The sequence below is a fragment of the Crocodylus siamensis genome, chromosome 2 (genome assembly GCF_052110815.1).
Source record: "Crocodylus siamensis isolate JL-2025a chromosome 2, ASM5211081v1, whole genome shotgun sequence".
NCBI lineage: Eukaryota > Metazoa > Chordata > Crocodylia > Crocodylidae > Crocodylus > Crocodylus siamensis.
Genome location: NC_143396.1, coordinates 88,402,807 through 88,546,985, shown reverse-complemented (window position 1 = coordinate 88,546,985; position 144,179 = coordinate 88,402,807). Strand labels below are relative to the sequence as shown.

At 40.4% G+C, this 144,179-nt stretch overlaps 2 protein-coding genes across 12 annotated transcripts in view; both read left to right on the top strand.

The window, feature by feature from the left end:
- The first annotated feature begins 46,267 nt into the window (after positions 1-46,267).
- GLRB (glycine receptor beta) lies at positions 46,268-115,308 on the top strand. 2 transcript variants are annotated; one of them, XM_090036305.1, is made up of 10 exons: positions 46,268-46,413; positions 48,648-48,802; positions 66,221-66,327; positions 70,484-70,551; positions 78,953-79,182; positions 84,629-84,711; positions 89,854-89,994; positions 94,967-95,119; positions 101,776-102,068; positions 112,027-115,308. In XM_090036305.1, the coding sequence occupies exons 2-10, from the start codon at positions 48,681-48,683 to the stop codon at positions 112,321-112,323; spliced, it is 1,494 nt and encodes a 497-aa protein (XP_089892431.1). In that variant the 5' UTR covers positions 46,268-46,413; positions 48,648-48,680; the 3' UTR covers positions 112,324-115,308. The 2 variants fall into 2 exon arrangements, with proteins under 2 accessions (XP_089892431.1, XP_089892433.1); XM_090036307.1 differs by lacking the exon at positions 94,967-95,119.
- A 22,011-nt stretch (positions 115,309-137,319) lies between these two features.
- GRIA2 (glutamate ionotropic receptor AMPA type subunit 2) overlaps positions 137,320-144,179 on the top strand; it is a 155,062-nt gene continuing 148,202 nt past the window's right edge. For 6 of the 10 annotated variants that reach the window (XR_016440761.1, XM_090036297.1, XM_090036299.1 and 3 more), the window contains exons 1-2: positions 137,321-137,828; positions 138,535-138,675. Coding sequence is in view for 9 of the 10 variants with exons in the window: in XM_090036297.1 (XP_089892423.1) it covers positions 137,735-137,828; positions 138,535-138,675 (235 nt within the window). In the remaining variant the exon portion in view is untranslated. Of the gene's footprint in view, positions 137,829-138,120; positions 138,243-138,534; positions 138,676-144,179 lie in introns of those variants that run through there. The other 4 variants (XM_090036295.1, XM_090036298.1, XM_090036304.1 and 1 more) reach the window with 3 other exon arrangements.

The window sequence follows — 144,179 nt, the reverse complement described above, 5'->3', positions numbered from 1 at the left end:
TTGTATAGAATGGTTTGGATAGGGATGATCCTGCCTCGGGCAGGGAGCTGGACTAGATGACCTCTGGAGCTCCCTTCCAGCCCTGTGTCTCTATGACTCTCTCTTTCTCCATGACCCTAGCGGAGACAAACTTTACACTGAAACTAGAGACACTGAGTCAGATTCACCAATATGGAAAAATGAAATAACTCAACTGAGCTCAGTAGAGCTATGTCAGTTTGTAGCAGCTGTGTCCCCTGGAACAGCTTTTGCAGGGTTCTGATTAGTTGTTATGCAGCTTTTTCTTAAATAAATCTTGTTTTTACCATTACCATGTGAGATTTATAACACTTCAATACAAAGCACTATGATATGCATGTTTATGAAGGGAAAGCAATTTGTCTGTCTTGTGGGAGACACTCAAAGGGAAAAAGTTACCAAACCTTGGCAGAGAGAGCACTTGGAGATGTGCCAGATACTCTTTGCAATAATTTCTTTGACTATAACCAGTGTATCGGAGAACCACAGTAGGTTCAGGTGGACAAAGTATGCCAGTTTCTGTAGAAAAAAGAATACATGGGAGCAAAGTGACTACTATTATGTCTAGCCACCTTTGCCTCTACAGCTCAAATAACCAGCCATTCATTCATTTATATCTGGGTTAACTAGGGCTAAGGCTTGAACTAGGGCTTGACTAGACTAGGTCTTGAAATCATATTCTAGAGCCATAGTAAGATGATTTCATGATTCTGCCAATATGTCTGAAAGGATGTAACATCATGGGTATACTACATGTACACACATAAAATGTGTGTGTATGTATATATGTATGTGTGTGTGTGTATATATATGTGTGTATATATGTGTGTATAACCATGACTATACATACCATCCTTATATATATTCTTGGTGTATAGGTAAAGACAAAATTATATAATGTCTATATGTATCTTTGTGAAATCCCCCTATTTTCCAGCTGGCCAGGACTTGGTTCAATTTCTGGCATGAGTTAGAGTAGTTGAGAGGCTATTCTAATTTACATTCAGTTGTCAGTATTCTCAGTAGACCCATTCACCAGCCAAGTATAGCGAGAGGTTTGGAGTTGTCCCCTTCTGTACCTGTGCAATGCCCATTTCGGGTCTTTTATGGGTACTATATAAAGGATAGTAACTGATCATAGATGTGACTGATTTTGCCATCTTAACATAATTATTTCAGTATTTTGTTGTATCTAGGCTTTTTTTAAAGCTAAATAAAAACTCCAGAAATTCTAACATGTAGTATCATACTGACACCCATGTGGTCACTGGCAGGGTGGGAACCTTTAGATCCACCTCGGGGATCTTTGCTGATTGAGCTAACAATGCATATGCTAATGGCAATAACTATGGGGAAATGTAGGCTTTTGAATAGTGGGGTTACAGATAGTGTGGTGCATCATTACATATAGCACAACACACATTTTTTCTCCAAGTAAAAAGGAACTAGACATTTTACTAATATGCTAGAGACCTATCACTATTTTATTTTAGATCAAGGCAAAAACAAATAATTTTATTGGTAGGTATAATCATTTGCTATATCATATATTATGCATAAAAACTGCAACAAATTAGACCAAAACACCCAAAATGTTTCTTTAGTCTTGTTGTCATTAGAATTAAATCTACATCTTTCAGTCAATAAAAACAAAATCTAACCTTCTTGAGCATGTTGACAGTGCGATGCTTTACTGAAAGTTATTTCCACACCTGAATTATTTTTTGTTGTTGCTGTTACATAGGAGCTATGTTATCATGGGCTACTAACAGATAAAAGGACTACAGAAGGAAGGATAGCTTGATTTGTGGGGAGCATCAAGGCCATTAACAAGGAGAGAAGGTTGTTAACACCTGAATGAAAAGTTTATAAGGTAGTTTATAATGAGCCCTGAAGTCAATTGACTGCCTTACTGCTGCCTGACTAGAAATGCTGCTACCATTGCCAGGCATTTGGTTTTAAACTTTGCATGGAACAGGAATCAACGGGCAGCATGACTAAACCACCGCACCCCCTTGGATCCATCCCTAGCAATAAGCTGATTGTTTCACCACAACTGCTCTGCACAGAAATCCATTAAAATTTTGCTCAGGACAGGCAGTCAGGCACATGAATATGTACTCCTTGTAGAATCCAGTCTGTACTGAGCATGAGCCTTTGCCAAATTTGGGCTGATTTATATAGGGATAGTAAAAGACAGATACTTCACAAAGGCTAATCCTTGCCTTCACGGTGGATGCAAAATATTTTCAAGGAAAAGTTTACCAGAATTTTTAACATGGAAAAACTCAGGCATTGTTCTTTGATTTCATTCTCCAAGATAGTATAGTTGTTCTGACTGAAAAATATGAATCAGCCTGTCACAAACTCCTGGCAGTTTACAAGGTTAACATTTGGCAAAGTTATAAGGGTTTCATGATGGGAACTGTTAGGCAGCCTTAGCAATGAGTGAAGTTATCAGCCCCACCTAATTTATTCTTGTTTGGCTAAAATATACTGCTTGGGGGGGTTTTAGCACCAGTAAACAAAACATTTCTAGTCCATGCATTTATTAATAACTAAATATAAGATATGAATAATGCAATAACATGTTCTTACTAATTAGCTTATTTTGTTAAGAAATTCAATTAAATGTAATTAAAAGCTAACCTTATTGATTTCCCTCACCACCAACTTATTTTCAGCTGTCCATCAGATTATTTTAAGAGGCTGGAAAATAATTTAATTTTATACTCAAAAGATAAGTGGCTAAATAGAAAAATAATGCCTTTGCAAAAGCAGAATTCCATAGTAATATCTCAAAAAGCATATATTACATTTTTTTAATATATGGAAATCCAGCTAATGCTGCAGGTTTGACAACTGAAGGGAACCAAAGTCTGCCAACTGGATGAGAGGAATGAGAATGCACTGAGTGACATATTAGTCAAACTAGTAAATGTTTGTTATTACTTCTTTGCCAATCCATAAATGGAAATATGCCACAAAGAAAAGGGATATTGAAGTCTTTTTCCAGTAATTCTTCACTGCTTCAAAGTTATCCCATTATTAATCACTGTAGTTTCAGGTCATCCAGTTAAAGAAGAAACACTGCCAACATTTTCTTTATTGATCATGCCCTGGTGTTGAATCACGGTATCTTATTCCCAAAGCACGGTGAAAAAATACTTTCGGACTCAGTACCATCTGCTTCACAGATCATCTCATAAAACTGGTCCAGGTTGACAGTGAGCCTTTGAAACACTCATTTCACATTATGTTTCATTTATTGTTATAAGTTGTACCTCATCCCAACCCACTGGAAAAGAAATGCTACTTCATTCTAGTACAAATATGGCAAAAATACTGTTTCCTCCCTCCCCCCTTCTTTCTTTGGATTAAATGTGCCATCAGTCTGGTATTTATGGTGATTTTGAATAGATAAATAGTGTTAGTGGAATACAATAAGATAAACTGCCAAGTGGTGGATGCTATGTGCTTTATTGTTGTTGATTATTGACAGTTTTTTAACAATTAACATATTTTAATATTATTTTATAAGTATCAGTATCACTCTGAAGCAGAGAGGAATTTCAGGAAGACTTGCACTACATTTCTGCTGTTCTGTGCCATTTTTCTCAGTGATATTGCGTTATCTCTGGACTTAGGAATTGTATTTTGTCATGCTTAATTTTCTCATGTTGACTGCATCTTTATTTTATCTCATGTTGACTCTTGTTGATTATATCTTCCCATAAAATGATACTTGCTTTAAAGTAAAACTCTTTTTGAAGTTCCACATATTTCCAGATGGAAGGATCTTGTCAGTGCCAAAACATTTCAGAAAGGATTGTATTAATAATGCCACTGGACAGCAATGTATACTATATAAGACCCAACCCTTCTGATGCTGAAGGAAGTTTTGCCCTAGAAACAACAGCAGGAGTTGACCAGTAGGATTTATTCCAGCTTTATCCCAGTATAAATTCATTAAGTTCAGTAGAATTACTGCTGATTTATACTATGCAAGGTCACTTTCAGGAAGTAAAATGCCAGCTTTTACAGCAGATAATGAACAATTAGCACAGATGCTCAGGGTCATTCTAATCTCTTTAACAAGAGCATTCCACGGCTATGGGACAATATTCATTTCCCCAGCCCTCTTTCCTTACATTAAAGAAGAGAAATGTGTGTGCACATGAGAGAGAGTGGGCAGTTCAGAAAAATAATTAGTACTTTTATATCTAACCAAATGTTTGGCAGACAGATATTGAGGAAAGAGGACTGTTCCACAATGCTTACTACTACCCACGGACAGAGAGATACTTCATATCAGAGATACCCAGAGCACTGCAAACATATTTTCAACATCTGCAAAATGCATCTGAAACTGTAATATATTGCTTTACATAACCTAGAGAGGTAATTAAGTAGATGGGGAAAAAACATTACCTAGAAGACAGACCTATTCAAAACTGCTAATATAGTTATCGGACTTGAGAATTTTCCCCGAAGTAAAAAGCCTTTGCTGTATGAGTTATTTTTTTTATGCGAGTGCTATGGATAAATAAACTGCTCCTTCATCCTGTAACAGTGAAATGTTAGATACGGTTTACATTTTTTTCATTCCTCATTGCAACATTGTTAGCTTTGATTTCTAGTTTTTATATTCTGTCTTAAAATTAGTGACAATATTGTTAATGCCTTGGAAGTGGGAAGTGCTAGGAATTTCTTTTAGGTAAGTTTTCCCATAATGTAAGGGTTACACCCATTAAATAACATCTTCCTTGGCTTTTGAAGTGTCAAATTTAAGGTTCTAGCTTGTTGTTACAAACCCACGACTACTGCTGAGGAAATACTGCCCCCACTTTCTGTTCTCCAGGAGCATAAGTTTGTCAACACATACAACTTTGAGAAGTCCTGAATGCTTACCTTGTTAGTACTCTCATGTACTAGTCATGTTTATCATGCTTACAAATTGGTCACAAACTGGTCACCTCCTTGCAAAGCGTGGGAACTCCCTCAAAAGGCAAACCTCACCATTCATTCCTGCTTCACCTCTTTCATAGACCAGCAATTAGGCAGACAAGATAGCTTGTAAGCGCATCTCACTGCTGTGTTTTGGGTCTGTCTCTTCATCCAGTACCTTTGTGTATGAGGTACACTTATTTTATTTGAATTTAAAGGCATGGATAGCCAGCGATTGAATAAACCTTTAGTTTGCTGTTAAGGGGTTATATAGAGGAGTTTGTTGTTCTAGCCAACTTTGAGTAAATTCTGATGTACTATCTGTAATTCACTCCGTTTAATACTCGTTCTACCTGAATAACAAATATCCCTGTTATATTTTTGAGAAAAACCCAGATGATATATTTATAACACACAATGTTGTTTTTTTCCTCATTTCAACAGTAACAATGAAGGATATTGCAAACAGTAAACATTTTTTTCAATCAGCAGGTTTACATGACTTGATCCCAAGATTTTCAAAAGATTCAGCTAGGGAGCACCCTGGACTAATTGAGTAGCTTTCTGCTGAGTCTTGGAATAATGGGGAAGCTCCAGGCTAACGTGCCAATATTTGAAAAGGGCTAGATAAAGTGACCGCAGAAACCATAGGCTTCCCAGGCGACCTTTGATTAGTAAAAAAAAGTAAGGTTAAATAATTAAAGCAAATCGACCTGACTTTATGGAAAATAGATTTAGGCAAAATTATTTAATATATATTTTTTTTTATGAGATTACAAATTTGATTGATAAAAATTAGAGTTTTTACTAGACTGATTTCTGTGAAGCATATGACTTTTTGATAAAGAAACTAGATCTTGCATGACTTAAGTGAAGCAACGCTGACTCTACATCATTTGAAAATCTGATTCTTAAACTCAACGTGGTAGGCAAGCAAGAAGAGTAGGTTAGACTCTGTTTTCAGCTACAGCTCTGTAAACCTGGAATAATTTTTATTTGCTTCGGTGACATAAGAGCAGAATCTTGCCTATTGGCAGGTTTCCAATAGGGTGTATGAGGATGTACCTTAAAAATCCAAATACCAGACAAGGTTTTTCATTAATTAGACTAACATTAGTCTTCAAATTTGGCGTAAATTAATATTTATTGTTCCCTGTAAATTGCCAAGGACACTCTTCCTCATAAAGATCTATCCATTGAAAGAATGGCCAAGAGAACAGCAATTCTAGGAATGATAAGGTATCTTGAAGCACCTGGAAAATATTCTGTGCCCTGAACTCTTAGACCTAAATCTATCTACTGATGGTTAGAAAATGTTATGCAGAAGTTTGCTTTTAGGAATTGGCTTGTAGGTAAAATAGATATTGTATTAGAACAATGGTCCAAGGCAACAACAAGGGTTAATTAATTTAAAAAACTTGATTTGTCTCAATTTCACAGTCTTCAGGGAAGACAGCCCAATGGACATACACGTCCTGGGAAATCAAAAACATCCAAACTTTATTTTTATAATAGAGATAGGCCTGGCTCCAGGGCTACCATGCCCACTTGCAAAAGCCCTCGGACTTTCTGGTTTTGGCAGAACAGACCAAATTAGGAGGACAACGGTAAAGCCCAAATTAGGATGTGTGCATGCGATAAGTTTATGAAAATGGGATTTTGGCTGACAACATAGAACGTGGACAGTATGACAGCCATAGGAAGACCAATTAGTGATGCCCAAAGATGAAGAGTCATTGGAGGAGAAGGAATACAAAAGGAGAAGTCTTCAAAATAGCAGGTGGGTAGTTGGCATCAGTCCCTGACCTCCATGGTTGCTGACGCTGGACATTCAAGCAAAGAACCTCAAGGTGGCATTTAAGCACTGGCTGGAAAGACTGCATGCCTTGTATATATTCTGAGTGCTGGGGAAATTGGATGATGTATGTTGTAATCATTTTGCTTGCTTTTCCTGCATTGTTCTTATTTTCTATCACTGTTATTAATAAAATTCCCCTATCATCAACCGGAGGAGTTGTGGTCAGTCTGAAGGTTGTGCTCACCCAGAGCAAGGTGTCGGGGCTCGGTTGTGAATCCAGTGCCAACATCAACCCTTTGCAGATTTTAAATTGTTTAGGTTACCTATAGATATCTTTCTAAAGGATATGTTTCAATCCCATTTCTGGGACAAAATCTACAGCTTGGGTTCAGGCTAACTGATCATGGGAATCCTTTCTAGCCTTGAACTCTTCATCCAGGGACCTTGGGAATATTTTGTCTTTCTCTGCATCGAGAGCATGGATCACTATTTAGGATAACTTGGGTTTATCTTGCAATCAATTGCTTGCCACTGCAGGGGGTTCAGACATTCATGGCACCTGGATCTTTCATTCTCCATCTACAGCACAAATTTTAGTCTCTGGAGGAATGAAATATGTTAGTCTAACCCAGTTTATTGGACAATACTGTGGTAATTGGGTGAAATTCAATACACAGAAGGTCAGATTAGATAATGGTCCCTTCTGACCTTGAACTCAAAGAAATGATGAAATCAGCAAAAGGTATGTCTTCTATTTGTTTAACTCTTATTAATATTTCCAATACAAATTCAGGATTTCTGGAATTTATAACGAGCACCATAAACATTGCTTCAGATTAAACTTGGAATAAATAAGTAGCATGGCAGTATAATGAAGTTTAAAAATCAGCCATTGTGAGTGCCACATGGCTTCCCTTATCAGCTAATAATAATGATATTATAAAGATCTAAGCACACAGACTTAGTGCCCTCTCCTGGCCTTAGGTTTGAGTTTCTAGTATCTTATTAGCAATTTTACTCTTAACTGGTTGACAGTGCATCTTATAAATTATCTTATAACTGAATCCTCTCATGTAAAAATCTGTGAAAACTGATTTTGTGGGGACAAAAAATCTTGAATTTACCTACAAATGGTTTGCTGAGATTATCCATGTTACCAAACTTGGATTAGATATTCCAAAATGGGTATCACACATTTGTTTTGTCATAGGATTGGAACTAGCACACCTGTGCCAGTTTCAGCCCCCCTCCTCAGGGGGAGGGAATGAATACAGGAGTATTGCTCAGATGTTGGGCTGTTAGAAGACCTAAAGGACAGTGTAAGCTTTAAAGAACAAGAGGTGTATGCTGAGTTTTAAATTGCTGGGTAGAGAGTAATTTCTAGGGAGTGGAGCTGCTTGGAGAATTAAGAGTAGGGAACAAGCCTGTTAAAGGAAAACTTTTGCAGGAAGGGAGAAAGAGATATGGGATAATAGCTGTGAGTTGATGTGGTTAAGAATTTATTGATGAAGTGTGTTTTTGCTAGGAAAATTCCTATTGATAGAAACCGAACATCTTTTAGTCTGTTTTGTGAAACAAACAAACCTTGCATGCCTCAGCATAGGAATATTGGGAACTAACTCTAAGGCCACTGTTAGGTGAGAAATTGGTTTCTTCTCTTAGAAACATTAAGACTTGAAAAACAAAATAAAGTCCTATGCTGGCCCTCTGTAGGATATTCTTGGTGCTCTCAAGCTTTTGTGGTGGTCATAGTGAAGGAGACGAAAAAATAGCCCGACCCAATGGGGGTCAACCTCTGGCAGGTATGTGACAAATTAGCCCTGTGTCTCCTCCCCGTCATGCCCCTCTGATTGTCTTCTCTTCCCAAACTGCAGCTCTGATATCTGCCTTATCTGCTCCTGTGCTGCTTGTCCCATCACTGCTTTGAGACTGCCTGTGCCACTTGCAGCAGGTGTGCTGCATATTGGCAGCTTTTGGCCTAGTCAGTAGTTTAGCTCTAGGAACTTTATTTGCCATATCCTGCATGTTCAAATCCTAAACTGATAGAGTAGGGAATTTAGCCTAGTGGGTGCCTTTATCTCTGTGAAATTAATTATATCTTGATACTGCTGCCCCCCACCCCCAACCTTGTTATCTTTTTTCAGGAAGCTTTTTGAAAGTTATAGCTGTCATTCTGACTTGGAAACCCTTTTGAATATGTTCCTGTGGAATGGAAAATGTGTTTTGATCAGCTCAGTTGTGAGTCACCCAAAACTGCTGAGTGAAAAATCATTCTGTTTTCAATTTGTTAATCTACCAGGCTAGTAGATTAACAGATCTAATAGATTAAAGGGGAGAGCTAGTGAAAAAACATCTGCAGTGTGAAGTTTTCTTAACTGACAGGGAGAAAGCAGGGTAGAGTTACATCTTCATCACTAATTGAGGAAAGAGCATAGGGTAGAGCTGAACCATGCAGTACAGAAAGTTGTACTGAAATAGTTTGCTTCTGTGAAGTGACTCAACTTGCAAAAGTGCTGCAGTCCTGGCAGTTGACCTTTAAAGCCAAGAGGAGCCGTTGAATGCTGCTGAAAATTAGGCTGCCTTTTTAGCTAATAACTGCAAAGTAGACTAACTTATGCTTTGTATAAGACTATTACATAAGTTAAAACCTCGTTTGGCAGTTCAGCAAACTAGATCCATGCAACTGTTATCTTAATCTCCTTTTTTCTGTGCTTCATTAGCATAAATGAATTCCTCTTAAAAGAGTACTTGTATTTATGGATTTGTTTTTCCCCAACCAAGATTCTTAGTGTTTGCAAACCTAAACTGAGCCTCACAGTTATTGCTGGATGACAACTTATTTTGGTGTTTAATTTTATTCAAAGAATCTTGCCTTTCTCTTTTCCTGTTCCTGTGTTCTGCAAACAATCTATACTTTCTTTGAACTTGTTGTAAAAATGTTTTGAGACTGAATTCCTTTCTTTGGTTAAGTTATATAAGCTGTTGACTAAATAGTTTAATATTAAGCCTTGGCATGCCCAACTATTTTGCTGGACAAAGCATCAATTTTAGTTTCCCTGGGCACCATATTGATTTCAGTTCTTTCAATAATCACCTGTGGGATTCAAGCTGCAGCACTCATTTTAAAACAGGCTAGGGTTCTGTACATACTCCAGTCTATTAGTGTGATAATACCTAGGGGGGGGGGTGTGTGTGTGTGTGTGTGTATATGTGTGTATATATATAATTTTTTTTTTTTTTTACAGCTGCTCTAAATAAAGCGCCCACAGTGTTTTGTGTATCAGTGTCCTCACACTTCAAAATGATGGTGGGAGCACTTTAACTAAAACTTGTCAAATGAGCTTCAGTTAAAGTACCCCTACCACCATTTTGAAGTGTGGGGATACTGATTGATGAGACAATTGGTGACACAGAGGCTGCTGGAGTGCACTACTTGGCATACTCCAGCGGACTCAATTAATTGAGTCTGCTCTGACACACTGTAATTGCAGTGTGTTAGAGCAGCCTTCTGCACTTCCACAGACACCCTACATTTCCAGAATATAAACATAGAAGGGTCATGTAAAAAGCTGAAGCTAACTATATGAGAGCATTGGTGCTGCATAAGGGGTGCATGTGCACCCCATGAGCATGGCAGTGCATCCCCTGTGAAAAGGTGCCACCAACACTGCTGGCGGTGCCTGTGGGTGGTCGGTGCTTGCCAACCCCCCCTCCTCACCACTGACACCGCTGTTGGCATCTGGTGGTTGCCGACTGCCACACCCCCCCCACTCCCACCACCATCAGTACTGCAGCTGCCTGTGGGAGCTCCCTGCTCCTGCCATGCTCCTGCCTCCAACAACACCGCCACCACCTGCAAGAGCTCAGCATGCCCCCCCAGCCTCCAGGGGCACGTGGCATTCATGTCTGAGAGAATACTTCACCCTGCTTTGTTTCCAATGGTATCATTTGGGTGAGGAAATGTCACTTAGGCATCTGTTGTGTCCATTTTACAGATACTGAAGATGAGCTATTAAGAAAGAGTAATGCAGCTTGGTGACAGCTGTGAACAGAACTAGGAAATGGAAAACATTGTTAAATCCATCCCTGTTGTACCACTTAATCATAAACATAAGCACAATTGTACCTAATTGCACAATGACTATATAAATCTGCAGTTGAAAATGTAACAGGCCTATTTGAAGGCCATGCTCAAATCTCTCTGTCTAGGAAAGGAGTGTTCGGACCTCTGTCTTATGCTTTGATTCCAACTCGCCCTAAATCAAAGTGTGGGGAGGAGGGGGTGTTCTTGCTTGACAAGACCATAAAATAAATTAACCAGATTTTTCTCTCTCTCTTACCTAAAAGAAGTTATTCCCACATGTACAGGCAATGTGATACTTGAGGTCAAATCATATTTCACCTCTGTGTGCCATTTAAATGCAAATCTTTGGCATGCACATGGCTTAGATTCTATTTGCACGTGTGTATCTGCTTTTATCCTTAGTTCTTCACTGTCCTCTACCCCAGACAGGGCAGAAACTATCCCACTGATTACTTTAATTCAATGAATAGTGTGCAAGGCAGGAAAGCAGACGGAGAAGATTCAGAAACCAAGGCTTCCTCCTTTCAGGGACATTTTTCAGGGGAGTGTTTTCTCCATAAACATTTCCTTTGGCTGACTTATTCTCCTGCTTATGGTGCCACACTTCTTTCTCTCTTAGTTACTCAGTGGCTCAATTTCAAGAGGAGGAATGGAGGGTGGGGTGGTCAATATCCAGTTCACTTAGAGCCCTTTGGAAGTGGGAGATGAGTGTTCAAATCTCTTCTGGCTGAGAGTCGGAGCTAAAACCTTTCTTTCCCATTCCCTGGGCAAGTGGTTGAACCATGGGCTATTGAGCTAAAAGGTAAGAGGTTCCTCCTCCTTCCCATCACAGACAGTTATGTGTATACCTGTGGGATTCTATTCTGTCCCAAATGGAAAACTAAAAGTGTCAAAAGTAATCCTGATTTAAGCTTTCTAAATTGGCACATAAAGGTGAAACAACGTTCTGGCCTTTCAGTCTTCACAAGTGTAACAAAAAAAGCTGAGGAATTTTCATATTTTGATCCACAGCAGATATGCCAATCCCGAATAACAGGGAAATATAAGCATTAGAAATTAGGAGAATAAATAATAATACGTAGAAAATGACCCAGTATTTTTTCAGGAGAATTGGATCTCTTTCTAAACTAGAATTGTTACCTCAAAGGACAACCAAATATGACACTCCAGTGTTTCATGTTCTAAGTGACTGATTACTGCTTCAAAGTAACAGGAATCTGTCTCTTCCCTCTGTGATGAATCTCCTCAAACCCATGAAAATTAATTTTGGATCAAAGTGCTAAGTAGTCCCCAGACCTGAAGCAGTAATTCTCCTCTTGAGAGAACCTTCCTTTTGAACATTCAAAAAAAGCAAAGAAATGTTAAAACACTTCTGTAGGGTCTGGTCTATGTAGATGCAATAAAATGTTAGAGTTTCTTGGTGACTGGACTGATATGTGGAGTGTGTGTTACTGTTTTCATTGTTATCAGCTGATGAATGGATTACAATTCATAGAGATCCCTGTAGCTGTGGGAATGGCCACACCTTAATGGAATAGGATCAAAACCAGGGCAAGATTATTTCTAATCTGCCTAGAGTGGCATAACTTTAAGTGAAATAACAAATGCTTTAAGCTATTTACAAGTTGTTAGCGTGCGGCCAGTCCAGAAGCAGTTTAAAATTACCATGTAACCAGGGCCTAACATCTCCAAGTTCACTAAACCATTAATAATTATGCAACTGGAAATTTTGTTGTTGATTGTGGAAGAAGCTGAATGATAACAAAACTCACTGTTCTGTAGTGTTAACAGAAGGTAAATCAATAAAACAAACAAACCCCCAATTTTGAATGTGTGGGGAACACAATTCTTTAATAGTGTTTTAACATAGTTACCTTGATTACCATAAATGACTTTCAAGCTTTCAGATGAACAACATGGTACCAAAGTCTTTAGTGACTTAAAACCAAAAAAAACAGTTTCACTTCTGCTCTGAAGGACAGTAATAGGCTGTGCTGAAAGACTTTCACATTCCTAGTTCCTGTAATTTTGGCAGAGATATGTGGCAGAAATGCCTGAAAGTTGATGCACGCCTGTTCTTACAAATTTCTTGAATGTACAACGTTTGGCTAGTTCTTGTAAACTTAAAAGAAGCCCTCTTATCTAGAGTTACCATACATCTGGGTTTTCCCATTCACGTCCTCTTTTTTGGTCCTCTCTTTTCTATCCAGGCAGGTTTTTTAAATGCAAGCAAATTTCTGGGATTTTGCTCTGCCTCTGGTTTTTCCTGGCATTTCTGGTTTGGCTGCTTGGGGCTGGGGACAGCAGGGGAAGGTGATCTGCACACAGACCCTAGCCACTGAAGGCAGGCAGAGAGAGAGGTGCATGGGCAGCAGGACTGGGGGGGTGGGGGACGGGGCTGTGGGTTACGAGTGAGGGGTGTCAGCAGGGACAAGGGGGCTGTGGTTTGGGAGCACAGGGCATCAGCATGGTCTGGAGGGGGCTGTGGCTTGGGAGTGAGGGGCAGGGCACAGACATATTACTTTCTCGCCACACAATCACCCCTTCCCCCCTGCTCCCCACGGTGTCTTCTGTTTTGAAATTGGAAATATGGTAACCCTACTCCTATCTAAACTGAATGGACACTTTGAGCCATCTCAGAGTTTCATAGTAAATAAGATTGTAGAAAACTTGGTACTACATAGTAGCTGTCTATTTCAATATATTAACCTCACTGACAAAACTGAGGGATGTGAAGACTCGCTCACTCATCTCTGAACTTCCTTTACTGCAATTAGGATAGAGTTAAAGGTTGTAGCTATAATATTTATGCCAAGTTGCAATGGTTAAATATTAGTAAACCTTCTACTCCCCTGCAGCAATGGAATTGGTTTTAGCTCTGTCAAATCCAATCTGAATGCAAGTTACTTCATCAGGAGAAAAGATTACTAGATGGTACTGACTTAAACCAGGTATATCTAGGAAAACTGTCAAATATGGCTGCTTACAGATGTTACAAAAAATAGACACTTTACCTTAAATTTGGCATTCTCCTGTGCCAAGCTTAGTGCATGCCCAGAAGAGACAGAGCACTAGCTGGACCCAGTTCATCCAGTGTCTGTAAAGATTGGACAGTTCAGTGGGGCTTATTGGGTGCTTTTATCTCATAGTTGATTGAATCAGCTTTAGATAAAAGCAACAAAAAGCCCTGCTGAAGTGCCTGGTTAAGTGATTTTTTTTTTTTTTTTAACATCTGTAAGCAGCCTATAATTCTATTGTGTTGAACCACAAATTAAAGAATGCGGTAATATAAAGCAGTAATGAAACCAAGACTTGCCAAAAAGTAGGCTAAAAAAACTGTTTAGAATTAAGATTTACACTTTTTTTTGTAGTATACAAAAATTGGAGCATATACTCCTCTTTGGGAGATACTAAAAATCTTTCTGACAGCTGGTAGTGCTGAGAAAGGAAGGTTGCTATTATGGAAAAAACCCTCTTAAGATAATTCAGCCTATATTCAATATAACTAAGTTGATAATTGAACTCCACATGCTTCTTGCTGTGTTTTTTGTCTATTTCCTGCTCAATATTTGTTTTGTGACTGTCTCCTAACTCAAGCCAGTAAGCTGGGCTTTAATTTTCTTAAGCTCATTTAATGACCTGTGTGCAATGCTCCTTATGACAATTGCAGCCAAATGCCATGTAGAGAAGTAAACTGACTTCTGACCATAAGGACAGCAGAAACAGGAGTGAGGTAATGAGTTTCAGCACCCGGTCAGATAAAAAAATATTGTGGTCCCTTTCCCAAACAGTAAAATGAAGAATTCACTGCAGTCAGTATGAGTGCATGGATAGACTATCCTAATGGCCTGAGGAATACTAGGCCTGTCTAAATAGAGTTCACTTGTAAGGTTTTTAATGGTTTTCAGTTTAGGATTCTGTTTTAGCAAGAAAATGTTAGGGGTGATTTTTATATAGGATTTTTTTATTGAGTCTTGTTCTCCACTGCCCTTAGCCTGGCTGGATCCTCAAGTAGGTGTAAAATAGCCATAATACAGAGGAGTCATAGAAACAATCCCAATTTGCAATAGCCTAGCACAGTGTTTTTCAAACTTTTTAGCCTCAAGGCACTCCTCAGAAACTGTCAGCCCTTAGTTTTCACTCAGTTGACTAAAGAAAAGTAATATAGCAATTCTTCTTCTGTTGCAAAGAACTCAAAGATCACAACAGGTCAAAATGCTTATGACAATATGGATTCCTACTTGAAATCTCTAGATTTATCTTGTGAATCATGTTTGCACATCCAACTGTGCTACCATTGTATGACATCCTATGACACGCTTCAAATATTTCAAGACACCTCAGGGAGTCATAGACCCCAGCTGAGAATCACTGACACCTTATGAAGCTATTAACATTTTTTAAAGAAACATAGAAGTGAATAACTCTGCATGGCCCCTTGTCATGAGCTGTGCTTGACGGTCACAAACAAGGCCACAATTATCTAAATCAAATTGAAAAGTTTTTTTAGTATTGCACAAAGCAAAGTCACTTGGCATCTTTTCCTCACCACACCATCTCAGACTACTGTTTTGCTTAAAGCAATAAACAATAGAAGTTCTTATATTTAACCAAAATTAAGAAAGAAAGGGAGCATGAATCAGTGAAACCAAAATGATAAAGCAAAGTTTAGGAATAGCTAAAAATATTAGGTTAAGTTTTCCATTTAACTTGTGCAGCCATCAAGACCTCTTCAAAGTAGGTGTAAGCTATCATCAATAAGACTTGGTAGCATTTTATACCTGCTGTGCACAGATATGACTGTACAAGATGAGAAGCAGTGAAAAACCAAGCCTTCCACAGCCACAATAATAAAAGGATGAATCAGCTTACACTAAAATATGTCAGTCAAGCCTATAATTATCTAATTAACTATCTGAATCTAGGGGGGTCCTGGGATTTGGAGGGGAGTATATCTTAGTGGGTGCATCTACATGTGTATATTAATGTTCATGAACAAACTCTGGAATTTATCACTCCAGAGTTTTTCTCCCAGGCATGCATCTGCATGTGCACCTGGGACCACAACACACTGAGCTGGCACAATAGCCCCTGCTGGCGGGGGGCTTCAGCTCAACATATCGCAGAGGGGCCGACTGGGAAGTCCAAGTTGGTGCTTTAGTGTGGGGCTAGCCAGCAGGCAGCTCCCACAGTGAAGCATCCTTATGTCCCAACCAACTGGAGCAATGTCTAGTTTTTTACTCTGCAGCAGGATAGTCCTTGTATATATTGCTGTCGGGTATATTAGTTAACTCCAGCTTAATAGGGGTGCATGTGTAGGCACAAGATGTTTATTGCACAGCTAATTAGTCGACCGAGCAATAAAAATCTCGTGTAGACGTGCCCAGTAAGAATTTCTCCGAGAATCCATTTGTTCAGTCTGTCACATGGGCAGAAATTGGACCCTGCAGAAGGGGAGTTGGTGCCTGCACATAAACCTTGCTGAGTGTGGGAGGAGACCAGTTAAAGACTGAGAGAAATGTAGCTCCTGAAGTGTTGGTAGAACAGGTCAGGTCACGCTCTCCATAGCTGCTACGTCACAACATGCTGTCAATAATTCTTTTGGCAATGGGACATTCTGGGCCCACTGACTTAAAAACTTTTCACCCCCTTTGAACTATGTTAAACACCTCCCTTATTTAATAATGAATTAGGAAGTAGGTAATCCTTTTTGTGCGATATGAATCTTAGCCTGCTTTTCTTGTAAAGTCTGAAAGTTATCATGAGATTATCATCTCTCTTCCCCTTATTCAGCAGAGTCACCCTCTAGTTGCTGAGTTCCTACTCCCTTTCCCTCTTCCATGCATCTTGATCCCATAGAGCATGCAGGAAACCAGGGTTGTTGCTATAGGGGCAGTGATGGAAGAGCCATAGAGAGAGCTCCCCACTTGTCAAGATGTTGAGAGGATAATGTATCTTCACATAACACCTTCATCTTATTTTCCAAAATATGGTTGTATAGCATTATAGTTTAATGAACAGAGCAGACAAAGCCACAAATATTAAGGATTCCAGACTTTCCTTGGGAATTTGTCTAAAATCTATCATCACTCTATCCCACAATTCTGCAGAAGTATCATCACATTGTAGTACTCTTACTTAATTCTGTTTTACTGCTGTGTGAAGTGTGTTTTCATCCAGGCAGAATGTGTAATCTAGATCTTCTTAAAAGTATAATGATTAGCATGTGTTAATATTAGGGAACTGTAAAATATCTGAGGTTAAAAAAAGTACTTTTAACAAATGCTCAGTAATTTAAATGCCAATTCAAAATACAACTGTCTCAGATAACAGAGGTAATTCATAATCGTTTTTTATACGTGCATGCGTAGGCACAAAATCAAGTATATGACAGAAAATTTCCAATATATATTCTAATTACTTTTAAAATTGTCTTTCTTAGTTTCTTTTCACATTCACTGTCTGGTTACAAACCACAGGTAATAAAATACTTTTACTTCTATTTCCAACTCTTCCAGTTTTTTTACTAAAATCTTAGAAAACTTAGACTTTGAATTTTCTGATCAAGACAAATTATTGCTTCTGAGTAGAGCCTGATAACTTCAGGCCATTTTAGTGTTTAACTCCATGTGCTTCCTTAAACTTCTGTCTTTATTGCTGTTACTATAATAGTACAGTATTATTGTAGTGCTTAGAAACCACGATCATGAACCAGAACTCGACCACTGATGAATGTAAAAAAACAACCAACCCCCACCCCCCTCAAAAAAAAAACAACAACTTGATTTATCTTGGCTTAAAACCATTCTAAGGAAGATAGCTTTGGGAAAGATCTTTAAATAGAGTCACAACTACGTAATTTTGTAGCTCTATATAGCCAGTTCTTTGGGAGTTGCATGTGAGATGTCTATAAGTGTCTGAAAAGTGGTTAAGACGCGAATGATGCAAGATGGCACTGTTGGCCGATTAGAAGCAAGAGTTCACAGTTAATGAGAGAGAAATAGGATGGAAATAAACCATGAATGGCCTTGAAATAGAAGAAAAGCTGCTTATGCTTGGTGTGGAGAGAAGACAAAGCCAATAGAAGCATGACAAAAGTAAAGTCATGGGTCAGGTGGAGAATGATCTTTGGAGCAGCATTGTGGAGCGAGATTGCTTCAAGGCCAGAGAAAAGGGTGCTACAGTAACTGAGTTGCAAAATGAGAGTTTTAACTGTATGGATGGTCAGGGAAGGCTGGATCTGCATGCATCTCTCACTTTGCCTTGTGTCACACTGATCTCACTATTTCTGTCCTTTTTTTTTTTTTAACTTAGTATGCAGTACATTTCAAAGGGTGCAAATAGGAAACCAATTGTAAAACACAGACCCCTAAGGGACTAATTCTGTTTTTTTCTCACCAAGACAAATATAAAATTCTGTATAAGTGATCCTAAAGTCTGAGTCCTTCCAGCAAATTGGCTTGTACACAGGAGGCATCACACTGAAAGCAGAGATGCTTTAGGAACATGTCTGTTTACCAACAGGTCCTAGATATAACCAAGAAGGCCCACCTTAGTGGCTAGCCTTCCTGGTTTCTCAGTCATTCAATATGTCTAGGTGCTTTTCAGTCTGAAAAAAGATCAAATGTTTTGAGGATAGTTATTATCATCTTGTTCAGGGAGCAGACAGCTGAGCAGTAGTTCAGGTAAGGGAAAGGGATAAGAATGGCTTTTGAGGAGGGCACAGGGATAATTTGTGGACACCTGCCACGGTTCTGGAAGCTAGTAGTTCTCTGTCTCATCTGGAGTTCCTTGTTTGGTTCTTTAGACTTCAGTGACCTCAAGAACATCTGCTCCGACAGTTTGTGTCTTACTCAGAATTTCTCTGCAGCAGGAAGAGATAGAAACACATACAAGGGGAGAGATCCTGGGGAAAAGTCAGCCATTCAGAATGGCAGACAAAGCCTCAAACACCACTAATTCATGGGTTAGAATCAATAATGTAAGTGTAGGAACACGGATTTGTGAAAGCTTTGAGGCACCGTGGAAAGCACGACATGTTAATTCATCCAAGTTTGGGCAGCCGTTCACACTCACACTTAGATTACAATACTCTAAATAACATATTAATAATTTGATTTCTTTCTATGATGGGTACAAAGCAGGGTATGGGACTGTCCAGTTGCACCCCTGATTACATCTGTGTAAAAGTCTATGGAAAATCCATCCTTTCTTTTTATTTTCAATGTAAGATACTCACATTGCCTTACAGAGGATAATTGCAATAAATGCTAAATTGAGAAAAGAGCAAAGGAGCTCAACTCTAGAAAGACTATTCAGGGATACGACACTAAAAACCAGAATAGCACCCGATCATTTTTTTTGTCATCGATTGAAATCAGGTAGTGCACATGTTGAAAGCATTTCTGTCTAGGAAGACTTGGCCCTGCCTCTGTCTGTTGATGGAAAGAGAAGCAGAATGACTTGGACTAAAGAACTTTTGAACTCCAGGCACCAATGGGGTGAGGTTTGGCCATGGTGGTATGGGGCTGTTTTTTGTAGAGGTAAAAGACTTACACTTCCCTAGCTTCTGTGTGAGGATTTGGTCCTTAAGATTGAAAGATATTTCAGAACATCTTAGACAAACAGACCTTTGTACTCAGTCATTTTGCCTTTTTCTTTCAATTTGGAGTCAAGCAGAGGCAAATTCTGCAAAACTGGCAAAACTAAATAATATTTTATAGCCAGGTTCCAGGTACCTTGCTCTAAGAATCAGTTATTTGTAAACTGAAGTGCTGAATTTATTTGAAGACTTCAGGTCACTAACAGATCAGTGAACTAGGTAAAATTTAACTTACATTCCACCCATTTATCTTCGTTAGCCAATGAGAAATATAGGTTATCATTTGCTATATATTTGTTAGGTGCCAGAAGATGTTTTCTATTTAATACCATACTTTAAACTGCATTTTTGTAAGGACTTAATATTGTTTCTAGTGTTATGAAATGGGTATTTTGCTATTTAAAATTAAACTTTATGTGTTGGGATCAGATAAACATTATGCCCCACTGATTTTTTTTTTTTCTTTATTCATTAAAAGGTCATTTGAAAACTAACATCTTGCCAGTGTGATAGCAACCTGCAATTGATTCTAGGCTGAAACTAAATTTAAAATAAAATTGTATGTTTGTCTTTAGGAAAGTTGACAGGTGAGAGGTCAGGACTGTTTTGCATCCCATACTAAAGTCATTATATAAAACTTGTTATATAATCTTGTTTTCTCGTATTTGTTCACATTGTCTAGTCTGCGAGGAAAGCTTTTCCTGACATTTGGGGCTTGTGTTGGCCAATCTATGTGATTTATTTAGAAGTCCTATGTTCAAAGCAAACTCCCATAGCACTGGGATATAATAGACAGGAATGAGAATGTTGATGATAGAAATGGCACCGGGGGACCTTTGTTGTTCTTGGCTTCAGACATTTCCAGTCTGAACAATAGCTTGTTTTCTTCCTTTTGACCATCCTTTTGTCAGCGTTTCAAGGCAGGAATCTCATTATACCTTAGATGACTGGAAAAGCTATAATCAGATGTCTGTGGCAGGTAGACAGGAAGTTTGTAATCAGTTATCAAAGTTGAAAAGTCTCTTCTTGACTCCGAAGGTCAAAAGACAAATAAAACTGTTTCTGAGGGTGTCTAAAATGCAGGTCTCTATTATGGCTCAATCAGCACTTTTATTTGCTGCTGACTTTGTATACAGAGCAACCTGTGCAAAGAAAAGAATGGAAAGAAATCAGGAGTTTCTGTAATTTTAAAACTCAGTAAGAAATCAACATCATAGCTTGAGAATACAAACATTTATTAATGTGCAATCTCTGTTTATAAAGACCATTTATTACCAATACCTGATATTTTTCCTGCCATTAAAGTTATAAAATCTCTAATGATTTTAATGAAGTCTCTAGCCTTTTTCTCCATTTATGCAGTTGATTCCCCCAAATTTCAGGGCTGTGCCCCATGCCAACGATTTTCGGAAATGGATATTTGTCCTGAAATTTAAAATATTGATTCCAGATTGGCTAAACCCTTCCAAAATATTCTCTGAGTGCCAGGCAGTATCCTGCTACGTCTGCAGGGAGGCATCAGCTTGTGTACTAATTTGTGTTGTGTGAATGCAGCTGTACTGCTTCCTGTTTGGGAGATAGCTGCAGTAATGCCACCTTTACACTGAGCTAGGACCAGGCTAATTAGCTTGTCCCACCTGCAGTATGACACAAAATAGCATAGATTACTTCCAGTTATGGTATATCTTTTTATTATGTCTTTATGTAGCCCTTAATAACACAATGGAGTCCTGTTTCCTGACAGGGCCTTTTAGTTTCTACTATTTGCAGACAAGTAAATCTGAATCCCAAAATGTAACAATTCTTGGCTGAGCATATATTTTTTAAAATGGTTGTTTTAGACTAAGGCCATGGACAGGTGTTACATTTCTATTGGGAATAGCCATTCTCCTGCTAGAAATGACAAGCATGCAAATATTCATTCAATTTCTCCCATGAAAAACATGCCCCTCCCAGGATATTAAAAATCTCAACCTGGAAGATCTCACTTGCAACAGAGTTTCTTTCACAAGTACACACACTGGTATGCTGCCCGTCTGGTCTGGTCTGGTCTGGGAAGGGATGGTGGCGGCAGCAGTGGGGACTGCCCAGGGCTGGCAGCTTTGCAGTGCTATTCCCCTCTGAGATCAGACCAGTCTGAGACTGGAGGGGAGCACTGGGGCAATACTCTCCACCACTTGCCTGGACCATGGACTGCCTGGTCTGGAGAACAGGCTGGGGGCTTGGCTCTGCTATTCCCTATGCTTTAGGGATAGGGAAGGGGATGCAGGTGCCAGCTTTGAAGTGCCACTCAGGAGAGAAGCTCCTCCAGCACAGCATTTGAAAGCCCTGTACCTGCAGCCCCATCAGGGTTCCCAGTCTTGGAAGCGGGAGAGACGGTGGTTGCCTCAATACTCCTTTTCCTCAGGAACAGAAATGGAACAACCTGCTTCCTATACCTTTCCCAGGCCATTCATCACTCTGGGGAAGGTCCCATGAGTAGGGGAGAGGGAGCAGCTGCAGGATGCACACCTGTACTGCTCCAACTCCCTGAATGATTTCTATTGAGGGCAATTTATCTAAAGTTTCCCCTCCTAAAAAGAACACCTATTTAAGCCCTAAGACAATTTTCTATGATAAAAAAAATAAAAGGAAGAAAATTTGGGAGCGGGGACACCGTTTTTAGTTTTTCTTGAAACTGAAAACTTTTATTTTTATTTATTTTTTCTTTCAGGTCTAAAATGTAAAAAATGTTAAGCCACCATTTTTATTTGAAAAATAATAATTTCACAGTATATCCCCCACCAAAAAATCCAAATTTGACCGGCTGTAATTTTAAGGTTTGTTTTATTTGTGTTTCTGTCTCCTTGTAGCACTGGAAATATGTCTGAGTCTGAAAGTACTCATGATGTCATGATGTTGCCTAAAAGCCCCAGTCAAGAGCAGGGTCCAAATGTTCAAGGTACATTAAAAACACAGAAGCTAACAGTCTTCCTTGAAAAGAATTTTTGAAGATCTTTATGGCTTCAAGTGATCTTATTTCAGAAGGATGATCCTAGAAGTGAAAGAATGGCCTTGTCTTATCTTTTCAACCCTCTTGCTTGTTGCATTCAAACTCTCCTACATGCATTAGTTGTTGACTAAAAGGGTTAGAAAGAGTGGACCCTGATGGTGCAATAACTTACACATGCAATTAAATCTGCTCCCAACCACAATCTCATTATTGGAGACTTAGGGTACATAGATGCACTACATTTAGGTTGACTTGACCAGGATTAAGTTGATCTGAATGCCCACTAGAGCAGGCGTTCAAAGAGTTTAATTTGGCCAAAAAAATGGCAAACACCTCAGGAAGCACACTAACTTAGATCAAGATAGGTTTAGCCCAATTTCAGAAAGGGTCAACATGTTCTTGGGACTACCTGCATGCATTTGCAGTACAGCCCCAGGGCAGGGAAAGCTCAGCTGCTGGGCCCAGCTCCACGGCTGTGCTATGATCATCCCCTCCTCCCCCATGGGACCCTGACCAGGTTATTTTTAGTGACTGCTCCTTCCTACTGGGCAACACCCTCCCCACCCATTGAACCACCAAATCTCTGTGGACCCACGTTCCTCTCCCACCCACTTACCTTGAGCTGCCTCCACCACTCCCTGAAACGGTGAACGTAAAGCCACCTAAACCTAGACTGAGTGCAGCTAATGCTTGTTTATACCATTAATAGCTAGAGGTACCTGACTTGCTTATTGTCTTTTTCTACATATACCAATTTAATTGCATCCAATATTCAGAAACAAGTGGAACATCCTACTTATATAGAATGTTTTGTTTTCTAACCTTTTTGTACAAATAAAGTGATTCCTAAAAAGCTTGCTTGAGTAGCTTGGATCAATTATAAGAATTCATGATATGTCACTAAATAAATATTATATATTTTAAAATAGGAAAATAAGCATTTTGGCTCACGTTTGAAGATTTTGTAGGCTTTTAACCTTCCTTAAAACCTCTTCCTTGCTTTATGCCATTGAGAGAGAACTGAAAACCTTTTATTGAAGTGTGTTTTTACAACAGCATTTTGGTCTTTATAGATAGTTAATTATCAATAGATAATGAAAAAAGTTAGGGAAAAAACAGATTTAAAGTTAATTTTACAGACTGGCTTCAACAGACTTAGTTTCCTGATTATTGAAAAGAGGAATTAGTTTTATATTTAGCAGCTTTTGCAACACTTACTCTGAATTCTTTGTGAAGTGACTCAGTTTTAAGGAAGACAATTACCACCAATGTGGGTGGGGGGTTGTTTTTCCCCATAAAACTTCTGAAAAGTCTTCTTGATCAGGAAATTTCTGGGCAGTTGGGTAAGGATATGAAGTGAGTTGCGTAAAGAGGAAACTGAAACTGGCACTTCTGGGCTTGTTGAACAATTGCATTTTTGAGTTATTCTTGTTTGTTTAAGCTTTTATAGTAATTTTTCATGAGATTCCATGCACTCAGTGTTTCCTCTGTGACCTAAAGTCCTCCTAGAATGTGGTGTCCGGGAATCATGGCATCCAAACACTTTGTCTGGGCCAGCAGGAACTTAGTGGTGTAGAAGAACAATAACAAAGCTAGTCACCAAATCCTTACAAAGGCAGTAATGTGACTTACCTCTTCACTGTAAGGAAATACTTTCTGTAAGTTACTGCACAAATAAATGCATGTTGCACACTGCAAGCCTCATCCAGATATGACATACTATGTGAGAGCAAGGATTTTTTAAAATTCATTTTTTAAAATCATTTTTTTTCTTTTCAGCCATAAAACAATAATGGCATGTATGTGAAAATCTGTAATGATCATGTTGGAAAAATATACATCAGTTTGCAAATGCAGTACACCAAACTATTTTTTTTTTTTTAGTAACATCTGTTTGCAATTTCAATCAGTGCTGGTAGGAATTTGTTTGAAAAAATACTTTCTGATCTTATACTTTGTTCTCTGGGCTTTCATTCAGCAGAAATACCTGAATATGGCCCTGAAGTCCTGCAGAACACTTCAGTTCATGCAAAAGATTTTCAGGAATGCATGGACAATGGCTTAAAAAATTATCTCAAAAGAAGGTACTTTCCAGAAGCAGTGGGCCTTCACATAAAGGGAAACTAGTTATATTGTTTGAAAGGTTAAAACGCCATGTGCTAAATAACAATACATTTCCAAACAGGATGCATAACTGTTTAGATAACTGTGGCTCAAAACAGTCATCAACGGTTTTATCCCAAAGTATGAGGATCTACTTCCTCTTTAGGCAAACCCAAATGTGGTTTGCCCAAGGGTCTTCCACAGATCCTTAATGACATGGAAGATATAAAAAATTGCAGACCACAGCAAGCTGGGTGGGAGGCATAGCGTGGAAAAAAATGCACCCAGGGCAGTCCTGTCACATTTCTCCCACCTTCTAGCTTGCAGGGTGCAGGAACAAACAATGTATTCTGGAAATCATAGTTATATAGAGTAGTAGTGGCATTTCCTGATGCCAGGGGAGAAACTTTCACCCCAATTTTGTGACCAAAGCCCATGCCCAGGGCACATGTCCTGCCTTCCCTCCCTTTACATGACAACTGGGGCACATGCCCCACTCACCCACCTCAGGTTGTGTTGCTGGGATGACAAATTGGAAGACTGGATTTAAGATTTAGAATTACCTTGAAAAACTGGAAAAATGATCTGAAGTAAATAGAATGAAAATAAGCAAGTATAAGTGCAAAATACAGCACTTAAAAGGAACAATCAAATGAGCAAATACAATATGGGGAATGAATGTTTAGGCTGCAAAATTATAGAAAAGAATTTGGGAAATATAGTGGATCAGCTATGCAGCTAACTGATTGAGTCAACTATGTAGTCGTATTGCAAAAAAGCTGGCAATATGCTGGCAGAAATATCATATGTAAATCATGAGAAGGGATTCTTCTAGTCTGTTTACAACTGGTGAGAGCTCTGCTTAAGAAGAGGTTGCAGTTTTTGGTATTACACGTCAAAAGATGTGAACAAATTGGAAATAGTCCAGATGGGAGCAATTAAAATAATTAAAAATCAAGAAACCATGACATAAGAAAAAAAGGTTAGAAGGTTTAGGATTATTTGGTTTGGAGAAGAGAACATAGAGGGGTATTTGATAGTTCTTCAAATACAAAAGACTTGATATATAAAAAAGATGGTGATTAATTGTTCTCTGTGTTCACAAATGAAGGAAGAGAACTAATAGGCATAAATTGCAATAATGGGGTCTTAAATTATGTATTAAGAAGAAATTTCTAAGTGCACAGGTGGTTAAACACTGAAAAAAATTACTTAGTGAGGTTGTGGGATTTCTGTCAATAGAAGTTCTTAAGTGCAGGTTAGATAAATATTTGCCTAGGATGGTTTAGATAGGGATGAACCTTCACTGAGCAGGGGATTAAACTAGATGACCTCTTGATGTCCCTTCCATTTTCTATGATTCTGTAAAAGGCCAAAAAAAAGTTGGCCTTCATGTTTCACATTGGAGCAAAATATCATTGCCATATGGAAAAGTGTTGTCAACAACAGGGTCTCTTACATCATTCATCACATTTTCCTCTATGGAAAACTGTCTAGGGTCTGTCTCGGTCAAAATTAATAATATATTTGTGCTTCAAAATATCTTAGCTATAGAACATACATTTTGATATAATATGTAATACATGTTAAATATATCCAACTAAAAAGACTGTAAATAAAAGGTCCAGAGAGTAATTTTGAAATAGCAAAATTAATTAGAGAATAGAGATCTCAAGGCATAATATAGAAACGAAGGCAAACATAAAAGCTATTTAATAAAGGAAAGTGTCATTTGAAGAACAAAACTAACCACTGATCAAATAGAAAAGTCATGATCCAGAAAGCTCATCATCTGGGAACAAAACCTAGATAATATTATTAAACTTATTTCATCCAGCATAAGATGGATTTTTTTTTCCCCACAGGACTCTAGCTGAAAGAATTGGGTAACATGAAATAGTGTAAATTCATATTTTGTAAACTGATGCTACATCAGTCTAATTAGCAGATCTGTGTAGGGAGTTTAATGAGGATCTGTAAACTCAATCCTTGTTTCTTGTTTGGCAAATTTGAGTATCTATATTCAACTTCTAGAGGTTTACCAAATTGGTAGATTATACACAGCTGTTGCAGGGCACTAAAGTACCCAGCTCCTAGAAGTGCAGGAACTGCCTGGGGAGAGCCCAAAGAGCCAGGCAGGAGCCCAGGTGCAGATTTCCTTGGTGACGGGCTAAGGAGGAAATTAGTCAGCACCTGTACCTGGTCAGGTGACTGGATGGGGCAGGGCCTTCCTCATATATAAAACCCAGGGCTGAGGCCAGGAGGACAGTTTCCTGCCAGCAGCTAAGGGGGAAGGAGCTCTCCCAGAGTAAGCAAAGGGAAGAGGCCTGACTGCAGGTGAAGCTTCTGATACTGTTGAGGGATGGAGCACCCCCGGTGTGGCTCAAATGGTGTTATAGCTGGGTGGCTTGAATTTATGTTATAGCCTTGGGGCTTGAAGGTTGATTTTTGTTTGTAAGACCAGTGGTTTGGGTGAGGCTATTAGGGGAAGGAGGAATCCTCACTGGGAGCCCACAGTAGCGTGGGGGCCCTGGTGCCAGAGAGGGTGCAGCATTTGGGCTGCAGATTGGGCTGCAGAGAGCCCAGGCACCAGCAAGGGTGCAGAGTGAAGCAGGGCTGTGGAGAGCCCTGGTGCCAGCAAGTGCAGAGAGCCCAGGGAGGACAAGGGGGGCCAAATTACAACAAGGCCCAGGTCGGACAATGTCAGTACTATCTGCAAGGCTTGGGGTGTGGTAAATGGGTGGCTAAAGCCACACATAGCCCATAAGGCTAAGGTGCCCCAAAACATCCATTGTAATATCTATTCTGGAGTGGAACACGACAGAGCTCTGGACCCTGTGGGTTTCCAGACAATCAATCAAGACCGTGTCCAAGAAGACTTAAAGGCATCCTCCCTATTAATTATTCCATCAAAGACATGGTGGGCGAGAATAGAGGGTGCCCATTGGGTCAACTTGGCATGGTAAAGGGGCCTTGGGGAGATCATAGCCATCCTTCAGGACCCCATCCCATGACAATACCCCACCCACATCCAAACACCCTCAGCAAAAGGTGATGAAGAAAGGCCATGCACTCTGGTGTACACATGCTAGTAACTGCCTCATCAACGAGCACAGGCAACTCCTACTGACATCCATAATCATAAAGAATAGTTTTGTTTTTGCTTCATGACAATCTATGGAAAAAAGATGTGAAGAAGATTTTAGGACTTTAATATGGTTTGTCTTTATTACAACTAGTTTTACATTATTGTAGAAAGAATATGTCAGTGAAAATGCATTGTGCAGGAGCAAGTTTTAATGACTGAAGCAAAAACTTATTCATAATTCCTCACTGTTAGCAATAAAGGATAACTGTAACTCTTAAATTATATTTCCCCCTCTGCTCACCTCTCAAAAGTCTCCAACTATAAAAATATTTAACCACTGTAACAAGGTTACCTTAGGAAGTTGTGGATTCCTTGTCACTGGAGTCCTAAATCAGGTGTACAAGCAATGGACATTTTTTTAAAAACATGCTCTTTCTGCTTTTGAAAAAAGCCAAATGGACAAGACAGATTCAAAAAATGCCTCTTTGTTTACCACTACAGCATAGGCAATAAATGTCTGTTTCAAGCTTGGAAAAATTTTCTTTGTGACTTGATTTCCTGTGGAACTGTGTGAGACATCCCTTTGTAACCATTTGGTGCCTAAAGCTAGAAACGGATGTTGCATTTGTCCCAGAAGAAGTTGTGCCTGTGTTTGTCCCAGAACAAAGAAGTCCCAGGACCGGTGTGTACACACATCACCCTTCCAATCAGGGTTTAGTGAGCGCCTGAAAGCACTGCTGCTTTTCCACCATTTATTCAATTATGCAAACTTAGGGGAAACTATTCAGTTGCACTTCATGATGTCCCAAGACAAAATGTTAGTGTTTCTTATCCTAGGATTCTTCTTAGGATTTGTCCTGGGACAACAAATGTAGATGCCTGAACAATTGCGTTTTGTCCCAAGATAAAATTATTTCTGTCCTGTTCATAGCCTAAGTAAGCACGATCCAATTCCACCCTCCTTGAATCTTTTACTTTTATGATGTCCTTAATAGCAACCAAGGAGGGTTCAGACTTCAAATATTCAGCCAAGGCTGAGAAAGTGTTTTGGTGGGAAATATAAGAAAGTAGGTTCTATGCATCCTGTGGTGCAGGGGATCCTTGGGTGAGGTGTGGGCTGGGCTCAAGATACAGTTTTCAGCTACCTTCATTCTGTGTATTCTCTTCCTATGTCAAGTGTTACTTGTCTGGGAGGGAATTTGTGTTTCATACTTATAGTCTTACTGTTACAGTTACTATTCCTTCCACCCTTTGTAAGCTTGTGGTTCAGTAAAATGCACTGAGGCTTGCAAAAAGAGCTGTACAAATCAGTACATAATAACACAACCATAATGACCTGAAGTCTGCCAACTGGTTTACTACCAGTTTACACTGCTATAGCTGAATTCAAAATCTGACTTTATTTAGACTAATAGGCCCTAATCCAATTTCCATGAAAGCCATTGCAAAAAATGCACTTCTGTTGATTTCAGTGGCAGTGGATCAATGCCTTTATGAAGACTGAAACTAGTACCAGGTCAGTGACTGTTCCTTTATCCAATGAGGGACATACCAGTAACTTCATTATTCAGGTGAACAGTTCATCATGTCTCTAATATTAAAGTTTCATGAAACAGTGGAAATGTAATTCAGAACGAAACTATTATTCCTTCACAAGTTACTCTTATTGGGTGAGATTGCCAGATAAGGAACTAAGAGTCCCTGGCTTCACACATACATACATCTTCATCAGCCAGGAGAAAAGGGAGAGCAGAGTCTCTGGAAATTTCTACTTCCTTTATAAAAACTAGAAAGGCGTTGTCAGACTCATGAATTCACCTCATACTTATCAACACATTGGTTAGCGCAGCTGTGCTGACATGAAGAGTTAAGTAATTCGCTACTGGTGGGAAGCAGTACCAGATTTATTTCTTTTATGTCAGCAAACCCTGATGTGGGCCTGTGGCTCTTACTTCTCTGGTCTGTTTCAAGGTGGGTGCTGCTGCTTTTTGTGTCTTTTGAAGACAAGATAGTTGGATTTACAGACAGGATAAATTGGTACAGCTCCAGGAATGTCAAAGAAAAAAATACTAGTTTACACCAGCTGAAGATCTAGCCTAAAATTTCAGTCTTACCCATTATAATGAACGGTGATCTCTGTTTTTGCCAGAGGTAAGGAAATGCTTCAGTTCTTCACAGTAAGAGAATGAATCACTGGACAAATACTAAAGGAATGGTGATTTAATTTCCTCTCCTGCATGCCAGCAACACAATGTTCTTATGAAAGACCTACTTTAATAGCTTTCAGAGAATTCTTGCTCATTGAGCCAGCAAAATCTTGGTAGGTCATACAGGTGGAGGATATGCTTATAGTAGATGCTTTGATCTAAGGGCTTGACTGCCAATTGATTCAAGAAATAGTGTAAGTGGGTTCTGCCTAGGCCTGATTCTCTCCTCTGTCTTTGATGAATAATCTCAGCAGTGTATGCGGAAAAATTATTATAAATTGGCTAACATTTAATGAAGACAATGCTATCTTTTATTTGGCCTGATTTCTGGTTGGTCTGATAAAAGCTGTTGGTTACACTGCTTTTCATAAATGTCCTTGCATTTGTTTTTGTTTTTTTACCACCTTCTAATCCAGTTCTGCTTGTTTTTACCTTGGGGTAGTTGTAAAGAGTTAAACAAGAATTAATCAAAGCGTAGACCTCATTTTTTGGCCTTTCCTCGCCATGTTGACGTCATTTAGTAACTTTAAGAAGTCTTGAGTAAGTTAAGTGAAAAAGTGCCACACATGCTTGGATTGACTAGAAATCAGAAGGTTTCAAAGTCAGTGGCCTTCTGAACTTCAGTGATGTCATGACTTAGTTTCGGTGGAGAGCATGCATAGCTGGCTGTGTGTTATTTAATTGAGTTTTGGCATGAAGAGTTACAAATTTGAGAGGTGACCATTATACTCACCGGAGGTGATTGAACACCTGATTGGGTGACTTGGTGATTGATGAGTGATTGATGGCCCTGTTGTTGGAAAGATTGACTTAAGAGTGAGTGACAGAAGTGGTATGGTTGAACAGTTTAAAAGGAGCTTGCACCTGAGACGATTGTGTGAGTCAGGCTGTGAGTGAGTGAGTCTGGTGTGTAAGTCTGTGTGCGTGCAAGGAGGCATGATTGTAGCTTATGCAAGTAGTATGGAAAATGATTGAAAGCTATGCAGTGAGTATGACTGGCTGTTTGGATAATTAAATATAGCTCTGAGGAGGGAGCACTCAGGAGAAGCTGGAATCCAGCCTAGGAAACTACCCTGAGGGAAGTCACCTAAAAGGGGTATAGTATCACCCACCTTTAATCATGTAGTGCTGAGTACTCATTGGACAAAGAGCTAAAAACTCCATAAGGGAGAGGGAGTGAGGACAGCTTGTGGCATACTTGCACATTGAGACAAGCAAGCAAGAGCCTGCCACCATGTGGCATGCATGTCAGAGGGCATAGATCACTTTCTACTTTGTATTTCACTCTCTGTATGATATTGTTTGTAGATCCTGTGTATACATATTTGCGACTTGTTAATTCCTGTTGTTAAATGTTACTATTTATAATACAGACCTGTTGTTAGAATTTAACGAAGTCTCCTGTCCTAATCAATATTTTACATTAAATGGGGCTAGGCTGCAGGCCTAACTTAACAAGAGAACTCCTAAAGTCCGCCATTTCAAACTATGATTTTCAGAGGGGGCTAACAACCCTTGATCCTTAATTGATTAAGAGAATCTCAGCTCTTCAAAAGCTGGTTTGAAAAACAATGAAACCAAAATATGACACAGATCTTTAACAACATCATACCAAAGGTATTCTACAAGTAGGGCTCAAATACTAGCTCCACTGAAGTCAGTAAGAATTTTCCTATTAACAGAGACAAGACAAGCATTTGCATGGCTTTTTGAAAATTTCAACATATCTCTTGTTTTATTTGCTACGGAAGTTTACTGAAGCACAGCAGTGTATAAATGTAACAAGTCACATGTGACAATTAGTACAACCGGCATCCCCGAACTTGCATGTTTTGTACTGGCTTACACAACTATAGATAGAGGATGGGAGGAATGTGGTTCTTAAAAGAAATACTTCTGTTTATTTTATGCTCTTACAAAGTTAAACAGCTAAATTAAGAGCACTGTTTCAATATTTGTTTTAATTACAACAGATGCAGTAGGCACTGTGACTAAAAAGGAAGCATCAAAGTCTATCCTTTTTCTGGATTACTGATTTGGCAGTTGACGTGAAGTTACTTAGTTGCTTCTTTATCTGCACCTTAAATTGCTGTTGTATTTAACCCAAGCATTTAGAGGAGAATAGGTCCCCAAGAGCATTGAGTGTAATCTGAACCCCATGCAGTAGTAACAGAGTATCTATATTTAAACAAAGTAAAGAAGATGGGTCATCCTAATTTTGCTAACTAGAAAATATATCTGTTGGAATACACTATTAAACTTTCAATATCTAAGCACCTCAAGAAACAGCCAGTATAGATTGGTCAAGAACAAATCATGTCAAGCTGATCCAATTTCTGACCCTAGTAAATGAAGGGAAGAAGGAGTTAGATATGATTCATCTTGATGTTAATAAGACTTAGTCCACTATGACCTTCTTATAAACAACCTTGGGAAATATGTAGATGATGATATTATTTTATGTATTCAGTTTATATATATGTATCTATTTTTTTACTAATTTTCATACATAACTTGTTGAATAACCATTTAATGGTTTACTATCAAATTTGGAGGATATATCAAGTGGGTTCCCACAGAGTACTTCCCATTAATACTGGGACATGTACTAAAAAGTATTTTCACTAATGATATGATGGAATAGGTTGTACATTTATAAAATCTGTAGATGATACACACTAGGAGAGGCTGAAATCACTCTAGACCACAACAAAAATCAAAATGATCTTGCAAATTGAAGTACTGTTCTGAAATCAGTAAGAAGAAACTTTATGGATTTGTGTAGCCTAGGGCAGAGAAGACTTGTAGAAGGGAACAGTGATAACCATTCTCTAAAAGGCTATTAGAAAAATTAAGTTGTTCCATGCTGAAGGTAAGGTAAGAAGTAACTGGCTTAAGTTATATACAGGTGGAGTTAAGCTACATATATTGCAAAAGTCTCCAGTCCACCTGTGTGCCCAGGGCACGGCAGGATGCACCATGGGCAGGCAGAGTGGAGCAGGCACAGGGTGGGCTGGGGTCAGGGTTGTGCGTGCGGGTTTTGAGAGATCTGCTCCTGCCAGGGTGAGTCCAGAGCGGGTGCAGAATGGGGCTGTGGCTGCGCGCTGTTGGTGGTGGTGGTGGGGAGGTGCTGCAGGGTGCCCAGGCTCCAGGGTCTTTCAGGGTAGGGGCGTGTCCTGACTGGCTCGGGGACATGCATGGGGGACTCCCATACACACCCCACCATACTCACTAGCCCTTCCCCACACACCCCACAACCACACCCTCCCCTACACAATAACACCCCACAAACACTGCACAGACCCACACCCTCTTCCACTCTCTCCCACAAACCCTATGCCCCACACATGTCCCTCCCCACATACATACCCACACACTTCTGGGGGGAGCCCCCTCTCACTGCTATGCACACCCCACACTCATCACCCACACACCCACTCAAACCCCCTCCCCCTCCGTACACTCTGTTTCCCCCCATAAACCCCATACTCACCCACAGGTTGGATGGACACCTGTCAGAAATGATTTAAGTCTACTTGATTCTTTCATATTATATCCACATTATTATCTAGTATAAAAATATCTAAGCTGGTTCTGAATAAGCTAACTTGGGCACTGGATATAGTCTAGTCATGGCAGAATGGAGATTTATGCAGACTAATTTACTGAGACCTCTGTGCTAATGGGGCTAGACATTTTCTTGTATCTAAATTATCTCAGGGTATCTCTCTGCTACATGTACTAATGTACTATTAGAGTGAGGTGGTCATGGTTGGACTTGATAACTTCTTGAAGTTCTTTTTTTGTCCTGCATTTTTATGACATCCATAGCTTTCTACCATAATGTTATCACTTTCTTTTTCCTTTCATTTGCAGCATGCATCCTCTAAATGGGATCATTATTTTTCAAAAAATGAATAAGAACTGCATCCAAATCCATCACAAAAGTGGCCTGTCCAAGAGGGTTTAATGAGATAAAAAAAAGTAACCACTGTAATTGATGTCCTGGCTTCTCCAAGCACAGTCTTCCTCCAGTTTACCAATCACTCTAAATACTCATTCACAAATTCCAGAGTCTTTTGTTTCAGCAATCAACTATTTTTATGAATCATTCACACTGTTGGGACTTTTTTTAGACAGTGGTTCCTTCTGTAGTAAACTGTTTTAATTTATCATCATCTTTCTGGACAAAGAGTTCTCATTTGGGTTAAAATCTTTAAAGGAAAGTATACTGATAAACTAGACATTCATTTGAAAGATTTCTTTTAACATCTGAAAATTCTTGTATCAACACATGGTTTTTAATGTTGCTAATAAGTTAACTCTAGAATTAATGTGTCAACATTTTATCTGAAGACTTAGCAATTTAACATCTCCAACTCATTGTTTTTCATTCCAAGAGGAAAGTAACCTATTGTGATCTAACCTCAGGGCTAAAGTTAAGAATGTCTTGCAGTTCAGCTGGAGTCTGATTTTACAAAAACATTTTACAGAAGTGGACTGTCATGCCCCTGAAGATTGTTTATAAGATCTCCCACAATATATAGAGAGATGTTACCATTTACCCTGATTCCATGACTTACTGAAATATACTCATATATTATATCATAGTTTCATAGTTTGTAGGGTCGGAAGGGACCTGAGCAGATCATCTAGTCCTACCCCCTGCCCTGGCAGGAAAGAATACTGTGGTCAAATGACCCCAGCAAGATGTTCATCTAACCTCCTCTTAAACACCCCCAGGGTAGGAGCCTGAAGCACTTCTCTTGGAAGCTGGTTCCAGACCCTAGCCGCCCTGACTGTGAAGTAGCGCCTCCTGATATCTAACCTAAATCTACCCTCTGCCAGCTTGTGACCATTATTCCTGGTCACTCCTGGCCGTGCTCGGGGAAACAGTGACTTCCCCAATGCTTGCTGATCCCCCCTGACTAGTTTATAACAGGCCACAAGATCTCCCCTCAGCCTTCTCTTTTGGAGGCTGAACAGGTTCAGGTCCCGCAGCCTGTCCTCATAGGGCCTGCCCTGTTGTCCCCTGATCATACGAGTGGCCCTACTCTGGACCCTCTCCATGCTGTCGACATCCCTCTTGAAGTGCGGCGCCCAGAATTGGACGCAATACTCCAGCTGCGGCCTGACCAGTGCCGCATAGAGGGGGAGGATCACCTCCTTGGACCTGCTCGAGATGCATCTGTGGATGCATGCCAAGGTGCGGTTGGCCTTCCTGACTGCCTCTCTACACTGCCGGCCCATGTTCATCTTGGAGTCAATGATGACCCCCAGATCCCTTTCCGCCTCAGTGCTGACAAGAGGGGAGTTCCCCAACCTGTAGGTATGGTGCTGGTTGTTCCTCTCAAGGTGCATCACCTTGCACTTGTCTGTGTTGAAACGCATCCTATTCTCGTCCGCCCACCCTTGTAACCTGTCTAGGTATGATTGTAGCCTGTTGCATCCTTCCAATGTACCCACGTCCCCCCACATCCTAGTGTCATCAGCAAATTTGAACAGGGTGCTTTTTACCCCCTCATCCAAATCGCTGATGAAGATATTGAACAGTGCGGGCCCGAGGACCGAGCCCTGCGGAACTCCACTGCCCACATCCTTCCAGGTTGAGAAGGACCCATCCACCACCAGTTGGCGACCCATTTGACTGTGTGGCTGTCTACACCACAGCCCCCCAGTTTCTTAATGAGAACAGGGTGAGAGACAGTGTCAAAAGCCTTCCGGAAGTCCAGGAAGATTATATCCACCGCTACCCCTGCGTCTAACGATCTGGTGATCTGATTGTAAAAGGCCACCAGGTTGGTCTGACAGGACCTTCCACTGATGAACCCATGTTGGTTGCCCCTAAGCATGCAGTCCCCTGCTGGCCCCTCCTGGATGTGTGCCAGCATAATTTTCTCGAACAGCTTGCCTAGGATCAAGGTGAGACTAACCGGCCTATAGTTTCCCAGGTCCTCCTTCCTGCCTTTTTTGAAGATGGGGACCATGTTGGCCCTCTTCCAGTCCTCCGGTACCTCACCAGAGCACCACGAGTTCTCATAAAGTTGTGCCGGGGGACTTGCAATGACCCCGGCCAGTTCCTTTAGAACTCTAGGGTGGAGATCATCCGGGCCGGCTGACTTGAATATGTCCAACCCCTCCAGAAGCTCCCTAACTAAATCCTTGCTAACCCGTGGTCCAGGTGTGCCTCCCCCGGGGCCCAGCAGGGAGGTGTCTGTTCTGGTCCCTACTTAGGAAGACGGAGGCAAAGAAATCGTTAAACATGTTAGCTTTGCCGTCTGGTGTGACGACCAAGTTACCCATAACGTCCTGCAAGGGCCCCACATTACCCGGAACCTTCTTTTTACCCCCTACATATTTAAAAAAAAGACTTCTTATTGTCCTTAATCTGGGAAGCTAGTCCCAGTTCCATCTCTGCCTTGGCCTTCCTAACTGCCCCCCTACATCCCCGAGCAACTACAGAATAGTCCTCCCTGGTGATGACCCCTTCTTTCCACTGGGTATAAACCTCCTTTTTAGCAAGGAGACATTCCCGGATGCTTTTGGTGAGCCACGGAGGCTTGTGTGCTCTCCTGCTCCCTTTGATCCTCGTTGGGATTACCTTCCTTTGGGCTTGGAGGATCGTCTCCTTAAGGAGCGACCACTCTCCTTGGACACCTGGCTCCCTCCCCCCCGGGACCTCAGCGCTTCTCCAACTATCCTTCTTAGCTCGTTGAAGTCTGCCCTCCTAAAATCTAGGGCCGCTGCCTTACTGCATGCCTTTGCCACCTTGCGCTGGATGGTGAATTCCAGCAGGCGATGATCGCTGTCACCCAGGTGGTCGAGCACTCGCAGCCCCTTCACCAGGTCATCACCCGTGGCCAGCACTAGGTCCAACAAGGCGTCCCCCCTGGTGGGGCTGTGCACCTCCTGGGTTAGATGGAGGTCCTGCACTCTGGCCAAGAACCTACGGGAGCATTCAGACCTGGCTGACTGCTCTTCCCAGCAGATGTCTGGGAAATTCAGGTCCCCCATGACAACCACATCCTTAGCCTTCACTACCTCTGTGAGCTGACCCAAGAATTCCTGGTCAAGCTCTTCACCCTGGTTGGGAGGTCTGTAGTAGACTCCCACCATTAAGTCCCTTTCCCCTTGACTGCCTTGTACTCTAACCCAAAGCACTTCAGAGTGCCCCTCCCTTGGCTCCTTGCTAATTAATGAGGATGTGTATTCCTCCTTAATATAGAGTGCCACGCCCCCACCCCTCTTTACTATCCTGTCCCTCCTGTACAGCCTATAGCCCTTGACATTGACCGCCCAATCATGCATTTCATCCCACCATGTTTCCGTAATCCCCACTATGTCTGGGCTGGTGTCAGCCAGCAGGAGGGTGAGTTCCTCCTGCTTGTTGCCCATACTATGAGCATTTGTGTAGAGGCATTTGAGGCCTCCTGTGGGTGTGTGTACTGACCCCCTAGTCCCAACGTTGCCCTGGCCCCTCTCTCTTACCTGTTTGATTGCTTTACTCATCGGTCTGGGCTGGGCTGTAGTTGTGGGTGCTGTTTGGTCTGGTAGTCTGTTTCCTCAGATGATCATTTTTCTTTGTGAAAATATTTTCACAAAGATTATGAAACCTAACTGAGGGGAAAGTTTCTGAAAAGCAGCTCTTCAAATTTGTACTGAGGTGGACAATGACAAATGGATTTTCATAAATATATTAGTTATGGAAAAAGTAGAAATCTTGAACTTTTGAAATTCAAAAATTAAAATATTTTAAAAATCCTCACCCCAACTTATTGATTCATTATTTTATTTTGTTTGGGAGGCAGGGAGGTAGGTGTCTATTTTCTCAAATACTTTTATACTAGAAAGTTTATACCTTCATACTAAGATCCTGACTTAGCAGAATACTTAAGCATGTTTTAAGTCTAATTGATTCAACAGAGCATTTCAGCATACGTTTAAAATTATCACGTGCTGAAGTACTTTGAATCAAAGCTCCCAAAAAAGAGGTCACCTTTAAATTTAATTTAGGCTGTTTTCCATGTGCAAAATTCTCCAAGGTTATTCCTACATGGTTTAGCAACTAGCTGACACATCCTCTTCCTAACTGTGTTCACAAGTAAAGAAGACAGCTGACAAATCAACCAAATGCCACTGATCCTATTGGTTCACCTTTATTCAGTGCAAACTGGAGTGATACTTAGCTTCTTATGCCACTTTCTGATGCTGAACATAGATCAAAGATATATTCTTAAATACTATACTAGCTATAACTTCAGCTAAATTCTTAAAAAACTTACTTGGATAAACCTCCAGAATTGTACCCTAACCATTTAGTGACTGATTGAGCATACCTTTGACACTGCAAGTGAAACTGATAGTTGGTGCTGTGAATTGGAAATTAGGACAATTTCCCTACGGATTAAATTTATAGTCATATCATTTTTTGAGTAGCTAACATTATCTGAGGATACATTTCCCAAAGTAGAGTTTCAGCATAGGTGTACAGAAGCATCTAGTTTTCAGCCTGAAGACTGAAATCTAATCATATCTAATGTACTGAATTCTTAATAGTTGTCTGGAAAAGTGTTGCAACAACTGAGCATCCTGTGGATTTTAAGAAGTCTCACCCTGAGGGCCTTGAGCACCATATGTCTAGCAGGTAGCTGACAGCTGTGCTGACTATGTACAAATCAAGAAAAAAATAAGTAAAGAGCAGTTAGCATAAAGCACATCCATGGTCTAATTAGAGAGAATATATACACTGTGCCATGTGAGGAGAAAACGGCGAGCTTTGACTGAAGTAGGCTCAATTTTGCCTGGATCCATATATAGACAGTTCCAACCAATAGGGAGAATTGTGTGGCTATACTTGAAGGCAGACATATGCCCATATGACAAGTTGGTTTCACTTTTGAAAAAGGGTGTGCATCCCCCCTCCCCTTCTATTTTTTTACATTATAAAGAGGGAAATTAAGAAAAGTCACTTACTTGAACTTTTGTAGAACATTGTTGGCAATATATAATGTTTGGAAACTGCACACAGTAGAAAATGTCTAACATTTGGGTGTGCACCAGGAACTGGGAGAATGTCTGTTCACCAGGGCATCCCAAGAGAAGACAAGGTCTAATGGTCACAAACTACTGGAAGACCATTTTAGACTGGACATAAGGAAAAACTTCTTTACAGTCTGAGTCTCCAGAGTCTGGAATAGACTCTTCCCACACGTGGTGCAAGCACCTACTCTCTGGATACCTTTAAGAAACATTTTAATGCTTATCTTACTGGGGTGATCCGACCCCAGCTGAATTCCTGCCCCTTGGCAAGGGGGCCAAACCCAATAATCTTGCAAGGTCCCTTCCAGCCCTAATGTCTATAAAATCTATGAAATTACATTGTATGGTGTGAGGGGGCCAGGACCCCGCGGGGCCCGGCCCGAGAGAAGAACCCCAGAGTTCCGCCGCATTTCCGGGTCCGGACCCGGAAGCCCGGCCGGGAACTTAATGTTTCCCGGAACCTGAACCGCGCCGGCGCGGGACCAGCGCGGGAAGATAAAAGGGAAACGCTTACCCCGAGCAGGGGAGAGCGGAGGCTCCAGCCGGAGCCTACTCCAGGAGCCGCGGAGCCGGGACCTGCAGAGCCGAGCGCGGAGGAGCCAGGAGCGGCGGAGCCACGTGCAGCGAGGCCGGGAGCCACGAGGCGGGAGCCGGCGGCAGCGGAGCCGGGAGCTGCGGATCCAGAGGCGGTGAGTCCGGGAGCAGCGGAGCCGGGAGCCGCGGATCCGGAGGCAGTGAGTCCGGGAGCAGTGGAACCGGGAGCCCCGCAGTGGGGGCCGGCGCCTGCGCAGCCGGCCAAGGCGGGGCCGGGAGCCGCGCGGCGGGAGGCAGCGGCGGCGTCCCGGAGGGCGGTGAAGCCCCACACAGCCCCAGAGGGACCAGCGAGACAGGGAACTGCGGAGCCAGGGACCTCAGGAACCCGCGACGACCCGAAGGTAACACAGGCGCCGGCGGCTGCCGTGCTGAGGGCAACCGGGAAGGGGGCCACCGACGGGGGAACCCTTCTACGGCGACTTTGGGCCACGTGGTCGCGGAAGACGACCAGCGGGCGGGGGGGGCAGGCCGTGTAAGCCCCGCCCAGCGGGAGAGTTAAGCACAGGGTTCAGGATAACCCCAGACTACAGGAGCCAGCGGCACCAGGGGGACTAGGTGCCGCGGGGACACCGGTGAGGGTCCGGCTGTGGGAGGAACCTCCCCCCCCCCCCGCCGGACTGGGACTCAGACAAGGGAGCCCCTCACAGAGGCTCAACCCAGAGGACCGGGCGAGGGTGTAGGGGAGGAGGAGCCCTCAGGACCCCTGGACCTTGGAGGTACTGTACCCCACGTGGACCGCCAGCTTCCCGGCAAGGGTGAACCCCCATATTTTCCATCAAATCGTGGCAGGCGAGAGCGGCGAAGCGGGACGGTCCAACGTGTACCCCTCCTCTCCAGGGGACATCCGGGGATCGGGGTCCCACGGTAAGTGGCACACCCCCCATCCCCTTACATATGGCACTAAAAAAGCTTCCTCCTTCTTCCTGTTAATTTTTTTTCCCTTTGGCACAGCTATAACAACTTTCAGTGATCAGCCTGTAACTATCAGTAAGACACAGCACTCCTATCCATCATATGTTTATATCTGCTGTGATTCATTTATTAACTTATTAGAGACTGCTTATAAAAAGAGACAAACACTGATGTGTACATGTGCACATAAAGAGCTGATATATGTAACTTCCAAACCACTGAGTCAAATTCCTTCAAATTTGACTTATTTCTTAGTCCTTAGATGTCAATAAAATCTAAAAAATAAAGTTGGAACAAAATGATCTTCAGACAGTAAGTTATGCTTTTCAAATTTTATGATTAAAACATATGGGATAAATGTGCACGGGGACACACAAATCCAAGTATGTGGTTTTATTTGGGTTTTCATAGCTTTTATCCAAGGAATGGCTTGACAGATTTTAGCTGATAATTTACAAAAGAATTTTCCTTAAGTGGAAAGTAAGTATAAGTAGATAAAAAGGGGGATTGTAATGACTGATGCCTTTTAAAGCTATTATAATTTGACAATGCACAGTTTGTTTAATTCCTTTTTCCCTTGTGATCCCAAGTGCTATATTTATATACATTTCATCTTTGCTACTAAAATGTTACAACATAAAAACTAGAGCTATTGCCAACAAAATATTTTATTCCCCTTGAATAAATGTATCAGTCTGAATAAAATTATTTACGAATTTATGAAGTTGCACATAGACAACATTCTTAAGACTACAAGATATACCTATTCACACAAGGAAAGGATAGAACAGAATTTTATACTATTATTGTATTACATAAGAATATTCTTATTAACGGAAGAAGCTGTTAAACTTGATCACCTTTAGAGACTGATTTTAGGCCTGTATCTTACTCAGCTATCTTGTTTCTGACCCTGCCTGTAAACATTTGCCTCCTAGATTTAGGAAGACACCCTATGGTTTCTATTTCCCAGCATTCTGCAGATGTCTAGATAATAGTTGCATCACCTACAGGAAACTTATGTTCAGTCCTGCTTCTAGTGCCCGGTTCAGGGGCAGTTGTTCTTCAGCTCAGTTTTGCAGTTGTTGAGCATGGAGCTCTAAGGATACCTCAAGATTCAGCAATCAAACCAAGCTGAGAGCTCTCATGGGGGATTCTTATGATTCTAAATGATAAAATTATTTTTTTAGGCTTTTAAAAAAATTAAATTGGCTGGATTCAATACACACAGTAGAAAACAGTTTTTAAAAATTGTATGTTGTGCCACTGTTACAAATCTCTCAGTTATAATGTGACATATAACAAAACACAGCTATTTCAACCATTTGCTATGAATGTCAATAGCTTCTGTTTTCACCTAAGATTTTACCTGAAATTTTATTACTGGCATCAATAGGTAGAGGAACTTATAAGTAGTTCTGGCCTAAAATCAGTCTCTAAAGGTGATCAAGTTTAACAGCTTCTTCCGTTAATAAGAATATTCTTATGTAATACAATAATAGTATAAAATTCTGTTCTATCCTTTCCTTGTGTGAATAGGTATATCTTGTAGTCTTAAGAATGTTGTCTATGTGCAGCTTCATAAATTCGTAAATAGTTTTATTCAGACTGATACATTTATTCAAGGGGAATAAAATATTTTGTTGGCAACAGCTCTAGTTTTTATGTTGTAACATTTTAGTAGCAAAGATGAAAATGTTGTATACATTTATTTAGAAGAGTCCAGGCACCAAGAAGCTGATTTAGCAAGAATCCTTTATTCTAATATCAGTTTTATTTAACTTATCATTTTGTTTACTAGTAAAATGGGATGATGATACTTGATATCCTTCAAGGAATGGTTCATGAGATCTTGTTCATTGATGAGAGTTCTGAAGTGCACAGTAATACAAGGACCAGTCAGCAAAAGTAAGGCCATAGCTTATGGTCTTGGAATTGTACCAGGAAGCGACAGTCCCTCTGCTTCATATCTATGAGCTGATGCTCTAACCAGGAGGTAAGATGTAGCAAGCAGCAGACTTAGGTGAAGTATAGAATACCATGTGAACCCTGTACATACAAAAGCTCTGGGTTCTTTTGACAAGTGTAGGGTGAGGAAATAGAATGGGCATAGCCATCATTCTACCTACTTCCTGCTACCTTTAAAAAAGTTACTGCTCAGTGCAAGAGCTGTGACCTCGTTCTCCTTTTACCCAAAATGAAAGACCATCTCCTGTCTGCTCCATTCTGTGCAGGTGCTTGAGGGCTAGCCAAAATAGATCTCATAGTTAAGTAAATTTAAACAAATGCATTTTATTCAATAAAACTATATTTTTATCTTATAGTCTCATCTCGATGAATAATTATGATATAGATGTAAATCCATATCTTAGCCGAACAGCGTCTTCCTCTATTACATATATCTCATTTCTATCCATCTATAGAAAGATGTAGTCATACTCTCATTCTCCTGAGTTGTACAGTGTGGCAGTGACTTGGTCATGTCTTTTGACAGCAAAATAGTGTGTGCTTAAAATAATGCTTGCTGAGGCATCCTGTGACAGCTAATCTAGCTTTCTGAGGGTTAAACCTGTTTTTCTGCTGCTTATCTATGCATTGTGGAATGCTTATAGATAGAAGAAAGAGTGTAAAAGGAAGCTGTTATGGTTAAGCATTTCCTGTATTTTATAATGTATTTTGCCATAGCTTAAAGCCAGCTTTGTTAGCAAAGGCGCAGCTAAATTTAATCCTATAAGGAAAAAGGCTTGTACTGTTATTAGTTAGTCGTATAAGGAAAGTTTGTAGTATAGAACTATAAATGGCTACAAGCCAACAGCTAGGTCAAAAAAATCTATAAATTTGCTGGCGCACCTGGAAATCAGCTGAAGGAAAGCGGTGTGGTAAAAGAAGCTATCATTGTGAAAGAAAAGCCGCAGACCTGGAAATCAGCGGGGCGGTAGGTCCTGAGAAGCCCAAAGACTGATTACTAGGATCCTTCCCAGTACCCCTTTGGGCAGCATAGATTGGGGACGTCTGACTTGGCTGGATTTTGAGAGGCTTGTCGCATACAAGGCATAAAAGAGGACTGCTGATAAGTTGCCAACTCTGAGATTTACTGTCTGTCTTTGTTGTGTTGTTAAGCTTTGCGTAATTATGTGTTTGTTAGATCAATAAACCTGTCTTACCTTTTTACCTTGACCACTCTCTCAATCCCAAACAAACCCATTGCAGGCAGCTGGGACACTATAGTAGAGTGGGATTAATTCCTTTCTATATTTCATTGTTTTAAGCATCTGCTTACTGCCCACCCAGTCCTTAGGCAAATACTGCCGCAGAGCAGCCCCATTCTAGTGGATTTGGGGCAAGCCCAAAGATAGCAATGTCATATTTTTGCACCAGTTACATGACTGTGGGAAACCAGAATACAGGAATGGGGACCCTGTTGCTGCTTCAGTACTTCAGCCTACTTCTACTAATGATTTAATGCCCAAGTGCTGCTGTTACTGCATACATGCTGCAGATACTGCACTGTAGATGCCCCAAGGGAAGGATATTAAAGAACATTGGGCATGACACTGGATTTTTTTCTGTTCTGGTGAGGGAGCTCAACAACATAGACTTCCTTTCATCAAAATATTCTTCTTGGTCATCTTGCAATGAAAGCCGTGGCTGTATATTCTGAAAGGCATAGGGCAGATATCAGAAAATGTTCTTAGTATTAGATATATGGGATTAAATACTATGGAATATGGAACAATCCTCAGGGTATACTTCTGTTTCTGACTGTGCATGGCTTGTGGAAGATGGGGAATAGCTCTTATAATATGCCTACCTTCCCATCAGTGGTCCTGGTTCGTATGATGGAATATTTAAGGAAATATGACATTGCAGAACTTGCCTATTAGCACATAGCTACCAACTAGGATACTACTGGGAGCATGGCATCTTGTGAACTGAGATTATATAAATGAGTAAAGTTACTTTTCAAGAACTGGGGTCATATGCCATCATGGAAACAAGTATGCACTTATATGGGGCTACTTTCATTCTTTTCAAGCCTATAGTTTTACAGAAACTTGGACCATAGATTTTTAGAAATGAGGTCCCCTTCTATTTGCTTGGTTTTACAACCAGTTTAAGTAATTATTAGGGAAAGTGTATGTTCATGGAAAAAATATCTACAATAGGTTTAGGATTATAGTTATCTTCAAAATAGAAAACTATTTGTTTGGTTACTTCAACCACTGCCAAACCAAGAAATAATTGTTATTTTTATCTGCACAAAAGCCCAGGTAATATTGGATTCATGTGTACTAGGGACTGTACAAACCAGCACTGAAGGGCTCACAATCTCAAAATACACTGAAAGTGAAGGGGGAAAGCCTAGACTACACAAGAAGAATGTGAGCTTAGGGTGGAGGTAAATGCATGTCTTGTAGGTCAAGAATTACTTTTCCTTAATAGAAAACAAAAATATTTTAAATAATTTACTAAAATGTTACCATTGTTGTGCATTTTCATTTTCAGCACTCTTGTTTTGATTTTTAAATACGCATGCACAAATCCATTTGTGTATGTATATGTTATTATAATTGTGTATGTATGTATGTAATAAAATAATATACTGCATTATTAATTGTATGTACATAAAAACATCAATTTGTGTGTGTATATATACACACTCAGAGATAAATCCATTGTGTATGGTTACACAATAATTATGTTAGCATGTAATAACATATAATATGTGTATATGTTGTATTGTTAAAATTCCTAATATACAATTATATGTGCACACAAAAATAAATCCATGTATGCATATACATGTACAAATGCATCCATTTTGTGTGTGTGTATTAAAATTATGTAACTATATGTATGCCATGTGTGTAATTACCTATATAACTTATGCTGTATGATTAAGATTCCTAATGTACAATTATATGCATACACACACAAATCCATTTCTGAATATATGTATGCAAATACATTCATTTCTGTACATATTTAGATATGATACAGTAATTATGCATGAAATTATATGGCTATAATGTGTATAATTATGTATGTTGTATTATTTAAATCCCTAATATGCAATTATATACATGCACATAAATAACTCCATTTGTGCGCATATAGATAGGCAAATCTACATACAAACACAAATGAATGGACACAAATATGTGTCTCTGTATGTGTATACATATGTCTCTCTCTATGGGTGTGGGTGTGTGTATACGTGTGTGTATAGTCATGTGCATATGTATATACATGTATGTATTAATGTGTACATATACATATACACACGTGTGTGTGTATTTACGTGTGTGTATTTTTGTGTGTGTATACGTGTATACTCATGTATTTGTATATATTTGTGTGTGTGTATTTGTGCATGCATATACACAAATAGCATTAGTTGTGCATGTGTGTGTATATATAACTGTATATTAGGAATTTCACAACACTACACTACACAACACAACACTGGCATCACATATTTATACTATACACCACCATTAATACTATACCCCCGCTAATTTAGAGTGTAACCCAACAACACATTGTCCCGGCCCGGCCCACTTGCTCCTCTTCGACCAGCACCGTCTGTCCCTTCCTCGTCCACTTTCCTCGATGGCAGCCCAGCCCCCACCTGCGGCTGCCCACCCATTGCCCCCCGCCTGTGGTGCGTGTCACCCCCCGTCCTGCGCGGCCGCACAGCGCTGTCACCCCCCTGCTCCCCGCTGCCCCGCGGAGAGGCGGAGGTGCCAGGGCCGGGCGGTAGCCCCCTCCCCAGGTCGGCGGCGGGGGGGGGGGGGGGGGGGCTCCGCGGCCCCAGTGCTCATGTGCAGAGCTGGGGGCATGCTCACTACGCCGCCGCGCCGCACATGCTCACTGGCGGACGAGCCGCTCGCATGTAGGGGCGGCGCGGAGCGGAGCGCGGGCGGCGAGGGCTGCGCTGTGCCATGCCCCGCGGCGGGGCCCCCCGCGCCCCCCGGCTCTGAGCGCGGCGCCTGCGGGGCCGGGGCCCGGCTCGCCTCTGCGGCGCGGTGAGTGCGGGCGGCGGGCGGGCGGCGGGCCGGGCCGGGCCGGGGGCCCGCGCTCCGCCCCGGGCTGCGCTGCGGCCAGCCCGAGCGGGGCGCCGCGCTTGCCCCCGGGACCGCCTTCAGCACCGCGGCCAGCGCCACGCGGCGTCCCGCGGGCGGGGGCGGGCTGGCGGGCACCCCGTGGCCTCCACTGCAGCGCCGGCGGGAGCTCGGCCGCGGGCTGGGGCTGCTGTCCCCAGCACTTCTGCCTGAGGCGCGCAGTCCGGGCCACACAGCCGTGCAGCCTGCCCCCAGCCGGGAGCTGCCTGGTGGGGAGCCCCCGCCCTGCTTGCATCGGTTATTGAAGAGGCCGGGATAGAGAGGCCCTCTGGCTTGTGGCTGGGCTTGGAAGATGCTTCTCGGCCTTCGGGCTAAGATGAAGCAGGGCTCGGGGGCTAGGACCAAGCAAGACTCGAGGGCTAGGACCAAACAAGGCTCGGGGGCTAAGATGAAGCAATGTTTGGGGGCCAAGCTCGAGCAAGTCTTGGGGGGCCAAGACCAAGCAAGGCTTGAGAGCTAAGATCAAGCAAGGCTCAAGGGGCTAAGACCAGGCAAGGCTCGGGGTCGTTCAGACCTCAAGATCTCCAGGCTTCGGGCTTGCACGTAGGACACCTGCCTGGATTTGGGAGGTATCTCAAGTCCCAGACCAGTGGATCTTGGAGGAAGGATACATGCCCAGTGTTAGAGCCACACAGGCTTGACCATTTGAGCTCTGCTCGTTCAAATTTTGGAACTTGATTCTTGGGCTTTGCCCAAATTAATGTGGAGCTGATTTGATGGTGAACAAGATTAAAAGAAATGCTGATGAGGGGGTGTTTAGAGGGATCAGTTGCCATACAGGGAGCTTTCAAGCTTGTTCTGTAAAGATTGTGTGCAATGAAAGCTCTATTTAATATTTTAACTTATTATTTTATTAGAGGAATGCAGCTTTCTTGAGCAGATGCTTGGGGAATAGATGCTGAGTTGATTGTTTTTGTTTTTTTGGTGGGGGGTTGGAGGTGGGGGGACAGAGAGGAAGCCACGGCTAGATGTTTGTAAGGGAAGCTTCCAGGACATCACGGCTACTGTGGCTGAGGGTCAGAGAGCCTTTGCTACTGTGTTATGGAGCCCCATGGTTGTAGCTTGGATGCAAGGATGGAGATGCCTATAGCTGGATAGTCTGGCACAAGGTCCAAGCTATTTGGGCAGGGGAAGGCCCTTTTGTTGTTGTTCTTGGAGGGTAGACAAGAAGCTCCTTCTGTTAAAGAGTATAAATGTCCTGCTGTTTCCAGGAGGGGAAGAGAGATGCAGAGGCTGCTCAAAAACAAAACAAAAAACAAAAAACAAAAAAATTGGAAAATTCAGCTGGTGCTGAAGAATCAATAAGAAGCTTCTGTTGTTTAAGGGTGGTTAAAAAAAAAAAGCTTGCAAAGCTACCTGTGGTAGAAAGAAGACAAGATAAAATGTATTTTTTTCCTCAAATGATACAACCAAAAGCAGATATGCTGGTTTTCTGATGTAATGCAGGCTTACCTCTGTCTTCATGAAGTAACTCCCCCCACATGTAGATGTTAGGTGTTCTAATAAATCAAGCATTATATAATAAAACATAGGATGATGCTCAACCCTGCCGTTGCTCTATTCCAGAATGACGTCTCAAATATTTTTGTAGCATGTTCAATCATATTTAATTTATGGTAGGCAAAAACTGTCCAAATATGCATTGCAGTTTAAAAGCCAAGACATGCAAGCCTTGTGCACACTTAATAGTGAAATGAATTGTGTGTGAACATTGCAGAATTTTTCTCTATTGAAAGCGAGTTTGTTGGTCATTCTTCTCAGTAATTGGCATGCTGTGGTATGTGGCTAGGTGAACGTGATGTTTCTTGGTGAGTGACTTCATAGTGGTCTCTTGGGCTTCCTCTGAGGAGTTGAGATGTATTCCTCAAACACACCAGGCCCAAAGGATGTTTACATTGAAACTCTTTATTGTGTAACTCCTAATTTTGGTGTACAGTCTAAACATGTACATAAAAATGGGGAAAATATTAAAACAGGTTCTGTACCTTGTTTGTTGTCCAAGAGCTCATATCTCTTCTGCTAACTTTGAATTGAGTTGTTATGACTATTTTGTATAGATTATTTAGTTTCTATATGGAATTCTCATTTTCCACATTTTGCCCTAATATAAACCCCTTGTTTCCCTTTATCCATCACAGATTGGCTGTTCTTCTGAGACTGCAGCCCTCAAGATGAAGTTCTTGCTAGCAGTTCTCTTTTTCATTCTGTTCTCCTTATGGATTGAAGAAGTCTGTTCCAAAGAGAAATCTTCAAAGAAAGGGAAGGGGAAAAAGAAGCAATATCTATGCCCATCGTATGTACCTTATCTCTTTGTTTTATACTTTAGTCTTGAGGGGATCAATGGAGGTTTTTAATTGTAGAGATTTTAAAGTAGAATCTGATCTTTCCTGGTGAAATAACATAGTTATTTAATAATTTTGGGAGGTGAGAAATGGGAGGATTGTTTTTTGATCAGTGACATATCTTATATTATCAATGAGCATTAATCTCTGCAGTAGATCCTTCTGAGTTTCCTTTTAAATTTCTTGGGGGAAAATAAAACTCCTGAACCCTGCCAATTTTTTAAATTTAAATGTTAGCTGGTGATTTCAGCCCAATGACCTCATATTTTATAGACATTGTAAATTAGCCTTCCAATTTTGTGCTGTCAAACACTGAACCTAAAATATACACACTGAAATGAAAAAGACCACAAAAATTATGCTAAAATCTATTTCTTGTGTTAGATAAGTTTTGTACTGCTGTTAGGATAGTGCATGTCCTGTTCACATTCTTAATATGATATGCTTTATATCTTTGCATCAATCACATACATACATATATACTTTGTATTAAAGTAAAGTTGATGGTTGCTGTAAAAAAGTACTGGCACATGCACCTATGAAACAGTTTTACTGTAAATATAGAGAAATGATAAGTTTCAGCTGCCCCTGAATATATAAAGATCAATAGCAGAGAACATAGACAGCAAAAGGCAGATGACCTCAGAGTGCTTCAGAGTACAGGGGCCCACTGTTTCTAATGCCAAACTCACTTTATATTTGAACTGACAAGGTTGAAAGAGTTATCAATGAGTACAAAAAGCAGCCTACCCTAAGTGATAAATGTGGGTGAAGTGAAAATTAGCTGCTGTCATTCTTCCTCAGACCATGAAAGAAAGGCATGCTAAAAAGTCAGGTTAACTGCGCAGATAAAGAGAAAAGACCTATTAAGCAGAAAAACACATTTTAAATAAGAGACATAGGCATTGTTTGCATAAATACTTTTTAAAAATCTTACTCTAGACTTTACTGTGGTATTTACTTATTTCCTAAAGGCTCAGAAACTTCTACCTATGGAAAGATTTCATGGATATTTTGTTTGGATTCTAAAGAGTCCGCCATTCTGTTGGACTTGGGAACCTAAGGATAAAAGTGTTGGACTTGGAAGCCTTATTTTCCTGACACATGATGCACAGATTGTACTTTTTATAAATAATTATCAATATTTGGCAGTATTGTAGTACTACAGCTGTCATGTAGTAGTTTTCACTGGTATGTGTCCTAAGGCTTTACACAGGAGAAAAATATTCTCCCTATGTTACCGATGTGGAAACTGACTTGTTGAAGTCACCCAGCAGTATAGTGGCAACATCTGGACTAGAACCTGAGTCTTCCAGGTATCTTTCGAGTTCTTTATCCCTCCATGGAAATAGAATTAGAATTGAAATATTAATATTTCACTTTGTCTCGATGATATTTTTTTAAAAGCCTGTGGTACTTCCTGGCATACAGTTTACACTGTTGAAAGTATATGTGTAGTTTTTTTTTATGCTGAAAAATAAATGTGTGCGCTAAATAATCTTAGATGCAGTGCAGTATTATGTCAGGTTATTATTAATATCCACTTAGGCCTCATTCTAAATTCTTGTGCTAATATTAGCAGCACAGTAATTTGTATGTATTAGGTTTCATATGGCGTTAGCCAAAAACAGTTGACAGAAAGTTAGGCCGAGTAAAAAATAAACATAGCACCTGGATATATACGGTTCACAGTTTTAAAATGAAATTGGATGCTAATGCTTTCAAACTGGGAGGGTCCATATTTGAACAGGTGGACAGCATCTAGAAGACTCCTAATGCCAATTGATGAACATGATCATTTTTAGAGTGGTGGAATTTTATCTTCTGACAATATTTCTTCCTGTTTTATTTGCCATTGACCTGATCATGACGAAGACACCTGTGTGAGTATACCTGTTGCTACTAGTTGGTTAAAAAAAATCCTACAAAATAAATATAGTTGATAAACTCACACAGGCTGCAAAAATTTAATCTGTGAGCTCTGTAAAATATCTATGCAGCATCCACATAGCCCTATCAAAAGTCTTAGTTGCTGCAACGGATAACACTATATATTTCAGAGGGCTATTTTTCATGTTGAAGGGATAATTAAGTCTGCCTGTCTTTTTTCCTGAAAATTGAAATATTTTTTCTAAAAAATTATCAAGTAAAATCTGAAATAAATTACTACATATAGGTTAACCAAATATACCATGGAAGAAAATGGTCTCTCAACAAAGTTGGATGGGAATTTTTCTAGAAAAAGGAATTTCCAGAAAAAAATTAAATTATGCCCATTTGATACTGAATACTTCTTAATTATTTTTTAATTTTTTATAATACAAATAGCTAATGGAAGTAGATCTTTATCATATAACTAAAATGTTCATTTATCTTTTATTTACATTAACCTTAAGTGAAGTAAAATAAAAAGTTAATGACTGAATGACTGTTATGTTATAGTATAAAGAGTTAAAGAAATGTACAGCATTTTGTAGGCCAGAGCCACTTGTGTATATGAGTAAAAAGTCATTTAGCATCTCTAGAAACAATTTATATCCTGTCTAGTATTAATGTTTGGTTCGAGAGAGGGCAATTTCATGCAGGTAATTTAATATTGTAAAACAAATTATTAATATAAATGGTCTTTGGACTTTACCACAGTTTTCATTGTACTGTTGGGTCAGACATATCAATATGTTTTACCTTTATCTACATTCATATTAGAATGCAAGCTGTCAGCCACCTGTCATGGTCTCATATGAAATTAACTAGTATCACCATGAAGGTGACAATGGAGATGGAAATCAGCATGGGAAAGTCCATTATTTTATTATGAACCAATACTTACTGGAAACTTTTACTTGTTTTCCAGATAAGAAAACGCTGCTTTATTTAGAAACTTTTGCCATAATTATTCATGATTCTTGGTCCTATGTGTATTGATTGATTATATGTGATAATTAGCATGGTGTTCTGTTCTTTTGTCTGTCTGGCTCTGCACCAGTTTGTTTAGGGTTTATTTTGAAATCAAGCAGACTCTTGCTTTCTGCTCCACAAGACTGATGCTTACTGGTTATGTCCTTCTTAGGATTTAATGACTAAAATACATAGATTTATGTATATAAATCTGGGGTAGGGCGGGATGTGGGATGGAGCCGCAGCTTGTCTGGGAGGTGTGGGGAGGAGGAGGAGGGGGGGAGGCTCCTGCTGCTGGACATACACTGGGAGGACATGTGGGCATGTGCATCCGGATCTGTGCATGGGGCGGGCTGCCACTGCGGGCTGCAACTGGGGCTGCGCCAGGCTTTTCCCAGTGCGAGATTGGGCCAGGCTGTGCTTGAGGCAGGGCAGGTGGTGGTGCTGAGAGGGACACTGGGGGGGCTACAGTGAATTTTGGGGTGGCTGCAGCCCCTCCCAACAGTCCCTTCCTAGTGCCGCTGCCACCCATCCTGAACACAGCCCAACCCAGCCCTGCTGGGAAGAGCCCGGTACGGCCCTGGCCTCAACCCAGAACGGCAGCCTGCCCCTCACAGATCTGGGGCATGCTCCCTACATGCCCTCCTGGGGTGCGTGTGGCAGTGGGAGCAGCCCCACCCCAGCTGGGTAGCACCTGCCCCAGTCCCACCCCATTCCTTCCCTCACCCCAGGGGCCTCCATCTGCCCTCCCCCACATCTTCCCTTCCCCCTCCCCTTCGACCACAACAGACTTACCAACTTGAGACTGCTTTTCAAGCTGTCGGGCTGCATATCGGAAATCAGATTGGGATTGGCCCATACGCCTCCTTAAAAACTGGCTATTGATGTCAGCCCAAAAATTCTCTATCAATGTACCCCTAGTTGCCAATGGCAAAGGAAGCAAAAGTTTGCTATTAAATGTTAGGCAGAAGGCATGGGAGACATGAACCTTATAGATTACCCCTCCCTCATATTTTATTGATTTATATAAGCCCCATGTGTTGTTGATGTACAGGAATGTGAAGAGAGGCATCTTTGCAACTGAAATTCAGTATCTAGTTTCTAGGATTTTTGAAGTTTTTCTATAGCTTAGGTTTTTCCCTAGAGTAAGTTTTTTTTTCTTCCTTTAACTCCCAATAATTCTGGTTAACATATATTGAGACAATTTGAAGGTTTTAAAATTTTTTTTCCTAAATGTTTTGCTCCAAGTACAGGTGAAGATCATTTTTGCTTTGGATTGTAACATCAGAATTAAATTTGTATGAGGCCCCTCTACCTGTGCAGGTAAAGCAACTATGAGATCTAAAGTCTGGTCCTCCCAATTGTACTTTCTGCCATGCCACAGGAGCATGGCAGCTGGTGTGATTGTAGGATCATGCATTAGATCCCATTGCACTTTATCACCAGTGCAGGGGGATTTTGCCTAGCTCTCACATCTGCAACAGGGTTTGCACTGGGGGCAGGGTTCCCCATTGGCTGAAGGGCTTACAGTGGGACAGTGGGAAGAATGCTGCTATCACTGTGAACCTGGTCAGCTGTGGGGCTTGCAGCAGGGGTAATGCTTGGAATGCCGCCCCGCCAAAAGCCTCATAAGATGCAGGGGTCACTGGTGGGGGGAGGCAGTGGAAGCACATTATGAGGCTCTCAGGCAAGGCAGTTTTCTCTCCGCAGCAAGAGCCACAGTTAGCTAGCCTCACAGTCAGGTCAGTGCAGAGAATGCTGCACCAGTTTGAATCTTGTCAGCTGTGGGGCTGGCAGCAGGTTGTGCACACCTGTGGAGCACTTCGCTATACATTCAATTAATGACAGGGTTAGAACTAGCTACAAAGTTATGCATTTTCTGTGGAATAACTTTGTAGCTTATTGGTTGTTTAATCACAGCATTAATTGGTTGAACATGTAGCTGGATCTCAACTTAACTTATGATAAAATAGTTAATGTGTAGGGGGGGCCTAATACTCTAACTGACATCTTGGCCCTATTATACTAGACACTGTATAATCATATGGTACCACATCCAAGGAATTTCTAATCCTAATAAATAATATTATGGTATAGTTGTAGTGTTTCTATAGCTTTGATGATCCAGGGAATATGCAAGGATCAAGGTTTGCTTTTATTGGATCAAATATGGATCAGCTATGGAGCTGTTAGATAAGGATAATCTATAATATTTACCTGTGGAGCAGAAAGAAGTAGCTATACACTGGGCACATCTACACATGCACAATTATTGCGCAGTAACTGAAGTTACTGTGCAGTAACTGAAAGTTACTATGCAGTACAGGTGCATGTCTACATGTGTGCACCTGTACTGTGCAGTACCTCTGGTGACTTATGCTGAGTTGGGCATAAATTTCTTACCTGCATCATGCAGGTAACAAATTTGGTTTATAGTTACTTCATGCAGGCAGCAAATTTCCACCCACTTAGTTACTGCGTAAACTGCAGTAAGGCACATGTAGCTTTACTTCCAAGTTGGAGCACACACAGTGCTACTACTCAGTAACACCTATATGTGTAGATGCCGGTCTAAAAACTACTTACTATGCAGTTAGTGCACATGTAGACGTACCCACAGAGTATCAGTAGTAACTATAAACCAAATGCTACTACCTGGCCATTTCTGACAGCTACTTCTGATATCTTCTCTTCACTCTATGGTTTTGTTGCCCCTTCTACTTCCTTAAGTAACTATTTTTATTTATATAATGCAGTTAAAGCAGTCATAGTTTTTGCTGACATTTAGCTTAGGCTGTATCAACATCTTTCCCAGACCTTTAGAATCAGTTTGCGACATGTTGTACATATATCATGTACGCATGTGTGTGTGTGTGCACATAATCCCTATACAACTGATAATATTAAGTTATAGATATTTCAATATTATTGATTGTATATGGATTATATGCATGTGCACATGCACACAAACACACACATGCACACATGTTAGTATGAGGGTGAAGTTACATGTTACACTTAGGCTATTCGAAGGGCACTTAAAATGCAAGTGTCTGTACCTTAAATCTTATTAACTTCTGCTAAGTGCCCTTGGAGTGCCTCAAAGTTATGCCACTTCAGGGAAGGCTTAACTCTTGGCCATGCTACCTAGCTTGTGTTAGGGTAGTTTCAGGCTGTTCCATGGAAATAAAACAAACAATTTGCAGTCATCAAGCATCCCAAGATACACTGCTCCAAACTTTAGCATTGCTTAACATTCCACAGATCTAGTATGGTCTAAGTGTAAAGTATAACTTACCCTGAAGTTCCTGCAGCTGATAACCTCAGTGTAGGTTGCACTTAGAGTGGATTGATTTAAACTAAGGAATTAAACCATCATTTTTAATCAACTTTGCAATTCTGTTATTTTTTTTAAAACAAAGGTGACTTTTCATTGGTTGCTATGACCATTAAAAATGTGGATATATGACTTAATGGAAACTTTTTTACCCATGATGTGTCAGCAGCTGAATTAGGACAGTTGCCAGTCCATAAGGCTTTTGGGAAAATAAGATTTCTAACTAGTTTGTTCAGAGATGCCCTCTTCCTTATCCCCTTTTTACCCCAAAGAACAGGAATTTCTTTTAAAATATTCCTAGATAGAATCATTTTTACAACCTGTAGCATAGCAGGGATTTTTTCCTTTCCTGTTCACATTTGCTGAAATCTACACTGAAAGCTGCACAGTGAAAAACATTGCTTCTTCCCCAATGCCTGTATTTGACATGAGCAACACAACATTGCTTCTTTCTAGTTGCACATCCTGCTTGACCCCCTTCTCCCATGTTTTATAACTACCCCTGTACATCTGCACCCACAGTCCACTCATACCTTTGGAAAAACAAAAGAAGTAAAAGTAATCCAAGACATCTGTTTGTATAACACACGCCTTTTGCACTACAGCAGGGGTGGGCAATTATTTTGGGCAGAGGGCCGCTTACTGAGTTTTGGCAAGCCATCGAGGGCCGCATGACAGGTAGCTGGGGGCAGATTAATATTTATTTTCTAAATTTTTTAGGGGTCCCGTGGGCTGAATGCAATGGCCTGGCAGGCTGCATGTGGCCTGCGGGCTGCATTTTGTCTGCCTCTGCACTACAAGAATGTATTTATTTAGAAGCAGAAAAGGAAGCTGTTCAGAAAAAAATGGATTTTTGTTTCTTTGTATCTCTGTTTGTGCACATGTACAAGGAGACAAAATAAAGCCATTTGAAGTGTCCAGAAGCAATTGAAAGCCTGAGCTGGTAGTAGACATGTTTTCCATAGTGAGTGGAGTAGTCATAATTTGAGAGCTGAGCCAACCAGACCTCAGGTGGGGACAAGCTATAACATAGGAGTGAGATCACCAATGGTAGAAATAAGTGTCCAGGTGATCTTGATGACAGATATGATGGTGTGTACTAGAGTTAGAGGCTTTATCCCAAGACCTGTAATAAATTTGCCAGTCCCTTGTACCCAGAAGAACAGCCTCTAGTCCCTCCAAGAATTGAGCCTTGATCATATTTATATATCATGACCACAAATTTAAATGACTTCCCCTGGTTCTTTTTTGGCATATAGAAAATAATGCAGCCCACATCATAATGTTTTGAGATATATCTATATATATATTGTTTTTATTTAGCTGTTGAAAGAGAATAGGCCTTAATATATTTTGCATTAAATTAAGAATTATTTTAAGAACAATATAAATAATAACATCAAAATATTTTTTAATCAATTCTGAATTGATTTCACTTGGGGGGGGGGGAGCATCTATCTTGTGCTTCTGTTCATTAACAGACCAGCAATTTTAGGGTTCAGGCCTAGAAGTTTGTGACTGTTAAGAATAGAACCCAATTTACTTGAATCGTAGTCCTGTGCCTGAATTTCAAGATCCTTTATTTCATAGAATCATAGAAATCATAGTATCATTGAAGCAGAAGGCTCAAAGGGACATCAAGTCATCGTTCAGTCCAATCCCCTGCTCTAGGCAGGAACCCTTCATCTCATCAAAGAATCTTCCTTGCTCAGACTTTTAAAGACTATACTCACTTTTCTTCATGTGAACAGGAAGAATATACGACCTAGTAAATAAGATCTAGGAAATGCAATGTGGTTCTCCATTGTTTCTTACCAAGGAAGCAAGAGGACAAATCATAATCTGGCTTATATTCAATAGAACATTACCATTTCTGAAGATGAGAAATGCTCTGGAGGGCATGTGAATTCTGCCACCTACCAGCCTCAGAAGGTCAGAAAAATCAGGAGTACTAAGGTCTAGTAAGTGGTCAAGAAAGCATACGCCATTCTCAGCTGGAACTTTATGAGGCTGTCTTGAGTTTGTTCGCTGACTGTGTCAGAATACATTACATCTCATTCTTCTGGGCTTACAAGACATACTCTGGGACTTATTGTCTTAAGGAATCCTTGCAACCTCAGTGAACTCTATCAGGGACCATACTTTTTGGACATAGCTATTGGGAAAGGATGGATAATGAACGATGCTTTTTATTCTCTCTTTTTTTTTTCACATCTGCAATCTCCTTTCCTAAGATCTCATTATGCTCGGGCATCCATAGTTTTAGAAAAATAGCATGTATATGCCCTTGCCATGTGGTATAATCATCAGGAAAGAAATAGACACATCCCAGTCAAGTTAATTCTTATGTCATTCCACAGCAAGCCACTGTTCTGTTGTCCAGACTGTGATGTAACACACAAACCCCACTGCCAGCATCTGTTTAAAGTTCACAGGTGATGATCTATCATCATGTCCTACTGCTAAAGAGCTCAAGAGATGAATGATAGAAATAAGTGTCCAACATATACTGCTATATTATTTTTTAAAAATTTCTGGTAGCAGCACAACTAAAACAGCAGATTTTGATTCTATCTAACCAAAGGATATAGTGGAATATATTGCAGCATCTGATATGTCACATTTGATATGAACTTCTTTTCTTCTCTGATGAGGACATTCATTATTCTCAGTGGCGTACATCATTATCACTCCTATCATATATACACGAAGACTGAAAATCTATTCCACCTATTAGAGGAATAATTGTGATTCTGTTCCAACCTGCCTGAGTCCAAGGGAAACTTGTAACACAAAAAGTGAATGAGATTAGGAGGACGACATATTACAAAAGTATGTGTAACTTTTTCAAGGACTTTGTCAAGGGGAAATGGGATCACATTTATGTGCCAAAGTTCACTTAGTCTTTACACATGCTCTGAAGGTGGGGAAGGGGAATGCTTTAATTAAAGTGACTCTGAGCACCAGCAGTGTCTTGTGTAGTCAGTGTCCAACACTTCAAAATGATAGTGGTGGCTGTGGCCATTTTGAAGTGAGGCCATTTTGAGACACAAAGGCTCCTGGAGTGTGCTAAGTGCCATGCTCCAGCAGACTCGCCGACACACTGTAATTACAGTGCATCAGAGCAACATCTCTGGTTGTCTACAGGCACCCCATGAATCTGTAATGAGTGGTTATGGCACTCATCTAAGGAAGAGGGGAAAAGAGAGTCCAGGTTCAGTTTCCTCTTTCCAAGACTGCTTTTATATTCATATCAAACAATCACTAAATAAAGTAAGGAAATATTCCTGGAACTAGGGAGCAGCTTGCAATTCAAACATAACTCTGGAATCTCTTACTATCACACTTCTGAGGTAGTACTGCCCTTATGGCTGCGTCAGAGGTATAGGTCCAAAGTGACTGTTCCAAATTTGGGTAACAGCTGATTGTTTAAAATATCCTTAATGCTGCTTGGCCTTGTGGAATCTACCAAGCTCCCCATGGGGAAAAGGCCTTAAACCATTATGCAAGAGGTGCAGCAAAAATTGCCAACATTAGTATAGATTTCCTCTGGTAGGTAGTGAGACCTGGGGAAAATCATACCAGCTACCTGGTGTACGGTGATCTTGCAGGACTTGTATTTCTTTTATCAGAGTGCTGATCTGTCCACTTATAGCTAAACCAGATAACACTTCTATTTTAAGTCTGACCATCACCCATTTTATGACCTTTCACAGTTATGCAACAATTTCCAGTGGGTTTGCTTCAATTTTACTTGTATACTAACCATCACTGTTCCTGATTTGGTTATGGGTCCATAATAAGCTGTTAAATCTCAGAGTGTCAGAGTTAAGTGAATTGGGAGATTTATTCCAGGAGACAACAACCTCATTCCTGTTGGGTTGAACTACCTTGTTTTTAGTAACTTCTTCTGGGTTCTAATCTAGGGAAGCAGCTGTAGTTAGTTTTGCCCAATCCCTATTGGTTCCCCAGATTACTTGTTGCCTTGCTTCTCTTATAAGCAGTTTTCCTCACATCATGTGACCTTTTTACCTGGTTATCTGCATGGATCCCCCAGAAGCTTGTTTCTGAAAGAGACTCATTTCAGTTACTCAGCTACCACACTACGTCTCCTCCTTTTTGAGCCTTCTTCTTTCTGCAGTTGTATGTGTGGGTATACATGACCTGACATGGTATATACCCACATTACTTCCATAAGTAAATTATCTGAAGGAAATGAAGGGCTGTATCCTCATCATCCCCCCAAAAGTGAGAGCATATACAGCATTCATTAATTTCAGCCAGTTGCCATGAAGATCAATCCACAGCATGGGGAATTACAATAGAGTTGCTGACACAAGACAAATCCCAGCCCCCTTTACCTCATGTTCACTAGTTTGTATGCATGGGCCCTTGTTTTTTGGCAAATCTAATTTGCATATAGTTTAACTATGCACCTGGAACTTATACCTATTTGCAGTGATGCCTCTGGTGGACAAAACTGGATATACGGACAGTCCTTGGACTTACGACACAATTGGTTCCTGAAAATCAAGTCTTAAGTCAAAACGTTGTAACTCGCAACTGATTTTCCCATAGGAAACAACGTGATAAATGGGAGATTGGTTCCTGAACCAAGGCCCAATACCCTATTTTTGCCAAAAATAACCCAGAATTTTGTACTCAATCAATTATAGGTGAGTCCCTCAAGGCTCTGTCCTTGGACCTATATTGTTCAACATCTTCATTAATGATGTGGACATTGGAGTCAGAAGCAGACTGGCCAAGTTCACTGATGATGCCAAACTCTGGGGTGAAGCATCCACACCCGAGGACAGGAGGGTAATCCAGACAGGCTCAGGAAATGGGCGGATGAGAACCTGATTGTGTTTAACACCGAAAAATGCAAGGTTCTCCAACTTGGGAGGAAAAACCTGCAGCAGTGTTAAGCTGGCTAGCACTACAGATGAAAGGGACTTGGGGGGTCATGATTGATCACAAGATGGACATGAGCCTTCAGTGTGATGCGGCAGCTAGTAAAGCAAGCAAAACGCTGGCTTGCATCCATAGATGCTTCTCAAGCAAATCCCAGGACATCATTCTCCCATTGTACTCAGCCTTGGTGAGGTGGCGGCTGGAGTACTGCGTCCAGTTTTGGGCTTCACAATTCAAAAAGGATGTAGAGAAGCTTGAGAGAGTCCAGAGGAGAGCCACACGCATGATCAGAGGTCAGGAAAAAAGACCTTATGACGACAGGCTGAGATCTATGGGACTCTTTAGCCTGGAAAAGCGTAGGCTCAGGGGTGATCTGATGGCCACCTATAAGTTTCAGGGGTGTTCACCAGGATCTGGGGGAATGATTGTTCAACAGAGCACCCCAAGGGGTGACAAGGTTGAATGGTTATAAACTTCTGCAAGACTGTTTCAGGCTGGACGTAAGGAAGAATTTCGTCACTGTCCGAGCCTCCAAGGTCTGGAATAGCCTGCCATCAGAGTTGGCTCAAGCACCTACTTTGAATGCCTTTGAGACAAATGTGGATGTTTATCTTGCTGGGATCCTATGACCCCAGCTGACTTCCTGGGGCAGGGGGCTGGACTCGATGATCTTCCAAGGTCCCTTTCAGCCCTAATATCTATGAAATGTATGAACTCTATAGCTACATTAATGTATTTGTGTTGTAAATGGCAATCATATTGATTTGGAAGGACTTCTTTGAGGTGACTTTGTTGGACTTTTTGAAAGGCTCTTGGCTGGAATCTTCTCAGGAGTCTTGGCTCCAGGTTTTTCTAGAGTCTGGTCTACTTTCTTAAAGAAAGTCTCCAAGGAAGTTTGGGCAGATGTTCTCCAGGGAGATGGGTGATGCAGCAAGCTTGTTCGCTAGCATGATGTGGCATCAGATCAAGTGTTGTAAAATTAAAACTGCCATCAGAAAGTTGAAACGGGGTGTCAATTTATAAACCTTGTAAGTGCGAAACATTGTAACTTGAAACATTATAAGGTGAAGACTACCTATAGTTCAAATTATCTGCCCAGCTTCTTTAAGGTAACATTTTCAAAAATTGCCTGCATGGTTCTGGGGCTCATTGACTCTCACTGACAATTAGCATCTCAAGACCAGAAGGGTATATCTATACCACTTTTGCAAATAAGATGAAACCACTCTCAAGGTGCACCCCTAACAGCTGCTTCCAAGAGTGTGCTTGAGGGTAGATGCAAAGGATGCTTCCAAGGCAGTTCCACGGCCCCATTTTTGGATTTGCTGTGTGAAGACAGCTGTGTTCCTGGAAACAATATAGATATATGCCAAGTCCCTTTTTAATACTGGTCTCTGGTCCTGAGCTCCTTTGGAAAATTCTATCCTCCTTGTAAACAAAGCACGATCTATATTATTAAGTATCAGTGGCTGTATCTACACATTGCTGTACAGCAATGTTGTTATTGCACCGTGTTTTAGTACTGTGCTGTGTGGGTGGCACACATGAAGATTTCCCCACTACATCACCATAGCAGCACGCTGTAAGTGGGGAGCGCGCCACTACAGTAACATAGCTAGTGATCATGTGTAGATGCACCCAGTATGGCATACAGTATAAGAGCACAGAAAATTAGCATCTCAGCAAAACTAAAAAGGATGTGTGTTGGCAAATAGAATCTACTTGAATTCTAGAATTCTACAAATAGGGTAAAGAAGGCTGAGTGATTTTTTATTTCTGCCCTAGTTTCTCCCACTTTAATTCTTATTTGCTAGTCAAGAAATATCTTGGGGAACAGAAGTAGACAAGAATTGGAGGATCACAAAGTACATCAGAGAGTGAATTTCTAATTTCTTATCTCTGTATGCAGCAACTGCAAACAATTTCATGGTTCACTTTGTCCAGAGATGAATGAGTGTGATTGTGTGCAAGTGAGAAATCGATAACTCCATGACACTTTTACACGATTAACCAAGATTGTACAAGCCTTCACAGATATCAGTGTAGCATGATGCTGTTCAGTACTGAATCAATTGACTCTTCCACATACCACCTGGCATCCTTTCTTCATGCTGTTTTCCTTCAAATGCGAAACAGAATGGTCTCAGGAATTTGTAAAGAAAGAAAGATTTCTCTTTCAGTTTAATGTTATTTTATTCTGTGACATCTGCAAAAAGAAAGTAATCCAAAATTGTTGGATATAGTTATACGAGATACTTTCACTGGTCATAGCCAATGATCAGTAGCAAACACAAACACTGAAAAAATGAAACGAATCTCTTCATTTGATCAAAACCTCTCAGAATCTCTTCTCTTGATCAAAATTAAATATAGGGATTTGTAAACATGATTCTTGAGAAATTTTTAGAAAATGGAAGGCCTTTCTCACCCTCCTTCATCCATTGCTAGAGATGAGTAAGATGTATTTTAAAAATGTAACTAAAGGAGAAAGAAATTTTGCAGGAGCGATTGTTGGTGAATACATATTGAATTCAATAATCAATGAATATGTGTAAAGAAAAAATGAAAATAAGCATTGTATATTAATCCCACTGAAGCAGATGAAGATTATAAAGAATTAATATGTAATCTTAATTAAGATAGGGTAATAATATTTGTTTTGGGAATATTCTTGTGGTGCTTAACCTAATCTGGTTGCTGAAGTTCTGATGTTCAACTTTATATCTTGATAAATATTTTTGTGTTATTTCACATTAGCAATGAGTGGTCTAAAACCAAAAATGAAAACAAAAAAATGCATTTTATATTTGAGAGTGATAGCTATTCAGATTTTATCCAGGTTAAATAGAAATTCAGGTAACTAACCTAGAAATTGTTAGAGACTTCCAAATTGCATGCATTTAATTTTGAGGTTATCTTTACCTTATATTTCCCATTTGTATTAGCATGCTTTAGTTCTGTCATTGGATTTCCATCCCTGGCAATTTTCAAGAGCAAATTAAATAGAAACTTGACTGGGCTGGTTTAGTAAGGGATAAACCTGGACTGAGTAGAGGCTGGACTAGATGATCACATGAGCTCCCTTCCAGCCCTGCTTTCTTGTGATCCTATAACTGATATAATACCTTGTGTTATTTTTGGGAAGGAAGAATGCTGATTAGACTTATAGCCTGCCTAAAGAATACCTAATAAATGCTTTTCAATTTTAAGGGGAATTGAATGAATTATTATTATTGAAGAACGAAGGCCCACCTTCAGATTTCTCTTTTTCCCTCTGGCAGTATGTAAATAAAAACCTGTGGCACCATAATACATCCATTTCTTATACTACTTTAAGTTTAAGAGGACAATTATGAGATCTTGGTTGTGAAAGAGAATGCAATGTTAAATGCTATTGTTTTAAAATACAATTTTTATTATCTTTAGGCACCCAGATGATACATTTTAAATAAAAATATGGGCTAAAATATTATTCAATTTCTTAAGAATTTTGCCTGTTAGGGAATTATCATGACATACAACTGCTGTAGATAAAGCTCAGATTACTCATGAATAAATGGTGCCAGGCAGATGTCTGTGCAGATGAATAAATGGTGCCAGGGGGAGCCACTGCCACTAACTGGCAGCTCTTTTGAAAGGCAGCCCTGCTCACTACTCTCTGGCCAGCCACTGCCTTGGCTAGGAGCAGCATTTGCAGTGCAAGGACAGCATGTGACAGTGCTGTTCTCACTGCCTCTGCCTCCCCATGTTATGGCTACTCCTACCCCTACCCCTGGCAGTGCCCCATGCTCCTGGCCTCCACACTTGTCCTCCTGGCCCACTGCATCGACTGCCACCTGACCCATGGCTGTCTCACCCCTCCTGGCTCCTCCATGTGCAGTGACTGCCTGTCTGCCTGCGATGTACCCTCCCCCCCCCGCCCCCCCAGGGCTGCTGCTATGCACCTGCAGCCTCTACCCTGTCCACCTACTTGAACCCCACCAGGGATGCCAATGATAGGTTCTAGGATGCCACCACCAGGGCTGCCCTTGTCCTCCTGGGTCTCCAGCCTTGCAGCCTCTGGAGGCCAGTCAGGACTGGTGGCAGCACATTGTCCAGCACACCTGGGATGATAAGCAGTGGCTGGAGTCCTTTGGGATGACCTGGGCTACCTTCTGGGATCTCCTGGAGCAGCTCCAGTCACACCTGGAAGGTCAGGACAACATCATGTGGCTGCCTTTCCCCACAGACAGCCAGCTGGCCCTTGCCCTTCTGAAGCTGGCCATACCCACTAGCCTGCAGTACTTTGGCCACCCGTTTGGCTTGGGCAAGGCCAAGCTTTAAGCAAGCTTTCAGGTTCAAAAACTTCGTCAGGCTAAGGAAGGTTCAGTAGTTGGTGTGTGCTCTTCCTGGATGGAATGAATAGTAAAGAAGCCAGAGGCTGGGCTGGTGTGCATGCAAGACAGGCAGTCAGTGAAGATGTAGATTGAGGAGTCAGTGGGTAAGAAACAGGCTGGGTGGCAGGGGCCATGGGGAGAGAAGGGGGATGAACGGTGGAGAAGTACCTGGGGAGTCAGATGTCAGGCAGGTTATAATGTGCCATAAATCCAATGTCTATATTTAGTCCATGATTTTTAGTATCCAGGAGGCTGATGAAGTGGAGTTCATGGGCTCATCTCTGGGAAGTGTTTTGTAAGTTTCCTTTGAGGATCAGGACTGAGATCAGGAAGAGCACACACCAACTGCTGAAACTCCCTTAGCCTGACAAAGGGTTTTTGAACCTGAAAGCTTGCTTAAAAAATGTTTTCCAACTATCTAAGTTGGTTTAACAAAAGATATTAGATTCATACAAAGAACTTTGTCTGCCTATGTTCTTAGACCAACATGGCTAAAACCTACACCCCTATAAAAACTGAAAACATTCCGCCCTTGATCAAAACTCTATAAGAACCTGAAGTTTACGTACTGGAAATATGAAGTATCTCTATTTTTAAGTGATACATAGATTTTACTTATTTAACTTAATAGAACATTTGCATAAAAAAAATAGTAAAAGACCTGTCTGAAAAGCTATTTGGATTTTCTTCATTTTCAGTAAATGTTAGAACACTGGGGAGGTTCCAGAGGACTACAAGAAGACTAATGTAGTGCCAATTTAAAAAAAAAAAAAAATAAGCAGGAGTAATTATTGACCTGACAGACCTGACATTGATCCTAGGGAAAATAATGGATTGGCTGATTTAAGGCTGGATTCCTAACAAATTCGAAGAGAACAAAGTAGGCAAAGCCAAACAACCTAAGTTTATAGAAAATAGATCTTGTTAGAATAACTGGATATGATTGTTATGACTTTATTAGTTGGGTAGTTAAAGGTAACAGACTGCTGCAAAGTGTATTTGTTATAGCACATTATCTTGATTAATAAACAAGACTGATACAAAATTAATGTAGTACACATTTGAAGGTGTAAGAATTACTTGGGTATTATGCATATGTCTTATGTGGGTACAAGTGTACACTATTAGGCATGGTGTCCACTATGTCAAGTTATATGTTACTCTTACCTATCCTGTGTTAACTTTTTAATTTTAGTAATCATTTTAATTTAAAACCTGAATAATCATGAAAAGATTAATGTAGGCTTTTACACTTCCCCCTGAAGAAGTAAAATGAGAACAAGCAGCCCCTTTTTAATAGCAAAGATTCATCAGTGTTTAACAATGAAGTTATGCAATGGCTCTAACTCTCTGTGGGATAGCTGGCTCGTCCGCTTGAAAGCAAAAGACTGCCAAATCCCTGTGTTTTGACTCCTAGAAATTCCTTGTCAGTTGGTTTATGTTTCTAATCTGAAAGTCCCTAAAAATATTCCACTAGCTGTTTTCTATTAATCAAGAATTTAAAGCCTTTGTGGTATTTATGGTGAAAAGAACCAGTAGTGCATTTTCACTCTTTCTAGTTTTTTATTTTGTTTACAACCAGAGGAATTATTAGTGTTTTCACTGGTTTTTATAAAATCTGGGAAAAATATTGAAATGGCACTGCTGTAGTGTATTAGTAGAATAGGGCAAGTATTTTAGAAGGTTACTTTTTAGTAGAAATTTATTATTTGTGGCCTTATCAGTAACTTGAATGGTATGAATTTGAAATATTAAATGTAGATTTAAATTTGCAGTTCTTGCCATCTTAATAGTAACAAATACATTTTTTGTTTTTGGTTTGTTTTTTTTTGTTTTTTTTACAGCCAACAATCACCTGAAGACCTTGCAAGAGTACCTGTTAATTCTACCAGCAATATCTTGAATAGGCTATTGGTCACTTATGATCCCAGGATAAGACCAAATTTCAAAGGTTTGTCACATATTAGACATTTTCTATCATTTGAAGTTAACATTTCTTTTTCTCTTATTCACAAACAGAAAGTCAGTGCCAACTAGATTTCTAAAAAAATTATGTAGGATCACGTTTCTGAAAAGGGTGTGAAATTGTTGAGATTCACATACCCTTTTCAGCTGATGGATATTCCATGATGCTGATAATGCATAGAGTATGTAGGGTGATATCTTAAAGTTTTAATGTAATTCCTTTGTAATATTAATTAAATTATATATGTTTTAGGAATGATTTTTATTTAGTGTTTAAATATGGTTTTCAGTTTTAAGTATCGTTTTATGCACTAAACAGTTTTACTGACCTTTTATGCAAGTCATTTTCAGTCATCTTGCTTTAGGATGTGGGATGTACAGAATTAGTAGTTCCGAAATCAGACAGAAATTAGATGGGTGGAATTCTTTTAAATACATGTTGACAGACATTATTGACATACTTTTGAATTGCATCTGGTTCATGTGTTTATGTATATTTTTCAATATATGGCCTTTTTTTTCAAAACAAGTAATTTTTTTTCCTTGTTGGCAAATATAACTCCTTTCTACTTACAGTAATTAAAGGACTGCATGTTTTCTACAAAATATCTAATAATTCACACAACTGCAACATAAGCTCTCCAAGAATGAGATTCTTTTCCTCTGAGAAAGTGTAAACAAATTTATTATACATTCTTATATTGCAGTTTGTAACAGTGACATTTGCTTCGCTAAAAATTAACTATATTTATGTGTGTGTGTGTGTGTATTTGTATGCTTGTGTGGAATTATAATCATAATACACGTATATGAGAAAGCTACTCTAGAGATCTATAATCTTGATTATCTTTCTGAGTAGACTTTTACCAATTTGCCAATTTGCCAATTATCAGCCACAGGATTAAAGCTTACCAAATTTTTCATTTATTTTATGCTGCCAGTCTTGAAAAATATCAAGACTGAGGAAAAAGAAGACAACTGTTACATCAATTTTTAGGAAAGTGGAAGAAGAAGAAAAAAAAGAATATTTTTAACAAGTGATTACCCACATTAAAATATTTCTCAGCCATGACTGATTTACTTGGCCAGCATTTTGTGTCCAAACCTTTCAGGGACTGAAGTAATTTGGAGTATAGAGCATTCTTGCACTTGCAGAAGTTCTCAGCACAGCAAAGCATCAATCCTATGCATAACATGGAAGCCAGGCTTTCACTGGCCAGTGTTAGTAAGAAATAGCAGCACTAAACATTAAATAGAATGCATCTTTCTGTAATTGAGTACAGTGTACAGTCATCTCAGTGACTTGCAAGTGAATTTACAAAACTGCAGCATTGAACCTGATAAACTTAGTGCACAATCAAACCATAAGATGGTGTATATATTGCTTTTTCATGAATTTAATTCCTGAACAAATAGTCTGATTCTGATCTCAGTGGGGAGTCAGAGGCTGTATAAAAGAGCAATATAAAAACCTGCCCTGTGCTGGCCCCAGCAATATAAAAACCTGCCCTGGTGAGCAGCTATTTGCCCTCAGGAGCTTCTGAGGCCCAGCCACTTGGTATCTGGGAACACTACCCCTTGTGCCAGCTGGACTGCTGAATGAGCCCTAACCTGGAGTGACCCCTGCACCCTCTACCCACTACAGCAGTCTGACAGTGGGGGCTGGTGCCTGTGGCAGCATCTGCCCCCTTGGACCTGTCACCCTACGGATGCGCCCCTGCCAGATGCAGATGGGGTGCCTCTGTTCTGCCAACTGGGTGTCACGGGGCGGGGCCCTAAGAGCGGCCATGATCTCTCTAATGCCCCCTACCGTGCGAAGTAGGCTATCCAGCACCCTCGTTCTCGCCCACCATGGCTTTGATGTTATATAATTTTATAATGGAGGCTGCCTTTTGTCCCCTTGGACACAGTGCGCTTGTTTATCCTGGGCCCTGTTCTGTATGGACTGACTTAGTGCACCCCAGCCTTATGGGCTATGCGTGGCTCCAACCTTCCCTGTACCACGCCCCAAGCCTCGCAGATGTCGTGGACGTTATCTGGTCAGTTTTCCTTCCCGTGCCCTCGTGGGCGCCCCCCGGGCTTGCCACGCAGCCAGCGCCCACTCGCGGGCGCCCCTTGGGTTGGGGCCAATGCCCCCTGAATATCGTGCCCACTCTGGGCTTCTTGCCTGTGCGTCCCTTCTGGGGCTCCGCCTGCACTGGGGCTTCTCCCTTGCACTCCCTCCCTGGGGCTTTGCCTCGCAATTGGGCTTCTCTTCCTGTGTGCCCCCTCTGGGGCTTCTATTCCTATACGCCCTCCCTAGGGCTTAACACAAGCACCCTCTGGGCTTCATGCCGGTGCCCACTCTGGTGCTCCTCACAGTTGGGGCTCAGGTGGCTGTAGCCATGCCTGGCCCCTAAATCCACCGTGCCCCTTTTGCAGGGCTGGGGTCAATGCCCCTCAGTACCGTGCCCTCCCTGGCACCAGGGTCCCCACACCACCGTGGAACCCCACCGAGGCCTCTTCCAACCTCTATTAGCCTCATCCGGTCCTCCGGTTGTATAAAACTACAAACAGAAAACTCAAGCCCCTGGGCTACAACATAAACTCTAAGTAACCTGTCTAACCCTCATTCAACTCCCTACCAGGGCTTCCTCCACCTGGTATCCTTGACCAGGAGCTGCTCATTCCATCAGGCTTCCCTACTCTGCTTGCTTCCCGCAGATCTCCTTCTTCCTTGGCTGCCAGAGGGGAACTGCCTGGTAGGCTTCAGCCTGGGCTGTTTATATACTCCAGGCCCTGCCCCCTCCCGGTCAGCTGACCCCTGTGGTTGCCCCGGCAACCAACACCTGTCCTTCTATTGGAGCAAGCACTTCAGTGCCCCAGCGACACTGGGCAACTGTCACCCAGAAGATGTGCTCCTTGCAGTGGCCTGCTTTGAACTATCAAAGCGTGTCCTCTTGGCCCCAAATGAAGCACCCCACCCCCCTGCAGGGCCCACAGCTCCCCCCATAGAGCCACAGCCCCCCTACAGGGCCACAGCTTTCCCCTACAGGGTCACAGCCCCCCATAGGGCTCACATGCGCCCCTGCGGGGCACACATGCCCCCCTGCAAACCCACGTGCACCCCACCATACAGGCCACATGCCCTCCCATAGAACCCACATATCCCACGTTCAGGGCCCACATGGTCCCTACATATGGCTCACAGCCCCGCCCGCCAGCATCAGTGACCATCTAGGCACTCAGGGCCCTCCTGGCATCCCCCCCACCCAGCTGCCTGCCACCTGGTGCTGCCTGTGTCACACTGTGCAGGCCCAGCCCAGCTCAGTGTGAGGCCATGTGCCTTCGGGCAGGTCTGGGCCACTTGAGCTGTCACCCAGGGTTCAGTGCTGCTCTCAGGGACCATATGTCATGGCAGGCCGAGTCCTGCCTCCATGGAACTTGCCCGGCCTGACGGTGCATGGGGCCTTTGCATATACGTGTGGGCTCGTCTGGATGCACCCTTTGTGTGTGGGAGGGGAGCAAATCTTAGACCAGTCTGTGTGTGCTGAACTTTTGTTTTGTTATGGGTATAGACTAGTTTTTAATCACTTATGCTGGTAAAAGTGAGCTTAGGGCACAGTGAGCGTGGTTGAAGAAGAAGCAGCAAAAGTAGAGCATGCCAATGCCCTGAAAATTCTGGTTTCTAGAATACCCTTTTGGCAACCTGGAATCTTCAAAGTAGAGAAGCCTTGTGCTAGGGACTGATAAGCTGTAAATGGGGTACCTTTAGCCTCTACACAGACATACTTACACCATATGATAATAGAATAATTATGGGAATTGAAAAACGTACGAAGTGCACAAATGTGCTCTCTTTAAAGCTCTAGGCTAAGCAGTTGTTCTAGATTCTTATCAGTAACATGAAAATAATTCGTATAAGTCTCAGTTACTTCTAGTAACTGTAGAAGGATTAAATACCATTTCCACAGACCAGCAAATGCTTTTATTCATATTTACACAAAATATACTTTGAAATTAACTGGCTTTGAAATGGCCTTCAGGTGTGTATAATTTATATATAAACTTAAGGACTACCAGGATGGTATACATTTTCACAAGTTCAGAAGAGGATTGCCCTAATGTAGAACAATAGATTTACCTTTTTTTCTTTTTTTTAGGGATTCCAGTTGATGTAGCGGTCAACATTTTCATTAACAGCTTTGGATCAATTCAGGAGACAACTATGGTAAGAGTATAATTTGATGAATATTTACATTTTAACTCATGCAAAATTTCTAATTAAATTAAATTGAAACTTAACCTTTTCTAAGCAGCGGATTATGATTTACATATATAAATGGTTACTTTGTTTATGCACAGACAGATTGGGATTTATTGAGGGACTGGCTATCTTTATGCTATAAACATAGCTATCTGTTGTATTAGTTATTCATGAATAATTCTGTTCATTACTTTTTAGAGGATTTGAATCTGAAAGCAAAAATGTATTTGAAAGATAAAAATAAAGGAATGCTGTTGGCTTCTGAAAAGTGTGAAATATGGTTTTATTTTAATTAAGCTATTCAGTTCAGGAGGGATAAGGTTTGTTAGCATGAAGTCAGTGACCTCTTTCAGAGTCATTTTGTCACTATTTGTACAGTTATTAAGGAGAGAGATTGGACTGGATAAGGAAAATAAGTGGCTGTACCAAATATAATACATAGTATGTAAGTTATTTAATTTCTGCAGGAGCCTGAGGATATAAGTAAGTACTGTGGAAAAATAGAAGAAAAAGTAGAGGAATAAAGTATCCATGCAAATTTGAGAACTCTTTCCTTTGTTTGTTATAAAAGATGCAAGACAGTAAACTGAGGACTACACAAGAATACTAAGGAGATACAGCAATCAGCTAAAGGGATAAAGTGAATGCTAAAGTTAGAAGTTTAGTAATTGCTCATGTGATTATTCCCATTCAGGAATAAACAGAGGTGGGAAACTCTTTTAATTTGAACTCAGGCAGAAGGTAAGACAGGGAAGCACCTTAAAAAATAAGTAGTTTAGGGGTAAAGTGATTTAGAAATACTTTATTCCTAAGTGAGTATGTTCATGGTGACGATTAATTCATTTTGACTCCTGCAAAGTGATTTAACACCTGTAGTTGAATTGTTATAACATTTCTGAGCCCCATGTAAATGACTCTAAATAGCTGGGGGGGTTTTCTGACTGCCAAAATGAAAAGCACTCTGTTATGGACAGAAAGTACCAGGTCCAAAAGGGTGCTTAGGAGCCTATCTAATGCTTCTCTTGTGTAGCCCTCATTGAGGGTACCTAAATAGGCATTGGGTACTTCAGTACTTCTCTGGACCTCGCCCCAACATTTTTGCCTGGTTTTGAGCAATATGTAGTATCTTAGTTCACATTGACAGAACTAATATGAACAACTGGCGTTTCAGTTAGAAGAATTAGGAATTTTATTAGAGAATGGGGACTCTGTTTTTAAGGCTTTTCCATTTTCTCCAGTCTGCTTCAGGCTTCTGTTCCTTGCTGGCTCCATTCCACTTGTTAGATTCAGATGCAATAAATATCAAGGCTAGCAATTTGGTATTTGGACAAGTACCTGTAACTTAAATACAGCACACCCTATATCTGAATCACAGAACGCATGGACCATTTTGACTGCTGCATTCCATTCCAAACTCACATCTAATTTACTTTTCACTCTCACTTTTTACATTGTCTCTTTATACTGATTTCCAGATGTTTTTCTCTCAAGTTGAATATCTCATTTTGGATCATTTCCCCAGATCTCTTACCTTGCATATTTAAAATATGAATCTCTTAATTTTGATAAAAGTTTAATAATTTTAAGTCCCATTTATATTATAATTCTTTCCTCGGTTATGTTTGGAGCTCTGCTAATATCCTGCAGGATTGTAGTTTTGTCTCTGAATTTCATCAGTTTGCCTTTGTTTCCTCATCTCTGTCACTTTCTTCTACTTTGGCAATCCCTCACAGTCACGGGACAATTATAATTGTCTTCCATGATTATCTTATCTGTGGGTCTGAAGATGGCTGATGAGGCCAGTCTGGGATCGACAGACTCTGTTGCAACCCGGGCATGTGTTTCTATGCAGGATGAGTGACTTTGGATTCTTGATTCAGTCTGTGACATACTGTTTCTGCCGCTTCCACTTTTCTGTCTCCTCTTCTCATCATAAGGTTTCAAAGTACTGACATCCATGCAGCAGACTCTTCCTCCATTTGGGGTGGGGTCCTGTCACTCTAGAGGACTGTATTCAAACAAGACTAATTATAACAGAAATACTAGTCATAATCCACTACATTCCACCTACCTCAACTCTACATATTAAATTCTGATATCTTCAGTTATTATTTGGTAATAAACATTCAACTGGCTTAGAATCTATTAGAGAGTGCTATTTCAAATTATTTGTTAAAGCCAATCATGCATAACCTATCATTTGTTTATTACTTTCATTTGGTAATTTTTATTGTCATATTTGTTCTGCAAGAACTCAGCTTTTAACTCTTGTTATGTATTGCTAAAGTTGATCAGAAAATACACTTTGAGATTTTGACAGGAAAGAAAAGCAAAAATGTTTTTAATTAATATAATTTTTTTTTAATGTTGTGGGTCAAACAAAATGTTTCACATCAATAATTTCAAAATGGCAGATTTTAATTTTTATTCTCTTATATTTCTATAGGATCAAGAATGCTTCAAAATGAAAAGTAATTTGACAACAAAAAATACATTTTTTATTGTACAAGTATCAAAGATGGCATTTTGACATCTATTTTTTTCATTTTTTCCTAAATGAAATTGTCAAAAAAAATAATCAAAATGGTTTATATGGCACCTTAAATTTAACATGTGGCCAGCCTGACAATCAGCTGATTGTTCATTCAGGCTGGGGACACCACCAGAGTCTGAAACCAACCCCACTGCAGTCCCCACTGTCCAACAACCGGCTGATTATCAGCTCAAGACAGAGAACACAGGGTCCCAGACCAGCCCCAGTTTGTGGTCCTGGCCCAGCCAGCAATCAGCTGATTGTCAGCTTGGGTTGGGGACCTCACTGGTGATGTTCCCACTAGGCTGACAGTCAGCTCCAGCCGGAGACTGCGCTGGGGTGCAAATGGGCTCCATTGCAGTCCCACTGGGACAACAACCAGCTAATTGTCAGCCCGTGCTGCAGACCTGAGGGCACCCAGCTTTCAACTTCCTGGTTCATTGGTAGGTAGGGTACAATTAGGATCTGATCACCTATCCCAAAATTGTATCTCCCACCATGCATGTCTGGCATGGCAGGATGCACAATTGCTGGGATTGGGGAGCAGATCTCCTGGCTCATTTAAATGAATATCTGCCAGGGGCCTTACTCTTAATATCTTCCAACCTCTCTGGTAGTCTGTATCAAGGTAGCCATCTTCATAGTGAGAAGGTTCTTCCTAATATCCAACCTAAATTTCTGTTGTGACAGATGGGAATTCTGTGTTTGGCAGTAGGGAAAGAGTGGATCCAGGGAGATAAATCATAGAAGCAGATGGAAGTATTGTTGCAGGTATCTTTGATTAGTCAGGGAGCAGATAGATCCTTATTTTTCAAGCAGGTGCCTAGATCTAGGTGGAGAAGAGGCCTGTTGCTCCTAACAAAGAGAAGGTGGCCTAATCTGCTTTCTCTGACCTTCTGGGAGAGTAAGGGTCCCTTCCCCCAGCCACAGTTATGGCGAGGCATGTTACAGCATGTCTGTAGTTCTAGACATGTCGTGGCATTTCTATAGATTTAAGTGAATCCTAGAAAAAGAGAGAGGGGAGAAAAGGGTTGGTATGTATCTGGAAACATTAGAGATCATGGTGTGGGGCTTGTGAAAACAACTATTCCATATTTGGAAATGGTTATAGAAAAGTATCTTTAACAGCAGATAGACATTAATAGCCTGAGGGCTTTGTTACACATTATACTTTAAACCTCTCAAATGTTGATCAGTGTCAGTGTTAGCTTGAATTTAGAATAATTCAATGTTCAGGCTAAAAACCTTCTCCTATTGTCCCCAATCTGCACAGATGTGACTGGCTACTAGAGGGCTGGTAAGCAGAGGCCTGACTAGGATCTACAGCTGTGACTTGCCATTACAGGTCTGGCAAGCCAGAACAGGCCCCTTTCCCTGTTCTAGGTGCAGGTGGGTTGCAGAGGTGGTTTGGGGGGAGGGAGCATGAGGCTGGAAGGGGGAGAGTTTTAATGATGGGGACTGGATAGTGAAATGGGAGGTACAGAGGCAATGAGTGGGAATGGCAGCTAGGAGACTGGGTGGTGAACTTAAGGATGTAAGATACTGAAGCCACTAATGGATAAAATAAAAGAAGATAAACAATAAAGTAAAAAGAAAGGGTAGGTATATTAAAGAAAGTCTCTTATTTTAATAAATTGGAATTGGGACTGGCATTGGCATTGGGCTTGGGATTGGGTAGCCATATCTCACAGGGGTATTGTCCTTACCCCAGGATGGAAATCCCAGTCTTGCTCCCTACTTTGCTCCCTTCTCCAGCCCCACTAGCCATCCCTCCCAGACTGGTCTGTGACCCTGTGAGCTGCCTGTTAGGTCAGACCCCCAGGGAAGGGAGGAAGAGTTAACTTGGTGTCAGCACCACCCCTAGGCAGTCGAGTTCAGGGGGTGTAAAGTTTGTCTATACAGAACAGGAGGGTTGCGGGAGGGGAAATTGCATCCTGGGATGCTGGAGGACTGAAACTTAGGTGATTTATCTCTGTGGAGCAGGCAAACATTCATGGGACCCAGACTGTGTAACACAGCTCAGAGATAAACCTAGTAACTTTGAGATGCAGAAAGGGTGCTTAAAACAAGTTTACATATCTAACATTCGGACAGTCCAAGGGTTATGAGGTCCCTGTGCTGCTTAAAATTACTATGCAACAAAGCCCTCAGACCTGCAGCTGATGCCTGCCACAGATGACCTTTTCCCAACCGAAGACCTATTCCTAAAATTTAGAACTGCTTTATCCAATATCTGTCTCCATGTAAGGAGAAATCCTTGGTCTGTGGAAGTCAGTGGGAAGCATCCCCAACAATATGATTATCATATAAGTCATATTTATATTCATAGTCTTCTAAGACTTAAGGCAAACTCCAACTTGTTTGTTCCAATTAAATCAATTAAATATTTACATAAAAGGAGGGGTTTTTTTTTCCTAATGTTCATGTGTTTTAAGGAAAGCACTATTCTATTTCTTTTACATTAATTTTAATTGGTATTGGTTTTCTTTTCCTGTAAGCATGGGAGTTAATATAAACATAGCCCAAATTTTCATAAAGTCCAGCAGTTTCTGTTTTGCTGGGAAGACAGTAAACTCATCTGTATCATGTGTCACAACCTGTACTGGGTCTGGCCATATAGTCACTGTTCAGAAGCTTATACTTCAAATATGTTATAGAAATAGATGCTCTCTAACCCTTCTACCTGCTTGTGTTTCATAGGAATATAAAATCCAATGTAAATTAGTAGAAAAAATGTCCAGTTCCTCCCATCTTAAATATTAATAAATAGCTATTATTTTCCTCTTTACAATGAAGAGGTGGCTAAATAAATTGAAATCAACAAGGGGAAAATTTAATTTTATTCTCTTCTAAACAGGCTCATAAGTATTGTGTGAAAAGGCAAAATATTTATTATGCACTGTCTTCTCCCCACCCACATTGCCTAAATATAATGGGAGTACTGGAGGTTATGTTCCATTGCCCAAATTTAAGTGACTAGTTAAGCTTCTCCCAAAATAAATTATGCGAGAAATGCTGATGTATCTTTGGTTATGCTGCTACCAGATGCTACAAAAAATCATCTTCTACTAAAATAGAAACTTTTTTATATTGTTGCTTATATTGAGCCTGATCTTATGTCATGACGTTTTCTTTTTTTCCTTTTCTATTTGTACACAATCTTGAGATATAGGCTGGCTTCCCTAGCCTAGGTTCTCCAACCAGTATTTTGTATTTTTTTAGGTGGGGAGTTTTTCCATTGATTTCAATGGAAACAGGATCAAGCCCTTAAAATTTTTCCTCAAAATTCGCTGCTTGATGCCTTTAAAGAATAAGGTTGTCATAATTATGAAGTAGAAAATTACAAAACGATACAGGAAGAAACCCTGTGTTCAGATTTCACTAATGCATTCTGTGTTTTGAATATTTAATACCTAACCTCTCATCCTGCAATGTCTTACACATGTACATTGATTCTGAATGCGTAAGTTGAATCCAGGTTTTGGAACTTTGCCTTTACCACAAAGTAAAATAGCTTATCAAGGCTTGTAATTGGGATGGTGGATTTTTGGATGAAATTCATTTTCAGTGTAATGAATAATGGTATGCTAGTGAGAATGAACAATGAGTAGTATTTATCACAAGTGGTTTAAAAACAATTAAGTCATTTCCACTGAGAAAATAAGTCCATATGGGATGGGAATTTCATAATACAAAAAGTAAACAGAGCCATAATTATACGTATAATTGAACAGATGCATTCTGAGATAGAAATAGTGACTGAACACATTCAAATGCTCAGACCCCTTTTACTGTTCCAGCAGTATAAAGGGCCTGCCATGGACTGCCACTTTTGAAGGCACATTTACCTTGGTGAAAGTTGGCCTTAGCATCAAAGCAAATAATACCTTGCATTCCTTTGTCCAACAACAGATTGTCAAAAAGCAGCGTATCTGTGGTGGTAAAACTTTTTCAAAGTTTATTTATTAAGTAAACATGTCAATCAATAAATATTGCCTTCTTGTCCTGGATTTAGATTTCTGTCCAGCAACTTCCAATGACACTTGGAATGTGTCTGAACTGCACAATGCAGAGCAGTATAGAAGTGTTTGAGTTATTTCTACATGAGCTAACTCAGGTACCAGCAGAAGTATAGTTACAGCTCATATCTTGTGACAAGAAGGCAATATTTATTGATTGACACATTTAGTTAATCAGAACTCTGTACCAATATGGGTTTACTGCCACTGGGTGCATCTACACATAGGCTTTAACCTATTTTAATGAGCATTAAAACATCACAAAAAACTGTGCTCTTTCAGTAATATGCATTAAAAACATCCTAACATGCCTTTTTCTAGTACCTCACAATGGAGGTACTAAATTTAATGCACAGTAGCAAAAGTGCATTAATGAACTTGTAGATGTGCTCTAATACCTACAATAGAGGTAGGGTGGGTATGTTTACATCTCGCTACATCGTACAAAATAGACACACCCTTGATCATAAATATAACAATTTTGAGGAGTACTTAAGCTATAGTAACAGAAGAGTGCTTTACAGGAAGACAGTAACTAGTACAGTAAAAGTTCTTTATTAAATCAGTTTGGCACACTGAGAGAGGAAACATATACCAAGAATATCCCTATTAACTGACAGTTCATCCATAACAGATTATTATTATTTGTAAAATGCTAGCACTGTCATAAATGAATCCCAGTGTTTATTGTCTAGTAGACAGACATAAAAAGATAGTCTATGGTAGGAAGCCCAGAGGCAGAAGTTATCTAAAATAAAGAGTTTTTTCTTTTTTTTCTTTTTTTAAACAGTAAGGCATCTCTTTCTCTCTTTTGGTAACCCACTCAGTATGTAAATAACATTTATGGTCTGTCTTAAACCTAAATGAAAAGGCAGCAAGGCTAAGAGGTAAGGCTAAAAATCCTAACTCATGTTCTGGGTCAGATTTTACCCTTGTATGCACACAGCCCTCATTGAGAATACAACGCATGTGGCTATCATTTGTGCTCTCAGACACATGCTGCTGCAGTCCCTGAAGGCAACATTTGCTTCCCTCTGTGCCCAATTCCCTCTCTGGGCAAAACTCCTGGTGATTTCATTTGGATTTTGGTCAGAGTAAGGTTGTTGATCCTGGACCCTCGGAGACGCATTCTTTTTTAAATTGTGAGCATTGGGTTTCACTGATGTTACAAGATCCTATGCGTAATCCTCAGAGACCAAAGCTGTCCGGAGAGGTCCATTATAAGCCCTAAGGCTGCTGTAAGTTACTCGAGGAATGTATGTAACAACATTCCTTCAAAATCTAGAAAGCTGTTTCATATTTCTTTGGTTTGTTGTTTAGAATATGTTATTCTGTAAGAGTATTCTTTCTGCTCTGTTTTTTGATTTAACAGTGTAATGCCACATTGTTAGCATACCGTAGCTAACTGGAGAATGTATTGTGGTTTATGTTTGTCAAGACATAGGAAGTGAATACACATATAAAATACACATGGCATGATTTACTGATGCCTGAATTAACTCAGTATTATAAAATTATAAGAACACCTTCCTCATTTACTGTGGTAAATACACTGATATCCAGGGATACAAAAATGAGAGTGGATTTGGCCCACATTGTTTTAATTTTAATGTGGCTAGTAGAGAAAAAAGACCATTATATAACATGCTAACAATTTATACTAAAATCAAGAATGATTTTGTTGGTGTCATCTGAAGAACGATCATAGTAAAAGCAAGAAATCTAAATAGCTGTTTCTTGCTAGGATTCCTTATGATATTTCCCCTGAGTTTTTATGCCAGACTAATGGACATTTACAAATTCTTCTCTTCAGGATTACCGAGTTAATATCTTCCTAAGACAGAAGTGGAATGACCCCAGACTTAAACTGCCAAATGACTGGAGGGGTTCTGATACTCTAACAGTGGATCCCACAATGTTTAAATGTCTCTGGAAACCAGATCTGTTCTTTGCAAATGAAAAGAATGCCAACTTCCATGATGTCACTCAAGAAAATATTCTTCTTTTTATATTTCGGGATGGAGATGTCCTAGTCAGCATGAGGTATTGTGGTATTTCTAATTATAAATACTTATCTTTTTTCAGTAGATAAGGATATCATCTTTCTGCATAAACAGATTCATATGAGATGCATATAACTTTAATGCTTAGTAATATGTATAATTTACATGTGAGAGACATGGATTTTTGTGAGTGATATCTTTTATTGGACCAATTTGCTTGTCAGTAACCTGATAATATCTCTTATTACCAGTTTCAATATATATATGGAGTGTTTCATAAGCCTTTGTTCTAGCTGCTATTTAGCTCTGTTGCATCTACTTTTTTCTCAGACACCTGAGGAAGGGTACAGTGGTACCTGAAAGCTCATATGTGTCCCTCCCAACTATACAGCTGGCTCAATAAATGCTATCATCCACAAAAATCCTTGCCTCTCATCTTTTTCCTGGATCCTCACAGCTACGTCACCCCAACATTATAATTTCCATGATCATATTTATAGCTGATATTAAATAAATTGTACATAAATGATTCAGAGAAAATTCTCATAAAACCATAGAGTCTAAAGCATAATGATATTTTTACTAATATCAAGGTCTTTAAAGCATATATTTGCATTAGATCATTAGAGATGGAAATTACATATAAACCAGTATAAGAGACTGGAAGCTGGTTCAAATCTGTAATACAACAGAAGTTTAGTGCATATATACTGCTTTCAAAATGTCCAAAACCAGTTTAAGATCAACCTGGGTGGATGTAGTGTCAGACCTAAGTGATTTAGCTTAAATACATTGATTGAACTTCTGCCCCAGATCCCCTCCATATTTAAGTTAACTAGCAGATCCCCAGAATCTCAGGATGCTTTCCACCTCCCCCACAAACCTGCCCTTGCAGGGTGAGCAGGATCATCTTGCCCAAACTGTCTGGTTCAGCTGAACAGGGACGCATGCTCTAGCACCCCCTGACTTCTGACCTGGGCCACTGCAGGCATGTGGCTGCATTTCTGGAATCAAAAGTGAATGTCTGTTCACTTGCTTATTGGTTCAATCTACGTAGCTTAGACTAACCTGTGAAAATTAAATTGATTCAGATTGTCTATACTTAGCCTGTAAGTTATCAAAAGTCGATAAAATATTGCTTGTTACAGGGCACCAAGGGGTGCCTGTGCATTTAAAAGCAGAAACACATTAGCAAAGGAGCCTGGCAGGCTACACAGAGCCCCACAGCTGCAGGTTGCCTGAGTAACAGGCTAACAAGGTAATTAGCTGGCACCTGCAGGTGGTCAGCCGACTGGAAGGAGTCAGAGCCCAGGGTACATACAAATTCAAGGCTGAGGCTGGCTGGGGGTCACTCTCTCTTTGGCAATTGCCAGGAGAAGGAGCTCCTGAACAAGAGAATGGTCCAATGCATCTGGCTGCCTGCTTTGCTACCTGCAAATGCAGTAAGACTCTAGGGGCTTATAAGGTGCCCAGAGATAAAGTGGTCTGGTATTTTAAGGGTGGGAGTTGGCCCTCTTAAAAGGGCAGAGTGCTGCCTTTATTATTAATGTTATGTTGTAGCCCAGGGGCTTAGGTTTGTGTTATTGTTTGAATCGGTAGACCTGGAAGAGACTAACTAGAGGAGGAGGAGGCCTCATTGGATTGCATGATGGTGTAGAGCCCCAGCACCAGAACGGTGCAGTCTCAGGGGCTGTGGAGAGCCCAGCACCAGGCAGGGCACAGCAAGAGGGCTGTGGAGCTCCAGGGGGGTGTAAGCTGCAAGGGGCTGGAGAGCCCAGTCCCAGATGGGCACAAGCTGCAAGGGGCTGGAGACCTAGTGCCAGAGGGGCATGAGCTGCAAGGGCCAGGGGCCCAGTAATAAGAGGAGTTTGTGGGCTAGTGCCTCAAAGCCATGCCCAACACAGTGGGTCTGGGCTAGAAGGCCTAGCTATATCAAAGGGGCGGAGTCTGAGTAGGCCAAGGTCCCAACACAGCATAACAGCAATGTAACACCCATCAGGCATGGGGCATAGTAAACGGGGAGGGGGATTTCAGCCACACAATTGGCCCATAAGGCCTGAGGTACCTTGTGCAGCACTGTACTGAAGAGAGGCCTGGCAAAGGGCCTACAGATCAGAGAGCTTCAGTAAGGTTCAACAAACTAGGAGTAAGTGAAGGCTCATGGGCAGCCTCCTGAATTATTTTTCCATCAAAGTTGTGACAGGTGAGATAAGAGGGTGCCCTGAGGACACAGCTTGCATGGTTACAGAGCCACTAGGGTATCACGGCCACATTTGGGGATCTCATTCCGTGACATGCTACACAAAATGAATAACAATTGCAGTGGGATAATTGAGTAGATTCACAGAAGCATAGTGAAATTGATAAAATATATAACTTAGGATCCTTCAGAGGAAATTATGTAGTTTTCAGATGCCATAGATGTCCCATAAATTAATGAAAAAGTGATTTTGTAAAAGTGCCAGCAGTTACTGGGACTTAGGGGAAGAATATTCAGAAATTGTACATATAAGACTGTTACACAGAGTGTAAACGTAGTAGGAAATATTATTGCTTAAGATCAGTGGAATATTAAGTACAGATTTCTTCATTGGATTCAAAAGCAGTAGAAGTTTTTATTTATGGATTGACTTTATTGCTAAAGGATGCTGAATATACTGTAAACAAACATGGTTCATGAAAATAGAAGTGTGTCATAGATTACAGGATCTAGATGTTTAGAAGAGAATTGCTTTCAACTGAAGTGGTAAATCATAATGATTTCCAGATGTTTGGTTCCATTTCCCAGCAGCTTATGAGTACTTATGTTCATACTCAAATATGAATTGGAAAATATTGATGTGGACATAGACTCCATAAAACACATGTGCCGTGATACATTTAAACGTGAAGGTCCCCACTAAGATGTCTCAGGATAGATTTCAGCCAGTGGCCAATAGTTCCAAGTTCTACAAACATTAGAACAGATATGAAGGCAAGAAGCCACATATGCTCTTGGAACTAGTAGGATTCATGGCTGGAAGCTGGAAGCCCAGCCCATTCCCTTTCTCAGCTTAGGAGATAAGAAAGATGAGATAAGGGGAATCATATGCTGTTGCAGACATGGAAGAATGCCATGCCATTTTCCAGCAACTTGGTTGAAGCTCGTACCCAAATAACCCCCTGGGTTACAAGGAGCTGCTTTAACCTACCAGTCACACCAGAACACACCTAAATTATGAGGAATGTATATTTAAACCCAAACCTAGTCTTTTGCCAGATAGCATGCCAGGCGGTAAGTAAAAATTCATACAAAATTTATCAATTGTGTTATATAGAAAAAAGTCTCTTCTAGACTTTGGGCCCTGCCATATCTTATTTTCTTACATACCACACACCCCCAAATAAGATACACATCTTGTTTTGGGGAACAGAGAGTGAAGAAAAAATATTTTTCTGGAGTTATGTCAACATAGAGCAGAAGCAGTGCCTAATCTGAAATTTCTTCACATTCCCTTTCCTGATTAACCAAAAGCTGAAACCCTAGCTGCTGCTGGAGACTGATCTCTGTGGGTAGATCTATGATTTTGAAAAGAACTAAAAACACTTTCCAGTTGAAATGGGAAAAGACATACCACTAGCAGCTAACAGATAGAAAAAAATGCCAAAGTAAGGTCAGCTTGACTAGTTGAAAATCAAGAATATCCAAAAGGAGAGGAAATCATTAACACCTGTGGAGTGAAGAACAATGAGCCATTAAGTGAATTTATTCCCTCAGCTGCCTGAGTGAAATACCACTGCTGCTGTCAGGGAGAACAGGAATCAAAGGGAGGTGCTTCTATTCTAGGACAAAACTCAGCTTTTCCATTTAAGATACACATGCCAATTTTAGGGGGCTAGGTTTTGGGGAAAAGGTGTGTATGGTACATGACTAGTATAAGCTCCAGCAAACTATGTGACAGTGAGACTGGAAAGAAGTCCAAAATAACCATCTGCCAAACAAAAACAGGAACAATACCCTCTTCTCATCACCTTAGTAGATGACCTATCCAGACCCCTCACTGTTGCAGCTGGAGTAGTGGGATAGACTCCATCGCCAGCATGCAGAACAGGAAGGAGAAGTAATGAAACTGGAGGATCACTACCACTCCGTATAGCACTGTTTTACCAACTTTTACTTGAAATCACTTTTAGGTTGAGATGGCCTCTGTACTTCTAGACTAGAATTGAGCAGAAAATAGTTTTCCCAGGCTATGTGAGTTTCAGACTTTGAAATTTTTCCCTTCCAAAATCCAAATAAGATACCACAATGCCAGGGGCTTTTATGAACCAATGAGCTGTAGGGAAAAAAATTAACCAGGTCAATCAATGCTTTAAGATCATTTTGAAATGTTTCATTTTGATTTCACATGTTTTTAATTGTGAAATATAAACTCAAATTTCAAAATGAAAAGTCACATTGAACTGGAAATAAAAATAATTTGAAAGTGTCAAATAGAACATTTCAACACTTTCTAAACTTTTTTTGAAACATTTTTCATATCAGTATTTCTGAAAACTGACCCTTCTCTGTACACCTTCTCAGTTTCAATAAATAAGCATTTCTAATGGAAACCATTTTGTCTAAAACATTCTGTCACCCCCAACTCGTGGGGAAAGAATTTTCTTTCTAAAATATTCCTTTAAATTAAAGCCTTACTAATCCTTAATATTTATAAACGATACAAAATTTGGCACTCATAAAGGTTTGTTGGGGTATATACTGTAGTTTGATCATGTTACTCAGAATCATTGTCTAAAAAAATATACTGCTGTATCTTACACTTGTTAACCCACAGATCAGTACTATCAGAAATCATGGGTGTCAAATTTATGACCCATAGGCTGGATCTAGTCCATAGAGCCTTATCGTCTAACCCCTGGTCTCAGAGCAATGCATAGGCAGCATGCAGGGCGTGCTGGATAGCCCTGTGTGCTGCATGCAGTGATGCCTCCAGGTCACAATCTAGAGCGGTGGAGCAGCCATTGTGTGTAGCATAGCCCTAAAGCAATTGCATGCCACTCTAGGGCCATGTTGCTCATGGTGGCTGCTCCAGGGCTGTGTAGTACAACCGCACAACAGTTGTATTGGGGCCCTGCAGCACAACTCTGGAGGGCCACAGCAGGACTGGGCCACATATGGCACCCACCACAGCTACTGCAGGACACATAATGCATCTAGAATGTGGGGCTGGTCTGTGGGTCCAGTTCAGCCTTCATACCAGCCCCATTTTGTTCATTCAGTCCACAAGGCCAGATACACTTGGCATCCCTGTCATAAATAATTGAAATTAAACCCTGCTGACAATTTGAGACTTTCTGTACTTTACAATAAGTTTAAAAATAAATTGAAATTGTCATATTTTAGTAATTTTAAAGTTAAAACAAAACATATGTTTTTTCTGCCTTATTGTACTTCTGTTACTTGCATCTGAAATGGTTTGTAAGCATCATTTTTACTCTTTCAGGTTATCTGTTACTCTGTCATGCCCTTTGGACTTGACCTTGTTTCCTATGGATACACAGCGTTGCAAGATGCAATTGGAAAGCTGTATGTAAATCAGTATATGTCTAAAAATAGCAACCTTCAAGAGTTGTCTGGAAATCAGACAAATGATTTGTATTATTTTGTTAATGTTGCCATTTTGTAATAAGTTTTTTAAATTCATGTTAGTTGATTGCTGCAAATATAAATTCGTGCATCTTTTCTGTAAAAACTGTTTGTTTACGGAACCATTATTACTAGGTGCTGCTACCAAACATAACAGTAGCTGAAGACATTTATGGTGGATTGGGAAAGAAATGGGTATGAATATCCCTTGGAATCAGTAATTCCCTTGGCTAGTTTGGGGCTCAGTTCAACACTGGTATAGTTAAGTGTAGTCAATTAAGGTAAATAGATTTCTACCTTCTTACACCAGGTTTGAATGACGTTTTATAGGTCTTATTGACCCTGGGCTCAATTTTAGATTTGCCTATGTGTTTATTTTCTTGAATTTAGTAAACTTATTAAGGTGCCTTTGCTGAAGACTTTTGGATTTGTTTTCCAAACTGTATATAGTTAGGTCATAATCCTGACCTTGGACACATACATGCATGTCAGAAACATTAGCAGAATATGGGAATGATGAACTCCATGCTACATTTAATTTTGTGGGGTTCTGATGTCCCAACAAATATGCACTAGAACAGCTATGCAGGCTTTCATAACCTGTGCTTAAAGACACCAAAATGGGATGTGATTTACTAAAACAGAACAATGATACACTAATAAGATTTGCATCTGTTGAAGTCCTTCCTTGCCATTCTTTTTCTGACATTTTATAATACTCTTTTATCATTCAGCAGTTGTCAGAGTTACAGGAAATCTTTGCTTACCTTTCCACATGATCACATCATTTCATCCATCTGACTCCTTAGTTTCTCTTCTCAGTTCTCAGCCCCCTTATGGAAATACATAGGATTTTGGGGCTGGTACAAGTAATAGATAATATGGGATGTCCAAAAAGGCTTTAAAATGAAGAGAATCTAGAAAGATTCCCTTTGCTTAGTTTAAAAAAGAGAGGAATAATAGAATATGTAATAGGTCAAAGGTAGTAAATTGAATAGTCCTATTGATCCTTCTTTGTAATGCAAGGAAAAAGAAGTATTTATTGAAGCTGCAAGGCAGAAAATTTACAATGGATAGTAGGTCATATTTTTTACTTAAATATAATTAGCCTTTGGTACTTATTTTCACTTGGTATCATTGTGGTAAAGGATACACACAGATTCAGGAAAGAATTAGATATTTCTATGAATAAATGACAACGCCATAGATACATTAGATAAGATTTTACTGTAATTAGAAGGAACATAACTCCTTGTGTGTGATAGAATTAGCTAAAATATGACTGAAAGTAATAGGAGAAACTTCTTTTATGGCTAGGTTATTTGATAACTGTCAACTGTAGCATTTCATGTTTTTTTCTCTGAAGTATCTGGTCCAGCAACTACTAGAGAGAAGATAGTGAATTTGATTGACTGTTGCTTTGATACGGTGTGACAGTTCCTCTGTTTGCGCCTCAGCTTATATAAGTCACCAAGTCTTCAGATTTATGTCTCTGTATTACCATCATCATTTAGTTTGTGGAGTGGTTAATACTGTACTCAGAATTTATATGAAATCCATTCTTGTCCCAGTACTGTCAACTGTTTCTGCTATAAGCAGAAGTTAGGTTCATCCTATAAAGTATAGGCGAAAATCAGCTTCTCTAATAATACCAACAGGAACCACCCTTGCCCCCACCACTGCATCCCTGGATGAGCCGCCAGACTCCAAATGTCCCCCGACCAAGCCTGGCTGGGGCCCCATTCACAGTGAATGGGGCCCCAGCTGGGCTGGGTTGGGGGACCATACCCATACTGCAAGAGGGAGTGGGGCAGTGGCATGGGTAAATGATTTGCCCCTGCACTACTCCCTCCCTCAGTGCCATGCAGGGGACAGATTGAGGTCCCCATGGTGAGGGAGGGAGTGGAGCACAGCCAGGAGCAGGGGCTAGGGTGAGTGGGGCCCCAGCTAGCCTGGGTGGTGGGAATGTGCCCCCCCAACTGTGTGCGGGACAGAGGCGGCTGCTGCTGCATGCTCTGCTTTGCTCTCTGCTGCAGTTGCCCCAGGAGCAGCCAAAGCCATGTGCCTGGCATTGTTGGGCTGTGGTGAGATGTATATGGCATCATGCCGCTCTCGGGGCAGTGGGGCTCAAAGCCCAGCACATGGCAGCAGCCACCTCCACTCAACACACAGATCAGGGGTTCATGTGCCTCCCAGACCTCTGCTTTTCCCACCACTCAGCTCAGCTGGGGCCCCACTCACCCCAGCACCTGCTCCTGCATGTGCCCTGCTCCCTCCTTCACCAGTGGCGCCTTGATCAGCACCTTCCCAAAAGACTTACCCAATGGAGGAGCAGGCACGCCTCCCCGCAATATTTTTTTCTCCCTCTGCCTATGATTAATGTTCATAGGCAACAACCTATTTTGTCATAGCTCATGAAAAGCTCTGTGTCATACAAGTATACCTATTTCAAAGAACTCTTGGTCTCTTAAATTGCATTTAATGTGTGATTAATTCACTAATTGCACCATAAATAGGAAAAATTCTGTATGTACAGCTGATTTATTGCACCATAAAATGGCAAACCAGCCACAAGAATATCCAGCAAGTTATGTGGGAGTTCTTTTGGCTTGTTTGTATGGCACCATAATTTGAAAATGTAGCATGCCCATGCTGATGCTGCATCAACATAGGGGTAGGAGTTATCATCAAGACTGGGACAGCCCCAGTCCTGATGCTTAAATGGGTTGTCAGAAACTGGGTTACAAGGAGTCCTCCCCACTGGGAACTTAGTGACCCTCATTCCTGGCAGTCTTTCTCACTGTTCTCCACAGCCCCAAGGGTGGGCTGCACTATAAAGGCAAAGTACGTCAGACGTTCTGATGCATGGGGACCCTGTACCGGGGAGAGACTCCCTAATCCTTGTGCACCAGGGATGTCAAAAAACTGCATGTACAGCTCAACTGCACACCCAGATTTTAGCCATTCACCAGGACTCCAGGATCAAGTAAGAGGCTTGACAGGGTCCCAGCAGGGAGTCTGTTTATTTGTAGGTGCCAGGTGGGGGAGCTTATTGATTGCTCCCACCCAGCACTTGTAAACCCATGCCTTGGGCTCCTTGCTGCTAGTAGCATGATTGGGATCTGATCCCCGATCCCAACAATTGTGCCATCTGTCAAAAGGATATCCTCCAGCCATGCAGGAGGTATGAATATCCTCCTGCCATGTAGGAGGTATGATTAATGGGATTGCACATCAGATCACGGTGCACCATTAAGTGAATGCCTGCTACCCCCCTTACTTTTTTTAACATTCACTTAACCATTTACTTTGTAGGGCAATTAACTTGGAGTTATCTCTGACCCTAGAATCTCCATTTCTCTTATTACAAGTTTTGTGCTTGTCTGGCTTACTTATCATCTCTGCAACATAGTCTGTCACTTCCTCAGCATGCACATGAAAAATTTGTTTTTTGTGATTAAGTAATTGCACACCTTGATTACGATATTGCCCTCCTCAGCTTCTTGTAGGAGGCTAAACTAGCCAAACTAAAGTCTACTAAGCCTGCTGTAATCTCACTCATACATATTTCCATGGTCTTGAAAAGCCTTCAAGAATGAAGAATTACCATTTACTGGGTCAGACCTTATGTCCATCTTGCCCAGGATTGTGTGTCTCATCCACTCATGTTGCATCCATTGATCCTTCCTGATCATGCCCATAATGGCCTCTGTATTCCCATCATTCTCCTCTGCTTTGACAGTTTAGGTATTTTTTCAATTCTCTGTCCCCATTTTATGTTGAAAGTTGATCTTTTTCCTTAGCACCATCAGCTACCTGGAACAGTGTGCTTTATCTGTCATTCCTCCACTAATTTCTCATCCCTTATAAAAATACCTTTTATAACTCATGCTATGCTGCCTATACCACATTTTATTGACTAGTTCCCTGCAACTATATTTATTGTTATGAACCCTACATGTATCTTTGTCTTTTGGACAGTCAATCTCCCCAGTTCTGGTTTTTTCATTGAAATGTATTGTGCATTGTGAAAATGATAAGAGTAATTTATTAGTGAGGCATCAAAGCTTACTTTCATAACTTTTATAACACACATTTGGAAGTGAGAAATTTAGAGAAGTTTGAGCTTTCACAAAAACATTACTACCTTTTTAAAAGTCCGAGAAGTGCATTAATGTTTTAGTTTAATTAAATCACAGCTATTTTTTAAATGTGAAAAACACCTGAGTAATTCTCATCTCCTGAATAGGACAGCTCCATAAATATTTCTGTATTCTAAACATATTCCTTTCATGTCCCTTACCTGTACCGCTGTTTGTCACACATTGACTATATTAATTTCATTTCTAATCAATACAGACCATACCGAAATGACATTTTGTAAAATCATGACAATGAAAACATCTTTAGTTAATAACATATCATGTTTACTCCATCACCTTGCACCTTGTGAAATTGGATAGGCCATGATTTAGGCAAACATTTAAATATGTGTTTAAATCAATCTATTTTCCAGAAAGCATTTAAACACTGAAACCACATTTCATTTTGTATAAGTTAGGCCCAAGTATTTTCCTGAATGGAGGACTTTCCTAAATTAGGGCTTTAAATCTGTACAAAATAAATGTAAATTAGGTGTATGGCTACCAAATTAGAATACTAGTTCTGTGTCCCCTTTTGTACTCAGTAAAGACCCAGATTTAGCCAAGCAATTAAGTACATTCTTAAATTTCTGTGTTAAGCAATGAGACCTAAGACCACATTTAAGGTGTTTACATGTTTATATCCTTTGCAGAATCGGGATGTAAATTACTACACAAGTTTCAAAGTATTGGAAAATCATTTTCTCAATTTAAATGACGAGTACTAAATTGAAAATCTTACATTCAATTTCAGTTTTCAATAATAGAAAATCATTTTGAGCCCTAAATAAGAAATACACAATAAAAAATCTAGTGATGAATCATCTGATTATGTTGTGACAGTAAGCAGAATTCAAATAATCAGAGAATATTCTATAACATATGAATTTCTTTCTGATTTTACTCTGATTTAAGAGTTGTTTAATTTTTTTCCTTGTAGTTGGCTATACAACTGATGATTTACGTTTTATTTGGCAATCTGGAGATCCTGTTCAGTTAGAGAAAATTGCTTTGCCTCAGTTTGACATTAAAAAGGAGGATATTGAATATGGTAACTGTACCAAATATTACAAAGGCACAGGTAGGTAATATTTAGAAACTTATTTGTTGAAAAATGTCAAGCTGCTTTTAGTTACTATGTATTGTCATTGGCTAACTGTCAAGTTCATAGTTTCTGTTTTGCATGAGAGAAAATTAGTAACATAGATTTTTAACTAATCAGTCATTTGAAATCAGAATAATGCAGCAACAGTCAAATACAATAACCACAAACTAATTCAGAAATTGAGACATCTAATTTAGAGATCCTGATAAAAGGCTTTATTGGTTTTGTTTTAAGAGTTTTCTGGTCCTCCAGGAGTCATTTCATTTCCAAGGTCTCAAGAAGAGTTATTTAGGCCTGGAAGTGGCTTGTCTGTTCTAATTATCAGTGTATCTAGAATTTCTCTCTTAAATTGTTTTAAACTTGGGACATTTTGGTTTCTTGAGTTTGTCAGATGTTATTTCAGAAATGGGTAATGCTTTACTATTAGTACTTCAAACTTTCTTCCATGTAGCTTCTTGCTTTCTCTATGTGCTTTTGAAAACAAATCACTATGGCAAGACTTTATATTGTATTTATACTTTGCAATAGCATGATTATTTGCTGAAATCTAAGTACTACTGCTTTTTACAATGATGTCTGTAGTCTGGCTTCTAATGGTTTATCTCTTGTTACCTCAATTAAACATTGTAGTATTCAGGAAACAGCTCACATCCAGATGCAATCATCTTTATTTTGCTTGGTTCCATTGTAGTTCATGGCTGTAAGTTGTAGAAAGCTCCCAACAAAATTTGCAGGTGGTAGCTCAGGGGAGGGAAAATTCTGAGAATTCCTTTGCAATGTTGATAATTGCTAAATGAAAGGGTCTTTTACTCTAGAAGTACTGTGGATCTAGACCCTGTGTTTGGAGAGTTCTCAACTAATGTTAGTGAATCTTGGAACCATTAAAGTTGAGATGGTGAGATGGTCATTGTTTCAGTTTAGAGGGCGCAAACATTCTTTACAGCTGTAATCATAACTACAACAGGATTAAATTCCTAACCTGGTATGTCTGCCTAGGAAACATATCATTGCTAGTCGATTTATCATTTTTAAATATTATATAAAGACTTCACACCTTCAACTGGTAAAATTATACAGTTGTAAAAGTACAACTCACAATTACCTAGAAAATAATTGCGCTCAGGTATAAATTCATGTCAGATACAAATTTATGTAGAAGCCACAAAGTCATTTAATTCTTAAACAGTTAAACAACACATTACTCAAAAATGGTAATAACCAGACTTTTAAAAATAAATTTAAAAAAAAGAATTTGAGCTTGGGGTTTTTAGGATAGAATAAATCTTTATAGACAATGGGGAAATAGATGATAGTGCACAAGAGACAGGCTTGTCTTATCAGAGGGACAGATTTGTATCCTATGCCTTTAAATTATTTGGCAAAGATGAGGGCAATCTGAGGGAATCTATCCTAAATAAATTTGTTTTGATAACATGTTCAGAACATAGCTAAACATTATGTCTCTAGTGTCAATAAGAAGCAAAATAGTAGTGGTGTTCTCTCCCATGATCCACCATTTTTGACAGTATATTGAGATATTACTTAACGGAATATTGTATGTGTCATCATAACATGTTCCTCCCTTTTCTTTTGTGTACAGTTTGATCATCAGTAAATGACTTAACAGTTAGAAATTTTCTGAAATTTTCTGAAAATTTTCATTAAACTCATCTTTTTCTTAAAAATCAAAACGTTTTGTCATCTGGTAACAATGGATTTGCAATGATACGGTATATGCTGGAAATATTTGGCAGTTTCAAAGAAGGGTAGGGTTACCATATTTCCAGTTTCAAAAAAGAGGACACTGGTTGGAGGGAAGGGTATATGATTGTGAGGGGAGGCCAGTGATATGCTCATGCCCTGCCCCTACCCCTCACTCCCAAACCCAGCGCCCTTCCCATCCCTGCTGAAACCCCTCAGTCCTGAGCTGCAGCTCCTTATCCACCATGCCCTGCTGGTGCTCCTCACTCCTGACTTGCAGCACCTACCTGAACCCTGCCAGTGCCCCTCACTCCTGATCCGCATCTCTCTGTCCCTGCCAACCCTGCTGCCATGCATCTCCTTGCTGCCCCCAAAGAACTTCCTCACCCTTTTCCCTAATTGGGAGAGCAAACACATCTCTCCCCCTTCCCACCCTTCTGCAACCCCAGCTTCAGCAGGCACACATGCCCACACCCAGACAGTCTCCAGCCATGGCCCTCCAATCCCTGCTCCCCATAAATTTACCTGCCTGCAGCTGTCAGGGCTGTGTGCAGAGCATGTGATGCCCAATTGTCCAGTCGCCCTGTCCCCGCTCCTCCCAGCCCCAAGCATCTCCTTGCTGGGGTGAGCTGGGAAGTGCTAGGAAAGCAGAGTCAGAGCAAAATCCCAGACATTTCTTGATACTTTAAATAAACTGCCCAGATGGAGATGGGAGGACCCCAAACGAAGACATGTCTGGGAAAACCCGGACATAAAATAACCTTTATTAATATAAGGTAAAAATGGATTGTGTTTCACTTCTTGCTGCTGAAGCTCTACATTTTAAGTTGCGCTACAACAGCTTCAGAATAAAAAGTAGCACTCCTCCTTAAGAGCCAGGTACAGACATTACACTTTTACTGGTATAAGTGAGCAGAAACCAGTCTGTACCTGTAACAGAACAGAAATTTGGCATATAGGCTGGGGACAGACATTACACATAAACCACTGTAATGATCAGAAACTGGTTTAAACCTGTAACAGAACAGATGTTCAGTGCACATGAACCAGTTTGAAAATATCTGACACCAGTTTCAGCCAAACCTGGTTGAATGTAGTATCAGACCTCTAACTGATTTGGGTCAGACTAGTTTATGCAATGTCTGTCCCAGACCCCTTGCTGGTTTAAGTTAAAGCAGACACCCCCAGCATCCCAGCATGCTCTCTGGGCTGGGTGGGTCTCTCTGCTCCACAGCAGACCTGGCACCTCCCCTCTGCTCCCTGCTCCCTGGGTGGAGTTCCGGCAAGGACTTGCAGGCTGCTCTCCACCCCCCGCCCTCCCCTCTACTCCTTGCTAAGCAGGTATACTTGCTGAGAGGTATCTGTGGATTAACTAGCAGACCCTGGCTCCAGTCCATGCAGTGACGAAGGTAGAATTAACAGGTAGCTGGTAATATCCCTCTGTTGTTTTCTCAGACACCGAGTTAGGAGTGATAAACACTGTTAGCAATTCCCTGGTAGGCTAATCAGAGCATCCTGCCAGGCCTGGCCATGCTCCCTCTCAGCTCAGTATTGTGGAAGGGAAGGAAAGGCTGCTGTGGTGTCCCCCGGCTTCTAGCCTGAACCACTGCAGGCATGTGCCTGCATTTCTGGAATGAAAAGCAAATGTATGTCCACCTCCAAATTGGTTTAAGCTTTGCAGGTTAGACTAACCTGCAACGATAGAATCAATTCAGGCTGAGGCTTTTTGAATGTCTGTCCTTAGCCATATAGACTGCTTTAGAAATGGTGGAACATAGTCTAAGATTCCACCCTCCCTGCCCCCACCAAAGGGCGAATATAAGCTCTGTTTGCTATTGATCTAAACTATGCTGCTTACATATCTTAGATTGTTTCCAACTTAGGCTTTTTTAATGTCTATACCTAGCCAAGATGTTCTGCAGCTATTACGTTCCTACGTTCCTGTGTATGAGCTGGAGCTGACGCAAATATACCTAAACCACTCCAATGTTAACCATGCTTCATACAGGCTCAAAGTTGAGGCAGTTTGTCTGTATTTGTATGATCGATTTATGAATACATAACATTTATAGCGTAATGGCTGCTGAGTGGTCCTGAGCAGCAGCTCTCTTTGCCCTTTGGAAGCCATGACAAATGTATGTCTGTCCATATCCTGACTTCTGGCATAAACTGTAGTGGGACAACATTTTTATTTAATATTGTTGAAAAGCATCTTGGAAATCTTTTTCCCTGTGATGGTGACAGAAAGCTCTGTAATGGGATTTCTACACTGATATATCAGCAGAGCTTATTGGCACACATGCAGGGTTGGCCTGAGGGGGCTATGCTACTTATTTAAGTGGAAGCAAGTGCAGAACAAATACAGCATGACTCAGTTTGGGACTGCTTAGCACCGTAAGTGAGCACTACAAGCATTTCTTTAGTCCCACATTTAAATAAGCCTAAGCCCATATCTGCACCAGTCAGAGTTTAAGTTTAGGGGATTGTCTCTTTAAATTTTGTACTGAGATAAAAATGTCTTTCTCTGAACTTTCATTATTGTGGAACTTTTATTTAGGCCATGGTTAGGCCTTGTCTTTTTTTAATCTTCCCAATCTTTATTTAACCTTTATTTTAATAACTGAGTCCTTCCTCTACCCAAGATTAGGTAATGGGTGTGATTTTGTAAATAAGCCTAAGGGATTTGGTGCTTAAACTTCATTAAAATTCAAGGAGAATTGGACACCTAACTCTTAGAGACTCTTTGAAGTGTAACTTCTAGCCAATGCCCATGCATTGTGCTTCTTTTGGAATACAATAGTATATTTTTCAGTTCTCCTTCTTTCAGCTGGTCTCTCTCTATGTACAATTCTGAATCCATATCCCTGCAGGAATAACTGCTGGCAAGAGCAAGATAGTACTCTGGATTTCCATGTCTTTCTACAGGGAAATGTAGACATTGGCTTAGTAGTGTGCACTTTGGTTCTTCTGTACTGTAAGAATGCAGATACAACAGACTGATCTTGAGTTGTGGCTCTCTCTCTCCCTTAGGTGTTATAACTTTTATAGGCAAGCTTCAATCACTTGATTTTAATTGAATACTTTGTCATTTGAATAACATCAATTGATTTCACACTTTAAAGGACATTATTGAAGTCAGTGGTAAAATGGACTTGAGAACAGAAACCTGACTCGTCCTAAGGTTTTCTAATCTGAAAAGGTTAGCCTGTAAAACACTTAGAACATTAATGCATTTATTTCTTTAAAGGTTATTACACTTGTGTAGAAGTAATCTTCACTTTAAGAAGACAAGTTGGATTTTACATGATGGGTGTTTATGCTCCTACGCTGCTAATTGTTGTTCTGTCCTGGCTGTCATTTTGGATCAATCCTGATGCAAGTGCTGCAAGAGTCCCATTGGGTAACCTACATTTACACCTACTGTCACAACTCACTTAGCACCACTTTGCCATTTTCAGTTGCTTTAATAACAAATGAGTGGACATTGAAAGCAACTTCACTCTCATTGCATGGTCTTCATTTTCACTGAAACGTCATTTCTAGCCCAATAAAAGACACCTCTACATTCAGGGTTTTGTTTAATAGAAGATCTAGTGTTTAGACAGTGGGCACATTTTCTATTTGGGCCATCTAAATTAGTGTTTGGACAAAAAAAGTTATGATATTCCTACTTTCTATATCTGGAAAACATTTTTCCTTTAATCTTATCCATATATAGTAAATGCTAGCAATAGTAAGTGAATAGGCACCTGATAGAAACTTAAATCCTGATAGAAACTTGAATCCTGAAATAAAAAATGGCTAGCCAAGATGATATTATAACTAAGAATAGCTACTTCATGCAGCAGTTGTCTGAAAAGTAAAGAACAATGTGTGAACAATACTGTTTTGAGAGGAATGAGCAGCCACTGTTATCGGATATTCTTATCAGGTGACTATGATAGCAGTTCAACATCATGCTGAAGTCTAGGCTGTTTAGTAAAATGCTTAAGCACTTGGACTTCCATTTAACACGCTTAAGGAATTTTCTGAATTGAAGCATAAAACAAGTCTTTAGAACTGCTTCTGCTTCTGCTGAAATCAAAGGCTGTGTTCACACAGGCATGGATGTTTGGTTTCCCAGGGACAGCTAGCAGCAGGACACCTTGTGCTGCTGCTAGTTGTCCCCGGGGAATGCCTGGGCCACGTGCCCTCTGATGTGCAGCAGGTTTACCCTAGGTTGGGTAAGGGAGGCTGGGGCCAACACTGTGCTGGCCACAGCAGCCTTACCTGGGGCCTCCTGGGGCTGCAGCAGTCACAATCCTGATGCTTGGAGCCTGGCCAGCAGCTTGAGTGTGGCTTCAGCCAACCAGGCTCCAGTTTTAAGTGGTGCATGCTAACCCCAAATGCACCGCTCTGTTTTGGCTGGGGTTTTTTGGACCCCTGGGTATCCAAGGGTAAAGAAACAAACCACTATGTTGCTCCCTTTCAGTGTGGAGAACAGCTGAATGTGCAGTATGTGGTACTGCAGACATGTCTACAGTGCCATATACCGGATGGCCATGCTCATCTAGATGTGGCCTATAAGAACAATCCGTTGATTTCACTGGGAGCAGAAGCATGTTCCCTATTTGCTACTAGGCAAAAGGGGCATAGATTTAATATTCTTAATAAAGAATCACCCTAACTAATTACATTGTGCATAATAATCTGTTGTGTTAAAATTAAAACATAAATTATATATATTTATAGTTTTTACTGTCTCTTTTTACAAAGGAGCATTTAAGAAGAGATGTCACATGCATATGCTTTTCCCTTTCCTTTTTTGCTTGTTCCCTTAAAAATACTGATAACTGTTTGGCTAGGAATCCTAGTCTATTTTAGGTTAAGAGCAAGCAGAGCATGCAACAATGAGTCTTACTGCGGTATTTCTGTGTTAACTGCATTCACAATGTTATAATATTGTGTAACTCGGTTTACTTCATTAGCCTGTGCAGAGAATGAAAAGTTAACTGCCGGTGCTGGCTAAGTATAGAATGAGTCAAAATGGACTGTTAGCATCAACATAGTCTTAAATGGCCTTGTTGACATATCAAGACAGGTGAAATGCTGGATATTCAGGAGGTATCCTGAAGAAATAAACATGACATGGGATAGCAGGATGGAAAAAAGCATCCTGGCAACTCCTGGCCAGAAAAAACTGGAGGGCTGAGAGAAGTAGAGGAGCTCTGGGGATCTGTAAAGCTGGGAAAAGGGAAATAGTTTTGGGGGTGTTTTGGCTGTGCAGGCTAGATTAGCAGTGGAGGGATTGCTGACCCCTTTTGGAGGGAATAAAGAACCTCTGGCTGGGTGGCCTTTGCCCCATGAAATGCATTTTCTGAAGAGACTGTCTTCTGTGTACTGCTTGGGACTGGGGGCTATAGTGGGTCTCCCCAAAGGCAGCAAAGCCTCTCTCTCTGGAGCAAAACTGCATGATTACTCTTTGAGTCAGAGCCATAGAGAACCAGGGAGGGTAAGGGACCAAAATGCCAGAGTTTCAAAGTGGGAAGAAGCACAGGTTTCCATCTTCCTCTAGAAGCCAAGCTTGGGCTGGCTTTGGGGGGGTCCTGTTAGAGAACAGACAAGGCTGTAGTGGTCCCAAGCAAACACAGAAGGCACTCTGTGATATAAGGTTATAGTAACGGTTGTTCATATAAAGAAAAGTATATTGAGTGTTTTGTGTCAAGAAATCAGAGACAACTAGTAAAGCAGCACTAATAGGTGCTGTCTTCTACCATCTGCATGGGGACAAGGCTTGGGGAACAGTTTCACCAGATCTTAAGAAATTGCTTCTTAGAACAGCTTGCTCCTGACCTCCAAAGAGGAGAAGGTACTCTTGACTCACCCCTAAGTAACACACTGGAATTACTTCTAGAAAAAAGTGTAACTGGGACACTAATTTCTATGGCTGGGACTTTCAGAGGTGTTCAAGTGAATAAGAAACATAAAATGCTTTGAAAGCCAACAGTGAAAAGATGGTTAATATATGAATTAGTGATCTGGAAAAAGAGGTTTGGAGAAGATTGTTTTGTTCCTTAGTGAACACATAGGCAAGGGGGGAAGAGAAACTTTTAGAAAGAAGGCATTTCTCCAAGCCAAAGGACAGAAGTTTCATCAATAGGAAGAGAAGGCATAGAAGGAGTGAGTGGAAAGTGTGGAAAATAAAATTTGCCCCCCTTAAGGATCTGAACCAAATCCACAGAAAGGGGGTAAAGGTGGATTAAGTGGAATTGCATTCAGGAATTGGTTTTCCAAAGATCTGAAACCTTTGTACTTTGTAAGAGTAAAATGTGTGTATGCGTATGTGTGTAGTGCTTAAGAAACTCCTTCCATACACCTATGCTTCCTTGCTTTATTGTTTGTTGTCTCTAAAGGCTATGACTAGGGAAATTAGAGGGCCCAGAACCAGGATGCAGGTTAAATGTTTCTAAGCAAATGGGGACTCAGAGAGGCTAAGATAGTGGTTCTCAGCTTTTCTAGACTCAAGGCACCCCTTAGAAAATGCCAGCTCTTAGCTTTCACTTTGACTATGGAAAATAAGACAGGAATTTGTCTGTTGCAAAGAACTCAGAAAGACCACAGCACATCAAAATGTTTTTGTTGCTGTGGATTCTTATGTGAAATCTTTGGCCATGTCCAGATGAACGCACCAGAGACACTTCTGCAGCATCCCATACTGCATGTTCAGCTGTTCTCCACATTGCAAGGGAGCAGTGCAGGGGGTGGGGGAGGGAGCAACCCCTGGATATCCAGGGGTCAAAAAAACCTGCTAAAAAAAAAAGCAGCAGAGTGGCACATGCACCACTCAAAACCAGAGCCTGGCTGGCTGGAGCCACGCTTCAGCTGCCAGCCAGACTCTGAGTAGCCTGATCACCACTACTGTAACCCCAGGAGGCCCCCTGGATTCCAGGTAAGGCTGCTGCCTCCCACCCCCTACCTGAGGTAACCTGCCATGTACTAGAGGGCACATGGCACAGGCATTCCCTGGGGACAACTAGCAGTGGCACAGGGTGCACCGTTGCTAGTTGTCCCAGGGCGACCAAACATGCAGGCTCGTCTGGATGCAGCCTTTGGATTTATCTTTGTGAATCATATATAGGTGTTTGGGTTTATCTTGTGAATCACATGCAGCACCCAGGTTTGGAAATCACTAGTCTAAGACTTTGTTCCAAATGTAGAGACAGCCAGACTGCAGGGTCCCACTACCCAAGAAAGCTGTCAGGTCATTGGTCTTTGCATACAGGGAGTCTGCCTGACTGACCTGCAGGTTTGTCAATGATTAGTCACTACCCAGAGCTGGAACCTTAGTAGCACATGAGATTCTACAACACAACAGTCTGGTGTCCATTAAGACAGTAAGACTGGACAAAATTTTCAGGTTACATAAGATTTAGGGTATATTAGAATTAGAGACGTCTGAAGAACTGCAGAGTAGCTTTGTACAGCTACAGAAATTAGTAGCATGATGGCAAATTAATTTTGACAAATGCTAGGTAATACACACTGAAAGAGGAATATGAACAGTTCATATTCATGAGTTATTCATGAGTTATAGCCATTATGCTCCTGGCTATAAAGCAAAAACTAACTGGCAAGAATTAAGAATCAATGTCTATAAACAAGTTGTTCCATTACTGTCTGTTAAAAATATAAAAATATATCTAATATTATGTATCTATATCTATATATATCACTTTTGAGTTTATTTTTTTCTCCCTAGTCATGATCTACTTGGTTTTTGACTAGTATAGGTAGGTATCAAATACATCAACACAGAAAGGTGCTCTTACAAATCTGCTCTCAGATTTTCTGAAGTGATGCCAGTTTTGATTTTGCACTGAAAGGTTACTTAATGGAATATTTCTTTTTCTCTGTCTGCTTATATTTTTTCTTGAAATCTTGTGTGATTTTTTTAAAAAAAAGTTTATCTCATTCTGAGACTAAACTTTCTACCCCAGATATAGAGATAAGTGGGAACTAGCAGCAGGTTACAGTGACCTCAACTGCCCTATTGAACAAAGTGATGACAGATCTACTGTAAACTTTTCACTCAGTGGGTTTTGCAAGTCACATTCAAGCTTGAAATCCAAGTTTGTAAGTTCCAACATTTTAAATAACTTTGGGCAGTGACTATACAAAGCTGAAAAAGTTTTCAAGAAATACGTATTAATAACACAACAACAACAATGCTACTACTACTACTACTAATAGGCCAACAAAAATTACTTTCTACAACAATGATGAAAAATATGCAGTTACAAAGAGATTTTCATTAATCTGTGGTTGTGGCCTCCTTGGCTGCTAGTTGATTCAGGTTTGGAATTGATGTTGATTTTCAGGGCTTCTGAATAGACATACGTGGGTATATTAAGCAATACATTTTCTAAAGAATGAAAAGTAAATTGGAAGAAGATATTCAAGATAAGGTTCTCCTTATGTAGGGATTTTTCATGTTCAGTCTTGGCCCAGGTATATCAGTCTGATAGCTCACAACTCAGTAGGTCAGGAAATGCATTATACTATTGGAAAAATAGGAGTTCTTGACTATGTAACACTATAATGATATTACTTATTTCTAGATAATGTATCTAGGATATTTGAACTTTATATACCATTGGTGTCATCATTATGCTTTAGTCCTCTTCATTTTAGCAGCTAATATCTGACAAGCTTCCAATGTTAAATTAGTGCCATCCAGAATACTAAATAAAGTGTTAGGAAACGGTAGTATCAAGTGTTTACAGTTATTGATATACTGGCCTGATCAATCTTATCAAAATCTGAGTGGTACTATTAAAGTCTGATGTTAGACTTAAACAGTGTGATGGACTAATACAAATATTTTCAAGATCATTAAAATGTTCCAAGCATTAGTCCTGGATAAGAGATCAGAAAAGATGTATTCATGTTTGAACTATCAATACTTTTTCATAAATTGGACAATACATGCAATCAACCTAAAGGAGATAATTAGATGCTTCTGCTGAAGGCCAAATTTTGCACTCATTTACATTCATATAGCCTCATTAACTTCAGCCAGGCTTCTCAGGTGCAACCGAGGAAAGAATTATACCATTAGTGTTCATAAAACTAAACCCAGGAGTTATGAATATGGGAGATGAAAGTGAACGTGTCTTGTTTGACAACCAGTGAAAGAATTATCCTTTTCCAAACATGACTGTATGTAGATATGCAACACTGCAGGCAGCTCCTCTTTTTAGGTGATTTCTACATTTTGCCATTTGTGAAATGAGCATTGTGATACTGCCAAGCTTTGGAAATCTTTTAGGAAAGCAGTGCTCATTAGAGCCATACAAGAGGCCTCCCACATCATTGGGTCTTTCATGATGAGTTTATAAATGGCTGTATAGCCCTCAATCACCCCAGTTCCTTCCATTTCACAGATAATTGTGGATAAATTGGCTTCTTCTCTGGATCAGAAGGAATGTTTTCTCCCTATCTAGACATGTTACACTAAGCAACAGATAATATTAAGTATTTTTTATTTTAAGTATGTTCTATGCTATGAAAAATATAGATCCCTAGGACGTCTCTGGCTGAATTCTAGTCATGATGTCTGGTCCAAAGGATGTGGAAGAAAGGACCAGGTTAAAATAGCATATTTATTTCATATCCTTCCATCTTCCCAGAGCTACATGCACCTCGTTCTGATATGTTTGATATATCTTATGCAAAACCATTTCCTAGTTGTTGCATGTGTATGTGTGTGTGCCCATATCAAGAATTCAGCACATTTGTGTCTATTTGCTTATTTATGAAAATGAATTTACATATGTTCAGATTTAATATTAATTAAATTGTGTTTGAATGTTAAGTGCAGTATAAATGTTATATAGGCGTTAGTGTATGCATTATATATGTATCCAGTGAACAGTCATCTCTTGCATAATATACTCATGAAATTCCATTCACTGTTAAGAAAAGTCATCAGTTAAAACGTGATAGCATATATGTTTTAGGGGAAGGGCACCAAATGATAGGTTTTCATTAGTTAATATCTATTTTTACTGTTTGTAGGTATCTTCTCGGTGCTCAGCTTGGCATCCGAATGTACTACTCTTGCGGCCGAACTCCCCAAAGTGTCCTACGTGAAGGCCTTAGATGTTTGGTTGATTGTTTGCCTCCTGTTCGGGTTTGCTTCACTGGTTGAATATGCAGTGGTTCAAGTAATGCTGAACAATCCAAAGAAAATTGAAGCTGAAAAAGCAAAAATTGCCAAGGCAGAGCAAGCAGATGGGAAAGGTGGAAATGCAGCCAAAAAAAATACAGTGAATGGAACAGGCACTCCTGTCCACATCAGCACTTTACAGGTAAGAGCTATAAAGTTATACAAGCAAGTCAGGCTCTATGTAATCCTTGTTATTTCAGAGATATATTATGTTTAATTCTGGATGATGCTTAAACTTAGATATAGCAAGGACAGTTAACTTGGTTATACCATGATCATTTATGGACAGCATTCTGAACAACTGGGCCCGAGTGACTTGGCTTCTTGTTCTCTGCTGAAAAGCTCAAGGGACTTTTTTGTTGCTGTTTCTTTTTTTTAATGTGCTAGTATAATGTCAGCTGCCGTGTTCCAGGTAAATCAATGGCCAGCATCTTGATGTCTAATTAATAACTGTCAAATTGAGTTTAATTCAGAAGACAATGATTCTAGTAAGGATTGTTGAGAATGTTCTCAAATTAGGCTAGTTTCATTATTTTACTTGAAATGCAGTGACACAGAGTATTCTGTAAAGAATATTTATTCCCAGAGATCCAGAAGTCCAGGCATTTGTATATAGGAGAAATATGTGCCTGCTTGTTACCCTTCTGCTTGTGCTGCAGGGCTCATGAAGAAATTTATTCAGTTTCCTAGTAGGATTAAAGATCATATGTGGACTGGCTTGTGCCAGAGTTTTTGATATTGGTGCTGGCTTCCTATTGCAGTAACATCATCTGTTTTTGGTAAAAGAGTTATAGACAACACAGGCCAACCCCCACCAGTCCTAAATGATATTTAATTGATGCATATTTTTCAGCAGAGACTATTTTGATGTTAATGAAGTTAACATAAGACAAGAATTTAGCTCTCAACATCCAATGACTGAACAATTTAGATATGCAAAATAAGGATATTAAGCCAGATTTGAGCCCCTGCTGTGTATCGGAATGATACAAAATGACTTTAAAGCTGCCTTGAGGAAGCATCAGAGGATCAGTTTATGGGGTATGATGACCTAGTAAGTTGGCATTCTCTAGGAAGTAAAGGAAACCTGCTGAGGTTAAAATATGGTATACTTTGCCATATTCCAGCTGGTACTACAAACTCAAGTGAACACATTCTGTCAGACCTAAGTTACAGCAACCTCTGACTGTCCTAAATTGTGCCTAGAACTAGTTCATCTCTTTCCTCAGTCAGCCCTGGACTTGGAGGAAAGGTTAAAAGTGGCACAGCAACACTTCTGCTTCTCTATTGCACTGAATTATAAACAGCTACGAATTATACCCTTGTTCTGAAGCACCTTTTCCTACAAAGCTATAATTTAGATGCAGCATTCCAGCAGAATAGTCAGTTATTTTTATTCTTTTTGTCAAAATATGTATACAGTTGTATCAGTGACAAGATTGTCACTTGACAATAATGTAACAATGCTGCCAACAAAGACAGAGGTATGTGATGGTCTATGCTAATAATTTATTCCTTTGGTTACATAAACCTTACTAGCTACACACAGTCCTTTTAATTGCCCAAAATACATGGAGTAACACAATTAGGATTTTTTTAATGATCATTTTTTAATTTCCTCTAAACTATCAGTATTCAACACAGGATTCTTAAAAGAATACATATAACCATGTGTTTTAGGGGTCTAAATAAATGTAAGACATTTCAGAGAAAGCCTTCCCGTTCCCACAATAGAATAATTGATGACCTGAAGGTTTATGCTGTAGTCTTGGATTTCCCCTCCAAAATCTGTATAAAACTGTTCTACATATCCTGCATTATGGAAACCTGAGAATGGCATTGCACGTTTGAGACTGGACTGTTTTACTAGTGTATCCCCTGGCCTGTGAAGGACTTTTACCCACAAACACCTTTATTCTATTGCTGGGAATACTATGTTCTGGATACAGTGCTACACTTGTGGCTTCTGCTGGTCAGAAAACAGGTGCACGTAAAACACTGCTTTTGCTAAGAAATTTTAGAAGTACCTCCAAATTATACAAGAATCTTCACTTATTGTCAGATAGTCTTCTTTGTGGTTATTAATGCCCTAGGTCCAGTGTTCTTTGATCTAACGTGTAGGAACTGGATTTATGACCCAGACCCTTTAAAAACAGATGTTTGGGGACTGATAATCCCTGGAAAGAGCACCATAGTGAGCTAGGAAAAGAGGCCAGCTGACTGAGCCACATGACTCTTGGCTAGGAAGATACAGAGGGATTCTATCAGCTCATTCTAGGGGACTGGAGAGTCAAATGCATGCGAATGGTAGAGAGAGGAGGTCATAATAAATGCATGTGTAAATACTCTTTATGTCCAAATGAAACACCTCCTTGTGTTGTGATTGTTAATAGACTCTGAGATAAATCCACATGTTATGTGGTTGAGAAATGAAGAAAGGCTGAGCGGAGAGGAATCATCAAAGATGGCAGATAATATGGCCTATGTTTTAAAATAATATAAAATTAACTTATTATCCCATTTAAAGAGGGAAATGAATGTATTCCATTTAAACATATATGTCTACAAAATTGCAGAATTCAGCACCACATGCCATGTCTAGGAAAGTTATTAATTTCTCACAGATCATGCTAACACTTAATAGACAGCCTGGAACTCCTACTGTAATCTACCTGGCAACAAATTACCCTCTCGCTCCCTCTAGTGGTTCATTATATTATCACTGGCATCTTTAATCTTGATACAAGAAGTGCTTGAGCCACATCATCCTGTGTGTGCAGAAGAACACAATAATAGGAACCAGCCAAAGTATGCCAAACCATTTGCCTGTAAAAGACAGGTATGTAGCCACATAGTAATTAGCTGAGCAAAGACTGTTCTCATTTTTATGCATGCGAATATTCTATTTATATTAAATGAAACAACCTTTCTCTGAGGTTCTGGGCACCCTTGAAATCTTTGAATATTCAGACCCAAACAATACTCTGTCCTACACAGAAATAGTAGTCTGTGGCATGCCTTTCTAGCCTGAGAATCCTGAGTACAGGAAGCAGCTATGCAGCAAGCTCCGAAGTCAAATAAATTGATGCTGCTTAGTGCTTATAGTGGAGGAAGAAAGCTAATTCCAAAGACAGGTGAGCTCCAACAACATTGCCCTCCAAAGACAGGAGAGCTCTACCTAATTCCAAAGACAGGAGAACTCTATCAGCTCTACCAGCATGCCATTGCATGGATACACTTCAGATGCTTGGGTTCACAGGTAAATTAGCAATGCCTTGTAATCAGTGCTGTTAAATGAAGCTAATAGATTTATTAAAAAGTTACCATGGGCACCCATATGCTTGAAAACAAGAAAACATGATAAATGCTAATATAGTTTTTGCCAGTACAGAAAGTTCTACAACCTAAATCTACAAAGAAGAAGTGATTATAAAAATATTCTTTTCCACCTTTACTTCACCAGCAAGTCTCTCTTGTTCTAAGTGTAAGAAAAAACAGTGGTAATCTTAGATGCAGTATTGTGGTAACTGTGTGAATTTGAACATTTTGCTGAGAGTCAACTTAGGAAGGTTCCCCCCACCGCCACCCTCCTGAACGGCATTATAAGATTTAAAAAATAAGGAAAAGCAGAACTGTTTGTGAGACGAGTCAGTTTTCCCTTGCTGCCAGTGGCGCTGTGATTTTTAGAGCGAGATTACATTGTTAACTTGAGTAAATCCTCCTGGATTTGAAGTCACATTTTCATCATGCCCATCTATAGAAGCCGTCCCACATGTATAATATGCTGATGACTGAGCTGAACATTTGGTAAAAGAATAATGACTATGGCAGATGATGAATGGCTCTCTGAAGGTGATGATAACAACCCAAAACCAGTCATTCTTAACGAGAAATACTCGTATTTCTTGGTTATCATGTCAGAACAGTGCCTACATCTGATACCTATTATTTTCATCTGTACTGATTTATAATATATCAGACCTTTAGTGATCATTCATCTGATCCTTCTGTAGTGGTTTTTCCCTTCACCTATGTGTGTGCTTCCCACTCAGAGATTTGTCTTCCAGAATCATCAGGTGCACATTTTTTATTTGTGATATGGAAGTACAGAGCTGGTTAGCTGTACCTTTTACTGACTTCAAATCAAAGCAGGCCATGAGTGCCTTGGGTTCTTCACATTGTATCTTTTGTGACATTACTCTTGGTACAGTCACATACTGTGTGGGAGGAAGAAACACTGTTACCATGGGGAACTTTAGTCTGTAAAATACATGTTGGAGGTCTCATGCTGTGTGTACTAAAATGTCCTTGAGATCGCTAGAAATTATACTTATCAAATGTTCTATGTCAGAAACCATTGTATTGTGCATGGCAGATTTTAATCATCTTGAGAGACAATAGATAAATAGGAATTGAGTACAGAATTAAAAGTGGTGGTTAGATAAAAGCAACTGTGACTTGGTTATATTTGTTATGTGCAAATAGAGTGAAAGTCCCTGCAAAATATATATTCAATACTGGACAAGGGCAAATTTCACAAATCTGAAAACAATTGTAAACAAAATCAGCTGAAAGGAGAATTTTAAATGAATGAAAAAATGTGAAAGATCATTGGGATCTGTTTAAGAATATCTTAATAGATGCACAAAAAGGCATAATCAAGAAATAAACTTTCAGTGGATTGGGGGAAAGGGGAACAAAAGAAACAAAAAAATCCAACAGCCTGAACAGCCAAGGACTGACTTAGGAAGATTAAGTAGCAGTAAACAATTGACAGAAATGAATATAATATTGATTCTATTAATTATAGAAAAGTAATATTGAGAACAAAAGACTTGCATATTTAAGAACAATGCAAAGGCCAAAAGGGACCCTCTCAATAGGTATTAATGGTATCAAATTTGTTGCTAGAGGGAAATGGTAGAATTGCCATTAATAGGGCAGAACTGGTCAATAAATATTTCCATTTTGTATTTAGGGAAATATCCAGATGATGTGTTCTTATTGTATGATGATATTATTTCCATTCCTACCCTAGCTAATAAGCTATTAAAGTCAAACCGTTTTAAATCATCATGTCTGGTTAGGTTGTATCCAGGATTTTTAAAAGAGCTGGCCCAGGAGCCCTGTGAACCATTAATGTTGATATTTAATAAGTCTTGGAAAATTGGGGAAGTTCCAGATGACTTCAATAAAGCTAATGTGCCCATTTCTTAAACAACGTAAATAGGATGACCTGAGTAATTACAGGCCTGACATCAATGTAAGCAAAATAAAAGAATGGCTGATATGGGACTTAATTAAAAAGAAGGATAATACAATTAAAATCAATGAACATAGCTTTATGTAAAATAGATATCCTCTCATTTTCTCCATAGATTTCTATGACATGGTAAGTTTGATAAAGATAATAGTGCTGTGGTAGTATACTGATTTCTGAAAATCATTTGACGTGGTTCCATGCAGCATTTTGGTTAAGTAGTTAGAAGTTAAGAAACTGGAAACTCAAGATGGTTTAGATGTGATCTCATCTCAGTCTGTAAGTACCTATATAGGGAATAGAAATTTGATAACAGAAGGCAGTTTCATTAGCAGCGAAAGGTATAATGAACTTTAACAGCAAATTGAAGCTAGGCAAATCCAGAATGGAAATAAAGTGCAAATTTTTAACAGCCAGGTTGAACAATTATTGGACTCACTTACCAATAATGGAGAATGGTTGTGGAGAATTTTGCATCAGTAGAGACTTTTAAAGCAAGCTTTAATGTTTGTCTAAAATATATGCTCTAATTTAACTACAGCTGGTGGACCTGAAGCAGCGTGGAAGTAGCATGGCTTGTATAATACAGGAGGTCAGACTAGATGATTACAGTGGTTTCATTCTGGGTAAAAAATATATAAGTCTTTTCTTCAAAACTTCTGAGTTCTGAGTTTAGGCCCTATGTGTGATTTATTAAGATCCTGGATGGAGAAAATATAATATAAGTATATAAGCCAAGGTATATATGTTTTAGTAAGAAGGTATTGATGTGCAAGGACTGGAAGTTGTCACAGAATCAGAGTCATAGAGAAGAAGGGCTGGAAGGGAGCTCCAGAGGTCATCTGATCCAACCACCTGCCTGAGGCAGGATCATCCCTATCCAACCATCCCATACAAACCATAATCTAAACTCTACCTAAAACTATGGTCAACTCTGACCCAACATAGAGCTTTAAATCTTTAAAACTTACTTTCTTTGTAAATCTTCAGTGTAACGGTCTAAATATCAAGCCCTTCGTAGCAGTTGACTTTCTAAAGAAAATATCCTCTGTCTTTTGATAAATTTACAGGAGTATTATATGAATCCCAGATTTTCCAGGTATGGGGGAAGGGAGTGATACAAAAGGCAAATGAGCATTTTTTAAAATGTACAAAGTCACCTCATTACCAGAAAATTGTAGGTATACTGGAGGGAATTTAGAGAAGAGCAACAAAAATACTTGGAAGTGGAAAGATTTATGAGAAAGGATTAAAAGCCTGGCTAAGCAATAGCTAAATGAGAAAATGGAAACAGTGCAAACCCCCTGGGAAAGAGCAATAATTAAAAGTGGTACAAGAAGTATAATTAGGAATAATATGATAAAATCACAAGGGGAAAATTTAGCCTGAGTATCAGACAAGAACTTCCTAAAAATGAGATTTGTTATAGTATGGAAAGGTCTCCAAAGCAGAGTAGTGCAAGTCCTAGAAGGTGGTAGAGTAGTTAGAACTAGACAAGACAAAGTTATGCTCTGTTATTGTGGTGAACAATTGTACATTTGTTGGGACTAGATGACTTAATAATTTCTCCCAACTCCTTTGATTGCATGAGAATTGTTTTAAAAATGTGCTCAATGTGATGTTAATTTTTAATCTTGACAGTTCCACTGGTTTTGTTTTTATATTTTTTTATATTATTTTCTGGTGGCACCTGTGTGTGCAAGGTACTGTGCACACACATAAGAGAGCTTAGTTGTCAGCCCCCTAAGTACATGATGTGTTCTGACATGCAGGAATCTGTGGTATATCTGTTAATCAAACCTGAGTGTCTTTGATTATGTAGAATAGGAGTCAGACACTGTACAGTGTACATAGATTAATAATTACTGAAGAGAAATATATCCTAGATATTTTTAGCTAAAATATTTAAATTGCAAGCTAAGTTACACTCCAATCATGGGAATCATTACTCTTGCCATCTACATCTCCCAATGCAGATGCAATTAGATAGGTTTATAGGTTGTAGGCCTGGGAGAGACCTCCTGGATAAAGGACTCTACTATTGGAGGAAACCACAACATATAATCCTCTTCATAAATAAATCAAGCATGATCTTAGGTAGGGAGTTTGACCTGACTGTTCTGAGTAGAGGATTGTTCCAGACTGTTCAGAAACCAATTGCAAGATAAAAAAAGAGAAAGAGGGGGGAAAAAAGGCTATATAATTATGGAAGGAAAATGTCCAAAGTTTAAAAAATAACCCTTCATTTTGTTGGGTATTTTGCATATCAGCTTTGGCAGATTCTATCTTCAAATGCTCTGGTTTTATCAAAAATCAAAGTTTGACACATATGGAAACGAATGAGAAACTTACAGTGAAGTGGAACATGGGCTGACTTCTTCCTTCTCCTCCCATCCCCCCCTGAAATCACCCTGATCAATAAAAAAAAAGGGGGAGGGAATCACCCAACTCACCCAAATAGTATATACCATATGTTTCCTAAACCCAGCTTTATTTTTATCTGGTGTCAGCTTTCAAAATGTTTGTCAATAGATCAAGAAAATCCAATGCTGAACTTACTTCTCTTCTTTTTCCCCTTACTTTTGCTCCAAATATTCTAAAATTAAATGAATCATTGGGAGAGATCAAAGTACAATTAGATGTCCAGCTCAAATTGTTGCGTACCAGTGATCTCCAAATTTCTTCAAATTGCCTACAGTTTCACCCTTTCAGATGTTTGTTTTATCTAAAATATGCCTAAGGAAACCCCCCTGGTAACCATTTATTTCAAAACTTTAGTCCATGAATGATGGTTAAGTGTCATTCCTTGTCCTTTTATGGGATAGCAGAATAGACAAGTCTGTGATTGAAATAGAATCATAGAAAATTAGTGTTGGACGGGACCACAGGAAGCCATCTAGTCCAAACTCATGCTCAAAGCAGGACCATCCCCAAGTAAATCATCCCAGCCAAACCTTTGTCTAGCTAGGTTTTAAAACCTGCAAGATGGAGCTTCCACAACCTCTCTGGGTAACCTGTTCCAGTGCTTTACTACCCTCCTAGTGAGAAAATTCTTCCTAATATCTAACCTAAACTTCTCTTGCTTTGACTTGAAACCGTTGCTCCTTGCTGTGTCATCTGCCACCACTGAGAACAGTCTAGCTCTACCCTCTTTTGAACCACTCTTCAGGTAGCTGAAGGCTGCTATTAAGTCCCCTCTCAGTCTCCTCTGCTCTGGACTAAATAAGCCCAGTTCCCTGAGCCTCTTCTCATAAGTCATGTCCCCCAGCCCCTTCACTATTTTTGTTGCCCTCTGCTAGACTCGCTCCAATTTGTCCACATTCTTTCTGTAGTGGAGGGCCCAAAACTGAACACAGTACTCCAGGTGTGTCCTCACCAGTACTGAATAGAGGGGAATCATCATTACCCTTGACCTGCTGGCAACAGTAGGTCACTTCCTTACCAATGCAGCCCAGTATGCTGTTACCCTTCTTGGCAACAAGAACACAATGCTGGCTCATATTCAGCTTATTGTCCACTGTAACCTCCAGGTCATTTTCTGCAGAGCTGCTGCCCAGCCAGTCAGTCCCCAGCCTGTACCAGTGTATGGGATTGTTCCATCCTAAGTGCAGGACTTTGCACTTGTCCTTGTTGAACCTTAGGAGATTTCTTTTGGCCCAATCCTCCAACTTGTCTAGGTCACTCTGACTCCTAGCCTTACCCTCCAGCATATCTGCTACTCCCTCCAGCTTGGTGTCAGCTGCAGACTTACTGAGGGTGCACTCTAGGCCATCTTCCAGGTCATAGATGAAGGAAGATATTGAACAAAACTGGCTCCAGGACTGACTCCTGGAGCACTCCACTTGACACCAGCTGCCAACCAGACACTGATTACTACTTTCTGAGCCCAATGCTCTAGCAGTTTTCTATACCTCTTAGAGTCCAGCCCATACTTCCTTAAAATTTCCTCATACCCTTCTTTCCTGGCTGAGACTCTGGGGCTACATCCAGACTTGAACTCATAATCTACTCACCAGGAGTTCAGCACACAAACCCATAAACTAGACAACAAGACTGTAATTCCTGCAGCTCCCAGGGCTGGTTCTAAAGGCTCACACCAGCCCTTTAACTCATACCATTAGGCTTCTCAGGTCATTTCGTAGGGCTCTGTAATACTTCTCCTATAACATGACTCCCAGGAATGGTGGAGCACTAGACAGAGCTAGGAGAAAGACAGGAATTCAGTCTTTCAGGAGACTGAAATCCTCAAGTGCGAACCCCTAGTAAGCAGACCTAGCAAAGTGGTATAGCACTTCTGTGAACTGTCTTTATAAAGACACCATGGATTGTTAATACAAAGAGGATGCTGTCCCACATTTTCAGGGGGTCCATCTAAGACAGAAGCTATGTCTGTTAATTGTCTGATGTAGAATACCTAGGGTCTTTTGTATAAAGTACTAGAGTGTTTAGAGTTACTCTGGATTGGAGCTTCTGGGCATAATGTAAGTATTAAATAATATCCATTGGGTAAAATTATTGAGCTCTGAATCCGCTGAGGAAAATATTTTTTTCTCTTTCTGTAGCCTTAAAATGGAGCAATCTAACTATAGCTACTTCCACAGCATGAGACATCTTGTACATGCAAAATTATACAATTATGAATGTTTAGATTAGTTTATATGATTGACTGATCATCCTTAAGTACTTTTTAATGCAACCATTCAGCAAATTACACTAATGTATGAAATACCCATTAACAAGTAATTTCTTATAGGTTTGTTTGCTATTTTCTCTAACAGCTGCATTATGTTTGTGAATACTGGTGAGTAGATCATGATTTTCCAAACTCTTTATTTCATAGGTTGGTGAGACCAGATGCAAAAAAGTTTGCACTTCGAAATCTGATCTGAGATCCAATGATTTCAGCATCGTTGGAAGTTTGCCAAGGGATTTTGAATTATCAAACTATGATTGTTATGGAAAGCCCATTGAAGTCAACAATGGGCTTGGGAAATCTCAAGCCAAGAACAACAAGAAACCTCCCCCTCCCAAACCCGTCATTCCATCAGCAGCAAAACGAATTGATCTTTATGCAAGAGCACTGTTTCCTTTCTGCTTCCTGTTCTTCAATGTCATATACTGGTCTATATATTTATGATAAATCTTTAATTTTTTTCATTTGTGTAATATATATCCCATTTCATTACTCCCTTTCCTAGTCATGAAGGCCACTCTGTGAAATTATTTGCATTTGCAAAACAATATATTGCATTTTAGATGCCATGTGATTGTACTGAAAATATGGCATCTTAACTTTGAATGACAGCATGACACTGCAATGTCTGTGCTCTGCCCAATGGTTGTATATAACTGTACAGCATACATCCTGCTTTAGGAATATATGAAAGGCAATGCATTCATTATAAAGCCAGATAATTCTCTTCAGTTATTAGTACCATACAAAGATTTAAAGTGTTTCTGATAATGAAATTGATGTGCACGTTGAGTATTATTAAAATCAGTATTATAATATATGTAGTATTTAAGAGCTCTTCTCATGACTTTCGGAAAAAAAACCCAAAAACATCTTGTTCCTGTATAATTTTAGATGGCACCGTTGAAGAACAAACTAAGTTGTAATTCATATTATTTAAAGTTTGTAAGTGGAGGAAGTATTGATAAAGCTGATCTCTTCTGTGTGGAAAAATAAAGAACAGAGAATGACTAGTTTTGTAAAATCAGCTCATTTAGAAAAAAAATGCTGCATCCTTCAAGCTAGCATACTTCAAAGACGTGAAATTATGGTGGTAATAAATATTGGGCCAAATTTTGGCAGCCATCACCACAGGCACAAGTTAGAAAACCTGTAGACAGAGAGGAAATGTAAGGTAGGGTCTTTCCTGTTTCTATATGATGCCAAACAAATCTATAAACAGGTTGGTCTCCAGGCTGTAGGCCACAGGAGGTTTGGGGAAATATCATAGGATAGGGCCTAAAATTTCAGGGTGCACTGTGTATTTTCACATGTTCTCTTGCTCAGTTGAAGAAACATTTCCATGCCTGTGGTATAGAAGAATCATAATTTATTTTTCATCTGATCTGGTGTGTCTGTGTTTGCAGACACTGAAGTTCAAAACTCTTGAGTTTAAATGAACCAGTTGTTTCCATAGTTGATTCTCACCTTGACTCATACTCAAGGTTTGCATTTGCATTTGGCCAAGCTTGTGCATGTTAGCACAGCTGACCAAAAAATATGATCTAAGAGTCATAATGAAGGGGAAAATTGTTTGAAGGACAAAGAGACTGAAGCCCATAAAAAAAGTCAAGATTTCCTGTCTGGAGGCCAAAGAGGTAGTTGTAATGTCTGCCTTCACCAGCCCATTTATACTGCTGCTTCCTTTTGGAAACAAAATCCTATCTGTAATAAGGGTGTGATAGACTGGAGGTCTGGTGAGAGACTGCCTTTGCTTCCTAGACCCAGTCACTTGACATGGTTAGGATTATAAAAATATAATAGTCAAATATGTAGTGTAAGGATCAGTACCCATGGATTTCTGTGGCCACTACGACCCTGCCCTTTGTGAGGCGATAGCAGAGACCATGACAGGTGTCATATTTGTGCCAGGAGGAATGCCCTTCTTCCAACACAAAAAGAGTGTACAGCTGTTCAAGTTTCTTTGTGGAAGATAATGGGCTCTTCCATGAAAGCATGAGAGCACTTCCCACCCTCTGTCAGGGATCCAGGGCCCCAGGTTGCCCAGAGTGATGAGGAGGCAGCTACAGGCTGGAATACCTATATGCTCCCCCGTCTCTCCAGGTTTTCCAGCCCTGCAAATTTCCCAGATTTGCTCTCCCTACCCAGAGTAGCTGCCTTCACATAATACACAGGGACTTTCCTAAGGTCAGAGTACTGTTTCATCAGGTTGAGACAAACACATTTCATTTTATGTAACGAGGGTATGGTTGTTAGTCAAAATATTAAATGGAGACAGCTCCCACTACTGAGTGCCATACAAAAATTAATCTGTGATCAATCTTCTGTACAAGATAAAAACAGGAATTTGAGGGGGGGGGGCGGAAATAACTGGATATTCAAACTAAATCTATGGCAGTCCCTTTTCAAAGAGAAACAAGTCAAATAACCTTTGTTGAGACAAATGTCTTTTTCATGCGGGACGTGTCTGAAACCTGTGGGACAGTCTGGACCATGGGAGAAATCTCACATGGCATCTTGTAATTTGGAATGCAGTTTTTGTCCCAAATTTCAGTTTGATCTGGAGCCTAGATACTGCACAGAAAGAGCAAAAAGAAAGTTCACAAATTCTTCATTTGGCCTTCCATGCACACGCACACACAGTGTGTGCCAGTGGTGATAGCTGCTTGCGCACGCACACACGCAAGCTCTTCCAGTTTCAAATCAAAGGTTTACTCTTCTGATGAGAAATTCACTTGGTGTCTACTTGAGACCTATACACTGTCTGAGCACACAAAAATTAAATTATTTTGGATAGTCTTAGGTCTTCTGTCAAACGTTCTGATTGATTGTTCTTAAATTACAAATCACAATACATATAGTGGATTATTGGTAATTTTTGCAGCAACAATCTATAAAAGGTCTAAAAAGTTCTGTCATTAAGGATATGGGTGTTCAATTATCCTCTGTCTCCCTTGTCTGCAGTTTTCAAGGGTCTGTTTACATAGGCAACCAGAATTTAGCTTCAAAGGGCAAGCCAAATATTGCTGGACACTTTGGCACTTAAAACCTTGATGTGGGGGGGGAGTTAGCATTTTTAAGGGTCCATTTCAAGGTTCCATTTTTAATTTACTTGTTTTTGTCCATTGAGACTATTTTAGGAATTGCTAGTATAAACCTAAAGGGTCAATGAAAAAGAATCATAAGAGAAAATGGAAGGGGGGGATAACTTTTGTACATATACTCAGAGCAATATATTTATATATATTATTTTTCTCATTCTCGTCCTTTTTTCTTAAGTTTCTGGAGGGCAAGCAAATAATTACCCAGAGTTGGAAATTATATGCCTTTTGAAGGATAATTTGCTTGTTAGCACTCTAATAAGATGACTTATCTGTAATTAATGTCCACATTTTATCTGTATAATCTCAATTATAGATTTTATTGTTAAATGAATCTCTGTTCTGTCTCGCTTTTCTGCTTACTTGATGGCCTCTGTGTTTATCATAAACCATTTAATCAATAGTACTTTTCAACTCCACCAACACAAGACAATGGGAAAGGTATATTCATTATTATGGCAAATGCTTTATTTTCATGATTATACAAAACCAAAGGACTGGAATACAGGATAGCATCTCATTCTGAATACACACATTTCCCAGTAATATCTTTATGAAGGCTAAAATAATAATTACCTTGTACTTTGACAGCAGAAGTATATCAAACTTAACAATGTATTATTATTTCAGAATTCCTTCAGTTACCTCAATGAGTAATAATTGATTTAATTCATCTATTTAATTGTGTTTTTCTCCCAAGTATTAAAAGGTCACGAGGAGTTTCTCATGTCATGTTATCAAAATATGGTCCTTCAGCACCCTCTAGTTGTACAGTTCTGCCTGTAAAAGCCAGTTGCCTGCTACAGTCTGGAATGGGGTTCATAACTATGCCTAGGAAGGTGTTTTTCAGCATAGTGATATTGTGGACTGCTGCTACTTTCCAAGTGAGCTCAAAGCATGCATCAAATATGCTAACTTTAGCAACTAACAATACAATAGGGGTTAAGAAAATATTAATAAGAGTTCATAAAATGATGAAGGTAAAGTTTCTAACTCTTCTTGAACACACAGCAAATTTTTAATTAGATTAGCCATAATGTTGTTCATAACTTCTGAACAAACAAAAATTGAACAGCCTGTTTTGAAAGGAATACTATCTGTGTGTTTCATTTGCAGTTTCCTGTAATTTCTCCCACCTGTATCCCTGTAGGCAGAAGAAACATATACTTCTATTTCCCCTAAATCTGTGTATCTCCCAAGATACACCTGAGTCTCAGGGATTCACAAAAGGGAAATGGATTTCCTTTGCCTCTGTTCTGCTCTGCTGCTGGCTTCTAGTCCCTGGGCACCACAGCTTCTACCAAGAAAATAGATCAGTGTCAAACCTTGCATTTGAAGGTGTTCTGAAAAATCAGTTGCCTCTGAATCTCAGGATCTTAGGAGTATGTTTCCCCTGGTCCCTCTTGGATTCCCACAAAGGTGAATTAAGCTGTTGCTTGGAGCACATATCATTCATTTACCTTCTTTCCTGTAGAACTGGCATCTAAGAGTTTGCCTATACTTGGAAGTCCGTGTGCAGACAACTAGGGTATCACTTTACAGCATATTAACTACTCTGCAATAGTTCCCTCTATGGACCCTCAAACTTTGTTTGCATTTGCTTATTTTATTCACAAAGTACACCGTAAAGCCACACCTTAGCTTACTGTGCAGTAACTTTCTTACATAGATAAGCTTTAAGTTTGATGCCCACTTTTAGATGGAAGTCCTGCAATCATTGTTGGACTAATTGTCTTCCTTTATTGTCCTTTAAGGTATATTACACCTAGTTAATTTTCTGCCCATGGAAACTGACACAAGCAATTTTAGAACAAGTGAGTTACTTCCTGTTAAATTTTACTCTTGGAAAAGATTACTAAAATAAATCTACACTTCCAACTGGCTTTTCTACTTCTATAAATTGGGCTTTGTATAATGACATTTCTACACAGGTAGTTTAGTGTGCAGTAGGTTCAGATATGAATTTATAGTGCATTAGCTGCTCTGCACTAATGTAAGTGGATGCTCTTAGTCCACATTAAAAGTGCCTTTGTTCAGGGTTGCTTTCCAAGTGTATTAAGTGACACTTCACAGAGGCATTCCTAGGGCAGACTAAGCTTATCCACAAAGGGCAGGGGTTGGCAACCTTTCAGACAGGCCAAATTAGCACAGTACAATCTGAAGATGAGCTGCCACTCCTCGTTCAGCTGCTACTTCAGCCACTGTTGCTGTGCTTCTCACCCTGCTCACTGGAGCCAATTGCCCACTGACATCCTATCAGCCATACAACCAACCTCTGCATTGTTGCTAATGACCTGCTCTTGCAGGCTGGATGAAATCACTATGCAGGCCAACACTGACCTATAGGCCATAGATTGCTAGCTCCTGAATGAGGAATTTGCATTGAGAAACTCGTGCTGTTAATTCACACTCCCTACTTGCTTTGCTGAGCAGCATTCTTTTTTTCAATTTCTGTGTCCAACTGCATATGCAACCTTTTTGGCACTTATGTAGTTTTCAGCTGTACTGCCAATCCATTGTGGATGCCCAATAATCCGCTCAATAGCAGCAACTACCAAGCATGCACAGTAGGCTATAAACTGATCCCATATGTGTATATCTGAACATAAGTTCTAAAACAAAAAGGGGGGAGAGGGGCCTTTGACATTTTTGCCCAATGGATGAGTCATTTAGACAGTCTCTTAAGAAACAGGAAACCCTGGTTCTAGGGGTCTTGAACCTTCTTCTCTCCAACTCCCTAGCTGCAACCCCAGGTCACATGCCAGGCACGGATCACATCAGTCCCCTCCAACACTCCCTTTGAAGCTAAGATACTGTACCTTGTATATTTATTGGAAAAAATGGTTTGAAAGCAATGGAAAAATTTCTGCTCTGCTGGGAATGGGGCCCAGCCAGAACCCAAGGCCCACTTCTATCTAGAGAGGCATCCAGCCCACAGGACTATATACCCTTACTTTATTCTTCGTTCTCTATCTCACACTTATTAGTCACCAGATTTTGACAGTAGAATTTTAACTTACTCATGCCCCACATACACACATACATAGCCATGTATCCATCCAGACAGTAAGTAGCCTACTGAGCATGTTCACATTGCAAAGGTAATAGAATCACAAATTGTGTGTAAAGTGCCAAAAATGCCACTTACATACCTGGAAAACTGCCTATTGGGAGCATAAAATAGATTTTTTTCCCCCTTTCTCTACAAACCAAATATTTGGACTCAGGACTAAGGGTATATCCCTGTTTTTGAGAGTTATGACACGTAAATATAGATGTATCACGTGTAAGTGGATAAGAGAATTCAGGGATGCTAGTACTTGATCTTCTGATGTCCTGGATCTGGATGTTGAAGGTAAAAATGAATTCAGATATAGAAAGAATTTATAACATTTTTGTGTCTAGAACAGTAATTTGTTGAATACTATACTGAATAGTACATTGTAACTGTATGACTCAATGGGGTTCCATTAGTTTCATATTTTACAGTAATAGCTATTATATCCAAGTAATATAAGAAGTTAATTCATGGTCTTAGAAAGATATGGAGCATGTTTCTGTTTTCCTTTTGATGTCAATGGGAGTGTTACCCTTGAATTTAAAGAAAACAACACAATTTAAAGCAAAATCCAGTCCTGAACTGTTCTTCCCCATTACAGGTCTGTCTCTACTTTTGTGCCACACTTATCACCTGTCTGAGCTGCTGATAACTCTCCATTGTTTAAAAATCTTCCTCTTCTCATGAGATCACATCCAAAAGCCTCCAAATGTCTTAAATTACATTCTATAAGAATTAGCTTTTTGATGATTTACCAGGCAGGATATCAGTGAGTATAACCATTAACAGATTTGCAAAATAAGGGTACAAATAGCTTTATTGAAATTTGTTTCAAAAGCTTAACGGAATCTCTATGGATATTTCTACCCACAGTCATTGTCATGTCTTCTTCTCATGTAGACATGCCCCACTTCATTTTAAAATGAATAAGGATTGATAGCAGTGTACCCATGGCAGCACAAAGTCCAGCCGGCACTGAAACACTGATCCAAGATGCTGGGTAAATACTCAGGCAGTTATTCCACACTGGTCTGTTTCCAGGGCCACATGGTTAGCAACACCCAAATATTCTGTTTAAAGATAACTCAGCTATGTCGACCTGATTTACAGGGAGCTCAATGCAGACATAACTTACATGTCACAGCCTTCGCATCTGGCTCTTTTCAGTGGCAGGTCACCATTTTATTTTTTGTCATTTTCAATCCTGCCTGTGGCTAGCAGAAACAAACAGGTCCAAATGTGGCAGAAGACTTTTCCAGTCAAAAAATATTTTTGTCCACTGCTAAAGAAATGGGGTATTCTTACCATGACAGAATGCAGTTTTTGGCATTGTGGAGAGGTGATAACTCTCTTTAAAAAAGCTTACAAACAAACTTGTGTAAGGCATATTCAGAAACATACAGTGATCAATCACATATATATATATAACCAAAATGGTGTTTGCTTTGCAATATGACACTGATTATAAATTTGGTTGTTTCAGAGAGATTCAGAGAGGGGTTAAGTGCTTCCACCTTGGATCTCTTTCAAGTTCAGGCTAGTGCCATAGGATCACACACAAATTAATACTAAGCATTAACAACATTATTCATTGTGAAACGTAGTCTACTTGTTTCTATTAAATATGCACATTTGTTAATTGACTCTTTTATTAGGAGTTCCTGATTGCATGAGAATTTCTTGGTTCTGATTAGCCCAATACAGATGAAAAAAAAGTTTCTTATGCCCTTGGAAAGGCCTACTTTTTGAGATTTTATCAGGTTGGGAGGCTTTGAAAGACTCACTACTGCCAAAGAAATAGGATAATTAAGTTCCAAGAGTTATTCCTCATATTCTTTGACCATTTTTGGTGAGAAATCAGGAAGAAAAGTATGGGGTACAAAAGAGAAAAATGGGTGATGGAAGGGATAGAGAAATCTGTCAAATCTGATAGTCCCTTGAGAGGTATGATATGCTAAGGCCAACAGTTTTATTAAGGATTAATGCTGTAAAGGCAGTTTTGAGATGTTTAACCACTCTGTGGCATTCACAGAAAGAGGACTCTTATCAAAAGACCTAGAATCTAGGGAAATAGGTGGAACTGAAGTTAATATAAGAGAAGAGCTTATACTTAACAATGAAGGAAGACATTTGGGAGAAACCTATGCAAATCTTGCACCTGGTTTCATTATAGGTACAGGAATGAAGGAAGAAGAAGAGGCTGGATCCAACCCAGCCCTGTGGCAGGGTTCCAGGTCACAGCCTCCAAACTAGGGCAACAAAAGGCTGCCTACCCCTAGTTTACACCAATGGGTAAAAGGTTATCACTGGTCAGAAAGATGGACTAGAAGACTGTTGCAGGGTCTCATTGCTGTACTAGTTAGGAACCTTCTTAAAATGTCTAGCCTAAATCTATTCATATCCAGTGTATATATTTCCTATCATCATCCCTTAGTTTCAATAGCTCTTCTTGCTCTCTGGTGTTTAACCCCATCTGTATTTACAGGCAGCAATTACATCCTTTCTCAATCTTTGTTTGCTATATTAAACAAAATAACATCTTATAGTCTCCTCTTGAACTATGAGCCTCCGTTTTCCTTCTTTGCACTAAATGTTCAACCACCCTAGCCTTGTAGCCCATTTCTATATTGTTCCCATTTTAATTAATTTTTCTTCAACATGGGTGATCAAAACTGTGTTCATTTTTAGGTGAATCTATTTGGCATTAATATTTCTGTATCTCTACTGAAAAAGCATTGGCTGGTAGTTAGCTCCCAGGATTACATTTGCATTTTTCATGGCTGCATCACTTTGGCAGTCAATAGTAATTGTACAATTAACTAGTGAACCCAGGTACTTAATGTCCTCATCAGAAATCAGGTTTGTCTGGAATGATCTACAGTTGGTAAATCCATGTTCTATTTATCCCATTTTCTATTTATTTCCATGTCCTTAAATATTATTTCCTTCAAAAGTTGTTTCTTATTGAAGTCATGCTTTCAGTCCTATAGTCCTATATTTTTCTTCCTTTGAAAATACAGGTAAGTATATTTGTTATTCTCCCATTCTGCTGTTAACTCCGTAGTCTTGATACATTAATACTTGGTTCCAGACCTGTGATTTCATGTGCCAATTCCCTTGGAATTCTGCTTTGCTTATAGCTTAATTCTGGTAAGTTCCTACCAACTACCCACCAACTATGAAGATGACCAAATACAGCTAACACTGAACATGACTATAAATCATATAGAAACCTATTTTCATATTCCAGGTCAAATTAGCCAAATCAGTTCTGAATCCTCTCGATTGAGTAACACTCAATTGTTCAAATACCATATGCAGTGCTACAATCAGCAATTGTTTTCCACCCCAGACTTTTCAACTTGGGTCTTCAGATACTCTCAAATCCTTTGGCAGGCATCCTACATGCAGGCCCAAGCCCAGAAGCTTGGGGTTTGGATGCCCCCCCGAGTCTCACTTGCCCTTAACCAAAGGTCACAGGAACAAGCTAGAGACCATAAAGTAGGTGTGTAGCCAAAATCCCCCACTGGAAGCTGGCCAGTGGGAAACTAATTACAAGAGTCTCATAGTGTGTCCTGTCCACACTATGTTGGACAAGGGTGCGCCCTCCACTACACAATGACAGTTAAGTCCATCTTGGTTTGGGTAACACTAGTGCAGCAGCAGATCAACAACTACACTTGATCTTAGCCCACAAGAGGCTGAGAACACATGGGAACCTACCATGAGGAAAACTTAGTTTGGTCCATGAAAATAAAATATATGCTTGTGCCCATTTTGTGTAGTCCTCCTCAGTGCTGACTCTTTTTAAAGTCATGTTGAGCCACTATATTGACTATATTTCAGCTTCCTCTTCATTTCCTCAGCTGGGTTCTGCCATTCTTTCCCATTTTCAGTGTTTTCTGTTTCTTCCCCAGTATTGAATGTCTGGCAAACATTACCAGATGTGGCCCCAGACAATTCAGCCAGAATCCCTCAGTTGCCCCATTTCTCAGCCTCTTGCATATGTTTAGTGTGGCCCAGCCCTCCAAGAGGTGAAGCCAGACCGGGTTGCTCTGTGCCTCACTTGCATATAAATTTTTGGAGGATCCTCTGTGTGACAGAAACACCTGATTCCAGCCACAACTGGTGAGTTGATTAGCACATGGATCCTTTGGCAGGTTTATCTGGAGTATACACACATACTGAGAAGTGCTGAGCTGTGGGTTCACCATGGCTTGAAACATTATTGGCTCTGGGGGACCCAGCCCAATGAACTATATGGTAAACCATGACCATTTAGTTTGTGGACTGATATTGTGCATAGTCTGTACTATATATAAGTAGGTACAAAAGTACTGCTCAAAAGTATGTTCATGGAGTACTTGCAGTAGTTTCCAAAAGAGGTAAAAATGCATCAATTATGAGTGAACTAAGTTTATGTGTACCTGTAATAATTTGTTTATATACAGGTACATTTATTTCCAGGTCAGTGTTTTCAAATTTTCCCCTCATTCCATGTGCTCAGGCAGTGCAGGGTCTGACAGTAAGGAGTAGGAGAAGGGGCAGAGAGGGGAAGAAGTTGCGGGGTCAGAGGGCAAGGGTGCTACCTGACTCTGCAGATTGATTTTCCCTGCTGTAACAGTTGGACGGAGACAAATTCAAGTCAAGCTTGTGCCTTGTAGAAATTATATAAATGTATACATTTTTTCATGCGGTCTTTAACACGCCTAGTACAGTGAATAAGAGCAGGTAGACAGGAGGTACTATATTGTAATTAAGAATATTGCTTTGTTTATTAATAACCACAGATCCAGGGCATAAAAGTAATTGAAAGCTATCTTTTCTTTCCCATTATCACATTTACTGAGTGTAGTCTGGCTTTTGATGATGGTGCCTAACTGTCCTCTCAATTATACTAGCTTTACAACATAGTTATTCTTGATTTACCCTAGTGTAGCTGAGAGAAAAATCAGCCCCCCTACGTTTATATCTACCCTTAGGTTCTATTACCTATGGTCTCCAAATATATATATTCTTATAAAAACTTAAGGCGGACAAGGTTTTTTGGGTGAATCTGATATCTTTTATTAGACCAACTTAAATAGTTGGAAAACAATTTTTTAACAAGCTTTCAGGTTCAAAAACCCTTCGTCAGGCTGAGGAAGTTTCAGCAGCTGATGTGTGCTCTTCCTGGATGCAATGAATAGTAAAGAAGCCAGAGGCTGGGCTGGTGTGCATGCAAGACAGGCAGTCAGTGAAGATGTAGATTGAGGAGTCAATGGGTGAGAGACAGGCTGGATGGCAGGGGCAGGGGGGAGAGAACGGGGATAAAAAGTGGAGAAGTACCTGGGGAGTAAGATGTCAGGCAGGTTATAATGTGCCATAAATCCAATGTCTATATTTAGTCCATGATTTTTAGTGTCCAGGAGGTTGATGAAATGGAGTTCATGGGCTCGTCTCTGGGAAGTGTTTTGTAAGTTTCCTTGGAGGATCAGGACTGAGATTCAGGAAGAGCACACACCAACTGCTGAAACTCCCTTAGCCTGACAAAGGGTTTTTGAACCCTAAAGCTTGCTTCAAAAATGTTTTCCAACTAAGTTGGTTTAATAAAAGATACCAGATTCACCCAAAGGACCTTGTCTGCCCATGTCCTGAGACCAACACGGCTACAACCTACACCTCAATAAAAACTTAGCATATTCCTCCCCTGATCAAAACTCTATAAGAACCTGAAGTTTACTTACTGGAAAAATGAAATATCTCTATTTTTTAAGTGATACATAGATTTTACTTATTTAATATAATAGAAAACTTATAGAGAAAGATACATGAAATATGGACTCTCAGGATTAAATAAGGTAGCGATAACTTCTCTTAATTTTTCATGTCAGTTTGGCAACTGGTTTCAAAATGCATCAGTATAAGATTAGGTATGTATGTTTTTTTAGTTATCTATATTTATTAGTCATGTCTACATTAATTGTTTACATCAAGTAAACTATATAGGTGCAGTATGTTAAAAAAATACAACATTTTCTATCAGGTATCATCCACACGGTTACCCTCTACATTTTTAGTCAAAGCTGTTGAGAGGATCATGCTGTACTATTGGCATCATGCTTTCACAATTATCCTTGAATCCTTCCACTCTCACTTTCAATCATTAGCCATTGCCACAAAGCAACTGCTTCTCATAATTTAATTATCTCTGTGTAGCAATAGTTACAGGTGACATGCCTGATCAGGAGTTAAATACAGATAAACTAGAGGGGTGCTGATAGGCACTAAGAATGATGACTGTACCTTATATTATGAGGAAATTCCTTACCTTGGCAACATACTAGACTCATTCTAGTATGTAGTTGTGACAACATACTAGACTCATTCTTGTTTTGGGCTCATAATTCATTGTTCTATCCACAAATATCCTCTAGTCTGTTACTGAGGGGGCTCTCAGCCACAGGAACTTGCTTCTTGCCAGTGCTAGGATCAAGTTCCTCCTGCACTGGCAGTCAGGTATGATGGTATCTGATTTGTGATCCCACAATCACATCTCTTGCTGTGTACATGTGGCATGGCAGGAGATGTGATTGTGTGGATTGTGCATTAGATTCCACCACACCTTTATCTGCATATGAAGAGAGGCCCTTGGTGATGGCTTTGTAGTTTACCTCAATTTCTTCCAGTCAAATTTTAGCAGCTTTTTCTTGTACTCTTTACTGGCATGTCATACTAATATTTTGTGTACATTGCTTACAATTGCAGAAACCTAAAAACTCTAAATTGCCTGAATTCCAGTTGTCTATGCCTATGTATCATTGGAGTAGTACTGGTATTGAGGAATGATCAGAAAGCTAGAAAGAGTGATGATAACTACAACTAGGTTAAGGACTGGTTAGGAGCAACATTATTAGAATAATTTAGGGTATAATTTAATCAAGTTACATGAAACGAAAAAGCAGTCATTTGCAATGGCTCTGCTGCAGCAACCTGGCAAGCACTGAGCACTGAACTAAGAACTCTTTTGTCAAATCATGTGTACAAAAAAATCAAAGTGGGAAAAAAATAATACACATTTAGTATGCATTTATTGTGACTATATGATATACTGTGAGTATATGACACAGTCTAATATATGTAATTAAGCCTGCTTCCTTTTTGTTTTGTTTTATAAATAGTTGAACTAACCCTAGATAGCTTAATAATTAATCATGCAATACTTAAATATGCAGCAACAAAAGTAAAAAATAGCTATGACCTATTTTGGGAGTCAGTTCCGGATTTGAAGAACAAGTGTTAATTTGTCCAAACCTAAAAATAATTTCTATTAGGCCCAGTTTAGTACACTTTAATAATAACTTGACAAGAGGACAACTTAAGAATAAAACATCTATAATGCCCAAACTCCAGCCAATGGAATATGAACCTCCAAAATATATGTTATACAGAAAATCATAAATTTGGAATGTAAGATTGGGCATTCCAAATCCTAACCAATTGGATTTTATTCTAATACTCTGTTTAGAATGAACAGGACTATATTCTACAAGGAAGGTGTAAAATGCCAGTAAAAGGTAAAAAGGCAATAATATCAATATAAGAGAAATTTCTTTCTAGCTCTAGAACATCAGTGATTGGGTTCTGATGTTTCCACAGAACATCATCCTAAAGAAATATTTTAACCTATCTAATAAATCATCACTATACCTACTATTAATACAATCATCTAATCCTTTCTTGATTCCTGCTATGTGTGTGCCTCTAGTAATGTAATATCTTGATATAGTGCATTCTACAAATTATGTTATATCATAAATATTTTAAACACATATATGTATTTGGTTTATGTATGTATATGTGTGTGTGTATATATGTGTATACACACACATATATTAATACATTTATGCATTTATACACAAATATGGGCACGTCTACATGTGTTGCTATGGCAATGTAGCAATGTGCTATGGTGACGTAGCGTCTGTGGGTGTCTATATGTGATCAGCAGCTACTTTGCCATAGCGATGCACTCCCCACAGTATAGCATGGCACTGCAAAGAAGTACCTGCTAAAAATAACTCTGTGTTGCTCATACGGTGCAGTAACAATGCCGCCAGAGCAACACGTGTAGTCACACCCTATATAAATGTAATATATACATAATGTGTGTATATATGTATGTTCATATATTGCTATAAGACTGTATCTATAAAAATATGTATACCATATTCACTCAAATTCAAGACAAGGTTTTATACCCCAATTACCATGGGGGGAAAAGGCCCCTTGTTTTATAATCTCATACAAGGAAAACTCGCTAAATACACTATCTATTGTTAAACTGATGCCAAAAGCAGCATTTTCTCAGCAATGGAGACCAACTAAAAAGTCAATTAAATGCAGCTAACATCGAGTATGACTATAAAATACATGGCCCACATTAGACAAACAATCTGATGGGAGCTTATATTTTGTGCAGCCCTTAAAAAAATGGGTGAGTGTTTCTTCCCTAGGGAACTGGTACCAGGCCTGGAGGTACTACGATACCAGACCACCACCAGGAGGGCTAAAGCCAGCCCTGACACCCTCCCCTTGGTGCCAAAAATCCTACATTTGATGTGCTGATGGGAACCAACCACAAGGACAAGTCAATGCATTCCATCTGAATAAGGCAAGTGGTAGTGCTTATTAAGTGAAGTCCCCCTCGCTGTTGACTGTTTTTCAAGTCATGGTTAGCCACTACATGGTATACAGTCTGACTTCTTTTTCACTCCCACAACTGGCCTGTGCCTTTCTCTCCAATTTTCAATGATGTCTGTTTTTTCACCAGCCTTAAGGCTAAGTATAGACATTTGGGGAGGTTAAATTGGGTTCAAAATGGCCACCCAATTTAAACTTTGCTCATCCTGGTACTGACCGTACACTTGCAGATCTGGTCCCTGCAACTGGAAGTCAATCTAAAGCTGTAATTGTACAGAATTTCCATGCATAGAAATCAATCTAAAAATCGTGGAACCCAATTTAAGAAAACCTGGATTGATATAGTATTAAACTTACTCTATTGGATTTAGGTCAAATCAGTGCATGGAACTTCTGAACAATTTCCCTGTGCCACCCCAGGGCTGGAAAAACCAAGCTACCAGCTGCAGTCTCAGGGTTAAGCTTTTCCACAACACCCACCAAGTTATTTGTTTCCCTCTGCCCCCTCACTGCCCTCTCCCAAGCCAGCTCACCTAACACCCATTCCACATGCCCCTCCATGTGCCACTGTTTTGATCAACTTTTACCACTGCCAGAGCTGAGTAAAAAAGTCCTGGTGGTGGGAGGAGCAGAAGGGAAAGCCCCCCCTGGGCTCCAAAAGCCCCTCTGATCCCACCAGACCCTCCTGGACCCCAGCAACACTCTGTTGATTGCACCTGCCCCCCTATCCCTCAAAGCACTCCCATGGGTTGCACTTGCCCCCCCCACCCATGGGAAATGCCTGCCACCTACCCTTCATGGGTCATGCCTGCCCCTCCATCCCACCCAGTCAGACCTGCCCCTTACAGGTTATGCCTGACCCCCACCCCACCTGTGAGTCATGCCTACCCACCAACCCCTAGCAAACTGTGCCTGCCCCCACCTCACCCATGGATTGAGCCTGCCCCCTCCACCACTCAGATTGTGCCTGCTGCCCCACCCTACCTGTAAATTATGTCTGGCCCCCATCCCCTGGTGGACCCCCCCACCTCCCCAGCCTCCTTTCTCCCCCCAACCCCTGATAGCTCCCCCCATCGCAATGTACCTGTTATCAAGCAGCCATTGTGAACTGATTTAACTTCCCCCTAATGCCCTCAAATCTCTGTACTTAGCCTAAATGTCTGGCAAACATCACCAAATGAGGCCCCAAACAGCCTAATGAACTATATAGTAAACCATGAGAGTCTTTGACCTTGGACTAATGTCATCCATAGTTTGTACAAAATATAAGTAGGTGCCAAAGTGCTGCTCAAAAGTGTGTTCATGGAGTACTCATGTTAAAACTTGTGCTAAAACTAATTAAGCACCTCCCCAGTAAGCATCTTGTGTAGATACCACAGTATTTCCTATAGACTTACCTTCTGGAAGGTCCAAAAAGAAAAAGCCTCTTCAAGAAGGAAAAATAGAACAGGAGGTACACTAATTTCTTCAGTGACCACAGCAAAGCTGTCAGCATGACAGCAATAGAAAAGCAGTAAAAACTATCTGATTTTTTAAATTCCCTTTACCACTTTAAACTTAGTTATGAAAACTTGCTAAATCACCTGGTGGTCCTGTGAGTAACTGAGTTCCTTAGCCCAGACAGAGACAAAACACTATCATAATTTATCCCCTTATATTAGCAGAATTGCTGAATCTGACGAGCAAAAATACTATAATTCAAAACACTATATAGTCTTACTGCAGAGTTTGTTGTTGTCTCAGGGAACTCTCAGTCCACAAGGTGAGATATTTGCATTGTTTAAGTAATTCCAGCAAAGCAGATGAGTTTGCATTCATATTACTTAGACAAGACAAGTAATGAGACAGATTTACTACTGCACTCTGGAATATTATAAAAAGCTGTCTTAATTGGATTAAGGAGTTTAACAATAGACTTTGGAATTTATAAGTCCTGCTGTTATTCAGGAATCTTTTAAAAGCTTATTTGAAATACTTCACTGAATCTTGTATAAGGACATATAACAAATTATAGTATTGACTATTAACATGATACTACCATTGTTTTATTAATGTAGGAGTAATATTGTAGCTGTGGTGGTTCTGGAAATATGTAAGAGGCAAGGATTTTTGTTGCAATATCTTCAATAAAAAACCCAATAAAAGGTATCACCTACAAAAATTCTTGCCTTTCACTTATTGCCTGGATCATCACTGCAACACTACCAAAAAGATGGTAGTATCATGTTATGGGTTAACACTGTAATTTTTTGTGGCTGTCTTGTATTGAGTCCAGTAAAAGATATCACCTACAAAAATCTTGCCACTATCATTGTTTGTAATAATTCAGTATTCATGATGTAAATCTACATGGGATGTATATAAAAGACCAAGTCTTTTTACTTTTACTTACCTCTTTTCATTTTTCTAAAGCATCAGTTTATAAAATTCCAACCTCTGAAGGACCACAGACTCAATTTCCAGCAAGATCAGTTGAATCCCTCATCCTCTTAAGAGTGAATATGCAAAGTACGATTCTTGTATATGAGACTTCAAACCCAAAGTCTAGTCTGTTCCTTGTAGATATGTACTATTCCATGGAACCCATAGGACTTGGGTTTACTCTAAAACCCTTACTAAAAATGTTATCATGGTGGGCTTTTTTTCTATAGTGTTGGAAAACTTTTTCTATCGTTCATGATTGAATGAATTAATGAAACAAGCATGTGTTCGGAGGCTGTTAGCTACGAGACATATGCCCTGCAATCCCATTGTTCATCATAGTTTGCAGTTTATAGACCTGGATCACTGACATTGTTCAGTCATAATGGTTGACCACAGGTGTAATCACTGAGGGAAAAATAGCTTCTTTTCAGAAGCCGCTTTTGTTGTTTTCACTGATGCTGTTTCTAAAATTAAGTCACAGGTAAATGAAAATCAATGACTTCTTGGTAACAGATGTACATTCCAGATGTCAATAGAAAGTGGGTTGTATCACTGTTATCAACCTTTACTTGTCATTCAATCTTTTTATCACATTTTTGTAAATGCTGAGAGCTACATGGTGAAGAAAGTTCTTTTGATAAGTGATACTGTATCTCAGTTGCACATACTCTTCAATCAAGTGTCTTCAGTTATTCAAAAATATTTTTTTGATAAATAATAATTAGTTCATTTATCAGAGTTGACAGAGAAGATGTGAAATTTAAAGAGGGAAATGAATCATTAAAGATAGCTGACCCCAATGAATGGGCTTGGGGAATGCATTTCAAATACCGAAGTCAGAATAGATAAAATCATGGAAAGGAGTGGTGATGGAGTCAAGGCTGGCTCCAGCTGGTAGAGCACCTGGGGAGAACACAAGATCAAAACTGATCCTTATCTACCAGAAGGAGTAGAAATTGGATGGTGAAACTCCCCCAAAAATGTACATCTTATTTTGACAGTGGCATTTTGGACATAGTGGGTGAATCTACATGTGCCCCTGACTGTTGTTCCTGTGCAGTAGTTGCTAAAGCAAATACTAAATGACTGCACAGTAACTGCCAATACTGTGCAGTTCCAGCAGTGCATGGGTTGTTTCAGCAACATTAGTGTCACAGTTTGTGCCCACTGATGCTATGTCAGTGTAGTGATGAGCTACGTCACCATAGCATTGAGTTGCGTCACTGTAGCTTGTCGCTATGGAGACATAGTGTCTCATGTAGACCTGTACACTGAAGAGAGGCTAAGTGAGTAGGCTGAAGACCTGGAGGATGTGAACAAGCAATTTGTATCTTGGGACAGAAGGGAGATGGTGGAAGAAATTACAATGGTTTCCTGCTTCCAAAGAGAGACAGTGTTCCTTTGTCATCTAAGCGTCGTAGTGCCAATGTGCAAGTTATAACCCTCTGCTCCTCCATTCTATTAACATGTCATTGATCAAAAATGTAAGTAATAAAGATTGCATTTGTCTCTAGCAGAAACAGCTCTGTTGCTACATCGACAGACAGACAGCGTAGATCTGAGTGGTTTTGTCTTCTAACTAACGTCAACATTTTTTGCAGGTGGATATTAACCTGGTTTAATATACCTAATCCCAATTCACTAGAAAATGCACTCAATAATTTATATATCTAACAAAGTTCAATGACCAAAGACCTAATGAAAGGAGATTAAAATAACACTGATATCTGCTAATTACTCTCCAGTATTTGTAAAATCCACTTCAAAGCTTCATAGGACACTGTCTTTCCCTACCAATATCATGAGGCAGAAATTAGCATAGCTGTGCTTGTTGAGTATTTTGCAACACCACTGATTATACACAGGTGAAAGAGCCAGCAGGGGGAGCAGGTAGGCTTTCCTGGTTCTAGTGACTTTATTTAACTTGGTGAGGCCAATGTACTTTTATTTTTATTGAGGCATTTGGGATCCAGAATCTGAAAATTATACTAAATGAACAGAAAATATGTCATTCTTTTTTTTTTTCTTCACTTTTTGGTTATGTTTACATACCGTTGGAGAAATAACTTTATTTCTTAAGTACAACATGAAAATATTTCTAAGAGAATCAGTTTTTTGTCTAGTTTTTGTTCTAGTTATATAAGCAAGGGTATGGACTTAAAAAAATTAGCCTGGGATGAAAAAATGTAGCCCAGTTCCCTTTGCTCCATGGCAAATTGATGTCTATACTCTTAGTTAAACTAAAATAAAACTTTTCTTATATCTGAGCTGATATAGGAGTTCTGTATCTTGAAAACCTTGAATGTTTTTAAAAAAGACAACAGTGTATGAGTTTTATAGTAAAAATATTTTAAAATTAATGTGAATTCTAGATATGAAAAATAATATTCATAGATTTCTAGCTTATAAAAATGATTATTGTGGTACTCTGATCTCAGTTTATGTCACAGAACTCCCCTGAATGAATTCTTGTTTGAACTAGAACTCTTTTAGAAAGATATCCAACCTTCACTGAAAGATTTTCATTGAGGGCAATAAATACAACCCTTGGCAACCTGTTTCTATGGTTGATTGCTCTCTATGTTAAAATTGCCTTAAATTGTCTGAATTTTCCTAGCTTCATCTTCCAGATACTGGATATTGTTCTACCTCTGTCCACTGGATTGAAGAGCCTGCTGTGAACAAATTAACTTATATAGATACTTATGTACTATGATAAAGTCACCCCTTAACACTACTTACGATAAGTAAATAGATTGTGCTCCTTACATCTTGCACTAAACAGAAAGCTCTTCAATCCTTTAGCCTTTCTTCCCACTTTTCTCTGACTCATCCTAAGTTTTCAACCTCCCCCTTGAATTGTGGATGCCAGAACTCAACACTGTGTTTCAGTAGAGGTTATACAGGCAGAGGTATAAAAAGCAGCTGTGTGCACATGGCAAGTGGTGATGCAAGAGCCAGAAGCAACTTCTACCTGCTGGTGTTGCTGGTATTGACATACGGCTGTGGCAACAGTCTATTTTCTGCCACCTGCCACTGCCCCTGAGGCTGCTGCCGAAGTTTTGCCCCACCTTAATTATTTACTGTATAGAGGCCAAATACAGAGGTAATATTTTGTTTCCATTCAGATCCCCCTGCTTATACATTCAAGGATTGACCACTATGTTGCATTGGACTGTCATTTTCAGTTACTTATCCGCTGTCCCCCTAGGTATTTTTAGAGTCACTGACTGTCAAGATAGAGGCCCATATACTATAACATGGTCTACAATCTTATTCCTTGATGCATACTTTACATTTAGCCTTATTTAAATGAATATTGTGTGTCTGGGTCCAACTAACCAAGTCATCTAGATCACCCATTATCAATTAGCTGTTTCCTCCCACACACATTATTGATCATTTCTTTCATCTTTATGCCCTGCAAACTTTCTCAGCTATGATTTCATGTTTTCTGCTCAATTACTGTTAAACCATCAAATGCAAGGAATCAATCCATTCCTGTCGGATCCTGTAGACAAGAACCCTACCAGGTGGTGATAATTTCCCTACTTACAATTACATTTTGAGATCTATCAGTTAGTCTAGAGATTTATTAACTAAAATGATCAGAATGGAAACTTAAGACCAAATATTTCATCCTCTGAATAGCAGTGTCTGACTCACTTGGCCTCATGGGCTGAATGAGTGGTGAGGGGCCAGTCCACAGGCTGGCTTGAACCCAGCGACCAGCACCACATGCTGAATTCAGTGTGCAATATGCTGGATTCAGTGTGTGTCCTCGAATGACCAGAGTGATCACAATGTATGGCCTGCTTTGTACAGCAGTGCCCACTCTGGGATACGCTACTGGATCCAGAACAGGGTCTATGTGTGCTGGAGCAGGTGCTACATGTGGTACAGTCCTGGCTTGGGCAGGCACCATGTGTAGTGTGTGGGGCCATCCATTGCATCCCAAATGCCTCGTGTAGGTCAACTCTGAGACCCACAGGCAGCACTGGGGATAGGATGATAAAAGTCCATGGGCCAGATCCAGCCCAGGGGCTGTATCTTTGACACCCCTGCTCTAAAGTAAGACATCTCCCATCAACTTCAGTGGAATTGAGATGAAGCAACAAACTTTTTGAAAGAGCTTTCTCTGTTGTTTGACACCTGGACTTCCTTCATCTATCTTTGATAGTTCATTGTTATAGTACTATTCTACTCCTAATAAGTCTTACTCATGACAAAGACTTCTAGTGAAATCATGAGTTCAGTTTGGGAGGTGATGAATTTTAAACATATAGTAGACTTAGGAACAATGAATCAGAGTGCACAATCATTTTTTAAGCCTCGCTTTTTACTGACAAACTGCTAGTATTTTTGCTTTTGTTGTACCAATAATATTAATCACTGTTCTCAGTAACATGGTTCAATTTCTTTATACAGACCATGCTAGTTAGTATTAATATAATATGATTTATTCTAAGTTTATAGTTATAAGCTAATACTACCTTTAAGTTTTTCCCTCTTTTCCTCCTCTTCTGTCGGAAACATTTTACTAAGGCCTGTTACAGGAAAAGAAAATTAAAATGCAAAGATTTCCTTAAACTTGAAAGCATATTTTTCCTCTCTGGCTTCTTCTCATGGAATTATCTTCCTGTAGTTTTACTAGGCCATATTTTCCTCTCATTTACACTTGTTCTACTTCAGGGAAGACAATTATCTTGTATTGGGAAAACTGGTGAGACAATCTGGCCAGCTGACTTGTAGAAATGATATCTTTTTATTGAGTTTGGTGACAGAATGAAAAAAAAACCCTCTTTAGTAAAACAATATGGAATTTAGAAGAAAACAGCATCCAGACTGGTGGTAAGTTGTTATTATTGTAACTATTGCTACTGACTTGTTATGACACCTAAGAATTGTTCCTGCACTATTCTAACCTAACCCTCCCCCCCCACCACCCCAAATTATTATTGTTAAACAGTCTGGATTTCCTTTTCCTGTTACTGCTGGTTTACCCATGTATTATACTTTGTGTTTTAGGTCTTTACCTGCATTGGTTAGATACGTATTCCTCACAACATACTGTAGGGTCAAAGCCTTAGGTTGTAAATTCTTGGAGCAAGCAATTTAATTCACAGTGTAAGTGTATAGTGTAGAGTACAATTGGATCCAATTTGGTTTAGCTCTCTAGGCATTACCGGAAAGCAAATGTTTTACTGTCTATCGGATAAAACATGCTTCATCTTAAATTATTATTATGTTTCTGGTGAAAGACTTTATATGCACATAGAGTAGCTATGTTTTATACTAAAAGATAAAATGACATTAGCCATTTTCATTATTTTTCAACCAGTAAAGGCATTTTTCAGGAAGTAGATTTCTTTAAAATGTAATTAAATTTAATTTTTATACAAGCAACAAGTAAGCTCAAGTTAGTTTGCTTTTGATTGTTTCCTGTGTAGCTGCAATTAAGACGAGTAAACAGAATTTCTATTTGTTTTCTGCTTTATTTAAACATTAACATCTCTATCAAAGACTGTATTTCTACCCCACTGAATCTGTAGAGTCATGCTGTTAAATGCAGCATTTATGTAAGAAATATTTACCAGAGGCAATGACTGTGAATCTGATTGTTCCACTGAATAAGTGAACAGAGGTTTAGCTTTGTGAAGATTTCTCCTAGGCCATGTGAAATTGGGATTGGTGAGTCACTTAAGTGCCACTTTCTTTTCCTTGCCCAGGCTTTTGTTGTGATTTCTTCAGGGGGCACATTACCTGAGCATTGCAAAAAAATTTTTAAAAAGGAAGGAGTGACAGTGACTTCTGCTACCACCCCATAATCCTGTGGCAAATGTGGGCAGAAGGTAATGTAACTTTAGGTTCTAGTCCTTTTTTGGTGTTAAGTCAGATACCTTAGGGAGCTCTGTTCTCATTCCTTATATTCTACAAAGGCCTGTGCAAAATTCCCTGGTATCATGACCTAGTAAAGCTGCATTTCTCAGGAACTAGGGCGGGGGTAAAAGAGTTTAGGTGTTTCAGCTAGTTAGTGTCTATGCTGATCCTAGTCAATATCAGGCATGGAGGCCGGGCCCTGATTCTTCCATGGAAAGGGGAGGCCAACAGAATTTAATGAAAGAAATGAAAAGAAAAATCCAACAAAAGAATATTAAAAAACATTTTCTGTATGCAAGATATATTTACAAAAAAAGACAAATGTCCTCTCTTGCTTTATTGAGTGAAATATCAAACCTCATTTATGTTTAAAATATACTCATCATTCAACATTGAATTGCAGACTTATTTGCATTGTACTTATTTGCATCGGGTTTTTTTTTTAATTATCCTTTGTAAGATACTTTGTTTGTTTATGTTGTTCTTTCTGATAAAGTTGAAAAAGTTTGTTTTAAATTACATTTATCTCTAGGTCTATATATTTGCATTTCAGTTCATTTCTTTAAAAAAATCTAGACCCTTACTGAATTCTGCAGTTCTAGTTTTGGATCAATCATATGTATATGTATATGTATATGTATATGTATATGTATATGCACATACCTACATATATGAACAGATATATGCCTCCCCTAACTTTACTTATTATTGTACCAATTAAAAATATGTTTGCAAATATGTCTTAGAAGTATAGCCAGGTGTGCAGGTGAAATCTATCATGGAGACGTTATCAATAAAATTTGATTCCAAACAAAATGATCGTCCTGTTTCACCTCTGTATGTCACCTAATGCAAACAAATGTATCCCATGGCCGTGCAGATATACGTTTATGGATATTTCTTTCTTTTTTTAAATCACCATCATTGTTGTTGTTATTATTTATTATTCCCTTAGACCAAAGCTTGCAAATAACTTAGGCACCTAACTCTGGTTTCCACAGGCAGATACAGATGTCTAGCATATGCAAAAGCCAGGGTATGCGTGACAGTGTCTAAATGTAGATTTCAGAGGCAACCCAAGCAGGGAGCGTGGCCTAGGGCAAATCAGCCCATGAGGGGTCTCAGCCCTGCTCCAATCCCACGTGCCCCAAATCCCAAGAAGCTGCCACTGTCATCTACAGCAGCAGTGGGGGTGGGGGGGAGGGGTAGCAAGTGGCCGGATGTGAAGCTGGCAGTGGCAGCACGGAGTTGCGGCAGCTGCTCCACCCAGCCCTGCAGGGCTCCCCAAAGCATGGGGCCCAGGGCAGTTGCCCCGATTTGCCCCCCCCACCAGTAGATTCAGTTGCCTAATCTTTAGACATCCTGGTTTGAAAAGCTTTCCATAAAATAGGTATCTCTCATCATTCAAAGAACAGAATCGTAGTAAATTAGGGTTGGAAGGGACCCCAGGAGGTCATCTAGTCCAACCCCCTGCTCAAAGCAGGGCCATCCCCAACTAGATCATCCCAGCCAATGCTTTGTCTGGCCGGGTCTTCAAAACCTCCAAGGATGGAGCTTCCACCACTTCCCTAAGTAACCTGTTCCAGGGTTTTACTATGCTCCTAGTGAGAAAATTCCTCCTAATATCTAACCTAAACTTCCCTTGCTGCAACTTGAGCCCATTGCTCCTTGTTCTGTCCTCTGCCACCACTAAGAACAGTCTAGCTCCATCCTCTTTCCAACCCCTCTTCAGGCAGCGGTCCCTCTATGCTGCGTGGTGCGTGCGTCCCCCACAGGCGCCTGGCAGCCCTGTGCACCATGCAGCTTAGAGGGACCGCTGCCTCCCGGTAGCTGAAGGCTGCTATTAAAATCCCCTCTCAATCTCCTCTTCTCTAGACTAACTAAGCCCAGTTCCCTCAGTCTTTCCTTAGAAGCCATGTGCCCCAGATTGTCTCCTGGGGGAGTGGGAGAGCTAAGTGTGTGTGTGTGGGGGGGGAAGCTAAGGGAGTTAGGTGCCCAGCTTCTGTTGCCTGTCAGAAGGAGCCGGGCCTCTAACTCCCTTAGGCTCCCTAGACAAATGACTCCAGCGTGCCCGCGGGCAGCTCGGGAGCCGCCTTTCAGGCGCGGCCGGCGGGCGGCGGCGGGGCCGTGCTGCAGTGCCCGGCGCCCCCGGGCAGGGTGGGCCGCGGCGGCGGCCGGGAGCGCTGTCCGCGGTGCTGAAGGCAGCTCCTCCGCGCGGCCGAGGCGGGGGCGCAGCGGTGCGGAGAGGGGGCGGCTCGCGCAGGCGCGCAGGCTCCCGTCCCTGCCTCTGTGTGTGCGCGCGGGGGAGCGAGCGAGAGGATGAGTGTGTGCGAGCGCATGGGAGTGCGCCGGGCGGAGTGAGGCAGGCGCCGGGACCACAGCAGCGCCGCTGAGACCTGCATTCATCACCAGCCTTTTTCTTTCTTTCTTTCTTTTTTTTTTTTTTTTTTTTGACCACCCCCCGCACACTTCTGGAGCTGGGACAAGGACCAGATCAGCACCAGCACCAGCAGCGCCTTGGCCAAGCTCCTTCTGCTGCTGCTGAAGGCTCCCCCCTCCCCCTTTTCTTTTTTTTCCTTGATTGCCTCGGCTTGCTCGCCCCACCGCGCAGAGGATCTAATGTGCTGACCGGAAGGCTCCGAGAAGCAGAAGGCAAAGGCAGGCGGGGGGCGGGGGGAGCGCTTGTGGCTCTGTGGATGCTCTACTTTTCATGGAAATGCACAAGATTATGCAGATTGCTGTCTTCCTGCCTCCCGTGTTCTGGGGACTCATCTGGGGGGTCTATTCCAACAGCATACAAATAGGTAGGTGTCTCTGCCTGGGGAAGGGATTTTTTTCCTCCCCCCCATCCCGACCAGTCACCACCACCACCATCTCCCCCTTCTCCTCCTTCTGGATCCTTATTGGAGAGGGTCTGTGTCTCCATTCAGAGCATTGGGAGGTGCGCGGGGGAGGGTTATGGACCCCAAGGCTGTGGGCTCCCCATGAAGTCTTTCCATGTCCAGTCCCCCCCTCCGCCCCACCGCCTTCCCTTTCGGAAGTCAAGCCCTGCCCTGCTCCTCCAGCCCTGGGGCGGCTCTGGTTCTCTCCAGCCTCGCCTCGAGAGAAGCGCTTCGGATGCCTCTGATCTGATGCAACGGCCCCCCATCCTCTCCTTTCCCCAAAGGGAGCCGGCTGGGAGCAGCTCTCTGCTTTGGTGCAAGCCCCGAGGGAGGCGGGTGGGTGGCACGAGCCGGGATAGGATGGGGTAGGGTGGGATGTGGTGGGATGGGTTGGGGGGTAGGATAGGGTGGGATGGGGTAACGACGTGGGGTGGGGTGGGGTGGGGTGGGGGCAGGGTAGGATGGGATGGGGTAGGGTGGTGCGGTGGGACGGGATGGGGGAGGCTCAGTGGGATGGGGTGGGAAGGGCTGGGCTGGGGAAGGGTGGCGGGATGGAGGGTGGCTCTGCTCTGCTCTGCTCTGCCCCGGGGGCACTGACGGGCTGGCGCGGTGTGCCGTGTGCCCGCAGGGGGGCTCTTCCCGAGGGGCGCCGATCAGGAGTACAGCGCATTCCGGGTAGGCATGGTCCAGTTCTCCACCTCGGAGTTCAGGCTGACGCCCCACATCGACAACCTGGAGGTGGCCAACAGCTTCGCCGTCACCAACGCTTGTGAGTACCGCGCCCGGGCCGGGCAAGGCGCCGCTCGCCTTGCCCGCCTCCCTCCCGCCTTCCCCCGCGCCCGCCGTGCAGCCGGGCCAGGTTGCAAATGGTTCCTCCCCTGCCCTCTCCATCCATTACATAAGCCCGGCTGCTCGGCTCCGGTCCGCGCCCGCTCCCCCGCCGCAGCGCAGCGCAGCGCCGCCCGCGGGGCTCCGGGGCCGGGGGAGCCGGGGGAGGAACCGCCTGGATCCGAGCAGCGTAGCTGCCTGGCTGCGCATCAGCCATTTTCCCCGGTTCTCCATATTCCAGCACCCTGCCCCTTCCCTCCCCGCTCCTTCGCCCCCTCCCCCGAGTCTCGGCGAGAGGAGCGCAGGGCTGCGCGGAGAGCGGCGTCTCGGCCGGCCGCCTGTCGAAAGCGTTGGGTCTGCCGGGACAAAAGGAGCGCGCTGGGTCTCTGCCTGACATCCTCCGGCTCCCCCCGGGAGGCCAGCCTTGCTTGCTTTCGGCAGGCTGGGAGGTTTCGCCACCCCGTCCCCCCCGCCCTGCAAGGCCAGGGCACCCGTGATCCCTCCCCGTTTCCTTGCCACCCTCCGTTTTCGCAGCCCGGGTTGCGTCTGGAGCGCTCCCGGGAGGTCTGCAGCGGGCGCAGGCGATAGGCGAGGGGCAGGTGGGGATGCACAGCAGGAAAAGCAGAGGCGGGGGGGAGCCCCCCCTACAAGCCACCCCACTGCATGCCTCTGGAGCAGCCTCTTGGACTGCTCTTCCCAGATTCAAGGCCCGACATCAAGAATTTCCTTTGAAAATCACTGGGGAAGGGGCGGGGGGGAGACACAGCTCCTTTCCTTTGTTTGTTTGGTTTTTTGGTTTTGTTTCCTTTCTGGTTTTTTTCCCTCTTAACCAAAGAAAAGAGGCTGGAAAACATCTAAAACAAACGGACTAGGGCAGGTCAGGAAAGCTGGCCTCAAGCTTTTAGCCCCAGATCAGTGGGAAGAGAGAGACATTTTTACAAAGGCCTTTGCCATGATTTATGTATGCTCCAGACTGATTAGCAAACCTTATCTAGGGTGATTATGCCCATGCACACATGCCACTGTCCAATTACCAAGGGTATTTGGAAGGCGACATTTTTCATTGCTTTAATATGGGAGGATTGCTAAAAGCTGTTGTAGAGGCTTGAAAGAGAGAAAGTCTTTTAAAAATTTGTTCCCGGAATGAATTATGAGTGTTCAGCCTGGCTGGGTAGATAAGGCCTGGCATCACCTGACTGTGGCGCAACACCTTCAAAATGAAGAAAGGTGAAGGGATGGCTTAACTAGAAAAATCACCTCAGACCCATGCCAGTAGAGGTGCAATTTGTAATGCTAATTTTGAGGGGAAGCTGGCATTTTTAAATAACAGAAATTGTATGATCAGCTGTTAAATCCAGGGGTCCCAAAGTGACCTGAGTATTGTCCATGTAGAGAATGAAAGCCCGAAGAAAAAAAAACTATACATTCTCAGGCCTTGAGGCTTGCACTCAGTGAAAATGAAAACTCTGCAGAGACACACTTTGCAAGGACAACCAAGCAACAAACACTGGTGTCAGCTCAGGACACTGATGGCCCTGATTACATGTGACAAAAGAAGCCCCCAAACAAACAAACAAACAACATCTAATATGTTACCACAATGAAGTTTCTATTCCAGAAACAAAGTAGCATGGAAAGGAAACTCTTCTTCCCTTCAAAGGGTAATATATTTGAGATACTTTGAATAAGGATGTTAATGACTGGCAAGGACACAGGTTTCCTCTAACAGCCAGCTTCTTTCCTAATGTTGCATAATTCTTAATCACATTTGGTATGTTAGTATTTGAGGGCCAATAAAGACCAGAGGACAGTTGTGCTAAGTGTTGAAAAGGGATGGCTGGTTCCTACCCATAGGAGCTTAAAATCTAAATAGACAAAAGAGGGAGGGTGGGAGAAGAGGTATTATACACAAGCAAGGAAAAGACATGGTTGGAGCAAGTACCCAATCAGAACAAGGCAGAACACTAGCTATTGCACTAATGTGGGAAAAATGCCTGCATTTGTTTAACTGATGATTTCTCAGGTCATCAAATAGCACAGGAGACTCCAAGGACTTTATACTGTGCCAGGATAGTATTTGCATGACATTTTGTTGGGGATTAGTCAAGTGAATCGAGATGTCCCTTAAAATTCTTATCATGGAAAAATTCAAGTGTGACCTGAATGACTGGTCTTTCTATGTTTTCTTACTCCTCTACGCTCATGAGTTCATTTAATTTAATGTGCTTTCATTGAGATTGCACCAGGGATTTTTTCCTACTGATAGCAACTGCTAATGGCAAACATGGCTACTTCTAATTTCTTCAGAAAGTAGGGGAATCATATTTCCTTTGAACCACATTAAATGTTTTTGCCTGACTCATTCTTGAAATTCATCATCGTCCTTCATTATAATCCTACAATATTTAGATGACCAGTATAGATTTTATGAAAGGCACTGAAATCAGTATAGTTTTTACTAGGCAAGTAATATTGCCCATGCAGAAGGTTTTCCTTTTTCTTTCATCTCTATGTGTGAATTATGTCGAATGAATTTTCAAGCAGCTTGAAGAACACTGTGTTAAAGCCAGCACAGCCCCTTCTGGTACATGCTAAATTGAGTAAAACAAGAGTGGGTACTATGTCCTAACAATTTAGTCTAGCAACAATGTTGATTCATGAAGCACTTGCCAGCAATAGGTTTAGTATTTCTTTAATATCTTTCCAAGAAAGGTTTAATGGTATTGAAGACAAATATGTGATGAATCAGATAATTCACCAGTTCACGTCAGCAATGATCCTTTAGAAACGGGCATGCCAGACAAGACAGTTCACTTTCTTGTCTCCTGCATTTTGTTCTTGACTGAGTACTGAAGTTTTGAAGCTGGTTGATTCCTAGCTTTCTATCTCAAAGTGGCCCACAAAGAGTTTTATATGTGAAACAGAATTAAAATGGAAAACTTTTTCTGGAAAATTTACCATAGCCAGTTCATTAATATTGTTCAGGAGGAGACAATGACTGCTGAAGCCATATCTTAGCGAAGTAAAAGTAATTCAGTGACCCAAATACCCAAAATTAGGAGCCACTTACTGTTAAGAATAATAATACAAGTGACTGAGAAAATAAAATATTGCCCCAACTGCTAGAAACTCTACATCTCCCTTTTGGACATATAGTTCTGAACCTTTATGAATAGCTTCACAAACTGAAGACAAAAATATCACTCATGGGCTTGTAGGGGTGTGGAATGTTGTTGTAGCTGTAATGGTCTAGGAAAAGTACAAGATGCAAAGTTTTTCAGTGATCTCTTTTAATAGACCAGCTGTATAGTTGAGAGAGATGTTGGCCAAGGCTGAAGAAGGACGTGTTGTGCCTGGAAGCTTGTACAACATCTCTCCCAGCTGTATAGCTGGTCCAATAAAAGATATCACAAAAAACTTCATAGCATCCAGCAGGTGGCAGACTATTCCCAACAACAAGTAACCAACAAGCAAACAGTATTTACAACTCTTTGTTCAGCACTACCTGAAACAGGTATGTAGAAGAGATTAGAAGTTTTATTCCCCATATAATATACAGTTTTAAATGTAGACATGCATTATTCTTTTGCCACAGAAACATACACCAGAAGTTAACACTCACATATATCACAAAACCCAAACACATTAGATACAAGACAGCGTAAGCAAAGCATGCTCAAAAGAGAAAGTTAAAGGAGAATCAGGGCATGATCTCTTCTGCTCAAAATGTATTTAAGTCAAAATCCAATTTATTATTAAATGCAGTTAAATTGTGTTTTAAAAAATTGATTCACAAATTAAAACTATGTAAAGTGTTACTTCTAAACTAGGTCCCAAGCTCTCATGAAAAGGAAGGAGGCAAAGCTCATGAACCAATGGCAAGGGGTTAAAGCAAGCAACAGCCCAATAAGCACATCCTCATCTGAAGATGGCCAAAGGATACCTACACTAAAAGGATGGGAAGGCCTTTTATGTAGTGCTATTCTGGGTGATAGTGGTTACACTAGCAGTGTGCTGACACACAAAAAATTGTTGGTTCTGGCCTCTGCAAAGGCTTGCGACCAGATTTTCAAGCACTCTGGTGTTAATCCAGCAACACCATTGAATTAATGTTGATTGATAACATCTGAGGATTTGGCTTACGATTTTCATAGAGGTGCTGCAACTTTTACTCATTGGATGAACATTTATTTTAGAAAGTGTGAGTATGAATGGTTCTCACTAACAAAAATCCTTACAAGAAAAATGGACTGGACTCAGCCAACTGGTACAAAAGAGCAATTCATACGATGGTAATACAGACAGGAAAGATGAAAATCAGTCCACCATTTCAGTGTAACACAAACTGATATTTGGGATCATTTGGCTTCTAACAAATGGAATGAAGTTAGAGTATTGCAAGTGAGTCACAGTGTAAAACTAGAGATTGCTGAGAAAAATGAAACAGTCCTCTAGCACAACATAAGCAAGCTCCGTCTAACTGAAGATATCTTCCACAACCAGTGATATCAGAAATGTATCTTGATGCAAACTGATATCAAAAGATAAAATCACTAAAGTGAGGTGACACAGATACCTTCCTATTAATCTTTTGACCAGCAAACAGTAAGTGATATTTTATGTATACATATTTTTACCCTAAAAGCAAAAAGATTTCCCATAGGGTGCTGTAAGAGCTCAATAATAGTAACAAGTTATTCATATAGTAATCTCAGCACAGACCTAATATATGCAAGATCTTGGAAGTTTAATCCTGCTGGCTGAAGAGGGTGTTGAGCATTACCATTTTAAATCAAGTCTTACAGCTCTGCAGGGATCACTGCACCATGACATTATGACAAGGGGATGCTGATTCATGCATAAAACTCAGATCTTCTCATTATATCTTCAACTAGCAGCTTTGAAAACTAAGAATATCTAGAACATTGCAATATCCAAATTGTACTGTTTGCTTTCCTAGCCATTCTGGAATATAATACTACTGACTGAATTCTTTAAAAAATAGCATTTACTACAACATTGCCAATACAAAACTTAAAAAAAAAAAGTTAAAAAATCAATAAAGTATATACTTTTCCAGGAAAGTCAGAAAGAATGTATTTATATGATTCTGGTGTAAAAGCTAGTGTAGCTCATAATAATGCTTTGAAGGCTCATTCCCATTTATTCTGTTGATTCTTTTTCCATTTCTTTTCTCCTGCAAATTAGTATACAGGTTCAATGAGAAAAGTCAAAGTTGCTTCTGTACTCACAAAAATTAGACCCTGCAAGTCTCAAATAGCAGCTGACATTAAAGCGATATAACAGTATCCTTGACTGGTTCATTTGTGGATGGCATGACATGAACTCTTCAAGTCCCTAAATCTTTTCTAATTTCCCTTTCTGTAGCAGACTTAGTAAAAGTAACACAGTTTAAAGTATTGCTTTCAGTACTACACCTGAAGG

Excerpts from the sequence above, each read along its gene's own strand:
- GLRB (XM_090036305.1), top strand. The coding sequence starts at position 48,681 with ATGAAGTTCTTGCTAGCAGTTCTCTTTTTCATTCTGTTCTCCTTATGG. Across the intron at positions 84,712-89,853 it reads CAAGATGCAATTGGAAAGCT|TTGGCTATACAACTGATGAT; the intron begins GTATGTAAATCA and ends TTTTCCTTGTAG. Across the intron at positions 95,120-101,775 it reads TGCTGCAAGAGTCCCATTGG|GTATCTTCTCGGTGCTCAGC; the intron begins GTAACCTACATT and ends TACTGTTTGTAG.